This window comes from Sarcophilus harrisii, chromosome 1, assembly GCF_902635505.1.
Source record: "Sarcophilus harrisii chromosome 1, mSarHar1.11, whole genome shotgun sequence".
In the NCBI taxonomy this organism is placed as follows: Eukaryota; Metazoa; Chordata; class Mammalia; order Dasyuromorphia; family Dasyuridae; genus Sarcophilus; species Sarcophilus harrisii.
The window spans coordinates 196,324,704-196,468,882 of NC_045426.1; the positions used below are offsets into that span (position 1 = coordinate 196,324,704).

The 144,179-nt window shown below is 32.3% G+C and overlaps 1 non-coding gene across 1 annotated transcript; it reads right to left on the minus strand.

Annotated features, from left to right (window-relative positions):
* Positions 1 to 121,813: 121,813 nt before the first annotated feature.
* On the minus strand, positions 121,814 to 121,920 carry LOC116420925. The gene has a single exon (XR_004231353.1). It is a non-coding gene; the product is annotated as a U6 spliceosomal RNA (small nuclear RNA).
* Between the last annotated feature and the right edge of the window lie 22,259 nt (positions 121,921 to 144,179).

The window sequence follows — 144,179 nt, forward strand, 5'->3', positions numbered from 1 at the left end:
GTAGGAGAGTAGCTTATATCATCCTTTGAAGGTCCATCTGGAGAAGTTTTGTTTTTAGTGTCCTGAGGCTTTGAAGTCTGTTCTTTTTCTCCATAATAGCTATCTATGGTCAGAGCTCTTTTTACTTTTTTGCTCATTTTAAAAAGTTGAGGTCTGCTTTTAGAGCAAAAAGGAGGTGTGCCTGCCATAGGTCCCTGAAAATAGCCTATTCTGTACTGCCCTCTACCCCTATCCACTTGAGACAGACTTTTTCTGAGGTTCTTCCAAAATATCTTCTTCTGGAAATTTGTTACACTCCAAATACTTATGGTTCTGTCACTACAAAATCCATTCAGAGGTTTGATCTGGTGTTGATTCTGAGGAAAGCCAGGAAGAGCTCAGGCAAAGACCTCTTTTCTTTTGGGCATTTTGGCTCCAACCCCACTGTAGAGGTTTATGCAGTTGTTTTCAGATATCTTTGCAAGGATCTTTAAGTTTTCAGTTCTTCCAAGGTAAAATGATCTAAGGAGAGCTGTTTACTCCTTCCCTGTCCTGTTCTCTTGTTTAAGAGTGATCACAAAAATTCTTTTCTGCCTTGGAAATGGGAGGAGGCTCCTTGTTCCACAAACTCTGGTGTGCTACTGCTCCCCAGGACTTCACATCCAAATATGGGCAATACAACAAAGTCTTACCTCGCTCCTCCTAGAGAAACCTTCATATCTTTTTGACTCCTTTATAATTTGTCCTGTGAACTCTTGAAGGTGCAATGGCTGCTCTCTCCCAAGGTTTGGACCTGATGAGCTAGAACCCAATCTGTGTTGGAATGGCTCCTCTACTCTCACCCCTGTGCAACTTTTCTGTAGACTTTCCAGCAATCATGGATTGGAAAATTGTTTCACTTTGACTTTTTGTGGGTTCTATAGTGCTAGAATTTGTTTAGAAACATAATTTGATGGTATTTGGAGGGGCTGAAAGAGAGCTCAAGAAAGTCCTTGCCTTTATGCTGGCATTTTGGCTCTGCTTTTCTTACTTCCTTTTTTCTGTCTCATCTAACTTCTCCTCCACCCCCATCTCTATTATTATTTATCCATATTCAGGGAGGATCTAACTGCTACAATAGGATCTTGGATAAATCAATCTATTGACCAACAACCAATCACTTTCTTGATCCATATAGTGCCTTTAGCTTGTAGTTCTTCTAAACTAATTCCTTACCTTACAGGTTTGTGTATATAGATTTTGTTCAATATTGTGAAGTATACTTCACATATTTTTCACATGAAAGCACCCTATATTTGTGGAATGGGGCAAACTGTCATGTGATAAGGATACCTTAAGGAATTATAAAAGGCACACTGACACAAAGTTCCTATGAAGGAACCAGTTCACATGAATTGTGCAGAATGGAAAAAGAAAAGTGGTATTGGACTGGGGAGGAAAGGAGATAATTTGGAGCTTAAAATGTAGCAAAATCAATAAATTTTAAATTTTAAAAATGTGGTGGGAATGAAAGAGGGGAAAGTGTAGGGCAGAGTTGGAACCATAACAATATTCTTAGCCAAACATGGATTTAGCATTCAAGTATAATAACTTAAAGATCATCACATTAGAACTATCGGTGGCAGATGTTGAGTTACCAGGTAAGTGCTCCATCCAAGAGAAATATGAAAGAGCTGTAAATACACTGAAGCACATATCAAGACATAATTCCATTTTTATATGCATTTGTTCTAGCTGGAGGTTTCTCTGTCACTGTCACTTATGTTTCCAGGTACCCTTTAGTTACTGATGGATTTGGGAAATTGAACAGAGCTCATCATTATGAAACCCTGCATGTAGCAGAGGAAATTTATTTTTGTTTTTGAGTTTTCTTTTTTTTTTATTATAACTTTTTATTGACAGAACATATGCCTGGATAATTTTTTTTACATTATCCCTTGCACTCACTTCTGTTCCAACTTTTCCCTTCCCTCTTTCCACTCCCTCCCCTAAATGGCAAGCAGTCTTATACATGTTAAATATGTTACAGTATATTCTAGATACAATATATGTGTGCAGAACCGAACAGTTCTCTTATTGCACAGGCAGAAGTGGATTTAGAAGGTAAAAATAACCTGGGAAGAAAAACAAAAATGCAAACAGTTTACACTCATTTCCCAGTGTTCCTTCTCTGGGTGTAGCTGCTTCTGTCAATCCTTGATCAATTGGAACTGAGTTAGATTTTCTCTTTGTCCGAGATATCCACTTCCATCAGAATACATCCTCATACAGTATTGTTGCTGACATATATAATGATCTCCTGGTTCTGCTCATTTCACTTAGCATCAGTTCATGTAAGTCTCTCCAATCCTCTCTGAATTCATCCTGCTGGTCATTTCTTACAGAACAATAATATTTCATAACATTCATATACCACAATTTACCCAACCATTCTCCAATTGATGGGCATCCACTCAGTTTCCAGTTTCTGGCCACTACTGAAAGGGCTGCCACAAACTTTTTTGCACATACAGGTCCCTTTCCCTTCTTTAAAATCTTTTTGAATATAAGACCAGTAGAAACACTGCTAGATCAAAGGGTATACACAGTTTGATAACTTTTGGGGCAGAATTCTAGATTGCTCTCCAGAATGGTTGGATTCATTCACAACTCTACCAACAATGCATCAATGTTTTCCCACATCCCCTCCAACATTCATCATTATTTTTTTTCCTGTCATCTTAGCCAATCTGACAGGTAGTGGTATCTCAGAGTTGTCTTAATTTAGCAGAAGAATTTTTCCAAAGATAGAAATAGTAATAGACTAGGAATCCAGAAAAATACAATAGTGATTAAAGAACACAAACATATTAGAAATCACAGTAGACAGTGGATTAAAAATTAGAAATAATAAAAGAATCAAGCAAGATCCAAGTGAAGAAAACACTGTGAGGTAAACCTGAAATAAGAAAGAATTCATTCACAGTGGCTTCTGACATATTCCCTTTTTAGGCTTGAATTAATCTAAGATGCCTCTTTGGCTCTACCTTTAGGTGAGTGAGATTGATTATACTTATGTGAAAGAAAGAGTGAGATGAGAGTCTTTAACTCAGGGTATATAATGGCAGTATTTCTTCATTTCATCTTATGTTGCTGTTTTTTTTTTTTTTTTAACACATTTAGCAATTGACTTCATTGGGATGTCAGGATTTACCTTTAACTGGTTAGTCTGAATTATTAGAAAATAATAACAACAAGGATATTGATATTAAACTTGTTAAGTAGGCCACAGAAATTGGGGGGAAAAGGTTCTAGAGAGAGAGAGATGGTTGATGACTATGAAAGCCATGCTAAGTGAATTTACATTTTACTCAATGGCATAGTGAATTTATAAAAATGTCAGATAGATCAGCAAAGGTTCTGGTATCTTGTGTGAGGCAAAAAGAGTAATAGCATCTGAAAGGGCATTGGGCTATGGGAGGAGCTGTTATTTAAAGGAAGTAGATAAGAGCAATGATACTATGTCTGCTAATTGGCTGTGGGCAACTATCAACTCAAAATATGAAAAGGCTCTGAAGTAGCTAATAAAATCATTACAGAGAGTTCCAAGACCAGGACAAGACAAGGAATTTATGAAAAAGGATGGGCTTGTTAATGTGGTCATCGTGGTGAGTGGAGAGGTCTCTGAGTGTGACTGATCTCCCAGAGCTATTAAAAATCTTTTGCTACTAGAACCATCCCTGAAACACTCCTGACCTGCCCCTTGTAGAGATGAAGCACTAAATATAGGGAAGAGAGATGCGGATGATAAGGATATAGAAAGAAGGGGAGAAAGACCATCTCTTTTTTCTTTTGTTTCTATTCTAACCTGGCCATCTTACCTCCTTTTGACAGTTTCTATATACTTTTCAATATTCTTCACAAGACCTTCCTTCCCTTGAGATTTTATGCTTTGGTAAAATATAAATAAAAATGAAAGCTCCGAGGGGGATAAAAAAGAAATTGAAGAGGATATCAAATCTACATAATGGGTAGGTCCAGATTAGCTGAAAAAATAGAAGCAATCTCAATAATTCTGAGGAATTATTATAATATAGACCAAATAAATATAGATCTCTGGAATTAAAGATTTGGTGTAGTAATTTTTAATACAAATCTCTGCAGCTCAAAAGAAAAGATCCAGAAACACAGTATGAAATAAAAACATCATGAAAAAGTATCAGAGAACTTAAAATATATTCATTTACTATTCATCATCCATGGCCACTCCATATCCTCAGCCCTTGTAGTTCAAACAACCTCAAAGGACTGTATTTCTAAGTCTGGCTATGGGAGACTTCTCCCTAGATCTTCCAGAGCAGTGACTAAGTTTGATGTTCCCTCAACCCTTCAAAGGTGGCAAAAGGTTGTAGATGCTATCTCAAGGAACAAACTTAATGAGAATGTACATACAATGTGCCTTTCATCCTTCAGGTGAACTACATGAACTCTGATTCCTAAGCAGATGTTAGACTCTTGGTATCTGTGATGAGAGAAGGAGGTCTGAGTCATGAGCTATTCATGTTAAAATGTTTGTACCAACAATACCACTCCTAAGTCTATTTGTGAAAATCATTAGGGAAAAAGGAAAAGAGCTCATATGTTCTAAAATATTTATAAAGGTTCTTTTTGTAATGACAAAGAACTAGAAATCGCAAGGATATCCATCAACTGGGAAATGGTTGAACAAGTTATGATGAATGATTGTGATAGAATACTATGCTATAAGATATGACAAGCAGAAAAATGAGCAGAACTAGGAGAATTGTATGTACAGTAATAATGATAGCATAGTTTTAAGAACTGAGTGAATAAATGATTTTGATTATCATAAATATCCCAATTAGCTACAAAGGACATCTGAAGATGTTATTTGACTAAATAGAAGTATGTATAAATGATAACTTTATTATATATTTTAAAGTATTAGCTAATTGTACATAATAAACTTGCAATTTCATGCACCATCATCCCCTTCCCTCACTTATCTCACTGTTATGGAAATTATTTTTTTTTTAAATTTCAGAATAATACAAAATAAAAAGTGACTCATGGCTTAGTTTAAAAGGAAGAGTTAACTACTCAGTTGATTTAAAACAGCATAAGGTTGTTTCCTTTTTTTTCTTTAGATTTTGTGTCATTTAGAATTTCCTGACAGGACCAAAAATGAATTACTCTCCTCACCCAATAGGAGCTATGATACTTGCAAAGAACAAGACTGTATATTTCCCTCCCTGAGAATAAGACAAGACTTCCAATTTTGATTATCTCTTGTTCTTTGTGTTGTTTTTTCTTTGTTAACTGAATGACCAAACACTGATCCTGAAAAGATGGTCATTTCCAGATCTGGCTGCTGCTGTCAGAGTTCAAGAAGTCAAAAGTTCTTGGATAATGACTGATAGCAACAGTGTTGTTTTTGTTTTTTGTTTTTTTGTTTTGTTTTGTTTTGTTTTTTTGGTCCTATAACAGCATTAATTCTTTTTTTTTTTTTTACAGCATTAATTCTAAATGAAAGGGAAGACTATTTTTTTTTGAAACTCCAATGACCTGACTTGCCAGAAGATGTAGATTTTGAGTTACTTATATTCACTTAACAAAGATATTTTAATTATTAACACAAGTCTGACTGGAGTCTTTCCTATATTTCAAAAGAACAAAATATTAGTGATGGCTTATGGCTTCATATTTTAAGTATTTTTATGTATATCATATAATACATATATATATATATATAATATAAGCATGTTAAGTATATGCTTATGAATCACTTGTGTTTTCTACATTCCTTTACCATGAAGGAAAATATAACTGCCCCATTTCTGATATCTACTATTTTATACATATGTGTGTGTGTGTGTGTGTGTGAGTAAAACTATTCTATCATATTTCTATTTATCAATTCTTTCTTTGGATATAGATAGTGTCTTTCTTCAAATGTATTTTATAGCTTATTTGGATATTTGCAATAGACATAATAACATTTCTTCAAAGTGATTCTTCAAAAATATTGTTATTACTGTATACAACGTCCTATTGATTCTGCTTATTTTACTCTCCATTATTTGATGCAAATCTTGTCAGGTTTTTCTAAAATCACTGAATTCTATTTCTTATAGCATAATAGTATTAAACTACAATCATGTACCACAACTCATTCATACACTACTCAATTCATGGGGATCCCAGAAATTTCCGTTTCTTTGTCACTACAAAAAAAGCTGATATAAATATTTTAAAACATACAGATTTTTCCCCATTTTCCTTAATCATTTTTGGAAATTGATCAAGGAGTGATATTGCTAGGTCAAAGGGTATAGATAGTTTAGTAACACTTTGGGCATAATTCTAAATTGCTCTACAGAATGATTGGATCATTTTACAATTCCATAAACAATGAATCAGTGTCCCAATTTTTCTACATCCTCTCCAGCATTTATCACTATCCTTTTCTATAATTTTAGACAATGTGGTAATTGGAAAATGATATCTCAATGTTCTTTTAATCTGCATTTCTCTAATCAATAAGGATTTAGAACATTTTTATATGAATATAATTGTTTTGATTTTTTCATTAAAACACTGCATATCTTTTAGTCATTTATCAAATGGGAATACTTCATATTCTTATAGATTAAGCAAAGTTCTTTGTATATTTTGGATATGAGACTTTTATCTGATAACTATCAAATGTTTCCCTTGAATTTCTGATTTTTTTAAAATCTTGGTTATATTCATTTTATATATACAAAAATGTTTAACCATCTTTTGATATTTATCTTTTTTATCTGATTTCGAAGAATGGAAATCTTATATGAAGAATCCAGAAACATAAGCAAAGTCTTAACTTGTCATAGAAATGCAGTTTCTGAACTTATATTCCAAAGTACCTAGACTCTATCTCTTCCCCACCGTCAACATTTATTTATTTAATTCTTTATTACACACTTTATCCAGAGAATTATTGGGGTAGAATAACATCATACAGATATACTTTGCCTGTACGATGAAGACTTTTTTCATTTTTCTTTAAATATGCACTGAAGCCAATCATATTCCATTATAACTCTTTCTGAGCAAAAGAAAAATAATAATTTTAAGCTGATTTGAGGGGGAATCTAAAATCAAAGCATTTAGAGATGAAAGGAAGTTTAGATGTCATCTATTTAAACATCGTAATTTTATACAAGAAAAAATAACAAAGCTTGGTTCAAGGTGATATAGGTAGTAACAAAATTGGCATAAAACTATAGTATATTAGCTTTGTTAACTTTTTTTTTTCTATAGAACTAATGTGGGCTGATAGATATAGTATCTATTTGAATGTGAATGTTTCAAAGGATATCATTCGGCTTTAAACTCCAATTTGGGAAAAATTTAAGGAAATACAAGATTTTTGGACTTAAAGACCATTATCAGGACCTATTTCATCTTTACCTACAACTTCAAGTATCTGTGATGTCATCATTGTAGGAACTTTTAATCCTTATTTTAGAGAATTGTTTAGATCTTTGAGAGGTCAGTTGATTTGCCCATGGGTTTGGTCAGCAAGAGGCAGATCAGATTTATACCAGGTTTTTCTAATCCCCAAATTAGCATTATTTTTTTCTTTTGTATCACAGTTCAGGTTAGACGAATCAGAATGCTAAGTCAGATTTTGATGGCTAAAATCATAAACTATTTCTCTTTTCAGACTCAGAGAGAAGAAAACAAAAGGAGAAGGAAAGGAGAAAAAGAATATGGAAAGTAATATCATATAAAAATGATGATTTAAGAAAGATCATATAAAGAAAAAAGCATGTGATAGTAAAAGATCTTCTTAAATTGGGAAATATTTACAGAGAAAATAGCTCAATTAAATTGAAAGAAATATTGGGAGCAACCACTAAAATCATACGGGGAAGTTATGAAATGTTCTTTCTGCTAAAAATAATCAAAGAGAGATTTAATAATAAATAATAAAAATGGGAGAATATATTTTTTCATTGACATAAGATAATGCGCTTGAATAGAATAATGTTATGATACAGAAGTACAGAAATAGGCAAATGATTCATGGAAAATGTCAGGCACTTAACATACTTTAATATTTCCAAATTTTGCCTCTATCAGAATATGGATGTCATTTTCTAGCCACAGTTATAGATGGAGTGGCTGTGTCCTGTACAATAATATATGAATTCAAAACTGAAAAACAATATCAGTTATAGTCCCAAGAGATTTTGTCTCAAATAGCAAATCTCACAAATTACAGCTTAGACCTAGATAAAATTATTTTTACTCTCATAAAGTTGCAATGTACAATAAAAAGTTTATCAGGACTCACACACGTAAGAGATTTAGCCTAAAATCTTTCATGTGTTTTTTTTTTCTTCTCAAATTTAAACCCTTCCTTCTATGAAGTTCAATCTTTTCTATATAATAAATAAACTTGTAGTTATTCTTCAAACTTTTTAAATAAGGGGCCAGTTCACTGTCCCTCAGACTGTTGGAGGGCTGGACTATAGTAAAAACAAAAACTTTGTTTTGTGGGCCTTTAAATAAAGAAACTTCATAGCATTGGATGAGGGGGATAATCGTTCTCAGCTGCCTCATCTGGCCCATGGGCCGTAGTTTGAGAACCCCTGTTAGAATATCAGTAAACCCAATCCTCCTTCAGAAATTACAGACCTTGGATTGGAGAGGGTTGAACAAAATAGACTCATGGGGCCACTAAATGATGAGGTTCTTGCTTGATATTGCCAGGAATCCTAAAAGAATTTATTAGTTCAGAACAACTTCAAATAAAGGGGACAAACTTTATTATAATGCTATAAAGTGGGCTTAGGCTCCTTAAGGGAATTAGCAACTCAGCAGGAAGGAAAAGAGACTTTTAGAGGGAAAAACATGTGCATGGCAGGGGGATAGTTCTAGAGGGTCTTTTGCAGAATGCACTATCAGAGATCCAAGTTCCAGTCACTCCATTTGATACTCTACCTATCTTAGTGTGTTTGTTCTGTTTATCATTCACCAGCATTGTGTTCGTGTAGTGTTCTGGACATGCTAGCCTTACAAGTTAGCTGGTCATCTTGGTCTTTATAAAATAGCCTGGGACATCAGTTCCTGGATCTGCTTATACACCCTGTCAAACACTGGAAAGTTTTTCTATTCCTGGTTCCATCTTCTGAGTCAGTCACTGCTGGAGAATCTCTATTGGGAAATACTCCAATGGCCTAGGCTCTAATGTGGGGGTTACTCTAGCTTCAGACCTAATTCTGACTTTATTCAAGCCTTGTCTCCCAGTGCAGTTCCCAACTGCATGGCTTCAGGCCTTATCTACTAGTCTAGATCCCCAGCTGGATCACTCTGGTTTGGGGCTTATTTCATTATGTAGTACCCTAATCAGAAAGTCTAGTGATTTTGAACCTTACCTTTTGGGGAAGTCCTTGTTGAGATGGAGGAACTCATTGATGTTCTCTGAATTCAATGATTTGGTGCCTTTTTTCTCCTATTGTTACTTTTCCCTTGTCCTTCCAAATAATTTTAAATGGTTTTTGGTGCCAAATTTCATTAAATATGTATTATATGATACTGAATGTGAGCTAGCTACTATAGATAAAAATAAAAATAAAATAAAATAATATCAGTCCTTCTTATCAAGTTATTTTCTCTCTTTTCATTTTTTTTTTGTTTTGTATTTTGCACATGCTAGGTAAGAGGACCTTCAGTTAAGCAAGTCTATCCCCTTTGAAAGAATATGTATGTGTCTTTATATTCAGCCTTGCTGGGAAAAAATTGTTTCCTCACTTTATAGAAACCATTTTTGATAATGTTTTCATATTTGTATTGTGCCAAGAATTTGACTAAAGGGTTAGATATCGTATAATACTGTGACTCATTAGATAACCATCACTATTGAGCAAATGTGTATAACGTGTTTTATTGAGACTGTAGTCTATTGGTCAAGTGAAAAAGCTCTTGCATTCATGAAAATTAGAATTAATGAAACAAGCCATTTTCCCTTCATGTTCCCCTTCCATTCCTACTATTTACAGCTATTCTATGTTTCCATCCCTTATATAGGCTAGCACTGTTTGTGAATATGACCTGAATTTTTAGTATTTGAAACTTCTTACACCATGCTTTAAGCAATAAACAATAAGAACCAAAAACCACTTCAGCCATCAATTTTAAAAGAAATCTTTTTCTCTGGGGCTCACTTTCATTGCATAACTAGATTTTAAAGTAAACAGCTTCTTAACTTCATTGGTCACTTTGTGTGGTTATATTGCTACTCTTCACAGCATCCTTAATTGTTGTCTTGATATTTTCTTTAGCTAGGAAAACAGTAATTAAAAGAATCACAGCATACTTATTCAGCTTGTAAGATTATATACATATATATATATATATATATATATATATATATATACACACACACATATATATATATATGTATAGATAGATAGATAGATATATGCCTCAAATTGTACTAAAAAGGAGAGTACTGATATCACATGGAATCTCCAGTGATATATCCTCCAGAATTTTGTTTTGTGACATTCTTAGACTCTCAGACATCAAAATCATTAGGTGATATAGTGAACTTAGTCCAAATATCCCATTAGGATAGAGGATTAATTTATTTTAATTTTGGACATCAAAAAGGAAAATGGTTATTGAGGATTAAGCATGGGTATTTGCTGAGAAAATGAAATTAGGACAGGAAAATGTTGACATATAACAATCACAAGAAATCTCATTGATGGTATTAATATGATGGCTCATATTCAAAATAATGCATTTAAGTTTATGAAATGCTTTCTGCAAACTATTATGAAAGAATAAAAAACCAGTGATAACATGCTGATTTTACAGATTAGTAAACTGAGGCTTGAAAAGACTAAATGACTTGTCCATGAAAATGGCATTCTGACATTCACTTATTATAGTAATTTCCACCTTTTCCCCCAACTTATGTCTTCCAGATCCATATAGTTTTTGAAAGCGTTCCCTCTTCCAGCTCAGTATGTTTTATGTGTCTTGTCAGGAGCTTGATACTTTCTGATTCTATATCAGGCTTATTCAAATTGATTCTTGAATTTTACAGTAACTGTCTTTTAAGACCCATACAGGGGTATGGTGAATTTTTGTGCTTAGCCAATGATCTAGCAAATACAAAACAACCCTATTTTTTATTACAGCTTTTTATTTACAAAACATATGCATAAGTAATTTTTCAACACTGACCCTTGCAAACTTTCCGTTCTAAATTTTCCCCTCCTTCTGCCAACTCCTCCCCTAGATGGCAGGTAGTCCAATACATGCTAAATATGTTAAAAATATATGTTAAATCCAATATATGTATACATAATTATACAGTTATCTTGCTGCACAAGAAAAATTGTATCAAGAAGAAAAAAAAGACTGAGAAAGAAAACAAAATGCAAACAAACAGCAACAGAAAGAGTGAATGCTATGCTCTGGTCCAGACTCACTTCCCACAGTCCTCTCTCTGGGTGTAGATGGCTTTCTTCATCACTAAACAATTGGAATTGGTTTGAATCATCTCATTGTTGAAGAGAGCCACATCCATCAGAAGTGATTGTTGCATAATCTTCTTGTTGCCTTGTACAATGATCTCCTGGTTTTGTTCATTTCACTTACCATCAATTCATGTAAATCTCTCCAGGCCTTTCTGAAATGTTGGAAGAATCATAGAAAATAGCCATGATAATATAATGATGGGAGATCTGTGAAACTTTGCAAACATTTGGGAAAGCAGTTTAGAAATATGCATATAAATTTATTAACATACCCTTACCTTTTGACTCAGAAATTTTACTACTAGATTTACCAAAGAGATCAACAATAAAAAGAAAATTTTTTATGCACCAAACTTCTCATAGCAAAACTTAGTAACAAAGATCTGGAAACAAAGTGGAAATCCATCAATTGGGAAATGGGTAAATATATTGTGGTTCATTATTATTTTGACATAAGAAAAAAATTACCATTACAGATATGGAAAAGGAGGAAAATATCTACATAAACTTCTTTAGAAATAAATAAGCAGTACTAGAAAGAAACTGTACAGAAGGAGAAACCAAGGTGGAGAAAAAAGCAGGGACTCGAATTGAGTTCTCTAAATTACCATCCAATAATTTAAAATAGCATATCAAATGTAACTATAGGGTGGCAAAACCCACAAAAGGGACTGGGAAAAACAATTTCCAAACCCAAGACAACTGAGAAGATCAGGGGGGAAAGGAAAAAAGAAAGAAAAATGTTTATTGAAAAGGAGTAAAATCAGTGCAGTTTAAATCTTGTATCAGAGCAAGCTATTAGCAGGCCATGGGACATACTAAATCAGAATTGGCAATGGCTGCTTTTGAAGTCCTTAGCCCACAGATGGTAAGGAGATTTTACAACTGGTCTGGATATTATAAGGGTCCCTTTACTGGAACTGGTGACAGGATTCTGTTGAACTCAGTTCTGTATTGTAATCCCAAGGTAAAGAGCAAATAAAAGCATAAACCAGCAGAGTACTAAATACCCCTCTCTTTAGATCATACATGTTGGAGAAACTGAAAGCTCATAGATTCCCAGAACTAGCTCTAAATAAAGTAGCAATCTAGTATTTGACATAATAATCAGTTTTTCTCATCTGTAAAGAGAGTGCTTTGATTTCATAGTTGCTTGCAGTTCTAATTAAATGATTCTATAAGATTGGAGTTAAATGAAATGAGATTTGAACCCAGATCTACTTGCTCCAATCCAGTGTCCTATTTACCACACCATGGGGCTCTTCAAAACCGTTTGTACCATCTTCCCTTTTTTCCACTAATTTTTCACCAACAATGAAGTAGAAATCATTTAATTTTATGTCTCCTTTCATTACTCAAATTATTTTATTTTAAATACATTGATCTATTTATAAATATTTTTATACTGATCTTCATACAAAGATGGAAATTAATCAGGCAGAACATCAGCATAAAAATTCAAAATATTATTTAAGTATTGTATTTCTAAAACATCTCCCCCTTCCCCCCCCCCCCATAGTAAGGTAGATAAAACTTTAATTAGAATTCTATAAAGTGGGAATGTATACATATAGAGCAGGATGTATGACACTCTAAGGTGAAATTTAATAGTTTAAAAAAAGAATAGGAGAGTCAATTGTTAAGGACTGACATTTGTCAAAGAATGATCTTAAATTCATTAGAATCTGTAGATTATTCTCATAAGAAACTGGACTGAATGCCAAATATGAAGGAAGTGAAGTTTAACCAACCATTCAGTCAGTCAAATAGAAGTGAAATATCTGCTATGGGCAGTGTACTAGGTGCTACTAATGTAATCTTTCTTTATTCTTTACTCTCTCCCTTCCTTCCTTCCTTCCTTCCTTCCTTCCTTCCTTCCTTCCTTCCTTCCTTCCTTCCTTCCTTCCTTCCTTCCTTCTTTCCTTCCTTCCTTGTTTCTATTCTCCCTGATTTAGGTATTAATGCAGTAATTGTGTGATAGAAGGAATTTAGTTCTTTCAAAGGAATTTAGTTGGATTTCTTTGCCTATTTGTTTCATACAGTTTACATAATATTGCAATTCTTCCTTCCTTCCTTCCTTCCTTCCTTCCTTCCTTCCTTCCTTCCTTCCTTCCTTCCTTCCTTCCTCTCCTTTCTTTCTTTTCCCCCACTATAAATAGAACAGCCATAAATATATTTGTTTATATTAATTCTTTTCCATTTCATTGATATCTTTGTGGTATAGACCAAATAGTGGCATTGCTGAGTCAAAGGGTTTTATACCCCCTTTGGACAACTTCTGACAAAGTTTAAAATTGCTCTCAAGAATGACTGAACTAGTTCACAATTCCAACCACAATGAATATTTATTTGCATTCTCTCTCCTAATTGTTGGCATTTTCATTTTTGCTGTTTTACTAATCTTATGGGTATAAAAGAGGTTTTGATTTGCATTTCTCTATTACTTATGAAGATAATTTTTCTATGACTATTGATTACATACAAGAGATTGACTAATCTCTTCTTATGAAAACTGTCATCTTTTGACCATTTATCCATTGGAGAATCCATTGGAAAATACAAATATAAATTTGACTCAGTTCCCTATGATAAGGGATCATGGCAGGAATATGGGTTGGTCTCCTAGTTCTCCAGAACATCAAGTTAGGCCAGTTCGCAGCAAGAAAAGCTACACAAAAGGCTGTGATAAGAAAAGGCACTTTATTAAAGAGAGAGACACCAAGATGTTCACTTGGTGGGCAATGTCAAAGAATTGTGAAGAGACATTTTCTCGGGGCTTACTTTTATACAGAAACAAAACAATTTAGGTTTTGCCTCTGAAAGGAACATACTTGAGATAAGGTGTGGGAAGAGAGTCTTTCCCAGGGAATGTAGATGCTCTTCTGGGTGAGGCTGTATTGTCCTCATCACCTACATTTTTGAAAAATGAAGCCTTTATCAAAGAAAATTACTATACATTATTTTCACGGGTTCCCATTTCCTTAATAATTACTAATTTTTGGAAGGGAAAAAACTTTTTAAATTTAATTTAATCGATATTAACCATTTCACCTCTAAGAATTTCTTATTTGTTCATGATCTCTTGCTTTATCCTTAGATCTAACATATTTTTCCATGGTTCTCTAAGTTGTTAATAATATCAAACTTTTTATCAAATCAGGTACCTGCTTATCTTGATATATGGTGTGAAAAGTTGTCTGTTGCTATTTTCTACCCATTTATTCTCCAGTTTTCACAGTAGTTTTTGTCAAATAATTAGTTCTTTCTCAATAGCTGAGATATTTTGATTTACCAGACACCATGTTAATATGCTCAATTGCTTTATCCAATCTATTCTATTGATGAAACACTCTATTTATTGTCTGGCAGTTTTCTTGCATGATTACAATTTTGGAGTATACTTTGAAAAGTGATATATCAAGTATGCTTTCATTTTCCTTCCTTTTCATTGAGTTTTTTCATATTCTTGACTTTTTGTTCTTCCAAATGAATTTTTTAAAAGTTATTTTTTCTAATTCTATGAAATATTTGTGGTAATTCTCTTGGTATGACACTGCATACATCAAAATTAATTTAGGTAATATTATGATTTTTATTATGTTGACGCAACCTACTCATAAACAATATTTCTCCAAATGTTTAGATTGGTATTTATTTGTGTGATGAGTTTTCTTATTGTTTTCATATGTCTTGGCAGATAGACTGGCACTTTATTTTATAAAGTTGTTTTAAATATAATGATTAGTGTAAGTTTATTTTATATCCTGCAACTTTGTTACAGAGGTTAATTGTATTGATTAAATTTCAGTTGATGTCTAGGATTTCTAAGTATGCCATCATGTTGTGTAAAAAGTTTTGTTTGCTTATTAAGTAAGTTTATTCCTTCAACTAGTTTTTCTTTTCTCATTGCTATAGTTCGTATCAGTAGTACAAAATTAAATAATAATGGTAATGTCATCCTTGCTTCACCTGAGTGTCTTGGGAAAGCTTTGAGATTATACTTATTACAAATGTTGCTTGCTTCTTAAATTAGATAGATACTATTTATCATATTAAAGGAAAGTTCTTCTTAATCTTATGTTTTCAACTATTTCTCGATAAAAACATGTATTGTATTTTGTCAGCAGCTTTTTCTGAATTTATTGATCTCATCATTATTTTTGTTAGAATTTTTTTACTGATATGACCAATTATGCTTATGATTTTCTTAATGCTACATCAGCCCCATATTTCTTGTATATGTCCCATTTGGTCATAGAGCATAATCTTTATACTATATTGTTATGTAGGTTTTGAAAGTATTTATTTAATTTTTGTATCAATCTTTCTTAGGGGAGTTGATCCCTAGTTTTTCTTCTCTATATTCTCCTTTATTTATGTATCAATGCTTGTATGAAAGAAGGAATTTAATTCTTTCAAAGGAATTTAGTTGAATTTCTTTGCCCTATTTGTTTCATACTCTTTATATAGTATTGGAATTAATTGGTTTTTAAATGCTTGGTAAAACTCTCATAAATCTATGTGCTCCTTTTTTTTTCTTCCTTTGAGAGCTCATTTATGGCTTATTCAAATTATTTTTCTAGCATAGGATTATTTATTTCATCTCTTTTTATGTTAATATGTGCAAATCTTGCTTTTGTAAATATTTATTTACTTCATTAGATTTTTAGTTTTACTCACTTACATGCAAAATAGCTCTAATAATTACTTTAATTTCATTTTCATTGGTGATTTAGTCACTCTTTTCATTTTTATATTGGTAATTTGATTTTCTTCTTCAGTTTTTCTTTTAAGACAAAGTAAACAATGATTGATCTATTTCATTAGTTTCTTTCCTTAGTGGCTTTTCATTTTATTTATTAGTTCAATTTTTAACTTTCAATTTTATTAATATGTTCTTTAGCTTTTAGAATTTATATTTTGGTATTTCATTACTAGTTTAAAATTTTTCAACTTTTTAAGTTAAATGCCCAATTTTTGAACTTCTCTTTTTAAATGTTTATTAAATTAAGGATTCAGATGCAAAAATTTTTCTCTAAGTACTGCTTTGTTTGAATTCCACAAATATAGATCTGTTGTCTTACTTTTGTCATTCTTTTTAATGAAATTAGTAATCATTTCTGTGATTTATTCTTTAATTCACTTATTTTTTAAGATTAGATTAGTTTCCAATTTATTTTTAATATATGCCTTTAAGGCTTTTTTATTGAATGTAATTTTTATTGTATTTTATTCCTTCAAAAGTTCACTTATTATTTCAACTTTGGGGCATTTGTTGATGTGTTGTGTTGTTTTTATCAACTCCAATATATGGTCAAAAGTATTTTTTTAAATTTTAATAGCCTTTCATTTACAGGTTATATGTATGGGTAACTTTACAGCATTGACAATTGCCAAACCTCTTGTTCCAATTTTTCCCCTCCTTCCCCCCACTTCCTCCCCCAGATGGCAGGATGACCAGTAGATGTTAAATATGTTAAAATATAAATTACACAATAATTATACATGACCAAACCGTTATTTTGCTGTACAAAAAGAATCAGACTCTGAAATAGTGTACAATTAGCTTGTGAAGGAAATCCAAAATGCAGGTGGGCAAAAATATAGGGATTGGGAATTCAATGTAATGGTTCTTAGTCATCTCCCAGAGTTCTTTCCCTGGGTGTAGCAGGTTCAGTTCATTACTGCTCCATTGGAACTGATTTGGTTCATCTCATTGCTGAAAATGGCCAAGTCCATCAGAATTGGTCATCATATAGTATTGTTGTTGAAGTATATAATGATCTCTTGGCCCTGCTTGTTTCACTCAGCATCAGTTCATGTAAGTCTCTCCCGGCCTTTCTGAAATCATCCTGTTGGTCATTTCTTACAGAACAATAATATTCCATAATATTCATATACCACAATTTATTCAGCCATTCTCCAATTGATGGGCATCCATTCAGTTTCTAGTTTCTGGCTACTACAAAGAGGGCTGCCACAAACATTCTTGCACATACAGGTCTCTTTCCCTTCTTTATGATCTCTTTGGGATATAAGTCCAGTAGTAACACTCTGGATCAAAGGGTATGCACAGTTTGATAATTTTTTGAGCATAGTTCCAAATTGCTCTCCAGAATGGCTTGATATATTCACAATTCCACCAACAATGTATTAGTGTTCCTGTTTTCCCACATCGCCTCCAACATTCTGTGTTATCTTTCCCTGTCATTCTAGCCAGTCTGACAGGTGTGTAATAGAATCTCAGAGTTGTCTTAATTTGCATTTCTCTGATTAATAATGACTTGGAGCATCTTTTCATATGGCTAGAAATAGTTTCAATTTCTTCATCTGAGAATTGTCTGTTCATGTCCTTTGGTCAAAAGTATTTCAAAGGTGCTGTGCAAAACAAACAAAAAATATATTTCTTTCTATTTAAAATCAATATGTTCCAGATATTTATTATCTAATTTTTCTAAAATTCTATTCATCTTATTAATTTCTTTCTTGTTTATTTTATGTTTGGACTTATAAAGACTCCAGAGAGGTTGACTTCTTATAGGTTTAGTATTTCTTCCTCATTTAACTTTTCCTTTTTTTTTTCTTATTTATTATATTATGTTATGGAAATGCTTGTTTTGTTCCATGAATTGAAAAAAAAAGACTGCATTACATAATAAAAAGTTCTACAGAAAGTAAACTCAATATCTAACTGAGGCTTACTCCTTAAAAAACAAAACAAAACAAACATTTTTCTAAATGATAACTTTTTGACAAAACTCTTTGATTATTTATTTCTCTATCATGGTCAATTAAAAAAAACATTAGTTAGGAAAAAACAGACTTTTAAAGCTTGGCCATTTTGTACATAAATCATCAGAATCAATATTAATTTATTATGTACTGTGGGGATTTTTTTGGGGGGAGGGCAAGATGTAGTTTCCCTGGAAGACTTTTAATTATGTCCATTTTTTTTGTTTGTTTTGAGATCATGATTGTTACTTCTGCCTTTTTAATTTTAGCTGAAGCATAATAGATTGTGCTTCTGCTTCATGTTTTAATTCTGCATGTTTTTCTTTTTCAATTATGTTTTTGTTATATTCCAGATTGTTGGATTCTGATTTTTAATGTATTCTGCTATTCTCTTCTGTTTTGTGGATGAATTCATCCCATTCCCATTCACTGTTATGATGATTACTATGTATTTTCCTCCATCCCATTTTCTTCTATTAATTTTTTTCTTTTACCTTGCCTCATCTTTAAAGGATTGTTTTGCTTCTGTCCACTGTCTTTTTTAAAGTAATCTCCATTTTAGATGTGATCTGTGCCTAAGGGTCTATAATTTCATGAATATCCTTTGACCTAACAATACCACTGCTAGGCATGAATACCAAAAAAAGATTAAAAAAAGAAAATCATTTATATGTACAAAAATATTCATAACAGCTCTCTTCTCAGGGCAAACAAAAAGGAAACCAAGGAGATGCCCATTGATTGGTGAATGCCTCAATGAACTATGATATGTGTTTATGATGAAATGTTATTGTTCTATGGGAAATAATAAGCAGGCTGTTCTCAGGAATAAAACAAACAAGTCAAGAAAGTTCTCTATGGACTTGAGCAAAGTGAACTGTACTGTAGACAAAAATTATTGCAATGTTCTGGAATGACCAGCTGTAGAGAACAACTACCATGACAGTCACTAGTATTTTTATGATGCCTTCTGCTTAAAAGACCCTTTCTTGTTATTTCCATTTGGCTGAAATAAACAAACAGCGTATTATATAAAAGGCATAAGATCTGTTAAATATATTTTTAAAATCTTCAAAAAATAACTCTGATTTTATAGTTTTGCATTTCCCTACTACTTATATAGGGTATAATAAATTTTTGTAACCAACCATTTGTATGTATATTAATCTTCCCTCCTGATCCAGTTTAGATGAGAGAGAAAGGTTAAAACATTGCTTGGTCACTCTTTCCCATTTCCCCCTTCATTATTAAAAATGCTTGAGTGCCTTTTTCCTCATTCTAAGTACTCTTCTCTGAGTGCATTTACATTTTTAATCCATCCATTCTGCTTTTTATATCATCCCTATGTCATAAACACATCCATGCCTTCTGTCTAAGTACACACCTTCTAAGTAACTACCTTTATGAAGATAATGTTCTTAGATACATGTTACCTTCCCACATGAGAATATTAAAAAATTAATTTTATTAAATCCCTTATGATTTCTTACTCATGTTTACCTTTATACATTTCTCTTGAGACTTGATTTTTAATTTCCCTTAAAATGGTGTTTGTTTTTTTTTTTTTAAAGAATGCTTCAAAGTTCATTTCATTTGGAAGATTATAAGTCTTTGGTAAATCTAATGTTATGTGATCAGTGCAGTGGGGTTAGTCACACTTCCCTCCTGGTTTGTGCTCTGATTCTTACACAAGGAAGGATATTCCTCCTTTATCACTGCAACCATTCTTCTAGATCTGCCACATGGAACTGGGTAATAAGTGACAGCACTCAGCTCTATGTCCCATGCAAGAGTCCCCTGGGATACCTGTACTCTTTTTCAACAACTTCCCTTACCATTCCTGGGTATTGTTGCTGTACCATGGTCAACTTCCTGTCCTTCTTTTGTTGCACTGCCCTTCTAATCAAGTCCCACTCCTGAGTCTGCAGACCTCTCTTTTTTCTTTCTAAGCTATTCTAGCATGGAAAATGACTCACTGTGACTTCTTGGTTTTCTCATTCAGAATTCTGTTACTTCCATGGTCATTTTATAGGACAGTTTCAGGGGAGGCTTGGCAATTGTGACCTTTCTCTTGGCAGTTTTTGCTTGACCTCACTGCTGATATAATTTCCAGTACATTTCCTGCTCTCAAGTATTTTATATTCTAATAGAGAAGATAAGTATATTTAAATCTTTATGTAGCTTAAATACAAAATATACAAAGAGGTATTCATTCAGTACAGCGACAGACAAGGCCATTTGGAAAGGAGAACACTTTGGAACTATGCTCAAAAAGTTATCAAACTGTGCATACCCTTTGATCCAGCAGTGTTACTACTGGGATTATATCCCAAAGAGATTATAAAGAAGGGAAAGGGACCTGTATGTGCAAAAATGTTTGTGGCAGCCCTTTGTGTGGCTAAAACTGGAAACTGAATGGATGTTCATCAGTTGAGAATGGCTAATAAATTGTGGTATATGAATTTTATGGAATATTACTTTTGTAAGAAATGACCAACAGGATGATTTCAGAAAGGCCTGGAATTACACGAACTGATTTGAGTGAAATGGGAAGGGGGAAATCATTTATACTTCAACAACAATACTATATGAACCCAGTTCTGATGGACTAGGCCACCCTCAGCAACGAGATCAACCAAATCATTCTAATGGGGAATGAATGCCAGCTATGCCCCAGAAAAAGAACCGGGGATGACTAAAACCATTACAGAATTCAATCCCTATTTTATGAACCTGCATTTTTATTTCCTTCAAAGCTAATTGTACAATATTTCAGAGTCTGATTCTTTTTGTACAGCAAAATAACGTTTTTATGTATACTTATTTGTATTAATTTATTTTTAATATATTTAACATCTATGGTCATCCTGCCATCTAGGGAGGGGGTGGGGGGGTAAGAGGTAAAAATGGAACAAGAGGTTTGGCAATTGTTAATGCTGTAAAGTCACCCATGCATATATCCTGTAAATAAAAGGCTATTAAATAAAAAAATAAAAATAAAAATAAAAAAAAAAAAAAAGGAAAGGAGAACACTTAATACCGGGAAAAGTCACAAAAGGCTTCATGTAAAGACTGTGTCAGAACAACATTTTAAAGTAAGAGAGGGAATCTATGATTGAAGAAAAGAGAGAATTCCAGGTACTAGGGTAGCCAGTTTTAATGCATAGAGACAAAAGATGGAATGTTTATATGAGGAACAGAGAAAAGGTCAGTTTAACTGCATCACAGAATGCAAAAATTTCAAATGAAACGAGATTTTCTGAGTTATGGTGACAAAATAATAGCCTGAAAGTGGAACAGAGGAGCAAAGAATATTGCATCCACTTCTACTCCTAATTCAGTGCTAGTAAGCAGAAGTAAAAAAAATAATAATAATAACTCAGGATATAGTGTTTTTTGGCAAGAGCGCTTTCCAATGAATCAAGAAGTTGTAAAGTAAGTTATTGTTGACATATTTTTAAAGACAATACCTCTAACTATACTTATTTAAGAGTTTTATCCCAAGATATCAGGTAATATTATATCTAGAGATTACTCTACGAACAGAATTCAGTTCCTGAATTTAGTCAAATGTTTCTCATAATGCATGAAATGTGCTGTTATTTTTAAAGTAAAATTGCTTAGTTTTCTTTTAGATCATGCTGTACTTAGAGCCTTAGAGACTGAGACCTTAGAAGTTCTAGAAACCCTTAGAATAAATGACCTGTTGTTAAGTTCACTTTTATTAAAGAATTTCATTATCATGTATTTGTAAGTAAATTTAAAAAGATAACAGCTTGTGAGAAGCATGATAGAATCATGGGAAGATTGACCTTCAAATCAGGACATAGGCCTCTGAAAAATTAGTTTTTTGTGCATAGATAAATTGTCTAAGCTTTTCATGCCATAGATAATGAAACCTGAAATTACAGATAGGCAGGGTTATGTGCATATCAGAGTTCAGTCAGACTTATTAAAAACCAACTAGATTTCATATTCTTGGAAAGATAAGTAAAACATAATAGTAAGCTGAGCAAAAAGGTAGAATTTGGCTATTGCAGTCAAAGCATATTAATATTGATTCTGCATTTTAGACCCTTAATTGGCTCTCAAACATTTGGATTTTATTTTAAGCTTGTTGAACTCTCTCAAACCCTTACTTCCATGAACTATATTTTGATTCTCCCAATTTATGAGAAATTTGGTGCATACATCCATTGTGAATGTGATCATGTTTCTGAGCTAGAATTTGATAATGACTCTCCCCCTCTCTCCCTTTTTTTAATCTTACTTGCAAAAGGTCTCATTTCACAAGTTGTGTCCTTTGTTTATACTTCTTTTCTCATTTGCTTATTACCTCCTGTAAATGGGATCTAGCAACCTGACTTTACAGTTACCTCTTTTTCCTGCTTCTTTGGGATTAAATTGGGTAGCAGCAACTATACTAAAAAGTCTAAGTTGTTATTGCAATTTGTGTAGAACTATGTTTTTGTGACAAATATAATAATCATATAGATTACTTGATATAGCATTTTATACATATTCTGTCACTTGAGTTGCAAACATACTTTATTAGAATCCCTATTGCCATTTTACAATTAAGTGAACTATGGGAATAAGTGAATTGTCCATAGTTACATATATAATGTGTCAAAGACAGGATTGGAACCCAGGTATCCTGGACTCCATGTCTAGACTTTATATTATGTTGCCCCTCGGTAGAACTGTTTTTATATCCCATTGGTTTTATTTTGTTTTTGTCATTTTTATTTACAAAAGATCGTGCTATTGGCATATTGTAACATTTTCAAATATGTAACAACTATATATACATATAATAAAGCATATACAATACATACTGTTTAATATGTTATATGTATATTATATGATAAATATGGTCTTTATGTTTTATCTTAAATGACTTGTATTGTTTAATAAATAAGTAATAATAAATTATATTATTTCAAGGTTTTTTCCCTGCCCCCTCAAAATTATTTTAATTTGCTTTTGAATCTGTTTTATTTACTTCTCTTCTTAAAAACAATATACCGTCAATGTCTTAGAGCAAGGATTTTACTTACTTTTTATTACATACCCTATTCAGAGAAGATGCATTTTTCTTCAAAGTTAGGTCAGGTTTTCATACCTGGGAAGGGCAAAATATTTTTGATGTAACTTCTTATTGCATATAAGCAATGTGATTCATAATTTGTTTAAAATTCTTTGTAAAAGATAAATAGCCTTGAGATAAAACAATCCAGACACACTATTGAGTCATGGATGTATTTTTAAAATTTGATATTAGGAATTTAGGTGACAAAATCTCCTTATCCTTGATATGTTAAAACTATGCTATGTTTGGCATACTACTAATGCTTCAGGATTTTAAAAAAAATGTTCTTTTCCCTGCAATATCCATATGGATTTATAATTTATTGACAAAGAAATATGTATTTTCTTTATTTTTTATTAATTAACTTAAAATGAATACAAAATAGAAAAAGAAAAATACTTGCTATTCATTGTTATGATGAGGTAGTGATGGAAGATTTCAATTATGAAGATATTCCCTAGAGCTCTCTCTCCCCAGAGATTAGCTAATAATTCCTCGACTTATTTTTATCATAATTTCATCTGTCAAAAGGTGAAAGATCCAAAAGGAGAAATTCTACAACTGAACTTCATGAAAGAGAAACTGTTGCTAACATTCATTTTTCTTCTCATAAAGGATGTAAAACTTTTGCTACCATCACTTGCACTTTGTAAAGGATGTTAGATTTTGATATGTTCATTATCATATGAAAAGGCGATGAAAGCACATGAGAAGCCTGCAGAGACAATGAGCTTCCTTCAAGGGCATTGATTGTATCAATCATTTTTTAAAAATTATATATATTTTTTTTATTTTCAAAATATATTAATGGATAATTTTGACATCCAGCACTACAAAACCCTGTGTTCTAATTTTTCCCTCCCTTCTCTCCACCATCTCCCCCAGTCAGCAAGTGATCCAATATATGTTGAACATGTGCGATTCCTCTATACTTATTTCCACAAATATGCTGTACAGGAAAAATTAGATCAAAAAGAGGAAAAATGAGGAAGAAAACAAAATGCAAGCAAACAACAACAAAAAGAATGAAAATACTATGTTGTGATTCACATTGAGTTCCCATTGTCCTCTCTCTTGGCTTTCTTCATCACAAGACCATTCAAATTGCCCTGAATCACCTCATTGTTGTTGAGAACCACGTCCATTAGAATTGATCAACGTATAATATTGCTGCTGCTGTATGCAATGATCTCCTGGTCCTGCTCATTTCACTAAGCAACAGTTCATGTAAGTCTCTCCAGGCCTCTGTGAAGTCATCCTGTTGGTCATTTCTTACACAACAATAATATTCCATAACATTCATATACTATAATCTATTCAGCCATTTTCCAACTGTTGGGCATCCACTTAATTTCTAGTTTCTTGCCACTACAAAAAGGGCTGCCACAAACATTTTTGCACATGTAGGTCCCTTTCCCTCTTTTAAGATCTCTTTGGGATAAAAGCCCACTGGTAGCACTGCTGGATCAAAGGGTGTGCACAGTTTCATAGCTCTTCGAGCATAGTTCCAGATTGCTCTCCAGAATTGGATTCATTCACAAATCCACTAACAATGTATCAGTGTCCCAGTTTTCCCACATCCCCTCCAACATTGATCATTATCTTTTTCCTGTCACTTCAGCCATTCTGAGAGGTGTGTATTGGTATCTCAGAGTTGTCTTAATTTGCATTTCTCTAATCAATAATGATTTATTGCACCTTTTCATATTATCAATCATTTTCTAAAACTCACTCTTTTGCATGTGTCAATAGCAGAGATTTATATGGGCACGCATACACAAATGGGAAGCCTCAAGGGAAGGGGAAAGGAATAAGTATTTTTTCTAATACCTAGAATGTGACAGGACTGGAATAAGGACTTTACACATTAATTCATTTCAAGATTTTGATATGTTCTAACATTATGCTATTCATTTAACTTGCACTCAGCCTTGATGTTTAATTCACAGGCAAACAAATTCTACTTTATCTTAATTTTTTTTCTTTTCTCACTCCTTCTACATTTTAGTAATCATTGAAATTTCTCTTCTCCTGATGACGGTCTACTAGTCTACCCTTTCCCATGCAGGCTGTATCTTCAATCATTATTTTCATTTCACTGGGGAATCTGGGGCGTTGGAGTACTTGTAGCTCCCCTTTGCCACTGTGAGATTCTCTCCCTACATTTATCACAAATCTCTTTTGAGATCATGCTATTCTTACCCACTATCTAATCAAAATCCTGGTGGCTGTTGTCTATTGAACTTGATGTCTCTCCCCTTCCTCTCCAACAAATTTAGTATAAGCGTACAATTGTTCTCTCACCCCCAATTCCTGTCCTCATACTAGGGAACTTCAACATAAACATTAACTCCTTCAAATATTCTAACCACTTAATTCCTTAATCTCCATGACCATTTCTGCATTGTACCTTACCTCCACACAAATATGGTTATACCTTTGATCTTGTTTTTACCCATAAATGCACTATCTTCAAGCATTCTAATCCTAACTTATGCAAGCATAGCCTATGAACTTCTCTCCTCTCTGTCTCTCTTCCTATACCAAACTATACTCTTTGTCTATGTGGTAACCTCCAGTCCCTTGATCCTTCATATCTCTCTAAAGCCATCTTCCCTTGAAGCAGCCATTCTCCCATTTTTTCCATCAAGATACCTTAGTGAAAATTCAATTCTACAGCTGTCTTATTTTGAATCCCAAGACATCTTATCATTTTACTGATTTCATTCTGTTAAGTATCAGACTTGAAAAAAGTTCAAATTTTGACAATTATCATAAATTTCCATATTTGCTTAAACTTTTTTTTTTTCTTTGTGGAGATAGATATATCCAAAACTGATTCTAATGTAGAAATAAAACATTTTTAGGAAAAAAATACCTTGGCATCTGTTCCCATACCCATGTTTTTAGTTCTCTTTTTTGTGTATTGCATTCTCTTATTAATGTATGAACTTCTTGAAGGCAGAAATTGTCTTTCATTTTGCCTGTAGTTGTATCCCCAGAACTAAACACAGTATCTGGTGCAATATTGAATAAATATTTATTGATTTAGCTATTGTAGCTGTCTTTTTTATATCTTTTCAATCATGTTATTTTGCCCCAGTAAAATACATGAAACTCACATAAAGAGTCACAATAGATTTTTGTTTAGAAGTAAAGAAATAGAATGTGTTGGTTATAAAGAAGTTTTTATACATGTATAGAACAATGGGAGGAATGGATTTTGCATGTTTTATATAAACACTAAATTAAACTGTAAAGGTATTGGGTGAATTTGACTCAAAATACCATTCAAAATATGCTTTCATTTTGTCATCAGAAATGTCATTTCTATCAATAGATTTTTGATTATGTGAATTCCCAGCACAAATGTTAATTGCCATTCTATGCTGTTATGTACATAAAGTACTTTCATTTCTTGAGTGAACAATTTGTTGCTCAAAGAACAAAGAATAATATTTGGATAAGTAAAAGAATAGAATCCATTTGAAAAGACACAAAGCCTTTCAAATAAAATGGTAAGGAGAGACCTTGGCTTTGAGAAAGACCAAGAAGAGAATTCAAATACATTTACTAACGGGACTTGTTTGAAGATGAAATGAGGGAAGTAATGATGACTATAGATCACTGTGGTGATGTCAGATTCTTTGCATATGACTATTTTTGGAGTTTTAAAAGTTTTAACTTACAAAAACTATAAACCCAATAATTATTTCTAGCATATGGGAAAACTATATGAAGATTATTGATTTTATAAGTTTCAGAAAAACAGATTTCTTGAGTTTTATGTCATAAGGTAGAAGCAAATTACTGTCTGTCAGGAGACTCTAATATGAGGCATTGGGACAGTAGAAAATAGAAGCTGAGTTTGATGAAATCAGCAGGAGAGGAAGGTTTCAGCTGTCACATAAAGAACTTACACATTAAAAAATACATTTTACTTTGCTAAATAGCTGGAGAAAAGCTGAAAGATCATTGAAAAAGAGTTATATTCTGTTATGTTGTTCTTAGTATTATTTGCAGCATGGAAAGAAGAAAAAAAACTTTCCAATGTGACAAGTTACTCTTCACTCTACACTCTGGCCAAGAGGGAAAACCAAAATGGAAAATATTTACTTTCCATCTGCTTTTCTTTGAAAAGAGCTGGCTTTTTAAAGGTTGATGGGTCAAAGTAGCATCCTGCTGAGTCAACCAATCAGTCAACAAGCATTTATTAAGCACTTACTATGGGTAGGAATCTATGGTAATTATGGAGGATACAAATAAATGCAAAAATAAAATTAAATCTTACCACCCAAAGTCTCTGTTTTCAAGGACTTGAGAGTGTAATTGAGTCAAGGACTGGATGAATTGGTCTGTTTCTATTATACAAGGCCAACCTGAGATATTTTGTTGTGAGCCCTGTTGAGCTATAAAAAGAGAACGGCATCTGATTGAATAAAGCAGAAATCTCAACTATTTTCAGATTAAAGGCCACTGACAGTCCCCTTGCTTAAAGAAATGGCTTTTGCCTTAAAGGTTGGCACATTTGTTCACACCCTGTTGAGTGTTCTTATGATGAAAAAGAGCTTAGTCCATCGATTCAAAGGCAGAAGAGCAAAAGTTTTGCCTGGTAAGACCAGAAATGAAGGTTCTAATAAAGAAATGGCTTCATGTGATATATTCTGTGCCTTAAATAAGTACAATTGTGAATTTCTTTGAGTTTTTAGTTTTCTCCACTTGTTAGAATTCTAGCATGTATCATCATCCCTCATGGACACTATATGCTTTATGAGAAATTATGTCCTAGGTTTATGAGTAAACTGATATTTTGATTATTTTTGCATCATTGGTCTTATATTGAGTAATGATGTCATTTTTGTTCTTTTTTTTAGATAAATGTTTAAGGTTTTATGTTGTGGTGATGACTAATTGTTTGTAAATGGACAACCTATTGGTTGAGCTTCTGCCCTCCACATACTTAAGATCCTTTGAAAGTTCAAACTTAGGCAGTATGATGGTGCAGTTCTTTAGGTACTCCAGACTTATAAGTGTAAAGGCATCTACTACATAGTAGTGCCTGTTAATGCTCTAAATGCCAGAAATACAAAGAGAGACAAAAGGGAGAGACCATGCCCTGTGTGAATACTAAACATAACTTTAAATAGAGATCCTTCATTTGTTATCATTTAGAAAGTAAAAGATTATTTCATAGTCATAGATAAATCTACCAATTTTTTTATTATTCTTGAAGACAGTGCATTTTTAGGGAAAAAATAAACTATGCACAAAAAGTGAAAAAATGTCTCATAAGCACTCAATTAATCAAACAATTCACATATACTAATTTGTTTAAATACCTCCAACTTATAAGTGGGCTGAGTCCTTCAAATCCCATTAACTATTTCCATGGAAACCAATAACTATACTATTAGAATTCATTTTCCCCTCTGCACAGTTAAGAGCAGCTCAACAATTGGATTTGAGTTTTATCTTCATTGCTTCCAAACTGGGAATTGTAGTGAAACTCTGTTCTTACAAAGAAGCTAATGGAGGAGATAGCTGAGGTGACTGGAAGATTTCTTGTAACCTATTATCTGGGTTCCAATAAATTTTCTCTTGGCAGCTTAGCATTAAATTTGGTTTGAGAAGTTTGGGAATTGCTCATGATATTCCATTCAAAATAGAAAAGAGTTGCCAAAATTTTGAAAGTTACAAATATTTTTATTTAATAGCTTTGATAATAAATTAACTTATTTCCCAAACCAAGCTTGTTATAAAATAAAAAGGTATCAAGTATAGCTGGATATTCTGGAGCCATAAATAAGTTTTTGTGATGCTTCCTTTTGCTTCCCCATCTATGGGGATATTGTTGATTTATGCTATAAATAGTTCTATAACTTTGTTATAAACAATCTGAGGAAGGTTGCACAATCGATCAGACATCTAAAATTTGTTTCTTCTTTGTGCTATAAAGAAATTTCAGTCTTTCTAGCTAATGTGATTCATATATATATATATATATATATGAAATAATTTTGCTTATTTATAATACAATAATAATATATTATTGATATGTCAAATATAAGGCCACCTAGCAGATCTACTGCAATAAAATATGTGAACATTATTAGAGAATAATCTTTGCCCTACTGTATTTTAAAATGAAAAATCTTGGAATATAAAGAAAATTTTTAGAGAATCAAAGGTCTGGTCTTCTGAAGCCTGGTCTTCAGGCTGACAAGGGGGTAGAACTGGTCCTGCCAAGTTGAGTTCAGACTGAGGAGGGAACACTTGAAGATCATTCATCAGACAAACTTGCTTCAAAATTATTTTCCCAATTATTATTGTTAACCATATTTGCCTGCTGTTTATTTTATTATCCCTTTCCTTTCACCGTGGTTCAAATTGAAAGCATTTTACTACTCACCACAGTATGTTCTCTTCTATCACCTTTTACCTCCTGCTTTCTTGCAGAATAAGATAGATTTCTATACCTATAATGTATTGTATGTGTATGTTATTTTCTCTTTGAGACAATTCTTTTTTTTAATGATTTTTTTTAATTATAACAACTTTTTATTGACAGGACCCATGCCAGTGTAATTTTTTTTTACAACTATCCCTTGCACTCACTTCTGTTCCGATTTTTCCCTCCCACCCTCCACCTCCTCCCCTAGATGGCAAGCAGTCCAATATATGTTGAATAGGTCGTAGTATATCCTAGATACAATATATGTGTGCAGAACCAGTTTTCTTGTTGCACAGGGAGAATTAGATTCAGAAGGTAAAAATAACCCAGGAACAAAAACAAAAATGCAAATAATTTACATTCATTTCCCAGTGGGTTTTTTTTTTTTTTCCCTTTGGGTGTAGCTGCTTCTGTCCATCATTGATCAATTGAGACAATTCTGATGAGAGTAAGATTCACTTATTCCCTATCTTCCCCTCCATTGTAAAAAAGTTTTTTCTTATCTCTTTCATGGCAGATATTTACACCATTCCACCTCTCCCTTTCTTGTTATTCCAGTACATTCTTCTCTCACCCATTCATTTTTTAGATATTATCCTTTTATATTCAATTCACAACTGTACCCTCTATCTTTATGTACTTCTTCCATCTGGTATAACAATGAGAAAGTTATAATGAGTTACAAATATCCAATCATGAAGGAATGTAAACAGATTAACCTTATTAAATCTTTTATGATATTTTTCTGATTACTTCTTCATGTTTATCCTAAGTATTTGAAAATCAATTTTTTTTAGCTGTGTTTTTTTTTTCATCATGGATGTTTAAAAGTCCTTTATTTCATTTAATATCCATCTTTTCTCCTGAAGAAATATGCTCAGTTCTGTTGTGTATGTGATTTTTAGCTATAAATTTAGCTCCAGGGTTTCCAGAAAAGCATATTCCAAGTCTTCCTCTATTCAAATCCTTTAACTTGGAAGCTACTAAATCTTTTATTATCTTAATTGTGGCTCCACTGTACTTGAATTGTTTCCTTCTGGTTTCTTGCGAAATTTTCTTATTAACCTTGGAATTGAAGAATTTGGCTATAATATTCCTGGGAATTTTCATTGTGGGATCCTTTCAGGAGGTTTTCAGTGGATTCCTTTAATTTCTATTTTGTTCTCTGGTTATAAAATATTATTAGAGTTTTCCTTGTTAATTTCTTGAAAGATAATGTTTAGGCTCTTTGTATCATGACTTTCAGATCAGTAATTTTTAAATTATCTCTCCTAGATCCATTTTCCAGGCCAGTTATTTTTCCAATAAGGTATTTCATATTGTTTTCTATTTTTTTTCATCTTTATATTTTGTTTTATTGTTTCTTGATTTTCATAAAGCCATTAGCTTCCATTTGCTCAAATCTAATTTTTAAGGAATTATTTTCCTCAGTTAGCTTTATACCTCCTTTTCAGTTTGACCACTGTTCCTTTTTAAGTCATTCTCCTGCATAAGGTTTTGTAATTCTTTTTGCCTCATCCTCATTTCTCTTCGTAATTTTTCCTCTATCTCACTTATTTGATTTTCAAAACCCTTTTTGAGCTTTTCCAAGGCCTGAGACCAATTTTTATTTTTCTTAGAGGCTTTGGATGACAGAGCTTTCATGTTGCTGTTTTCTTCTGAATGTGTGTTTTCATGTTCCTTGTCACCATAGTAACTCTCTGTGGTTAGAACCCATAGAACTTTTTCTATTGTCTGCTCATATTCCCAGTCTATTACTCTACTTTTAATTCTTTTAAAGTAGATCTCAGTTTCAGGGTGAAGGGTATACTGTCTCAAGTTAAAGAAGTTTTGTGAAGCTGTTTTTGGACATCCTTCTAAGGACCTGATCACAAATATTCTTTTCTACCCTGGAACTCTATTGTGACTGTAAGGTCCAGTGTGTTAAAGCAACAAACTTCTTCCTCAGTGCTAGTAAAGAAACTTTCTGTGAGCCTCTGGAAGCTGTTGCTGCCACTGCCACCCATGCCCACTAGTTTCCCAAGGGCATCTTACCCACTGACTGATTTTTCCAGCTGACCTTTAAAGGTGTCTTTGGGGTCTCTGAGCTGAGAGGTCTAGAAACTGCCAGTAATGCTGCTAATTCAGAGGTCTAAGCTGATTCTGGGGCTACAACCAGGACCAAGAGCACACGATATTGCCTGTCCTGGGATGACACACTGGACTCTCACCCTGTTGCCACACGTTTTCCTACTGACCTTCTAATTTGTCTCTGGCTGAAAAATGCTCCATTCCTTCTTTTTGTGTTTTCGATGCTCTAAAATTTGTTCAGAGTCATTATATAAATACATTTATAGTGGTTTGGAGGAGAGCTTGGTGAGTCCCTATCTTTGCTTTGCTATCTCAGTGCCCCCTCCTAATTTTATTTTTTTTAAAGAATCATCACATCATATTTAACTCACATCCATGCTCTATATCTATGTATACATTTTCTAACTGCTCCATCAATGAGATTTTTAGGAGTTATAAGTAGAATTTTCCATGGAAGAATGTAAACAATTTAACCTTATTGAATCCCTTATGATTTCTCTTTCCTATTTACCTTTTTATGCTTCTCTTTTGTTTTATATTTTAAGGTCATATTTTTCTTTTTAGCTTTGGTCTTTTCATTAGGACTGCTTGAAAACCCTCTATTTCATTGTTTCCAGGTTTAATCCTAAGTAATTACATTCATTTTTTGATTCTTGGTTGACATCCTAGCTCCTTTTCCTTCTGGAATATAATATTGCAAGGCTTTCAATCCTTTAGCATTTAAACTACTAAATTTTGTGCTAATTTGACTGTGTGTCCACGGTTTTCAAGTTGTTTCTTTTTGGATACTTACAATATTTTCTCCTTGACCTGAATACTCTAGAATTTGGCAAAAAATATTATTGGGAGTTTCCAATTTTTGGACTTCTTTTTAGAAGTGACTAATGGATTCTTTTTTTTTTTAATTATTAAAGCTTTTTTTTTTTTTAAATAGTGGACAATTCTTCAGCATTAATATGTGCAAAACCCTGTATTTCGATTTTCTCTTTCCTTCTCCCATACCCTCCTATAGATGGCAGGTTGTACAATATATGTTAAACATAGTAGAAATATATGTTAAATCCAATATATGTATACATATTTATACAATTATCATGCCACAAGAAAAAAAGAGAAGCAAAATAAAATGCAAGCAAACAAAAACTGAAAGAGTGAAAATGTTATGTTGTGAACCACTCTCAGTTCCCATGGACCTCTCTCTGAGTGTAGATGGCTCTCTTTATCATGGAACTATTGGAACTGGTTTGAATCATCTCATTGTTGAAGAGAGCCATGTCTATCAGACTTGATCATTGTATAATCTTATTGTTGCTTTAAATAATGATCTCCTGGTTCTGCTCATTTCACTTAGCAACAGTTCATATAAGTTTTTCTAGGCATCTCTGAAATCTTCCTATGGGTTGTTGCTAGCTTTGGCAATAAGAGAAGAAAAAGAAATTAAAGGAATAGGTAATACATTAATATTTAGTAGGGAAATTGTTCTATAAATTTTCTTTCTTTGTTTTCATTCTACCTGCTTTAAGTATCAGTACCATGCCTGTGTCATAAAAGGGATTTGATCAGAGTCCTTCACTCCATATTCTTTCAATAATTTACATAGTATTGGAGTTAATTATTCTTTAAATATTTGGTATAATTCACATGTCAATCCATCTGGGGAGATATTTTCTTAGGGAGTTGATTAATAAATAGATTGTATATTTGTTTTTCTAAAATAGGATTTTTAAGTAATTTATTTCTTATTCTGTTTATCTGGGCAATCTATATTTTTGTAGGTATGTCTCCATTTCACTTAGGTTATCAAATTTTTTGACATAAACTTGGGCAAAATAACACCTAAATAATATTGTAATTTCCTCTGTACTGGTGGAAAGTTCTCCCTTTTCATTTTTGAGACTAACAAATTGATTTCCCTCTATTCTTTTTAATCAAATTAACTAAAGGCTTATCTATTTTTAAAATTTTTTTCACAAAACCAACTCTTAGTTTTATTTAATAATCCAATAGTTTTCTTACTGTTGATTTTATTAATCTCTTTTTATTTTCAGAATTTGAAATTTGATATTTAAGTGAGGTTTTTAATTTGTTCTTTTTCTAGCTCTTTTAGTTGTAAGTGCAATTCATTGCTCTCTTTCTCTATTTTATGCAAGTAATCATCTAGAGATATAAAATTTCACCTAAATACTTCTTTGGCTGCATCCCACAAATTTTGCTATGTTGTTTCCTTGTAATTTTCTTGGAGGAAGTTATTGATTGTGTCTATGATTTGTTGTTTCATTCATTCGTTCTTTAGGTTTAGATTAATTCATTTCCAATTAATTTTTGATCTATTTTCTCCTTGACTTTTATTACATGTAATTTTTGTTGCATCACCATCTGAAAAATGCACTTACTATTTCTGCCTTTCTGCATTTGATTTTGAGGGTTTTATACCCTAATACATGGTCAATTTTTGTATAGGTTCCATAAAGCACAGAGAAAAAGGTTTACTTTTTTCTGTCTCCATTCAATTTTCTCCAAACTTCTATCATACCTAATTTTAAAATTCCATTTACTTACTTTACTTCTTATTTATTTATTTGTTTATTTTCTCGATGCAATTTGGTTCTAGTGACTTGCCCAGGGTCACATAGCTAGGAAGTGTTAAATGTTTGAGGCCAGATTTGAACTCAGGTCCTCCTGACTTCAGAGCTATTGCTCAATCCACTTGCAGCGCCCCCTCTCTTATTTATTTTGTGCTTCAATTTATCTAGTTCTGAGAGAATAAGTTTGAGATCCCCCACTAGTATGTTTTGCTGCCTATTTCTTCTTGCAGCTCACTTGATTTCTTCTCTAGGATTTGGATGCTATACCATTTGGCACATATATAGTTAGTATTGATATTGTTTTATTATCTATGGTGCCCTTTAGCAAGATATAGTTTCCTTTCTTATCTTTTTTAATTAGATATATTTTTGCTTTTGCTTGATCTGAGATCAGGATTGCTACTCTTACTTTTTTAAAAAAATAATTCACCTGATGCATAATAAATTCTGCTCCAGCCTTTTACCTTTACTCTGTATGTATCACTCTGTTTTAAATGTGTTTCTTGTAAACAATATATTTTAGGATTCTGCGTAAGTTTTGGATTCTTTCAAGGCAGTGTGGTCTAGGGAGCGCTGTATTTACTACTGTCCTGGCTTGCACTAAGTTCAGTGAATGATCACAAGCACTTTTTTCTTTTTTAGTGTTTTATTTTTCATAAAATCTTTTTTTAAATTTTCAAAACATATGTATGGATAATTTCTCAACATTGACATTCAACAATGTCTTCAAATGCCTTTTAATTCAGTCTACTATCTGCTTCCATTTTATGGGAGAGTGCATTCCATTCACACTCAAGGTTTAAAAACTAATTCTGTATTTCCTGCAATCTTATTTACACCATTTTATGCTTTTCTCTTTCTTTTCCCCTTTTCTCTCCTTCCCAATATTTTGCTTCTGTCCATCACCTCCTTCAAACAGCCCTCCCTCTTTACAGCCTCTCCTCCTTTCTTATACCTTTCCCCTACTAATTCTGTTTTCCTTTCTATTAGCCTCTCCTTTTTCTTCCTCCTATTCCTTTTCACTTCCCTATAAGATGAGAGGTGTTTCTCTGTGAAATTAAATATGTCTGATATTCTTTCTTTGAGTAAAATCTTATTCAAGTAAGATCCACGCAATGTTCTTCCCTCTTGTTTCTTTTCCTCAGTTGTAATAGGTCTTTTTTTCTTCTTCATGAGTTGTAATTTCCCTCATTTTACATCCATTCTCCTCTTTTTCCAGTACAATCCCTTTCCACTTCCAGTTCCTTTTTATATAATCACAGTAAAGTGAAATTATATCTGTACTTTCTATGAACTTGCACACAGAGACATAGTTCTCGAGAGTTCTTTCCTTTTTTTCCATTTTACATTTTTATGCTTCTCTTTGAGTTCTGTATTTGGAGATCATTTTTTTTTGTTCAGCTATTTGATTTTGATTTTGATTTTCATCAAAAATAAATAAAATCCACCTGTATGTCCATTTTCTTCCTTGAACAATAATGCTCAGTTTAGCTAGATCTTTGATTCTTGGTTGCAATCCAAGTTTCTTTGCCTTTCAGAACATCAGGTTCCAGGTCCTTGGATCCTTGAAGGTGAAAGCTGCTAGCTCCTGGGTAGTCCTGATAATGGCTCCTTGATATTTAAATTGTTTCTTTCTGGTTGCCTGATTTTTTTCCTTGATCTGATAATTCTGAAATTTAGCTATGATATTCCTTGGAGTTTTTATTTTGCGGTCTCTTTCAGGATATGATTAATGATTTTTTTTAATTGTTACTTTGCTTTCTGATTCTAAGACATCAGGGAAGTTTTCCTTGATAATTTCCTATACAGTGATGCCTAGATTTTTTTTTTCATCATAGTTTTCAGGAAGTCCAATAATTCTTAGATTGTCTTTCCTAGATCTATTTTTCAGATTAGTTATTTTTCCAGTGAGGTACTTCACATTTTCTTCTATTTTTTTCATTTTTTAAAAATTTTGTTTGACTAAATCTTGAAGTCTCATTGAGTCATTCACTTCTATTTGTTCAATTCCACTTGTTAGTGTATTATTTTCTTCAGTTAACTTTTTTTTAGCTCCTTTTGTATTTGGCCAAATGAGTTTTTTTTTGTTTTTGTTTTTTTTTTATACTGGGACCAATGGATCCATGGTTGGTCCCAGGGCTGGACGAGACTATCATCTCAAAGAGTCCAGCCAGCCAAATGAGTTTTTAAATAAGTTGTTTTGTTCATTGCATTTTTTCCATTTCACAAATTCTTTTTTTCAATGCACTGGTTTCTTTTTCATATCTGTTATAAGGAATAATATGCTTTTTCCATTTCATCAAATCTATTTTTCAGGGAATTATGTGCTTCTTTCCATTTCACTAAATCTATTTTGTAAAGTGTTTTCTTCAGATAATTTCTGTTTTTCCTTTTCCATACCCTCTTGCAAAGATTTCATTTCCTTGCCACATTTTTCTTCTAACTCTTTTAAGATCCTTTTTGAATTCTTCCAAGAGAGTCTCTTGGACCAGCTCATATCACTATTTGTGGCTTCATCAGTAGCTAATTTGACTATAGGACTTTAGGGTTTGAGCTTTGTTCTTCTCTCTCTCTCTCTCTCTCTCTCTCTCTCTCTCTCTTTCTCTCTCTCTCTTTCTCTCTCTCTCTTTCTCTCTCTCTCACCATAAAAGCTGTCTATGGTCAGTGTGTTTTTGCTTTTTTGTCTAATTTTTTTAAGGATTGAGGTCTGCTCTTAAGGCAAATGAATGACAGTTGCTTTAGTTTGCTTTGAGGCAGTTATGATGACTGATTTCTGGGGCTGGATAATCATGGCTAGTTCTTCTGGGGTTCAGTGGCTTACAATTTGCCTTTTGTATGGGATTTTGGGTATCTTGCAGCAAATCTGCTAAAGCACCTTCTGGGAACTAGGACAGAGTAACAATAAATTCCTCAGTGCCAATATATGTAAACTTATTTGTACAATTATCTTGTACAAGGAAGATAAGATGAACAAGGAAAGTGAATAAGAAAACAAAATGCAAATGAACAACAACAAAAAGAGTGAGAATGTTTTGTTATGATCCAAACTCAGTTCTCACAGTCCTCTCTCTGCATATAGATGGCTCTCTTCATCACGGAATAATTGAAACTGGCTTCAATTATCTCATTGTTGAAAAGAGCCATGTCCATCAGAATTGATCATCGTATAATCTTGTTGCCATGTACAATATTCTCCTGGTTCTACTCATTTCATTTAGTATGAGTTCATGTAAGTCTCTCCAGATCTTTCTAAAATCATCCTGTTGGTCATTTCTTACAGAAAAATAATATTCTATAACATTCATATACCACAATTTATTCAGCCATTCTCCAATTGATGGGCATCCACTCAGTTTCCAGTTTCTTGCCACTACAAAAAGGGCTGCCACAAACATTTTTGCACATACAGGTCTCTTTCCCTTCTTTAAGGTCTCTTTGGGATATAAGCCCAGTAGAAACACGGCTGGGTCAAAGGGTATGCACAGTTTTATAGCCCTCTGTGCATAGTTCCAAATTGCTCTACAGAGTGGTTGGATTCGTTCACAACTCCACCAACAATGAATCAATGTCCCAGTTTTCCCGCAAACAATCCAACATTCATCTTTATCTTTTCCTGTCATTTTAGCCAATCTGAGAAGTGTATAGTGGTATCTCAGAGTTGTCTTAATTTGCATTTCTCTGATCAATAGAGATTTAGAGAATCTTTTCATATGTTGGAAATGGTTTTTATTTCTTCATTTGCAAACTGTCTGTTCATATCCTTTGGTCATTTATCAATTGGAGAATGAACAAGCACTCTTTTTTATCCTGGAACTGAGATCAGTGTCAGAGGTCCCTTGTACCCACAAGCTATCATGAGGCTATTGCTTCCCCTTGCCTTATGGCTGAAACCCATGTTCAGGAACAGGCAATGCAACAGAGGCTTCCTGATTTCAGGGAATGGACCTTGTAATATCCTTTTGACCAGTGCCCTAGTTTCTTACTGTCTATGGGATGAGAGGTCTGGAAATTACCACTGCTGCTACTGATTCATTTGCCCCCAAAGTCTACTGCTTGTTTTCTTGCGTGTGGCCTGCATGGAATTAGGCTTCACTCTCATTCTAGTATAAAAAAATTTTTTTTTGTCCATTTTCTAATTTTCCTTGCCTGAGAATTATTTCACTACATCCTTTTGTGGTTTCCTCTACTCAAGAATCTGTTTTGAGGCATTACTTCAAAGTTTTTATAGGCATTCTGGGAATAACTCAGATGAGTCCCTTCCTTTTCTTTGCCTTCTTGGTTCCACTGACCCCCTCTACATTAATATATTTTGGCCAAGTTATTGGCCAAGTTATTTTATGTCCTTGAAATTTTGAGAGAAAATATTTTCAGGTTTGTTCTTGTAATATTTTTGAAATTCATATTCCTTCGTAAAAACCAACTAGTGTTAAGTGGAATTAGTACACAACAGGTCACTACAACAGGGAGAACAAAAACCAGTCAGTGATGGTACAAAGATAGAAATCTCCCAAACTTCAGAGTACCCTGCAACCCTGAAGAACAGACTTAGAAGCATGGTTCTGGGCTATGAACCAGAGTATACTTGCTACATAAGTAAATTTAATCTAGGTTCAGAATTTGCATTCAATAGGCATAAATTTAAAGAGGGTAAATGCAAATTTATTACTGTTAAGAATCTTGATTCAAATAAGATATAAGGGAAGAGAAAACTTACTTTTATGTTTAAAAGCAATACAAAATCAACAAACTCAGTGATCACTATACAATAAAGACAATATACGAAACAAATGACATGAAACACCATCACTCTGAGCAATCAATACCTGAGATTCTTGGCTGGGGAATTCCTAGCCATAGCAGTTCAGGGTTCTGGAGTGGGAAGGTCCCAGCAAGGTGTCCATTCCCTCCTGGGTGAGATTCCAAAATGTCCATTTCACAATGGAGTTTATATAAGCTGAGAATAAAGAAGGCACTTTGCCAAGTATTTTCTTTGGATAGAGCAGCCTTCCAGATGTGGGGTGCTTCCATTTCAAAGGTCCCACCAAGGAGAATAGTTTATTCCTCTAGACTGACTATTTTTATTCAGGGAACGACCAGATTTACAGAGCAAATGAGGTCAATGCACAGGGACAATGGTCTTCCCTTCCTGTGCTTCCTGATATTATATGATTGCAAGCACATACTTAAACTTTCAGCAAAGAGTTAAACAAAGGAAATGACCAAGACTCACTAGGATTCCTTACAACATATTATATGACAAAAAAAACCCAATATAATATACATTGGAAAAACATTAGAAGAATTTCTAAAAAAAAAAAAAAAAACAGGTACAAAATAAAGTTGTTCATTGCTTTCACTTTATTATTTAACATTGAAAATCCTAGCAATTATAATGACAGAAGTCTTACTAAAACATTAATACTGGAAGAATGGCTACTTGAATAGGTCAATATAATGATAAATATAAAAAGAAAATCTTGCCACCTTGACCAAATTAATGCAGTACTACTAGGTGAGTTCAGAAGAAGTTACATATGCAAGAAAGATTGCCAAGGATATAATCATAGAATAGGCAATAACATTTGTTACAATATAAAAAGGTAGAGAAATTCAGTAAAAAAGTTGCTTAGAGCTTTCAAGTTAAATCAATGTATATTTGATTCTTAGTGATTTCAATACAAAAATAGAAAATGATGAGAACAGCAAGTAATATTTTGGAATCCTTGAGTAAGGAAAAAGAAACATGAGGACAAGAAGCCTCGTATCTATATATCATGAATGTTCCCTTTACAAAAGTGATGAGGGGATTAGACCTATCAATCACAAAGTAACCACATCTAGAAATGTACTTATTGTATTTTAATCAGCAGGAATTGACTAATTATTTATGTGGGAGATATTTCTGAATCATTGATATTGTAAAGTCATTTCAATTGTGTACAACTTTATATGATTCCATTAGGAGTTTTCTTTGCAAAGACACTGGAGTGATTTAGCATTTGCTTCATCAGCTCTTTTACAAATGAGGAAACTGAATCAAACAGAAGTTAAGTGACTTGGCCAAAGTTGCCCTGGATCACACAGTAAGCAAGCATTCAAATTCAAATTTGAGCTCAAGTGTTCTTGACCCCAAGCCTAGTACTTTATATATTGTTCTATATAGCTGCTATTTTTTAAAAATATACCACATATGTTTGAGTACATTTGATTTCTTAATAGGTAGATGAGATGATGAATTTTTTCAGAGCTACTTGTTATTTTCACAGTATTTATCCAATTAAAATTTTTGATTGAGTTAATCAGCATTTAGTAAATGTCTATACTATTCCAGAGCTTTGTGCTACATTGGCTATTATAAAATTTTATTTTTGTTGTCACTCTTTTTTTCAGCTGTATGAGAACCTTTGTGATTTCTTTTGTAATTTTCTTGAGAAAAGATACCAGATTGATTTACTATTTCCTTTTCCAGCTCATTTTACAAATGTGCAAACTGAAGAAAATGTTAAGAGTTAAGTGACTTGCCCAGGATCACAGAGCAAATAATATCTGAAAGCAGATTTGAACTCGGGAAGATGAGTCTTTTTGATGCCAGAACTGGAATTCTATGCATTATGTCACTTGGCTATCCCCATTCCTATAATTTGTTCAAAATAAAGATCAAAATGAATATGACTATATGAAAAATAAAAACAAATAAAATAAATAGTATTTAATTAAAACAACTTAATTATTATATATTAAAAGAAATCAATGATGAAAACTGTGATCTAGGTAGAAAAAAGAAGTAAACTATACTTATTTCATTTTGAAGTTTAATGAATGTGAATGAATTATAAGAATGAGATTAATGTACCTTCAAAATATTAGCCAATATTAGATTTACTGGTCAAGAGGACAGGACAGTAGTCAAAGTCAACACTGATTCAAAATATAAACTCATTTTAAAAAATAACGTGTTCTGAGTAGTATCACTGTATGTAACAGATAGAAGCAGTGGAGGGTTGGTTAGATCACTTTAAATGAAACTTAAAAAGCCGAGTAAGCAATGCCATCCCAAGAGCATTTATGAACAGATGGAGAGATAGATAATTATAAACAAAGAATAAATAGACAGACATATAGATAGATAAGTGATTATAGACACATAGTGAATATCTTCAGTACTGGGGATACAAATTCAAACAAACAATACTTTTTCTACTCTGTAGGACTAGTTGTTTACATGATTATGGGAGAAAATAAATAAAGGGAAGCTGGAAGGTAATGGGAAGGGGAAGATATTCATGCAGTGACAAGACAGATAGTGAGGGAGAGAAGTCTGAAGAGTCAAGTTGAGTGAAGTAAAATAGTCTTTCTGAAATAATAGCACTATCATCTAGTTACCAATGAGGAGTGAGGTCTCAGGGTTGAGATTTTTCCAGGGTGGAAAGGCAGATATTAATAAGTTTGACTGGCAGTTCAAAGAATGGAGAGTAGGAAACATGAAACGGAAATAGGAAAACAAAAGAAAAATGGAAAAGCTTCAAAAATGTATATATATATTTTTACACTACCAAACACAACACATCAAGTATACTCACAAATTGTCATAATCTTAAGTATGCTAATGAAAGAATTAGAAAATATATCACAGGCAACATAGCTAGAAACCAGCTGGATTAGTAGCAGAATACATAAAACAAAAAGCAAGGTACATTAAAATATAATTGTGAAAGCCTTGAGGTATTAGTTCATGAGGAATGTGAATGAATAAACATTGTCAAAGGTTAAAAAAGTCACACCTTAATACTGCAAATAGTCAACTTAGAAAATACCAGCTATAGATTGATATGTTTTCTTTCTTCTGCATAATTTATTTTTTATGAGATGCATTTTTGGCTAGGATTTTAGAATTAATATTTAAGACAACTAAATTTTAAAGTATAATGTTAATGACCAAAAGTTGTAGAGAATACAAATCTAATTGTGCTTTTGGTTTATTGAATATTTTTAAAAAGCTTATTACGAAGAGAAAACTAATTGCCCCAAACTTACTTTCAACAGGATTCAAAATTATTCTAGACAAAATATAGCAAAGTTATCCTTGGAAAAATACAATAAAATGATAACTATATCCTACAGCTCTTTAATTATAAATCCCAAGTAAGGAATAAAATAGAAAAAATATATTGTCAAAGTTATTCATCAATGTCATGGGGAGTTGCCAATTCAGGCTCCAAATGAGGTGGGGGATTTACTGGGAATAATGACATCCCTCAGATGCTAAGTTTCACTGACATTGACTTTGTGCATCCATACCCAGAGAACTATAGAGCTTCTTAAAGGAGATTCATATCTACTCAAAAGAATTAAGGCAGTGGAACCAATGTGATGGAGAGCAGACAGGACATTGCCTGAGCTCTCCTCAGCTTTCCTCAGAATCAGTACTATTTAATGTTTCTGAATAGATTTTGGAATGACAGAACCCACAAATATTCAGAGCATGATACTTTTCCAGCTTTAGATATCTTAGGAGGACTTCAGAAAAGGTCTGTCTCAATTAGGCAAGTGGAAACACAGCTAAAAGATTATAAGTGTCAGGAAATTAGTTGAAGGATCTTAGTCAAAATGCACCAGTGTTAACTGTCCTGGTTCAGAAGACCAGTAGATTGGCAGATCAAATGTGGGACTCCCAATACAACTACAAAAAGCAAATTGTGAACCCTTGAACTTCAACATAACAGCTAGGACTTGGCCAGGCCACCTAGCACAATAGGGAACCCTGCAGCACCACCTACTTCTGCATAGTCAGGGAGAAGTCTCCGTAGATCTGCAGAGGAAGTTTGGGACAATCTTACCTGTGCCCTAGGAGTAGACTTCAACCTTTAAAAATAAAGAAAAGAAAAGAAAAATAGCTCTCACCATGGAGAGTTAATATACCAGAAGAGGACACACAGACAGGATATGGCTCAAAGAGGGAATATAAGTCATATTTATTTGATATAGAAATTGTCTCACTTTATAAGGGGGAAAGGAATAAAAAAGGGGCTGAAAAATGGAGAAAGGAAGTGGTAGTCAGAAGCAAAACACTGGTGAGGAAGAAAAGACTAAAAGAAGAGAACAAAGTATAACTTGGGAGAAATAGGATGACAGGAAATTCAGAGTTAGTAATTTTAACTGTGAATATGAATAAGATGAACTCTCCCATAAAACAGAAATGGATAGCAGAGTAAATTTAAAAGCCAAGATGCTACAATATATTGTTTACACGAAGCACTTTTGAAGCAGAGATGTACATATGATAAAAGGCTGGAGCATAATATACTATGTTTCAGCTGAATTTAAAAAATAAAGAAAGGGTAATGATCCTGATCTTAGAATCAAGCAACAGCAAAAAAAAAAAAAAAAAAAAAAAAAAAAAAAAATATGATCTAGCTAAAAGAAAGAATTAAAAGAAGGAAAAGAAGGATACCATAGATAAGGAAGTAATTTCAATACTAAACATATATAGATAAGAAGTTAAATGAATTGCAAAGGTAAATAACTATAAAATTATACTACTGGGTGATCTCAATATCCCTCTATCAGAACTAGATAAATCTAACCACAAAATAAACAAGAAAGCAATTAAGGAAGTGAAGATAATTAATTGAAGATAAAAAGGAATATACCTTTTTCTCAGTGCTAATGGCACCTACACAAAAAACTGATCATGTGTCAAAGCATAAAAACTCATGATGAAATGCAGGAAAGCAGAAAAAATACATGCATGCTTTTCAGGTCATTATACAATAAAAATTATGTAAAGGGCTCTGGAAATATAGACCCCCAAAATGGAAACTAAATAATCTAATCCTAAAGAATGAGTGGGTTATACAACAAATCATAGAAACAACTGATAATTTCATCCAAAGGATGACTTATCAGTAAAGTAATGCACTGTGACCCAATGAGATTTATATAAGAATTCAGGGTTACTTCAATATCAGGAAAAGTATCAGCATAATTGACCATATCAATAACCAAACTAACAGAAATCATATAATTATCTCAATAGATGCAGAAAAGACATTTAAGAAAATAAAACACCCATCCCTATTAAAAACATTAGAAAGCTGGGTCAGTGCTGATTCACTCCTGGTGCTGACTCTGTCACGTGGAGGAATCAGCAATACCCCAGAGCTCTGTGCTGCCCTCTGAGCGGTCTGTGCTGGTGTTTGTGGTTAGCCGCCCTGCTTAGATGTCTCTCTCCTGCTTCCATTTGAATCACACCTTCTCTAGTCTGCTTCCTCCTGCAAACTCTCTGCCCTGTGGAGGAGTGTGGAGGTCACACTGTCACACTGAGACTGTTCTGGCCTGGGGCTCTGCTCTGTCTGCACTGGCTTTTGTGGTCACCTGTTTGGTCTTCACTGCCTCCCTCCCATTTCTGATTGAAACAGATCTTTTTTGGTCTGTTTACTCTGGCAAATTCTCTGCCCCAGGACACTGAGCTATCTATGCTGGCATTTGTACTAGTTTCTCTGGCTGCCTCCCTCCTGTTTCCAATTGAAACAGACATTTTTTGGCAATCTTTGAAATTATCTTCTGCTGATAATTTGTTGCACTCCCAATATTTGTGGGTTCTTCCCATCCAGAGCTAATTCAAAGGCTGCATTTTGTAATTATTGTGAGGGCTGTAAAGAAGGTCAGAGAGAAATGTGTGTCATTTCCACCATCTTGGCTCTGTCCCTGGAAGTCCAGCAGCAAGATATAGAAAAGGAAATTTAAAATTTAACTTAACATTTAAAATAATTGTAGATAATATAAAATATTTGGGAGTCTATCTGTCAAGAGAAAACCAAAAATGATATGGACACAATTACAAAACACTTTTTACATGAGCAAAGTTATATCTAAACAATTTGAAAAATGTCAAGTGCTCATGGGTAGGCCAAACTAAGATAATAAAAATGACAATTTTACTTAAATTAATCTACTTGGTACCAATCAAACTACTAAGAAATTACTTAATAGAACTAGAAAAAATAATAACAAAATTCATCTGGAGAAATAAAAGGTCAAGAATTTCAAGAGAATTGATGAAAAAATACAAATCAAGGTAGTCTAGCTGTAGCAAATCTAAAACTATATTATAAAGCAGCAGTCATCAAAATCATTTGGCACTGGCTAAGAAATAGTGTAGTGGATCAGTGGAATGTTAGGTTCACAAAATACAATAGTCAATAATTACAGTAATTTAGTGTTTGATAAGTCTAAAAAACTCCACCTTCTGGAATAAGAACTCAGTCTTTGACAAAATTTTCTGGGAAAATTTGAAAATTATATGGCAGAAAATAGACATTGACTACCTTTATTTTGATGGGATCAAAATGGGTTCATTATGTAACTATAAATGGTAACACTATAAGCAAATTAGAAGAAGGGATAGCCTATCTCTCAGATATATGGAGATGGAAGAAATTTATGACCAAAAAAGAACTAGAGAATATTATGAAATGCACGATGTATACTTTTGATGATATTAAATTATAATTTTTTGCATGAAGAAAATTTACAGCCAGAGTTTCTGATGATGGATTAATTTCTAAAATACAGAGAAAATTACCTCAAATTTGTAAAAATATAAGTCATTCACTAATTGATAAAGAGTCAAAGGATATGAAAATTTTTCAGATGAATAAATTAAAGTCATTTCTAGTCATATGACAAATTTTTCTAAATCACTATTGATTAAAGAAATGCAAACTAAGACAACTCTGAGGTATCACTTCACATTTCTTGGAATGGCTAAGATGACAGGAAAAGGTAATAATAAAAGTTGGAAGGGATGTGGGAAAACTGGGAAACTAATGCATTGTTAATGGAATTGTGAACTGATCTAACCATTCTGGAGAACAATTTGGAGCTATCCCTGAAGGGCTATAAAACTTTGCATGTCCTTTAGTATAGCAGTATCTCCACTGGGGCTATATCACAAGAAGATTATAAAAGAGGGGAAAGGATCTATATGTGCAAAAGTGTTTGCAACACCCCTTTTGGTAGAAACTGGGAACTACCAATGCTTCTTAGTTGGGGAATAGATGAATAAGACATGGCATATAAATGTGATAGAATATTATTTTTCTAAAAGAAATGGTGAGCAGACTGATTTCAGAAAATCCCAGAAAGAATTACATGACCTGATGCTAAGTGAAGTGAGTAGAACCAAGAAAACATAGTAACAAGTTTATGTGATGATCAACTGAGTGGGACTTAGTTCTTTTCAACAATGAGGTGATTCAAAGCAGTTCCAATATACTTGTAAAGAAAGAGCCATCCATATTCAGGAAGAGAACATGAAGACAGAATGTGGATCAAAACAAATTATTTTCACCTTTTTGTTGTTGCTGTTTGTTTGCTTGTTTTTTTTTTTCATCTTTTTTTTTTTCTTTCTCTTCTAATCTGATTTTTTCTTAGTATGATGATTATGGAAAGTTTAAAAGAAATGCATGCATTTAGCCTGTATCATATTATTTACTGTCTTGAGGATTTGGGAGGGAGGAAGATTGGGAAAAAAATTTACAACACAAGGTTTCAATGTTGAATGCTGAAAACTATTTTGCACGTATTTAGAAAAATGACATACATTAAAACAAAACAAAAGAATTGGGCCAAAACATCCACACTATGTGGTGTGATTAGTTTTCCCTCATATAAGTCCTTATAACTTATGTTTGAACAAGTTGAGGTATTGATCTTCTCTATAACGTTTTAATTTCATAATTTGTACTCCTATTTTTGTTTACTTCATAGAAGTCTTTCCAGTTTCCTTTGAAGCTGTCTGTTTTATCTCTGTAACCCCCTATTTCATTATATTTATTTCCAATATTAAATTTCAAGTAAAACATTTTTAAAAGTAACAAGTCATTTACCAGACTTGTAAAAATAAAAATAAAATAAAATAAAATAAAATAAAACAAAACTGAAAAATAATTTCTTTCCAATGAAGAAATATTTTAACAGATCATCATCTTTCTCTCTTTATGCAGTGAGTTCAGTAATATTTAATCATTCTTCACTAGGAAATTAGTGAAATATTTTTTTTAACAAATTGAATTTGTAAAGATGAAATAACACATAAGGAAACTTTATTCTTCTGTAGCAAGATCCCACTTCCTCAATAGCTTCACTTTGAATCTGTTTTCTTACCCTCTGGGGAAAATTGTTAAAAAGAAAATCTACCAGTATTGCTTATTTTACAGCCTATAACAAGAGTGAATAACAGGAAACAACATCATATGATTAAAAATATAAAGATGTGTCTGATTAGGATAGAAATTATTTTCTTTGAGACTGAATGGTTGGGAAATCCCATTGCTAAAGCCAATGCCCAGGGATAACTCCTTATTTCTGAAAAGGAAAAATTAAGACAACATTCATCATTCTAAAAAGAAGTGGTTTTTAATTGTATTTAATAATCTAGTCAGACATGTCTAATATTTTTTCTATATTCTCAATGTTCTCAACATGTTTGGTAAAAATATGATTAATTTTAAATATTTTTTAAAAGATGTGGTAACACAAAGATATCGTAAAGATGAAGTAAAAGAAGATGAAAGAAAAATAGGAAAAACTGAGACTGCAGTTATTTGAGATCAGTTATAAAATGAATCTTGACTCAAAAAAAGAGAAATCAGCATATTAAAAAATATATAGAGTATCCTCAGAATTGAAGTGAATGGTGAATTTACCTCTTTCTATGAAAAGAAAGAAAGTTGCATTCATTGATGGATTGAAGGATACTCTTTTTGATTATGAGGATCATAAAACATCCATTTCACCTCCTGACTTCCACTAACCAATATTCCTCAGAGAGATCTTCCACTGTAGGACATAATTTCTCTTTGTCTTGTGGACATTTTGTGGCTACCAATTAACCACATAGGCAATATGTCAATATTGTCTTATCCTGGACATTTGATCAGTGTATATTTATTTTTTTCCAGACACATATTTTATATCACTTTTCTCTTCATTGTCAATTATTTTGTGTGATTTAAATATGTGCCATTATATTGTCCTGTGAGTGACTCCTAACTTCAATTCTTAAGAGATTGACTTTTAGGTCTTAGCAAGATAACTGGCCTATCAGAAGTACTTAATGATTTTTTTACTTATTTTTTGTAGCATCAAAATGTATTCTTGTAAAAATCACCTTTTGTTTCAAAGAGAAACCATGAAGCAATCAGGGCAAATCCTCCCCTGTTTTCTTCAATTGATGGAACACTTCTATGGTTTGCCTAATTCTATATTATATTCCAAGCAATATACACTCTTACTTACCCATTTAAAAATTATTAATAGTTCTCATTTAGAAGTAGGGATGTAATTAATGAAGTAAACATGCCAAAGAAACATCAGGAGACCTTATTTTTTAAGGAAAATCATTCTTCCATGTATATTTTGACTTCAATATATATAATCTATGTTTTGGTAGACCGTTTTTTTAAGCACACACATATGTTTTATATCTGTTGATATTCACAATCAGATGACCAAAATATTAATAACATATACTTGTATAGAGAGCTTTTAATTGCCTAAAATTTTGCATTTATAATTTCATTTAAGGCACACAAATATCTTAGGTTCAAGGAAAGCTCAGTAGATCTGAGTTCAAGTCCAACTTTTGACAAAACTTGGCTTATGTCATTCTGAAAAAATCCTACAACCTCAAAATTCTAGATAACTCTCAGAAATTACAAAATTGCAAAGAATGTGCTATCCTGCAGGAGAATTCCTTCATCTGGGAGCTCAGTTTACCAGTGAACTAATAGGTCAAGTCTTCTCCCTAGCAATTGGTTCCCCCAAAAATCTTATGAAGTCGACATATTTATTATTTTCTTTACTTTATAGATGACAAAACAAAACCTATGAAAAATTAAACTATTTGCCTATAGTCACAAAGTAATATATACTAAGAGACAGAATTTGAACACTACATTTAGAAATGGTATCACTGTCTACTTGCTTTGTTTCCTTTTGAACTTATTTAGACTTCATCATGTCCATATGCTGAGTACTTTTTTTTATCTTGCTTTTGTATATCTTTTCTTTATTATATTCTAAGCTCATTGAGGGCAGGCTCTATCTTTGCCTTTCTGGTGCCTAGTACATTCTAGGCACTATATATCTATATAGGTATATTTATCTATCTATATATATATATACATATGTATGTATATATGAAAAATGACTGAATCTAAGTCTTTCTAAATTCAAGATTATTATATTATTCTAAAATACCTCTCTCAATTATTTTTGTGATTACATATTTCAAGACATCATAATATTTTGTTACATTTATAGGATACGCTTTGTAGAAGAGCTTTAAGCAGAATATTGCTTTGCTCAATTATTTTGTAAATAAATGTACAAATAAATATTTGTAAATAATAAACAAAAACAAAGATTTTCAGAGTTTGTTTTACTGTACATTTCAATGGATATTGTATTTTACCGTATGTTACATTAATGTACTATATTTACAAATAAATGGTGAAAAAACTTTAATTCTTTATATTGTTCACTAATTTATGCATGACAATAGATTTGATCTTCTAAAAAATGTTTCCAAAAGTCTTTCCTTATTCAAACCTTCATTAGGGATGTCCTGAATATTTGTAAAATAGTCTCATAAAATTTTGAATAGAATTGATATATTGCTAATTTTAAAATTAAGTTGCCTCTGGTATGGTTTCCCAAGTATTTAACTTCAGTTCTTTTACCTTGTCCAGTAGAACCAAAAGGTTAGTTGTTTTGTTTTGTTTTGTTTTGGATGATTTAGTGAAACAGAGCAGAAATATAGTTCATTCAAATGAGGTTACTGGTATGTTATGGTGTGATGTTACCTACAAATATAGTCTCCAAGAAATAATTCAGTTTGAAACTCCATCTATTGAATCTAGTAATAACAAAAGAAAGAGTAGGTAGTAAGGAATGGTCCAAATCAAAGCAAGACAAAAGCATCACACTTACTTGGTATTTAGTGATCTTAGAAGGCTTAATAAGTTGCTGAATGGTGGTGATGAGGGAATGGTCTGAAAGTGGTCATGGAGAACAAGGGTTATGCCAAATTGTCCTCTTGTAGTTTGCAGTGGAATGACACAAGGAAAAACATGTTCTAGAAGGAGTGACCAAAGATACAATGTTTTCTAGGTGAAAAGAGGTTTCCATGAGTACAAAATGAATGAAAGGATGTGAAGGTAAGAGTTATTAAAGAAAACCAAAGTATTGTTAAAAAGCATTATGCCTATTCTATTGTACACTATATAATGGAAAGCTGCTCAATGGTACCTGACCATTTCTTGCCAGCAAAAAGTCAAATATTTTTTTTAGGTCCAAAAATTCACACTGGGTTGATATTATAGTTACTGAGATTGCTATGTAATATCTGGCATCTGGAATAACATGATTCATTTTGAGGGTTAATATAATTTCCTCCAATGAACAGCATTTCATCTGAACTATCTCAATAATGTATTGCTTTGATATTTAAAACTCAGTTCTATATGTTTTATATAACACTACAGTGTATTTAAATCTTGTTTCACTGTTGTTTCATGTCCAAATATACATGATGAAAGGTTTTGATTTTCAGTTGTTATAAGCATCTAGAATTTGACATTTAAAATATTCAAACAGCTACATGACAATATATTATGTAAAAATAAAAGCATATTAATACATCAGAAAAGCAGGATGTGAGCCAATTTGTAGCCTGGAAGACATCATTTTACTGAAAACAAATAATGTGTTAAGTTCAGATGCCACCAAACTGACAATATGAAAAATTAAAAGACAGAATTATTGCTAACAATTTCCATTTTTCTGATAATAATTGGATGAAAATGTCATAACACCAGAGATTTTATTTGAATACATTTCTTCAAAGAGAAATGTACATTCATTTTCTTCATTACATTTAAAAAAATATGTTAACAATAAATAATAAAGACATTAAGTCCTCCTCTTACCCGTTCCTTTTTTTTTCATGGAATCATGTGAGCCTGTTCTGTAATCAGAAAGGTTATAAGCCCAACGTGCTTTAGTAGCTCTAATAATCCTAGATTTGTAGATATAAGGGATTGTGGAAGTCACTTAATCTAAGTCAATACTTTTATACGTGAGCAAATTGAGGTCAAAGATGAAGATGACAGCCATAAAAACAATAAACCGCAATTGAGAACTCTTTCCCACTCTAGCCCAACACCAACAACGCTGCAAACATTCCCATAGTTGCTCAGCATCTTTCTGGCCAACTTTCTGGCAGTGAAGATTTCTCGAATTAACTTTGTTGATTCACTACTAGAAAATCAGTGTTTAAAAAAAGAGATAGAAGAGTCCTTAATGATCATCTAGGTTATCTCTTTGACTTTACTTAATTAATATTTATATATTATAATTGATAAGCAAAAAGGTGAAGTAATTTGCTAATGGTAACATATCTAATTAGGTTAAGCTTCTGAAAATTTGAATTGTATTTGTGAATCCAAAAGTGACTACATCTATAATAATACAAAATGATTCTCCATCTTCTTTGTCTCTGATTCTGTATCAGAAGACTGACAAAGCAATAAAAATGTCCTGAAATGTCTTTCAAAAGAGCAAATTCAACTCTAGCCTTATCTAAAAGATGAAAAAAATTATTAATGAAGATCTAAATTATAAGTTAAAGAAACACATGGTGATTCTGAAAATAAAAAAAAACACCTTGTATATACTCAAAGATATCAATTTTTATAACAAAGAAAAATGGAAAGAACATTTTGAAGATCTATTCTCATTTACTACTGGTGCCTAAATGTAAGATAAAGATTTTGGCAATGAATATATGTGTGCATCACTAATAGAGAGTAGCAAGGTTTTATTTTATTTTATTTTTATATAGCTTCAAAATGAACACTATCATCAACTATTTTAGAGTCAAAAATGAATTCCAATCTCTCAATCTTTTTTATATTTTCCTGTCTCATGGTAAGGACCATTTATCATTGCTAAATGGATACAAATAGCCTTCTGAAATGGATGGTGCTTTCCTCACAATAGCTGGTTATAAAAATACCTTAACTTCGCTTATCTTTGGTCAGGTATAAATATTCAACTGCCTTAAACTGCTCTCCATAACATCTCAACTAAACTTCTAACCATCTTTCTCTAAATACATTGCTTTTCTTCCTTCTTTGCTAACAATATTGAGTCACTCCTATCATTAGCTCTCTCATTCCCTTCTCCACATCTATTCTGTATGTTTACTCATCTTATTTTTACTTCCTTTAGTTTCAGATAATAAGGTGACCATCATTTCTCTTTTTCTCTTTCTCTCTCAATTTCTGTGTGTGTCTTCTATTTCTCTATTCCCTGCTTCTTTTTTGGTTCGATTATTGTCCCTATTATTTCTTTATGTTTCTGTGTGTCTGTTGGTCCATCTCTCAGGCACACACACCATTTAAATTTTCATTTTGCTAGCATATAATTCATTGCCTGTAACAGAGTTTGATATTTTTTTTTACTTTATGTTCTCTGTTGTGATTTACCTTGTCTTTTTTGTGGTGGTTTTAAATTAGATTTCTTTTCATTTTTCTTTTTGAAGATGTGACCTAAAGTGTTTTTTTAAGTTTGTTAGTCTTTAAAAATTTTATATTTTATTAGTTTTATAGTTTACTCCTATTTTGTCTATTTCTCTTCTAGTTTTTAAATTTTTGCTTTCTATACTTATTTTTGTTTTGACAATTTGCTTGGCTTTTTAAATTTACAAAGTCAGTTCAGTTCTTTTATCTAGCTCATTAAATTTGCTTTCTTAGAATAATTTTTCATCTGAAGATTGTTTTATATGCATCCCAGAAATCTGGTATATTACCATATCATTATTATTGTATTTCAAGTAGTTATTAGCATTTCAGTTGCTTGACAATTGGTAATTAACCAATTCAATTCTTTTATTGAATTCAATTCTTACATCTCTATTCTTTGACTCCTCACTCCTGGAACACATATCTAAATACTTAGATACCAATTTTATAGCTTTTATCTCCGCCACATCCCTTGTAGATACTTATATTCATATAAAAATTGCCCTATTTTATGACTTTATCAGTTCTTGTCTGGATTATTGCAGCAGTTTCCTAATTGAACTCTCTGGTGGAAATATCTTTTGAATCCAATTTATCTTTCATATAACTTTCAATTCAATTCTTCATTCATTTATTCAATTCAATTCAATTCTTTATTCAATTACTCAATTATTACATCTCTATTTTGTTATGTATGTAAACTTAAATTAAAAACACAAGTCTTTCAGATTTAAATTCACCAAGAGTTTTGTTCAATTCTATATTTTCCCTTTTTCTTTATTTTTATGTTACATTTATATAGTTTTGAGAAGAACTAGACAAAATAGAAGCATTAGAATTTCTTACAAGTAATGTTATTTTCTAGTTTTCTTTTTCAATTCAGTTAATTTGTGTAGTAACTTGAGAAACATTAGCACAAACTTCCTTTTTCACAACACTCCATGTTCTCTTAAAAATATAGTAACATTATTTATAATGTCAGTGGAGAGTTAAGTAGTAAAGTATCTGTTAAATACACATAAATATGTATAAAATATATTGAAATTAAATATAATATAACCTTAGAAGATTATAGGTCTACCATTCAGGGAGGGGAAAGGAGGAAAGGGCTCATGAAGAAAGTTATACTTAACCTATCTTGAAGGAAACCAAGGATTCCAAGAGGTAGAGATGAAGTGAAAGTAGGTGCTTTGAAAAGGCTTGGATGTGGAAGATGAAATATCATGTGTGATGCTAGACTATACAGTGTGTGAAAGAAGACTAAAAAGATAGGAAAGGACCAGGCTAAAAAGAGTTTTGAATACTAAGCAGAAGAAATTATGTTGAATTGTTATGGGCCAGTACTCTGAACTTGAAACAAAGGATTCTTACAAGGTACTAAGTCAGTGGAATTGATAGAGACAATAGTTATCTAATTTAGCATGGTTCAGTATGATTGATTTAATCCTACAAGGAGATATTATGGGCCAGAACTTGAAACAAGGTATTAAGTGGAATTGAGGAAACAATGGTTAAATCTAGTTTAGCATTGATTTAATCCTACAACAAATAATGGTTTCCTAGTGATATAATGATTGATGTATATATTCAGTGTGAGGCATATAAACAAGAAGCTCTCAGGGCCAGGAAGGACAGGCACACTAGAAGCTCTAGGAGGCTGAGACAGATTCATTCCATCATGTATATTTATTGTGGCTAGAGGCTGAAGCACAAACCTCTGGATTTGGGGAGAACAAGGGAAGACCAGAGAAGTGGTGGCAGGCTGTCCTCCTTTGCTTCTCTTGAAACCAAGATCTGGAAGGCCTCCCCTAGCCGAGCCCCAGGTGAAGGAGACAAGACTTTGAAGGAGACAATAAAAGATTTGGACTTTAATCTCTGGCTACATTTGGGGGGATTACTGAACAGAAACTAAGGCTGCCTCCAGAGACCCCAAGGAAACCTCAACAGAGAATATTATATCTTAGAGAAGAATATATTACATTGAATACTAGAGGTAACAGGAAGCCACACTATTGAATATGGGATGGCATAAACTTAACCATTAGGAAAACCACTTTGGTAGTTATATGAAAGATAAATTGGATTCAAAAGATATTTCCACCAGAGAGTTCAATTAGGAAACTGCTTCAATAATCCAGACAAGAACTGATAAAGTCATAAAATAGGGCAATTTTTATATGAATATAAGTATCTACAAGGGATGTGGCGGAGATAAAAGCTATAAAATTGCTATCTAAGTATTTAGATATGTGTTCCAGGAGTGAGGAGTCAAAGATAATAATGAGGTTTTGATCATGGGTAATTGAAATGATACCACTAAGGGAGAAGCCATTAATGATTATAAAGAAGTTGAGCAGAGAGAAGAGTTTTAGGGGGAAAAATGATAATTTTGTTGTTTTGTCCATATTGAGTTTGAGACACATGTAGGGACCAATTTGAAATGCCCAATAGGTCATTTCTGATCATTCAATCCACAAATAGTTATTATGTCTTGACAATTTGTTCAAGAAATAGAGTTCCATTTTTTAGTCACTGCCAACTCTTTGTGAACCTGTTTGTGTTTCCTTGGCAAAGATCCTAGAGTAATTCATTATTTCCTTCTCTAGCTCATTTTATAGATGAGGAAACTGAGACAAAAAAGGTTAAGTGACATCATCAGGGTAATGCTATAAGTAAATGTCTGATGCTTGATTTGAACTCGGGCCTTTCTGACTGCAGACATGACTGTGTAGCAATTGTACCACCTAGCACCTCTGGTGTGAGGATTTGATGACCCTTTTCCAGAACTGCTTATTCTTCTTTTGGGTCCAATCTTCACTCACTGCACAGATGTGACACCAAGGAACTATAGCATGCATAGTGGCCATACTACACTAAACAATCTCTAGATATGAGCTAAACCAGATTAAGAGTAATTGAAAGACTTCAAACTTGTCAGTCAGTTTAGGGTGCTGAATACCCAAAGCATGTGAAGACTTTTCCTCATAGAATGAGTAATGATAATTTTTTTTTCTTGGGAGGGCATTTAATCAATCAATCAATTAATTTTACATCTTTAAAAATTGTAAAAGCTTTTTATTTTCAAAATATATACATTGAAAATTTTTCAATATTGACCCTTGTATAGCCTTGTGTTTCAGATTTTCCTCTTCTTCTTCCACTCTCTCCCCTAGATGGCAAGTAATCCAATATATGCTATACATGTTAAGATATATGTTAAATCTGATATATGCATACACATTTAAACAATTATTTTGCTGCACAAGAAAAATCCAATCAAAAAAGAAAACACGAGAAAGAAAACAAAATGCAAGCTAACAATATCAAATAGAGTGAGAATGTTGTGCATAACTATTTCTTCCAACAGCCTTGAAGACAGTGGAAGGAGACACTATGGAATGCTTAAAAGCTGGTCAGGCTTCAAAAATGCCAAAATCATCCACCATATTCCAGGCCATTGCCAGTTATCTTGATTTTTATCATGTCACTGTAATTCCATTTGTGGATTTCTGTAATTTTGCCTCACTTAAATTGAATTCACAAGCAAGTCAAGACACTATCTTATGATGTCATTGCTTATTTTTTGAAATGAAAGATAAACAGTAAGTTATTATGTTGCCTATTATGTACTACAAATTATGTTGCGTACTGGAGATAGAAAGATAGGGAATATAACACATATTCCAAACACATCATGATATTAGGGTGAGTGTAGAAATGAAACTTGCTTTCATATTTGTGAGGACCTCTTAAAATCTGAATGTAGGTCTTCAGTCATTTACTAAGAGTTGGTAACTACTGATGCAAGTTGACATCAAATTAGCCCATAAGCAACAGGTCCTCCATAACCCAAATTACCTCCCTAGGTACTCTAAAGATAATCTATCAAGGAATTTCTTTCCTTTGTATACAGGAATATATGTATCAGAAAATTGAAAATTTTGAGGTTCCCCAATTGAAAGCCCTGACCCGGGTATCTAGAAAATCAAAATGCTTGAATATTGTGTTTTTCACTATGAAACAGGGAAGCATTCTTCAAGCTGTCATTTAAATCTCCACTGTATTTTCTAGCCATACCACAAAATTCTACAATTCCTTTGGAAATGTTGTGATATAGATTCAGTGCATGTCCATATTTCCCCTATATTTCCTGATCAAGTGATCTTCCTTAAAGTTTCTTGAAGTTCCTGATGACTGAGCCGCTTAGAAAGATGACACATAGATTACACACATGAATACACACCATGACTTCTATCATATTCATCATTGAAAGACAAATAGTAAAATGTAAAGTTTTTTCAAATATATATATATATATATTTTTGGTTCCTAAGACCAATGGATGACTATTATCCTTTAAAAGTGAGAAAGCCATGGGGTTTAATCATGGGATCAAGAATTAGCAGTTCTTGTAACTTTCTTGGGCATACAAGGAGATTTAAACTCCTAATTTTAGATTCACAATCTAATGTTTTTGTTAAACCATATTTGCAGTATGTAATGCCAAGAATTAATTTGGGCCAAATGGAAATAATAAGTAGGGGAAGGAGGTGTAGAGCTATTAACATATGTTCTCGGGTGAAAGTTGGTTTGATAGGGTGTATGTGGCTCTCATTATCACAAGACCATAGCAACTGGCATGAAACATCTCATTGTTAAAAAGAGTTATATACATCATAATTGATCATTGTATAATATTGTTATTGCCATGTACAATGATACCCTGGTTCTGCTCATTTCACTTAGTTAGCATCAGTTCATGTAAGTCTTTGCAGGCCTCTCTGAAATCATCTTCTGATATAGAACAATAATATTCCACAACATTCACATACTATAACTTGTTCATTCTCCAACTAATGGGTAGCAATTCAGTTTTCAGTTTCCTGCCAATATAAAAAGGGCTGACATAAATATTTTTGAACATGTGGATCCTCCTTCCTTTAAGAGATCTTTGGGATATAAGCCCGGTAAAAATACTCCTGGATCAAAGGATATGCACAAAAAATTAATTATTTACTTTTTAAATCTTGTCTTTGTAAATTTTGAATTTTAAATTCCCTCATTGTCTCATCCCCACTCTCTACCTATTGAGAAGGCAAGCAAAATGGTAGCAACTATACATTTGATATTATGCAACACATGTTTCCATGTTAACAATATCTCAAAAAGAAAAAAATAACAAAGAAATCAAAAAATTATATTTTGATTTGCACTTTGAGTTCACTAGTTCTCTTTAGATTACATTAAAATGTTAATATAACTTTCATTTCTTTTGCTGAAAACTGCCTGTTCATCTCTTTGACCATTTATCAATTGGAGAATGGATCTGATTTTGTTTTAAATAAAATTGTCTCTATTTCTCTTATATTTGAAAAATGAGGCCTGTATAATTTCTAAAATATATAGAGAACTGAGCCAATTTATAAGAATACAAGTCACTCCCCAATTGATAAATGGTTAACAGATATGAAGTTTTCAGATGAAGAAATTATAATTTCTAGTCATATAAAAAATGTTCTACATCACTATTGATTAGATAAATTAAAACTACACCAACTCTGAAGTACCAACTCACACCTAGCAGATTGACTATGATGACAAGGAAAGATTATAATGAATATTGCAGGGAATATGGGAAAACTGAGACACTAATGCATTGTTGGCAGAGTTTTGAACTGATCCAGCCTTCTGGAGGGCAATTTGGAACTAGGTTCAAAACTTCTTCAAATTGTGCATATTCTTTGATTCAGCAGTGAAAATATTGGGTCTGTATCCCAAAGGGATCAAAAAAGAGGGAAAAAGACTTACATCTGCAAAAATGTTTTCAGCTGCTCTTTTTGACGTGGCAAAGAATTCAAAAGTTAGTGAATGTCCATCACTTGGGGAATGGCTAAAACATTATAGTAGATGTAGTTATGAAATATTTTTGTTCTAGAAGGAATGATAAGCAAGCTGATTTTAGAAAAGTCTAGAAAGACCTACATGATGTGATGCTGAGTAAATTTAAGAGAACCAGGAGAATACTGTACACCATAACAGCAATATTATGTGATGATAAACTATGATAGTTTGGGCTCTTCTCAGTAATACATTGATCCAAGACAATTGCAATAGGCTCGGGATGAAAATGCTATCCATATCCGGAGGAAGATCTGTCGATACTGAATAGTTTTCTATTTTTTTTTTTTTGTTTTTTTTTTGTTTGTTTGTTTGTTTTTTTTTTGTGGAGGCAATTGGGGTTAAGTGACTTGCCCAGGGTCACACAGCTAGGAACTGTTAAGTATCTGGATTTGAACTCAGGTCCCCCTGACTTCAGGACTGGTGCTCTATCCACTACACCAACTAGCTGTCCCCATATATATATCAAAGTATACTCTTTACACCATTTTTTATTTGATTTTTTTAAATTTTTTATTTTAATAGCCTTTTATTTACAGGTTATATGTATGGGTAACTTTACAGCATTGACAATTGCCCAACCTCTTGTTCCGATTTTTCCCCTTCTTCCCCCCACCCCCTCCCCTAGATGGCAGGATGACCAGTAAATGTTAAATATGTAAAAATATAAATTAGATACACAATAAGTATACATGACCAAACCGTTATTTTGCTGTACAAAAAAGAACCAGACTCTGAAATATTGTACAATTAGCCTGTGAAGGAAATAAAAAATGTGGGTGGGCAAAAATAGAGGGATTGGGAATTCAATGTAATGGTTTTTAGTCATCTCCCAGAGTTTTTTTGCTGCGCGTAGCTGGTTCAGTTCATTACTGCTCCATTGGAACTGATTTGGTTCATCTCATTGCTCAGGATGGCCAGGTCCATCAGAATTGGTCATCATATAGTATTGTTGTTGAAGTATATAATGATCTCCTGACCCTGCTCATTTCACTCAGCATCAGTTCTTGTAAGTCTCTCCAGGCCTTTCTGAAATCATCTTGTTGGTTATTTCTTACCAAACAATAATATTCCATAATATTCATATACCACAATTTATTCAGCCATTCTCCAATTGATGGGCATCCACTTGGTTTCCAGTTTCTGGCCACTACAAACAGGGCTGCCACAAACATTCATGCACATACAGGTCTCTTTCCCTTCTTTATGATCTCTTTGGGATATAAGCCCAGTAGTAACACTGCTAGATCAAAGGGTATGCACAGTTTGATAACTTTTTGCGCATAGTTCCAAATTGCTCTCCAGAATGGTTGGATATATTCACAATTCCACCAACAATGTATTAGTGTCCCTGTTTTCCCACATCCCCTCCAACATTCTGCATTATCTTTCCCTGTCATTCTATCCAGTCTGACATGTGTGTAGTGGTATCTCAGAGTTGTCTTAATTTGCATTTCTCTGATTAATAATGACTTGGAACATCTTTTCATATGGCTAGAAATAGTTTCAGTTTCTTCATCTGAGAATTGTCTGTTCATATCCTTTGATCATTTATCAATTGGAGAATGGCTTGATTTCTTATAAATTAGAGTCAATTCTCTATATATTTTGGAAATGAGGCCTTTATCAGAACCTTTGACTGTAAAAATCTTTTCCCAGTTTATTGCTTCCCTTCTAATCTTGTTTTGTTTGTACAAAAACTTTTCAGTTTGGTATAACCAAAATTTTCTATTTTGTGATCAGTAATGATCTCTAGTTCTTTTTTGGTCATAAATTCCTTTCTCTTCCACAGGTCTGAGAGGTAAACTATCCTGTGTTCCTCTAATTTAGTTATAATCTCATTCTTTATGCCTAGATCATGAACCCATTTTGACCTTATCTTGGCGTACGGTGTTAAGTGTGGATCAATGCCTAGTTTTTGCCATATTAGTTTCCCATTTTCCCAGCAATTTTTGTCAAACAGTTAGTTCTTATCCCAAAAGCTGGGGTTTTTGGGTTTGTCAAACACTAGATTGCTATAATTGTTGACTGTTTTGTCCTTTGAATCTAACCTATTCCACTGATCAACTAATCTAGTCCTTAGCCAATACCAAATAGTTTTGGTAACTGCTGCTCTATAATATAATTTTAGATCTGGTACAGCTAAGCCACCTTCATTTGATTTTTTTTTCATTAATTCCCTTGAAATTCTTGATCTTTTGTTTTCCCATATGAATTTTGTTGTTATTTTTTATAGGTCATTAAAATAGTTTTTTGGGAGTCTGATTGGTATAGCACTAAACAAATAGATTAGTTTAGGTAGTATTGTCATTTTTATTATATTTGTTCGCCCTACCCAAGAGCATTTAATATTTTTCCAATTTGTTAGGTCAGACTTAATTTTTGTGAAAAGTGTTTTGTAGTTTTGCTCATAAAGTTTTTGATTTTTCCTTGGCAGTTAGATTCCTAAGTATTTTATACTATCAGTAGTTACTTTAAATGGAATTTCTCTTTGTAACTCTGACTGTTGGATTTTGTTAGTGATATATAAGAATGCTGATGACTTGTGTGGGGTTATTTTGTATCCTGCAACTTTGCTAAAGTTTTGGATTATTTCTAATAATTTTTTAGTAGAATCTCTGGGGTTCTCTAAGTATACCATCATATCATCAGCAAAGAGGGATAATTTGGTTTCCTCATTGCCTATTCTAATTCCTTTAATCTCTTTCTCAACTCTTATTGCCAAAGCTAGCATTTCTAATACAATATCGAATAGTAACAGTGATAGTGGGCAGCCTTGTTTTACTCCTGATCTTATTGGGAATGGTTGCAGTTTTTCCCCATGACATATGATGTTTACTGATGGTTTTAAATAGATGTTGCTGATTATTTTCAGGAAAAGTCCATTTATTCCCATACTTTCAATGTTTTTAATAGGAATGGATGTTGGATTTTATCGAATGCTTATTCTGCGTCTATTGAGATGATCATATGGTTTTTGTTATGGACACATGTTTTAAAATGATTATACATATATAACCTGTCTCAGAGTATTTCCTCTCTAGGAGAGGAGGGAAGATAGGGAAGGAAGGAGAAAAAAAATTAGAATTCAAAATCTTACAAATCTTAATATTAAAAATTACAGATATCAAAAATTAAAAATACTCCTTAAGGAGAATGTGTATAATCTTCTCATATACAAATGTAATCAGTTTAACATTATTTAATCCCTTGTGATTTCTTTTACGTTCACCTTTTTTATACTTGAGCCTTATTTTGAATATCATTTTTAAGATTTCAGAATTGCAGAGAAAGAAAATTATAGACCAATCTCCCTAATGAATAGTGATGCAAAGTTTTAAACACAATATTAGCAAAGATATTACAGCAATTTATCTATAGTATAATACACTATGATTAAGTGGCATTTATATAAGGAAAACAAGGCTACTTCATTTCAGAGGTAAACTATTACCATAAATCTACCACATCAATAACAAAGCCAACAGAAATCATATGATAATCTCAAAAGATGCAGAAAAAGCTTTTGACAAAATACAGCACCCATTCCTAGTAAAAATACTAGTATTTGATAAACACCAAATTCCAGTTTCTGCAATAACAACTCACTATTTGATAAAAGTTGCTTGGGAATATTGGAAAACAATATGTCAGAAATTTGGCCACACACCTACATCTCACACCCCATACTAAAATAAGATAAAAATGGATACATGATTTGGGTATAAAGGAGAATACCATAAACAAATTAGGAGAGCAAGGCATAATTTACCTATCAGGCCTTTGGAGAAGGAAGGAATTTATGACCAATAACTAGAGAACATTTCAAAATGGGCAACTTTGATTACTTTAAATTAAAAAGGGTTTGCACAAATAAAACCAACAGAAACAAGATTAAAAGGGAAGTAGTAAGTTGGGAAAAATCTTTACAGGCAGTATTTATGAGAAAAATCTAATTTTAAGATATATAAAGAACTGTATCAAATTTATAAGAATACAAGTCATTCTCCAATTGATAAATGATCAAAGAATATGAAGAGACAATTATCAGATAATGAAATTAAAGCAATCTATACTTATATGAAAAAATTCTCTAAATGCTGATTGATTAGAGAAATGCAAATTAAAACAACTCTGAGGTATCATCTCAGATTGGCTAAATGATAGGAAAACATAATGATAAATGTTGGGGAGGTTGTGGGAAAACTGGAACACTAATGAATTGTTGGTGGAGTTGTGAAATAATCCAACCATTCTGGAGAGCAATCTGGAATTAAGCTCATTGGATTATAAAATTGTTCATACCCTTTGACCCAGCAGTGTCATTACTGGGTCTGTTTTCCAAGAAAATAATAAAGCAAGGGAAAGGACCCACATGTGCAAAAATATTTGTAGCAGTTCTTTTTGTGGTAGCAAAGAATTGGAAATGGAATGATTTCTATCAATTGGGTAATAGCTGAACAAGTTTTGGTGTATGATGGTAATGACATATTATTATTCTATAGAAAATAGATGAACAAGATGATTTTAGAAAGGAATGGCAAGATATGCATGAATTGATGCTGAGCAAAACACGAGCAGAACCATGAATACATTGTACACAACAAAAGTAAGAATGTGTGATGATCAGCTATGAAAGATTTGATTTTTCTCAGTGGTTCAGTGAACCAAAGCACTCCCAATAGACTTTGGACAGAAAATGCCATCTGCATTCAGAAAAAAGAACTAAGGAGACTGAATGTAAATGAACACATGGTATGTTCACTTCCTTTTCGCATTTTTTTATCTCTCCCATGGTTTTTAGCTCTGGTTTTTTTTTCTCCTAATATGATTCATAAAACAATGTGCGTTGAAAACAAAATTTTAAAAGCTTTTTAGAAATCAGTTTTGTTCTTTTCATCAGTATTTCTTGAAAAAATCTCTATTTTATTAAACATCATTTTTACCCTGAAGAATTATTTTCAGTTTAGCTTTCACAAGGCTCTTTTGGAAGAATTCACAAAGGTTTTTAAAAGATATCCTTAGAAAAGGTAATGTAAAAATTATCTGAAAAAAAAAAAACTCCTTAAATAGATTTAGTGAAATGGAAAAACATATAACTCCTTACAAAATAGATTTGATGAAATTGAAAAAGAAACAAAAAATTCCTTGAAAAACATGATTTATGAAATAGAAAAGACAGCAAAACTGTACTAGTCGGTGATCTCAACCTTGCTTTCAGAACTAGATAAATCAAATATAAATAAATAAATAATATTTATTATTATAAATAAATAAGAAAGAAGCTAAGAAGGTGAATGGAATTTTAGAAAAGTTAGATATAATAGAACTTTGGAGAAAATTGTTTGGAGACATAAAGGAATATACTTTTCCTCAACAGTACATGGAATGTACAAAAAAATTGACCATACATTAGGGAATAAAAACCTCAATATCAATGCAGAAAGGCAGAAATAGTTAATGCATTTTTTTCAAATCACAATGAAATAAAAATTCCATGTAATAAAGGGCTAGGGAAAAAGAAAGCAAAAAATAATTGGAAAATAATCTAATTTAAAAGAATGAATTGGTGAAACAGCAAATCATGGACACAATTGATAATTTCACCCAAGAGAATGACAATAATGAGACAGCATACCAAATTTATAGGTTGCAGCCATAACAGTTCTTAGGAGAATATCTCTGGAGGATTACTTGCATAAAATAGAGAAAGAGATGAATTGGGCATGCAATTAAAAAAGCCAGAAAAAAATAAATTAGAACCCCCCAATCAAATACCAAATTTAAAATTCTGAAAATAAAAGGGAAGATTCATAAAATTAAAAGTAAGAAAAGTATTGAACTAATAAAACTAAGAGTTAGTTTTATGGGAAAAAAACAAAAAAAACTTTAGTTGATTTGAATAGAAAAAAGAAAGAAGAAAATCATATTGCTAGTATCAAAAATGAAATGTTTCCACCAATGAAGCAGAAGTAACAGCAATAATTAATAAACTAGAACCATTCCCAGTAAGATCACTGGTGAAATGAGATTGTCATCTGTTAGCATTACTATTCAATATTTTATTAGAAATGTTAGCTTTAGCAATAAGAGAAGGAAAAGATATTGAAGGAATTAAGAGTAGGTAATGAGGTAACCAAATACTCACTCTTTGCAGATGATGTAATGATATACTTAAAATATCCTATAGAATCAACTAAAAAACTACTAGAAGCAATTCATAACTTTAACAAAGTTGCAGGATACAAAATAAATCCAAATAAATAATTAGCAGCTGTATATGTTACCAAGAATGTCCCACAGCAAGAGGTATAAAGAGAAATTCCATTTAAAAGTAATGTAGATAATATAAACTATTTGCAAGTCTACTTGCTAAGAAAAAAAATCAAGAAATATATAAACATAATGACAAACATTTTCCACACAAATAAAGTTAGATATCATCAACTGGAAGAATGTCAAGTGCTTACAGGTAGGCAGAACTAATATAATAATAATGACATGACACTTCTATCTAAATTAATCTACTTATTTAGTACTATACCAATTAAACACCCAAGAAATTATTCTACAGAGCTGGAAAAATATTAACAAAGTTTATCTGAAAGAACAAAAGGTCAAGAATTTCAAGGGAATTAATGAAAACAACTAAAAATGAAGTTGGCCTAGTTACACTAGACCTAAAATTATATTATAAAGCTGTGGTCATCAAAACTATTTAGTACTGGCTAAGAAATAGAGTAGTTGATTAATGGAATAGGTTAAGTTCACAAATCAATGACTATAGTAATCTAATATTTGATAAACCCAAAGACTCCAACTTCTGGGATAAGAACTCACTATTTGATAAAATTGTTCGGAAAACTGAAAATTAATATGGCAGAAACTAGGAACTGACTTACACCTAACATGTTAAAATGGGTTTATGATTTAGATATAAAGAGTGATGTTATAAGGAAATAAAAAGAACAAAGGATAGTCTATCTCTCAGATCTGTCAAGAAGGAAGGAATTTGTGGCCAAATAAGAATTATAGTATATTATGGAATGCAAAATGATAATTTTGATTATATTAAGTTAAAATCTTTTGCATAAACAAAATAAATGTAGACAAGATTAGAAGGGAAGGAATAAACTAGGAAAAATATTTACATCCAAGAGTTCTGATAAAGGCCTCATTTCTAAAATACACAGAGGATTGATTCAATTTTATAAGAATACAAGTTATCACCAATTGATAAATGGAAGGGGATTAAGAAGAATTATAAAAACACTAGTTAGATTTTTGTTAAAACTTAAATATTGTTTCTTTTGGATTTTCCTCTTTTGTCCTCTAACTTACATGTTTGGTCTGACTTCCAGTGGCTCCAATAAAGCAAATAGAAAAGAACTCCCCAATTAGATCATCTTTTTTTTCTTTTTTCAAGGGACAATGATTTCATTATGCTGCTAAAAGGGGGCAAAATCTATAAGGGCTTTTAGCTAGCAAAAGGGTTTTAGCAATTAACAAGATAGCTAGTTCCCTAACAGAGATTAGAGGAAAGGTCTTAATAAGCATTAGCTATCTTAATGTTTAGCAAGCAGACTAACCCAAAAAATGTTTTTTGGGGGGAATCTATACTATGAATAGATATTTTAGAGGAGAAAAAAAAACCCTGAAGATTTGACTTCACAACTTGGCTTTCGGACTGGATACTGACTTACCAGAAACTACCACCTGGTTGGGGCTGTAATAAAATCTACTTAAACAAAAAGCCTAAACAAAATCAAATAATTTTTAATTAAGTTATAATGCTATTAATGTTCATCCTTGCTTGATTCAGGGTGTAACTAGGCTTCCAGATCATTCATATTAATTCAGGCTTTTTCTGCCAACACCTTTATAATTCACCCAAGATCTCAATTTCCACCCTCAAATAAATGACCCAAAATCTTTTGGAGTGAGGGATAAAGATCTTGTCTTCTGAAAGGAGATTGGGCATGTAATTATTGTTGTCATAGGGGTCTTATTCGCAGGAATGGTGAGCTCTAAGACTCAGAGGGTAGTCAATGTAATATTCAGTGGGTTTTTTATCTCAGGCCAGTGTTGACCATCAAATAAAGATCAATTGGAGCCTGGTGTAAACACATCTAAGGAAAAGTAGGAGTAGGCAATGGTAGTGTTAAGGGATCCCTGGTAGTCAAGTGGACCATCTTGTTGTTTGTCCTTGACATCATGCCTTTGTCCATCACCAGGTAGGTGATATCATGGCAAGCAAGTGAATTGACTTTAAGTGAGAAAGACCTTTTCAAAGTCATTAACCTCACTTTTTCCTCCATAGCTTTCTAGTTCTAGTAGGAAGATATAGATCAGGAAGACTGATGACTCTAGGTATAATAGGAGACTTGACCTTTTTAAGCTAAGGGATTGGAACATCTATTGACCTACATACAGAATTGGATGCTTTTTCTAAGGCTAGGGATTTAACACTGGCAAAATCTTTTCAATCAATTCATAGTTCTCTTTGCCTCTCAGCCTCAATTCCTTTCTGTAAACATATATGATACACAATAATATCAAAAGTATGTACCTGTATGAAGCGTGAGAAATGGCTATTATCTTACAGAAATAATTGGCTTCACTCCCACAGATCTATCAGTCATAGTCATGCCCAAATCAAAATCCATGTTAAGGAACTCTTTTTATTAGACAGATTAGAGGGTTGTGTTTGTTTATGCAAATATCTCAACTGGGTTGAGATGATTTAGGGGCTTGTGATGCAGTGTGTATCTGTGCCTATTCCAATATTTAAAATGCCCATTGAATCTTTGCTTTGAAAAATTTAGTTTTTCATGTTTGGTAAGTAACTTTTAAATGCAGATTTATATAGATGAAGTTGACTTTGTTGTGTTGAAAGAAGTGTAAAACAGAATCCTTGTCCACATAATTTACATCTGACCCTGGTATTTCTTTGTCCCCAATTGTAAATAGCAGTGAGATGCTCTGCTTCAATCATCAATTTTAAAAAATAGAACATGAGAGCTGACCCTAGGATCTGACTAGGCTGTGTTTCATTCAGATTTGTCAAGAACCTTGAAACATCTCATAGAACTATAAAATTTTTTTATTAAAGCTTTTATTTTTCAAAACATATGCATGGGCAATTCTTCAACATTAGCTCTTGCAAATGTGTTCCAATTTCCCCCCCTTTTTCCCATGTCCTTTCCTAGATGACAAGTAATCCAATGTATGTTAAATGTGGTAAAAATGCATGTTAAATCAAGAATATGCATACATACTTGTACAATTATCGCGCTGCACAAGAAAAAAAGAGAAGCAAAATAAAATGCAAGCAAACAACAAAAAGAGTGAAAATGCTATGTTGTGAACCACATTCAGTTCCCACAGTCCTCTCTCTGAGTGTAGATGGTTCTCTTTATCACTGGACAATTGGAACTGGTTTGAATCACCTTATTGTAGAAGAAAGCTATGTCCATCAGAATTCATCAGTCTTGTTATTGCTGTGTATAATGATCTCCTAGTTCTGCTCATTTCACTTTGTATCAGTTCATGTAAGTCTCTCCAAGACCCTCTGAAATCATACTATTGGTTGTTTCTTACAAAACAATAATATTCCATAACATTCCTATAACATAATTTATTCAGCCATTCTCCAACTGATGGGCATCCACTCAGTTGCCAGGGGAACTATACAATTGAAGACCTGTAGTTTTTAGAACCTAAAGGCTCATACTTTCTATTTGCAAAATATTCCAGAAAATAAATGATAAAACTGAGTTTTGGGCTACTGGTACATAAAAGGAAGTTGATATTATCAGGATTTTTTAGAAACCATTGCCACTTATGTAAATCTGGCATTGTTGTTGACTCCCAATTCCAGGCTTCAGGTACTGTTATCTTTGTTACAAAATAACAATTTACAAGAACTCTTAGTTTTTTTTTCTGCTTCCTTTTCCATTCCTCCCTCATTTCTACCTCTCATACTCTCTGCTCTGTTTGTGGAACACCAAAAGATAATCTAAGAAAGCTGTGAATTATTCAGTTAAAAACAAAATAGATGCTTTCAGATGATCTACTTTTAAGGGTAGGGAAGATTAAGAACAGCAACAAAAATTTCAACTTCTGGTTAATCCAGTTGCATTTTAAGTGCGAAAGTGCACTTCCAAACATTTAACCCATTTTGGTTCATGACATAAAGTACATTTTAATAGATATTGTATTTGGTGAATAATCTTTTAAGTAAAAGAAAATCTTAAATAATAAAAAATGAATTGGGATCTTAATCTAGATTTTCACATAGTAAATAAAAACTGACTTCATTGGTCAGCTTTATTTGAAGTCATAACTTTCATTCTTTCACAGGAAAAATTCATTTTATTTTCAGTCCCTAGAACAATATGATTTTAGTAAACGAGAAATCTCTTTATCATGTAAATTATAATCATTTCTTCTTGAGTTAAAATGTCCAGATTATCCAGAAATAATATTTTATATACTGATGCTAGCTGTGAAGTTTCAAAAATGTCATCATCCCCTGTGGATGGTGCAGTTTGGGAAAGATAGTGATGCTTGAAGTTCATTTTAATTGAACAAAAATTAATTAAACACATGTTTTCAGAGAAGTGAACCTGTTTATTGGGGCATGACTTGTGACTTCATTCATTCAAAGATTTCCCCAGGTATACAGTTATTCTTGCTATTCTCTATTTGAAAACTCTCCAGCATCCTTGGAAAAGCAAGCTTATATTTGAAGTCAGAATATTAACTTTGCTATTTACAATCTTTGTCACCTTGAAGCAGTTACTTCTCTATCAACCACAATTTTCCATTGTATAAAAATGAAAATTAGTCTACCATGTATGACCTCAAATTTCTTTTTCAGTTAGAGAGTCTATAAAAAGTATTGGAAAATCTGAAAAAACATCACTTGTATAAATATTTCTATCCTTGAATTGATCAAGGAGGGTACTTAGGAGTTGGACAAGAAGCTTCTGTTTTCTATTTATTAAGGGACAATGATATCCTTACTAGAGAAAAGTATTTCAAGCCTTATGTAAGTAATATCAAAGGACAAATTTACCAAATGTTTCTAAATACTTTCAGTAAATAAAGCAAATGTTGAATTTGGGAACACAATTTTTTCCTTATTAAAAAGAAAATCAGTGCTTTCAGCTACTTCACATTGATGCAGACTCTCTTTATACTGACGGTTTGGGTCAGAAAGCCCTTATTCTAAAGACTGATGGGATAACACTATATAAGACCAAAAAATCACCATATATTTCATAGTGATATTCTTCTAGTATTAATGCAAATGAAATACTCAAATGCCTTTCTTTTTTCTTCCTTCAGTGAATGAGAATGAAAAGAAAAGTCAAAGAAACATATATTGGGTATATTGTGCTTGTATTCTTATCTAAAATAATTTATAAATGTTGTTGATGTACATTTTCCATGCAATGAATAAAAAATGGTATCTCTTCTTACAAGGACAGAATGGAAAATTCAGAATTCAGAGAAATTGATCAAATATTCTACAGAGAAAATAGAAACCACTGAATTGTACAATTGTTTGATATTTTTCAAGGCAATCATAGCCTTGGGGTAACCTGTTTTAATTTATGAAATCTCTCTTTTGAGGTGAACACTAAACTAAATTGAATAATAAATAATTTTATATACATACAGGAATATATGTGTATGTATATATGTATGTGTTGCACATATCACATATCACAAACTAAGGTCTTGCCAAGGAATAAGCATTCAACTGTTTGGATTGTAAAAGCTGCACAAAAATATTTTTCCTAACATGCTGTTTTGTCAATTGATAGGTAAGAGGTATTGGAAGGAAACATGTGGGCCAAATAACAATCCATTTAAATATACTTATCTTCCATATACACATCTTTATCATACCCTGTCATTTCCTATAGGGACAAGAAACATGAGAATGCTGGAGTCCATTTGCTGTATGCCTCTGGGTATGGCAAAATCTCTGACAGCCTCATTTTATTTTATATTTTTTCATATGTAAAATATGAATAATAATATCCTCCACCTCAGTGGACTGCATTGAAGATTAAATTAAATCATAAAGTTTTTATAAAATATGAGGGAGCATACAAAAGTTATTTCTTTTATTCTATTTCCCAGATCAGCTCATTGGGGACTTCTTGTTTCAAATTCTGTATTTACAAAATGAAATACATTTTTCTGTAAAGTCCCCCTCCAAATTTCACCATGTCTTTTTTCACCACAGTCCACCAGGTATTTAAGTTTTTAATATTGAAGACATTCTCTACTTTTCTCTTTTCCCTCATGTTCAACATTCCAATCTTACCAGTTCTATCCCCATAACATATATACTTTTTTCTTTTCTTCATACACACAGTTTCTACCATGGTTCAGGACACTATACTTTGTTTGACTTTTGCATTGCCTCCTATTAGATCACACTAACCCCAGACTTTTCTCTACCTTTGCAACCTTTATACAACTGTAAAGATGCTATTCCTAAAACATAAGTCTGTCCATGTTACAGTCTACTTCTTTGCTCTTGAAATGCATGTTCATTGATTCCTTATTTCTTTCTGAATTAAATACATGATCATATCCTAATATCGATACCCATAATATAGCTTCTAATTTAAACCTTTTATTTCATATTATTTCTACTCACACTCTCTCCACTACAATAAAACAGTCCATCTAAAAATTCCCTGAACTTGATTTTTTCACCTCCCACATTTGTATTTTGTCCCTAATGCCTAGTCCTTTTCATCTCTGCCTCAATGACTCCTTAAATTCCTTAAAAGTGAAGTTCAGGAAGACCTCGCTATTTTTGTCATCCTGGTCTTTGTGTATGTGTGTGTGTGTATGTGTATGTGTAGTATTTACTTTATTTGCATCCTTGTTGTATCCTTCTAAAGAAAGATACTTTTTGCCTTTGTATCCCACAGTTACATAGTGCCTTGAATATAGTAGATCCTTAATAACCATTGAATGGAATGGAATGGAATATTATGCCATTCTACCTAGCACCAGTCAGCTAGTATGTTTTAAAATATGTGATAATTGATGTGATACAGACATTTCAGTAATGATGTGAATTCTAATCATTGCCAACCTATCACACACAAAGAGAGGCTATATTCCTGGGACTTTTTAAGCTGTCAGAATGACGAAAGCTTACTCAAATCACCAAATCAGTAGGCATCCTACAGAAAAGGGATCTTCCTTCCTCTGAGGAGATTGCCGAGGAGATATATATATAACCTTTGAGACCAAAGCACCCTCATTATCCTGTATTAGCACATCCCAGTTCCTGTGCTCCTATCATAGCATTGCTAAAGTATAAATGAAACAGGACATCTTCCACTAAGAAAAATAAATTAAATATAAAATAAATATTAGTAATGAATTGCTTAGAAAATGGGTGCCCTATCAGGCATAGTGGTTCACTTATGTAATCTTTGGTCAGAGAAACTGAGGTTGGTAGACCTTTTGAGAATGGGAATTATGAGCTGCAAGTGGGGTTAAGCTAATTGCACAGTCTGCATTGTTCAAAATTAATATGTCAAGACCTTAGGGAGGTGAGACTCCAGGCTGCCTAAGAAAGAGTGAGTTGATTCGGTAGGGAATAGGTTAAAGCTACTCACTGATCACATGGGGAAGTGAAGGAATGAGAAGTGTAGAGAAAAGAGAAGAAAATGAGTTCCCAAGCTGCTTAGTGACTGATGTTGACATTTGGTGAAATATAGTTGAATGTATCTTGACATAATAATGAACTTTCATATTTTGTTTTTCAGATCATAGAGTTATTTCCCCAATAAAAATCTCTAAGCCTATTGAATCCCTAAACCATTATATAATGATGCCTTTTAACCTTTTAAATAGCAAGATTTCAAGTGGAACTTCATTGTATCCAATTGATAATATTGAATGTAATTTTAAAGTATGAATCAAATAGAACTTATTTTTGCTAGTGCACAGAGAACTCAAACTTCCACTGTTGAAATTGAAAATATGCTAAAATATTAAAATATTCTATCTTCTATATATTTGTTATAATAGAGTTGTTGTTATATAATAGAGCTTAATTTCAGGGAGGGGATTTATATAATGGATTCCATTAAAATTCTTTACAAACTTCATGTTTAATTTTTTTGTTGAAGACATCTTTAAAATTTCTTTAAAATTAATTAATTTCCATTCTGTACAACAATTTGGAACTGTGGGCAAAAGGTAACCAAATTTGCATGCCACTTAATACAACAATACAACTAACAGGTTTGTATCTCAAAGAGATCATTAAAAAGTCAAAAAAAGCTTTCATGTAAAATATTTATAGGAGCTTTTTATGTGGTAGAGTTGAAAATTGAAGGGTTGCCCATCAACTGAAGAATAACATGTTATAAGAAATGAAGAGCAGGCAGATTTCACATGGACCTGGAAAGATTTACATGAACTAATGCAAAGTTAAATAGCAGAATCATAGGAATATGATGCACAGCTACAACAACTGTGAGATGATCAACTATTAATGACTTAGCTCTTCTTAGCAATACAATGATCCCAGACACTTCTCAAGAACTCAAGAAAGAAAATGATATTCACATCCAAAGAAAGAGCTAATAGAGTCTGAATGCAGATTGAAGCATACTATTTTCAATTTCCTTATTTTTTCATTGTTTTTCCTTTTTAAAAGTTATTTCTTTTTCAACATGACTAATATTAAATATGTTTTGTATGATTTTCATATATAATCTATTTAATATTATTATCATTTATATGATTTTGCATATATAATCTATTTAAATTATTATCCTTGCAGCTCAAAACTTTTAATGAATGTTAAAAATTCTTTAAATGTACTTTCAAAAATTAAAATACTATCAAAAAATCAGTTTATATTACAATATAACAAAGATAAGATGCAAAAGTTATAGGCAGTTGAGAAATCATATTTAGGATGATATTGTAGAAATACTGTAGGGACAGGGAGAGAATCTGTGATTCCACTGGAACAGGGAAACCTTACCTGAGGAAACCATCTCTACCAATGCAAGTCAACATTTTATTTCTCTGGAATTTTAGAAAGTCATCTAGAGCACAAAGTCACATGGCAAGTTTTTTCAGAGGAAGGAAGTCTTCCTGATTTTAAGACCTGCTCTCTCATGGATGATTATACAACAACAACAACAACAACAACAACAACAACAACAACAACAAAAAGCTGTCAACACTAAGATGAAGATTTTTATATTCCTGAATTTTCCCCAAACTTTTTATTTTTTTTCCCACAATGACAAACCATTTTTGAGTAAGTTTAAAAATAAATTTGGTTAGTTTCAGAATGTTTCCAGACATTTAAAAATATTATTTTAAAATATTGAGAATCATTGCATTGAAAATAATATTAATGATTATCTGTTTCAACTTTTCACACAAATTAAAAATCAATCAAGATACTGAATATCTTATCAAGTCCAACATATTATGTTGTTTTTTATTTCAGAATTTATTTTAAATTTAAATGCAAAATAAGAATAAAAAGCATCATCATATACACAGCAGAACATGAGAGAATTCTATATAAAACAATAAATATCCATTGCATGAAAACCCATAAATTAAATATTAATACATTGTTTTAAAAACTGTTCAGATTTTCTTTGCTCCTTTGTACGTTTTTTTTTGTTCTTTCACATGAAGCGTTTTGCTTTACTCCCCCCCAAAGATAGCTACTATTAAGCATGACTATATACACACACAACTATCTATGACCATAAGTGTATATATGTGTGTGTGTGTGTGTATGTGTGTGTGTGTGTGTGTATAAGACTCTACTAAACTGATTTCCACTTGTCATTTGTTTCTCTGAAGGTGGATAGCATCTTCCTTATAAATTCACATCTTTCTGTGTTTTTCTAAATCAATGAACTCATCATTTCTTATTCCATAGCAATATTTCAAACCAATCAATTCTATCTGAAAGATTGATTATGAAAGTTTTCCCCAACTTTTCTGCATTCATTCTATTGCTGGTTGCATATGTTTTATATACAAGAACATTTTCATTTTAATTTTAAGTAATCAAAATTATGCATTTTAAATTTCAATGCTCTTACCTTGTAACGTAGTTTAAGGTCAAATACTACTTCCTTTATATCTGCTTTCTTTATATATTTTTTACCTTGATTTCTTTGAAGTTCCTGATCTTTTCTTCCTTCAAATGAACTTGGTTATTATTTTTCTAACTCAGTAAGATGATTACATATATACCTTAGTTGGGTAAAAATTGTGATTTTTATCATATTATTTTTCTCCATCCATGAACAGTAAACATAATTTATACAAATAATATTAGTTCTAAATAGGGGAAGTAATATTTATTATAAATGGATAGGTAAAGCCAATATAATAAAAATGACAATTTAACCCTACTAATCTATTTATGTAAAGTCATTCTAATTAAATTACTAAAATGTTACTCTCTGAATTAAAAGTAGTTCCCATATTTATTTTGGCAGATATACACTCAGGCATTTTATGCTATCTAGTTATTTTAGATGATCTAAAATAATATTGAATTAATAAGACTGATATAGTGTAATTTTCCTCTTTTTCTTTTGATTAAGTCAATTTTAACTTTTACCTTTTTGAATACTAACCCTGCCTGCTTCTTTTATGTAATAAATTCTACTCCTGATTTTTATGTTTGTATTTCTCACTTTTATAGCATTTCTTGATAACCACATATTGTTGATTCAAATTTTTAATATGCTATTAGTTTCCACATTACATGCAATTTTATTTCATTCCCTTCACCTTCTAAGGTGATGTGCATTTTCTTCCTTTCTGTCTTCCCTCTATGTTGTCTTTTGAGGATTACAAAGAAGTATAACATATAGCCCCTGACTGGTTTTAAGGAACTTACACTTTAATTAGGTAGTCAAGAAACACAAAATGGAGCATCAGTAAAGAAAGTGACAAATATTTAGTCTTAAATTACAAAGAAGGAAATTCAAATAAGAATTCAAAAAAAGTAAGTAAATATTTAATAAAAAACATTCAGGTGAGCCTGTAGAGATACTAATGCATCAAAGGTAGGCAATCAAATCCTTCATGGATAAAGAAGCAAGAACAGAAAGTAATAAAGTATCTTCTATGGCAGTTTGGTTTTTCTTTCCAACTATTGAAAATTTGAAGTGTGTATGCACAACATGCATATTTGTTTTGTTTTGTTTTCGCTAAACTCACTTCAATGACAACATGAGAAGAGATCTAAAAGGAGGCCCCTAAGATACTGGACATGGAATAGATGGATGGCAACCTGCAGTTTTGGAAAAAGTACTTGCATCACTGAGAACATAGAATCATAAACATAATGAAGTAAACATATCTAAAATTTTAATTTAAATAGAAACAGAATGAATTGGGTCTAAGATTTCCTTTTCAATTTATCTGTGAGTTAGAGTTCTGTAATGATATAAAAAGAGAACCAAGGTGGCTTCTGGATAGAAATAAAACCTGGAGCTTGTAGTTTCAATTAATGTTCAGATGCATGCTGACTATATGACCCTAAACGAGTTCCTTAACCTTTGTGGATTCTAAATTATGCTCTAGGCCTATAAGTTGACCTGGTTATTCCAGGAAATTTCCTTGCCTAATCAAAGTACTTAGTTCCTAGCCCTACAAACAATAAATATAAATTGTATTAGATAAGAGGATTAAATAACAACTTCATAGAATAATTAATAAAGACCCTTTAAAATTGCTCACTTTTTTTTTTTTCTCTGACTCATATATAGTAATTATAGAGAGGAAGAGATAGATGGTGTTAAACTCACTGTGTTTGGGGGATATAAACAGTCAATTTTTGAATTATCTTTGGATATGTATGTATCAGTTATCTATCGTCCATTTATATATCCTCACTGATATATATCATCCATCTATCAATATCTACTTACTACAGGCATTAGAATTTTGGAGGGAAATACAGCATATAATTAAGTTTTTGATCATCTATATGAGTCATCTCATAAAGATATCAGTCAGTATTATGTTCTATGCATTTTTCATGCCTTTTACATTTCTCTTCATGCTTTGATTTAGAATTGTTGAATGTCTATTAGGATGAGACAGAAAATATCAGATAATATGTAATGTAGTCAACATCTACAGGAAGGTAGCATTTAGATATTGAGCTAGTACAGTACTTTCCTTGATTTACTAATGAAGTAGATTGAGTGGAAAAAATATATTGGATCTATTTCAGTCTCTTCTATTTTCTATAACATCACTTGCATCCGAAATGTATGACTAAGTGAAAATAACCTTTGGAGCCAGGTCAGCATTTCTCCAGCTATCCTCAATATTTGTTTTCTGGCTATGATTTTATTTTAGATAGTAACCTTGCTTAGATTCTATTGTATGGTGGAGGTCACCTAATGTTTAAATTTCTAAGAATGGCTGAATTTTAAAGTTTCATTTTCCCTGAAGCAATCAATGATTAGAATTCTAAATAGGAAAAGATAAAGGGACTTTGGACAGACATGTCATAGGCCAGACAATATAAAAGATGGCATGGAGTTTCTCAGTTAGAGTTAACCTAGACTCATAAATGTGGTTAAAATAGCCTTGGACCTGAAATTTTTTTTTTTAATTAAGGAGAATGGAGTGAGAAAAAAAGAAAAAAATTTTATTATACCAACAATTGTTTTTAAATCCCATTGCAAAACACAGGAATAAAACTATTCACTATCATAGAGATAAAAGCCCATTTAGAAACACCAGGTTTTGTCTCCATTTTCAAGTGTCATACTTTGGTTTCATTCCTTTGAAAATAAGTAGGACTCATTTTGATAGTGATTTCATGTGCCATTATAAAATACCACTTATTTTACCTGCTACTTTACAGCATTTAATCATAAATAGTCTGAAAGATGAGAAACAGGATCAAATGGTTTTGCTTTTGTCTTAATTCTTTTTCTTTATATTTAAAGTACAGGTACTTCAATACTTTGATAAATCTGGATTCTCATTAATGGGTGAAGTCCTTCTAATGGTGAAGAGAAAATCCATCCATATCTTCTTATCCTATGTAAATCTTATACATATCCTTCCACTAATCATCCACAAATATGCATCCATTGTTTTGAAGATATTCTTATAAACCTCATCACTTTGGGTGGATCTTATCAATCCTTTAATGCCCTTGCTATTGTAGAAGGCCAAGAGGTAAGAATCTATTCCAGGACTTGAATCTTACAGTAAGGTTGCTCTCACCAAAACTCCCTTTTCTTATTGAAATAGCAGAGACTGCTTATCAATATAATAAATTAATAATCTAGTTACTGAAGCAAAATACAAATACTACAAAGCAATCTTTTGAATTTAGGACAGGAAAAACATCCCATAATAAACACTAAAGGTATTTGGGAGAAAAATACTTGAGACAATGGTATTATAAACTTTACCTTAATGTGTATCTCAACTATTTGCATCTCTGTCTAAGTAACCCAGATCCTTGGGCTTAATCACTTATATCTCAGTAGATCTTGTTTGTTAGAGAAAGCTATTGGAACTTCAAAGAGTGTACTTTGTATCAAGTCTATGAGCAGTTGATATATATATTTTTGTCTCTCTGATCAATAAACTTTAAAGAATTCATAGTTGAGACTTTCTCCACATGGCCCTGGTAAATTCACCTCCTTAATTCACTACAGGAGCTGGACTCCAACAGCTATGAGTAGCCACTGTCTTTTTACAGACATCTATTTTTCTGATTTTTTTTATATCACTGCTGAGAAATTATAAATTGAATGTAAAACATGTACTCAATTTATCACATTGTACAATGTAACCTCACACCTACCATATGTAGTACAATGTAAAATGTAACCTCAGAACTACTTATGTATAGTATGATGTAACCTTATCACACCTACTTTGTGTGTCTTCATTTTCCTTTGATGACTCAAAATTTTCATGCTGAGAAATTGTGATATTACATTACTCAGCTATACAGCACAGCAGAATAAATATTAATATAAAAAGTTTGTTTTAGGGGAAAAAACATGGGTGGTTGAAATACTCTGCAATAAGGCACTATACTATACAGTTTTCCACAAACAAAACTTAATTCAACTGTCTTTCTTTTTCCTATTAAATTATATCTTATCCATTGTCCATTCAAAGGTTAACTTGGTAGATTTGCTGTCAATATTAAATAATTGAAGAAGGCTTAATTCTTTTGAGAAGTCACAGAATTCTAGTATAATGATGTAATGGATAGAAAAAAAAAGCCCTGCATGTCAGAAATACTTGGATTCAAATCCTACCTCTGATACATATTGACTTTCCTCAGGAAAGCCACTCAAACTTTCATTGTTCTAAAAAACAGATTATAAGTTCTAGAAAAGATTTTAACATCGATAGATGGATTTTTTTCATCTATACTGATGAAAGCACAAGTCCAGTTCTTATATTTATCCCTATAGAATTTGTTAAGAAAGATTTATGATTCTTGAATGTTTAACAAAATCATCATATTAATATTTGCAAATAGAAAAAAACATGACATCTTCAGTGAATTTCACTTCCTTTTAGACATTGTTATTCACTCTCCCTAAGATCAAAAAGCACTTCTGGGAAATAAATATTCCTATTTAAAATCTTGATTGATAAGAATAGGGAATTGTTAAAACAAATAATGCCTCATTACATCTTTAAAGGAATATTAACTGACATTTTTGAAAGAGAGTCATCAAGAAGAAATTTTGCTCTAACAAGATAAAAGACTTAAAAACAATAATTTTTTTCTCTGCAACATTTTTGTCATTTATGTGACTACAAAAATGAGATCAGTCATAGAATATTGTTTATGAACACCTGCCCATTTAATTCTCATGTCTTCAATTTGTGTAAGAATTAATCTCAAAATTGTTGTAGATATTAGATAGTAAGCACTCAGAGGCAGTATTTTTAGAATTTTCATGACCAATCTGTTAAGTAAAAATTACATCTTCAACTTCTTTTTCCCAAGTATTAAGAGACCATTCTTCTTTCAAAGATCTTGAAACCATATATCAAAACTCCTTCACAACTGTGAAGCATGAACTTCTTCTGTAGTTATTTGGCAGAGTGTAAAACTCTTCCTAACTTAGTTTTTATTTATTACCACTGCTCTTACTTTAGACAACATTTTGGGAATGGTTATGTAAAAGGCCCCAAAGTAATTGATTACACCTTCATTGTTGAAATTTTTTTTTTTTACTTGGAGTAATATTGACAGATGGTTTTCATTTTCATCTCTTAATTGTACTCCTTTGTTGTTTTTATTTTTTACCTCAGGTTTCTTGATTCTCTTATCTCATGTAGCATATGTAACCTGGGGCTCAGGCCACAGCATCTGCATAAGACTTTCTTTCTGGATGAATAGAATGATTTTACGTGAGAAATAGAGTTCAACAGAACTTGTGAGAGAATTTCATCTTCCACTTTTGAGAGAAAATTCATACTACTACACTTTCTCTTAGGGAGGACTTCAGAAAGTAGTATGTAAAGAGGGTAAATGAAGCATTCAGAAAAGTTAGCACCTCTGGTGTCGGGGTTTGCTAAGATCTTTTCAGAGCTGCCTATGTACCTTTCCTAGTCATTTAACACCCAAATTTCAACCTGTGGCACCAAGAAGCTATAATATAAGCAGCAATTACATCCAAGGAAAACTGTCTTGACAGATGTGCTAAATTGTTTTGAAGGTACCTGACAGGCTTCAAACCACTAATGAGTTAGGATGAAGTATACATTAAGCACATGAAAACTTCCCTTGGCAGAATAGATGGATAAAAACAATTTGTTCCAATGACTATGAAGAAAGCTGAAGGTATTGTGGAGTTCTTAGAACTTGGTCAATCATTGAAGACACCAAGTTTATCCACTGCATTCCAGCCCATCTGTGGTTATATTGACTTTTATTTTGCCATTAGATTTTGATGACTCTGAAAAAGAAAATGAGGCTGATCATTTTTGCAACTCTGCCTCACTTAAATCCAATTTGCATGGAAGTCAAGACATTAGCTGCATGTTATATGGTCTCTTTGGAACAAAGGGTAGTGGCAGTTATCTGGTGCAGTGGAAAGAGCACCAGGTTTAAAATCAGGAGGACCTGAAGTGGAATCTAGTTCATCACTTGTTGTGTGACCTTAGATAAGTCACTTAACTCATATTGCCGCCATCTCCCCCCCCCCAAAAAAAAAAAGAAAGAAAAAAGAAAAGAAAGGATAAATCATGTCAGCAACATATAGAAAAGTTAATGCCTTTGACCATATCCTCATCTACAGGTTACCAATCTGCACACTTTGGCCAAGCCTGAGTTCAGGTTGGACGCTTTTTCAATGTTGGACTGTTTCCGTCCCAGTGAGAGAATTCATTAACTTTGTATAGTTCATGATATATTCTATTCTCTATAACTTCTTTGATTCCGTTTTGGATATCTTTTTAGACAAATGTACTAGTATTTTTTTTTACATTGGTCTTTTTTGCAACTTGCTTCTCGTAGGAAAAAATGAGCTAAACTTTTTACAAAGACTTAACTCCCTTCCCAGAAGGGAATTCCAAGAGTCAGAAGAACAAGTTTCCTGTCAAAAGTCCCTGCCAGCTCTTTTTCTCATGCAAACAGAGAGAGTGAAATACCCATTACCTTCATTAGTGAAGGGTCTAATAAAAGCACTTGACTTAAGTCTTTGGTTATATATCTAAATTATTATTTTTGTTTTCAAAATGAAAATTTTAGAATTAGAAAGAGCTTAGTGAATATTGAGTCCAAGTTGACATTGATTAATGGAGAGTTTACATGATTTTCTCAAGGTCACAACCACTTAGTAGCAATATTGGATGTGGAACATAGGTCTCTGACTTCTATTTCAGTCATCATTTCAATATATTTAATTGTGATGTGTTCTAAACATGACTACCTACATGCAATAAAAGTCCAGTACAAGGTGTAAACAAACTCTAATATTATATAGCACTAGAAAGAAAGCAAATAATATGTTGTGTCAGAAATCAGAAGCACAGAGTAACTTTTGTGTGTAAAACATGGTATTTAATGTGAAATACAGTAATGGATTTATTCTTAGATAGACTCATGTTTGTTTGTTTGTTTTTCCCACTAAATGGATACTCACAAATCCCTGCATAAGTAAGGAGATAAAAAAGTTTTTCTCTGCCAAAATAGCACATCTAGGTCTACTAAAAGCAATAATGAGGACTAGAAGGGTTGAGAAAAATGATTTGGTCTCTTGTTATTTTTTTTTAATTTCAAATTCAATTGTATGTCAAACAAAAAGATTTTAGTAATCTTTCACTCTTAATTTAATAGTTGTCTGGGACACAGTGTTTTCTCAGCCAGAGAAAAGGGGTTAACTGAGAAGATTTAATCATCCAGGAGACATTCTGCCTGATTTCTTTGGCTGGATGTGATAGCATACAGCCTCAGACTAAAGGGATATTATACTAGCCAGATTCAAGAGAGGCTTTTTAGTCACTTTACACTATCATATAGAGCCAAAATAGTTAAAGAGATGATGCTCAGAAACTGATATTAGAGAACAATACCTACCAACTACCACAAAACTTCAGTGATATACTTGTTGACAAAAACCTGATATTCTCAGCAACCTAGAAAAGAGCACAGGATGTGTATGTGTGCGTGTGTGTGTGTATGTGTGTGTGTGTGTGTGTGTGTGTGTGTGTGTGTGTCAGAGAGAGACAGAGAGACAGAGAGAGGAGAGAGAGACAGAGACAGAAACAGAGAAAGACAGAGAGAGACAGAAAGAGAAACAGAGCTTGATAAACAAAAAGACAGAGATTGACAGTCAAATCATCACAGTCATAACATTTAGAATTAGAAGGGAGTAGCAGAGATTTGACATCTAGCAAGAAGCAAGAGGTATAATGTCACATTTAGGTGAAGGCTCAGCAGAGAGAAGCATACAACAGGGAGCATGTACAGACAGAGCAGGTAATAACATAATCAGAAGACAACATTGATGGTTCTACAGCAGTAGGACATGAATTCCCCTTCACTGTATGTCACATCTCTGTTGGATTTGTCTTTTCTTTGGTTATCTCATTGTCACTGCTAGACATTCTCCTTTATAATAGTGTTAGTATTTTATCTCATCAGATCTACCTAATGGCTGTCTAATCTCTAAACTGCTAAGACATAGTGATCTGAGAGAGTCTACCTAATGAGGCTGGGCTTATAATTTTTTTTTTTTTTTTTAATCACAGTTAGAGCCACAGTTAGAGCTAAAAAGGCCAGAGAATGTTTTTAAGTTCAACATCCTCATTATTTAGTGAATCATTATCTGTGACATGAACAGGTAATATAAAAGGTAAGTTAGAAAGACATGCTTCTGAAATGTGTAGTTCTAAGAAAATAATGATACAAAAAGTAAGAGCATTTCTCAAATTAAGCTCTATTCATTAAATGTTATATTTCTTGCGCTGAAGTTAAAGTTAATCACTCTAAGCTAGGCTAAGACCATAGGAACAAGTAATGTTTTCCAGTCCCTCTCATATATAATTTGCCTGATTTAATTACTCTATGGTTTCCAAGGGTAGTAATTCTCAGATTTTTGGAGAAGAATTCATTTTTGAGTTTTATACTAAGGGGTGATCCTTGGTTAGACTATTTGGAAGAAAGGATGATGCAAGAAAAAGGTGACCAGGGTATAAAATGAATCAATTATGGAATAATTTTATTGCTATACAAAGAAAAAAAGTACTAAGCAAGAAAGAATCATAGAGTGATGATAATTATTTGAGATTAATAGTCATACTTCATGGGACATTTGTAACAGAAGATCCTTAGTAGCCAATTTCCATTTTACTTACACTGAGTACAACATAATCAACATCAAGTGGGCTCATATGCGTGTGTGTGTTTGTGTGTGTGTGTGTGTGTGTGTGTGTGTGTATGTGTGTGTGTGTTTTACCTCTCTGTGGGACATTTTTTCCTTCTCAACTGATTTGTCATTGCAACTGTTGCCAATACAACTGTTCTGTTGGTAAATACTACACCATTGCTCAGTTGCCCAGGAAGGGAGGAAGACAGCAGTTGCCTTGATAGATTTCCCAAGGGTATGTATCAAAGGAAAGAAGATGCAAATAAATGTTGACTCCACCTCAGGTATAAGGTTGTTCATATATTATAGTCAGGTACAGGGCACAGCTTCTGCCAGTGATGTTCTAGGACTCCAAGAGTTATTCTTACACTTCAAAGTTAAATGGTAATAGAGACCTTAGGGCTAACAATTGCCCCGTTTATTGCTAGAATTTCAGCTCAAGAGTCAGTAGAAATAGGCTTTATTCCTGACAGGAAGCAGCCAAAGGAGATTTGCACTTTTTATGAAGTGGGGGGGGGGGGGGGGGAGGGAGAGGGAAGGAACAAGAGGGAATGTCCCTTTGTCATATGTCCTTCAAGAGGATACTGCATGGGTACTACATATTTATTAGAACAAAGGGGTAAGCATATATATATATATATATATATATATATATATATATATTAAAATGGGAAATCAAGCTAATTGGTAAAGATTATACATTGGGAAAACAGGAATCCAAAACGTCTTTCTGTTGATTTAAGTTTTCTGCAAGAAATAATTCCAGATTCAATACAGTAGTGATGAAGTTTAGGATAAAATTCTATTTGCTTTTTAAATTTTATGTTCTTTTAGTCAGTAAGACAGGATAAAACGCACTGACCTTAGAACTTCATGGTCATTCATGTCTCTGGAAGCATACAATAGTTTGGTTTCTTTCATTGGCTTTCTCCCATGTTCACCCAGCATCATCTTGCTGCTAGAATCTCCCATCTGCTCTGATTCACAGCTCTCATTCTGATCAGCTGTGCTTCTCTATGCTAATTACCACTATCTCTCCTTTCCAAGTTAGTGCTTTCCATCTTTTTCAACCAAAGCTGAGATTTCTGTCCCATGTGGTTCTTTTCCTTTTCCTAGTGATATAATGATTCTAGACTCAAGAAATAACACTTTTTAAACAAAATTTTGACTCCTTAAGCTGATTTCAATGAACATAAGTAACATCAGTATTAGAAGAGTAGGTAAACAGAAAATAAATTGCAAAGTATATATAAGTTTAATTCTTTAACTCAGTACCCATGACCTTATATTAAAATTGATCTTGAAGGCAAAATTGTCCAACACAAGGTGCGTTATGAAGTGTCCACATGTTGTTTTTAATTATACTTCATGAACTTTTATTTATATGTTTATTTCCTATTGAATGACAACACGCATTTTTTTAAGTTCATATTTTAATTTCCCCATTACAATGGGAAATGATTTTTACATTCTTTTTTCCTAAATGTTTAATTCCAATTTTTCTCTTTCCCAGACATCTCTCTATTGAGAAGACAAGAAATTTGACATAGGTTCTACATATGGAGTCATGAAAAATACATATCCATGATAAGCATAATGTGAAAGAAAACACAGACCAAAAAAAAACTAGGGAAAAAAAAGTAAAGAAAAAGTTTCTTTGATTTTCATCCAGGTGCCACCAGTCTTTCTTTTTACATGAACAGTAGCTTTCATAAGAAATCATACAGAATTGTCTTGGATCATTATATGCTGAGAAACGAAGTTATTCAGAGAAGATCATCATATAATATTAGTTAGTGTATAAGACTTTCCTGAGTCTGCTCATTTCACTTTGCATAAGTTCGTGTCAGTTTTTCTAGGTATTTCTGAGAACATCCTGTTTATTTTTTCTTAAAGCTCAATGGTATTCTCTCATAATCATATGCAACTTTTTTCAGCCATTCCCCAATTTATGAATATCCCTTCAGTTCCCAATTTTTTGCCACTATTTAAAGAGCTGCTATAGAGGTTTATGTATACATAGATTTTTTTACTTTAAAAATCTCTTTGACATTTAGACCTAGAAGTAGTGATATTGCTTGACAGGTTTTATAACAAAGGGGAAAGTTGCAAATTGTTCTCCAGAATGATGGAATCAGGATATAAGTTCACCAATAGAGCAGGAATGTTTTACTTTTCCCACATCTCTCCAATATTTGTCATTTTCCTTTTCTGTCATTTGAACCAATCTGATAGGTATATGGTGATACATCAGATTTGTTTTAATTTGTATTTCAATAATCAATAATTTAGAGCATTTTTTTCATGTGGCTATAGATAACTGGTTATTTTCTCTCAAAACTGTCTGTTCATATCCTTTAATCATTTGTCAATTGAAGAATGACACATTTCTGTAAACTTGAGCTAGTTTTCTATTTATTTGAGAAATGATGTCTTTTTCTGAGAAACTACAATTTTTTTCAAAGTAATTATTACAAAGTATGTATTTCTTTTGATTCTCTTTCACCATTTATCTGAATTTGTCTTTCTTTTCATGCTGTTCACTCTCAGCAGGTTTTGCTTTTGACTTTTGTTGATACCAATCTGCTCTCTTCTCTGTCAGCTGCCCAATATCTTATCCCCTTCCACTCTTACTGTCTTGTATAAGATACATTTCTATACACAACTGAGTATATTTGTTGTTCCCTCATTGAACCAATTCCAAATAGAGTAAAATTTACACTCTTCCCCACCCTTTCTTCCATCTTATCCTTTGCTCTATGTTAATTATGTAGAATGGGTGAATAAATGATGAATAAATTTTAGGGTAGGTACTCTACTATGGTTGTAAGTCTAATGTGCTAGGGCTCTTCCTCACCCTAAAACTGTGAGCCATGACTGTGCCCCAGATTTGAGTATGGGCAACACAACAGAGTCCTGACTCAATGATGGCAAAGGGACTCCTGTAAGCACCTTCTGACCATTTGTTCAATTCCCTTATCATCTGTGGGATGAGACCTGCAGAAGCCAACACTGCTACCACCACTCTTGCTGATTCAGTGACACTCAATGACACTCTTCCTGCTTTTCTGGGTCTGTAGTTGTGTTTTCCTCTCACCCCAATGTGACAAATACTTTTGCTGACCTGTTTGGAAAATGCCACTGCTGCCACTGATTCAGAGGCTCCCAAAGACTTTTTCTGGTTTGCTGGGACCAGAGCTCTGTTAAGTGTGGTTGGACTATGCTTCACTCTGACCCTTTTCCTGATGACTTTCTAAGTTGTTTCACTCCATCTTTTTGTGGGTTATGATGCTGTAGAATTTGTGTAGAGTAATTATTTAAAGGTATTTGGAGGAGTTTGGGAGAGAGTTCAAGGGAGTCTCATCTTTATTTTACCTCCTTGGTAAATTTTACCACTTTTTCTAGTCTGTTTTTTAAAGTTTTATTTTCTACAGTATTTTTGTGTCTCCTTTACCAAGTTTTTTTTATTTTTTTCATGGATTTCTTCCATCAGTGCCATTTATCTTTTCATTTTTCTCCTATCTTACTTAATTTTCAAAATCATTTTCAAGTTCTCCCAACTCATATTTTTCTTTGAGACTTTAGACAAAGGAATTTTGACTTTGTTGTCTTCTTCTGAGCATATGTTTTAATCTTCCTTGTCACTTAATAACTTTCTATGGTCAGAATTTTTTTTTCCTGTTTTTGCTCATTTTCCAGTCTATTGACATTTAACTCTAGGCTAAAGTGGGGTTCTGCTGCCCAAATAGAATGGAGCTGTTTCAAGCTTCATATCATTTTGTTTTGTTTTTGTTTTTGCAGCTGTTTTTAGAGGCAATTTTGTAGGTTTTTGGCTCTTTCAAGATATTATGATCTAGTAGGAGATGTGTTTCTTATTCTCCTTTACTTTGCACTGGTTTAGGAGAGACCACAAGCATTCTTTTCAACCCTGAATAAGTGAACAAGGTCCTGATCCCCTGTGGCTGCAAGTTTTGCTGCGCTCGTGATCCTTCTCATTCTGAGACTAAGACCCAGCACTAAAACCCCAAATTAGAAAACATATCTTACTATAGGCAATGAAAGACAGTCTTGCCTCTGGCACCAGCAAAAGTTACTTCTGTGGATTTCCTTCCTTTACATTGTCCAAACCACTTACTGTTTGTGGGCTGAGAGGTCTGGAAGTCACTATTGCTGTCACTGATTCATTCTCTCCAAGGGCTATAATTGATTTATTAGAACCCAGTGTAAGCTGGTATAGTCTGCATTGGACTACAACCATGTCCTGCCACTGGTGCCATCATAATGACCTCTTGTAATTCTTCTTCTGACCAGTTTTCTGACTCTTTTGCTTCCTGTGAAGTGGGAGGTCTAGAAACTGTTGCTAATTCAGTTACCCTCAAATACTGCTCATGATTTTTTTTGGACCTATTCTATGCTGCCACAGCCTGCACTTGTGTGTGATCCCCATTCACTTTGGTGCAACAGATCTTTCCTGCCAAACTTCTAAGTTCTCTTCAGCTGAAAAGTTGCTTCACCCCATTTTGGGGGATTCTATTGCTCTGTAATTTATTTTGAAGCATTATTTAGAAATGTTCAGAGTGGGGGAGAGGTCAGGAAAGTTTCTACATTTTCTCCACCTTTTTGATTCTACCTTGTCAGCAGGTATTTATTAAGCACTAAGTATGTGTCAGGAACTCTTTTCATTTCTAGGAATATAAATACAAAGTAAAAGATAGTCTGCCAAAATAAATCCACTCTTTACAAATTCTTGTCTAAAAAGATTTCATAGGACAAATCACAGGGCAATGCAAACCTAAGAACTTAGAGAGTAGAAATTATAACTGTTTTATAATCAGATCTACTAATTGAGCTCAAAACATTTTGTCAAGTATTAAATCTTTAATAGCAAAACAGATTACATCTATAGCTTATTTCATCTTTTTGATTACTTTGTCCCTTTTTCTGGATTTACACAATCATATTTGAAAGGCATCTACATAGTCATTAATTCAAACTATACCTAGTCAAGAATCTTTTTTTCTAGAATATTTGTTCCTTTGTTTTTATTTGATAATAGCTCAATCCATTTACATCACATTATTCCATTTAATTATATTTATTCTACTTAAATCACACACATATATAAATCACAAATATATGTATGTGTATGTGTATATATATATATATATATATATATATATATATATATATATAAAACTGGTTAGGTATATGAAGAACTAGCCAAATGCATAGAGGGAACCTTAATTGAATTAGCTATATTTAACCTTAGTATCTAAGTTTTCTAATATTCCCAATTTCCCATAGTCCTTTTAAGCAAGAACCATGGGTCTGTGAGAGCAGTATGAGGCATTACAGCATTATTCTAAGGTCATTCATATGTGTGACACTTTTACCATGGCATATTGGTTTAAGACATTGAAAACTAGACTCCAAAAGTCAAGAGACTGAAAATGTTATATTTGAAAAGCTCAGAAATGGAAATACTGAGAGTTTATGTGATTGAGCAGAGATAGGAACCACACTGATTATGAAAATAGTATGAATATATCTCTGAATTACCTGCTATTGACAATCTATTAGGAAAACACAGAAGTTTAAGTACTTATAAATATGGTCAAGCTTTTGATTTTAATTTTTAAAAGGCATTTCTTTTCTATGATGCTAAACCTATATTTCCTTGAGAACTGCTGATGGGATGAATTTATTTAAAGTATCACAGGTCTATAAATGAATAGTGTGTCTTAAATGCACAAGAGACATGATTAAATAAGATTGCATAAGTACAGAGAGGAAAAATCAACCCATGCTAGTGATGCATAAGGAAATTGACAAATTACTTAAAAATAGATTTTTTTATACCAGGAATTTGATTTCTTCCTATTGTATTAAGGCATCCTGCACTATTAGTTTATATCCATCATGTACCATTTTCCCAACATCATCTAGTCATTTAATGGTACAATATGGACAACCAATCTTGATTAAAATTATTTTTTATTTTGTTTTATTTTTTGCTGAGGTAATTGGGGTTGTGACTTGCCCAGGGTCACACAGGAAATATTAAGTGTTTGAGACCAGATATGAACTCAGGTCCTCCTGACTTCAGGACTGGTGCTCTATCCACTATACCACCTAGCTGTCTCCTTTATTTTATTTTGTTTTAATCTTGATTAAAATAAAACCCAACATATGCTTTGTAAGATGAACTGTGTAAGTCCTAGAATGATATAAACCATTAATCTATCTCTAATTCTGAACTTCTTCATTTTGTTCAGCAGGTGAATATTTTAATGTACCAGATACTTGTGTTGATAATGAAAATTTTGAAGGAGAGGCCAGAAGAGCCATGTTTCAATGTTTGATATGATGACAAGAATAATTTCTGGCTTTTTTTACTCTCTTTACAAAAGGTTTTGTTTTTGGAATATTTGAATATTCAGTGTTGAATATTGGGAAGAATTTAGAATGTCATCATAAGAGATCAATATTGAGGACAGCAAGATTTTTGTCATAGTCTGAAAAAGGGTTATTGTAATTTCAAAGCTTTTACTCATAGTATTTTCAAAGCTTTTACTCATAGTATTTTCCAACTCTTTTCTGATATAGAATGTATAGTCTAGATGTTGTATTCATTTTTTTTAATATAGGAAAGATTTATCTTACTTTTTCATTTATTTATTTATTTATTCTTAACACACATTGCTTGCTCTTTGAATCATGTTGGGAGAGAAAGATCAGAACAAAAAGGAAAAACCATGGTAAATGGGGTGGGGGGGGAAACAGTAAAAAATGAACGTATTATGTGTTGATGTACATTCAATCTCCATGACTGAATGTGGATGGTATCTTCTATCCAAAGTCTAGGGGGCAAAGCCAAGACGGCAGAAAGAGTACACAGGTCTTTATCAGAGATCCTCATCCCTCAGATGATACACGAGTCAGGGAATCTATTGGGAGGCTTGGGAGGCTCTTAGCCAAAATACATTAGCATTAGCTAGGCTGCCCTGGTTACAAGCCAGCAGATTAGCCATGAGACATCCAAATGTATATACAAAAGACAAATATTGAGCTTCTGAAGCCCAGAACAATGTGGAATCTGGCCACAGCACCACAAGTCAGGCAGCACTGGCCCAGGGCAGTCTAAAGCTGTTGTCCTGTTTAGAGGAAGTTTGGGACAATTTCCCTTTGCCCTAAAAGCAGACCTGAAACTTTAAAAATGAGCATAAAAGTAAAAAGAAGTCTGAACATAAATAGTTTTATTTATGGAGAAAAAGAAGAAAAGACAACAAACTCTGAGGATCCTAAAGGCAAACCATTTCCAGATGAAGCCCCAAAGGATGATGAGTTGTTCCCCTTCTAACAAAATTCTCTTTGAATAATTCAAAAAGTATCTTTAAAAAGAGTTAGAAATGAAATGAGAATTTGCAAGAGAGTTTGGAAAAGGAAAAACAGGGGAAACTAGATAGTGCAGTGGATAGAGCACTAGCCAGGAAGTCAGGAGGATCTGAGTTCTAATCTGGTATCAGACACTTAACACTTCCTAGCTGTGTGATCCTGGACAAATCACTTAATCCCAATTGCCTCAGGAAAAAAAAAAGGAAAAATTATTATTTTTATATGAAGAAATTATATGAAGAAAACTCTTTAAAAACAGATTTTGTGAAATGGAAAAAATCATATAAGTCCTTACAAAATACATTTGATGAAATGAAAAAAGAAAATAATACCTTCCAAAACAGATTTGATGAAATGGAAAAAGAAAAACTTCTTGAGAAAAAGAATTTGTGAAATAGAAAAAAAAAAATTCAATGAACAAAACATCTCATTTAAAAGTTCAGTTGGTCAAATGCAAAAGAAGATTAAAAAAGACTGAGCAAAGAGAATTCACTAAAATTAGAATTGAACAAATAGAAATGAATAACTCAATGTGACACCAAGAATCAGTCAAACAGAAACAAAAAAGTGAAAAAAAAAATAAAAGAAAATAGAAAATACCTCAATGGAAAAACAATTGATTTGGAAAATAGACTGAGGAGAGACAATCTAAGAATTATTGAACTTCCTGAAATCCATGATGGAAAAAAAAAGGATCCTTGACATCATCTTTCAGGAAATCATCAAGAAAAAATGCCCTGATATCCATAAAATAACCATTAAAATAATTCACCAATCACCTCCTGAAAGAAACCCTAAAATGAAAATTTCAAGGAACATCATAGCTAAATTTCAGAGTTATCAAATCAAGGAGAAAATATTTCAAGCAGCCAGAAAGAAGCAGATCAACTATCAAGAAGCCAACATCAGGATTGCCCTGCACCTAGCAGCTTCCACTTTCAATAATTGAATGGGTTGGAATCTGCTATTCTGAAAGGCAAAATAACTTGAATTGCAGGTGAAAATCAACTACCCAGCAAAATTAAGCATTATCTTTCATGGTGAAAAAATGAACATTCAATGAAACAAGTAAATTTCATTCATTTCTGATGAAAAGACCAGAGCAGAACAGAAAATTATATCTTCAAATACAGAACTCAAGAGAAGCATAAAAAGGTAAAAAGAAAAGAAAAAAAAAAAAAACACTTTCTTTTAAAAGTTAAAAAGTTTATTATATCCTTATATGGGAAGGTGACATATTTAATTCCTGAGATTTGTATCTCTGTTATGGCTATACTTAGAGAATGCAGATATTATTTAATTTTATTGTGATGACATAAAAAAGAAGTTATAGGAGGGATGAAGATTTTACTGGAAGAAGAGGGAAATAGAGTTAAAATGGAATAAATTATATCTCATGGAAAAGCAAAAAAATTTGAGGGAAAGAAGGGAAGGGAATGAACATTGTATGAATCTTACTCTCATCAGCTTTGGTTCAAAGAGAGAATATCAGACATATTTAGTTTCACAGGGTACTTTTCTTACCCTATAGGGAAGTAGGAGGGGAAAGGGAAAAAGGAAAAGGTAAAACTAATAGAAGGAACAACAAAAGTAGAAAAAGAAAGGTATAAGAAAGGGAAAAGGGCTATAAAAATGGAGGGCTATTTGAGGGAGGTAGTATTCAGAAGCAAAATACAGAGGAAGGAAAGGGGGAAATGAAAAAAAATATAAGTTGGGGAAAAGAAGCTGTTGGGAAATGCAAAGTTAGCAATTTTAACTGTGAATGTGAATTGGATGAGATTTTTCACAAAACAGAAGCAGATAGCAGACTGGATTAAAAGCCACAATCCTACAATATTTTGTTTACAAGAAACACATTTAGAATGATACATTCAGAGTGAGGGTAAAAGGCTGAACCAGAATCTATTATTTTTCAGCTTAAGTTAAAAAAAAAGCAGGGGTAGCAATTCTGATCTTAGATCAAGCAAAGGCAAAAACAGATCTCTTTAAAACAGATAAAGACAGAAACTACACTTTGCTAAAGGGTACCATTGATAAGGAAGTAATATCAACACTAAATATATTTGCACCAAATGGCATAGCATTAAAATTCCTATAGAAGAAGTTAAGAGAACTGCAAGAAGAATTACAAAGCAAGACAATATTGGTGGGTGAATGTCAACCTTGCTCACTCAGAACTAGATAAATTGCACCACAAAATAGATATAGTTATCAAAGAAATACTTCTCAAAATCTCTAAAGTAACATGCCTGGATATGGGGCATTATCAAGACTGAGCATTTCTCTCATGTCTTCCTGGAGTCTTTACTTTTAGAAATAACTTCAGAATTTAAGTTGACAATTTCTGAAATTAGAAGTGCCTAAAATTATTCGAAATTCAAAATTTCCTGTAGAAAATTTGAAGCCTCCAACAGGGAATAAAGAGTTACTTGCTAATTCCACTCCCTCTCTCTTTAAGGGAAGACATTCATGTCCATCTAGAAAGAGAGAGACTAAGACCAATAGGCTTTGTGATGGGGATTACATCAATAAAAAAAAATGAAAGCTTATAGGTTGGATGTAGCAGAAAGCTAAGTAGAAAATGTTACAGTAACAAAAGAATTGAAAAAAGAATTGAATATATTCATAGGCTTTAAGGATGCCTAGCTAAACTAAATGATAACAAACAATTGAATATCAACTCAAATATACAAATATATTTAATAACTATTTACATTAAAATTATTCCACTAAAACACAATTTACTACCATTTTCATCCCTAAATCAAAGTCCCCAGATAACTTAGTCCTCTAATAGTAATTTTCATTTATTTTTTCTTCAAAAATTTATAGTACACTGCATTTATTTTGGTTTGCACTTTGTTTTCCTTTACTGTATTTTATGTCTTTCCAAATTACTTTTAATCTCATACTCTACTGTTTTGTTATTTTAATTTACCCCTCTTTGTTTAGTTATGCTTCTCTTATTAGACATTTAAGTTTTTTTCCAAGTTTGTTTTAGTTTTTCAAGGTTAGAAACAGACATCTATTAAGTACTTACTATATGCTACCTCCTGTGCTAAGCATTTTGCAAATATTTTTTCATTAGATCTATAAAAACTACCCATAACAATTATATGAAAATCAGGGAATTAATAAGTTTTGGCTATTTGGATTTGTTTTCCAAAACACATTGGTGTGTAATACCAGGAATCATTATAGTACAATTATTTTTGTAACATTTGATATTTCCAAATTGCCCTTCAAGTAATCATATGCTTCTGTATCTTCAGTATCATAAAAATTATATCTGTCTCTCTACAACTCTACCTGCACTTATTTTCATTGTTCAGTTTATTTTTTTTTGTCAGTTTGATGATTCTCAAGCATTGTATCTATTGCATTTCTTTAATTTAAAACTCTTCAGTTGTTAGTGAGATAGATCATAGTTTTAGTAATTATTATCAATTATTCATATGAAGCTGAGATTATGTAATCAGCAGATTTGTCACTTTTTCCAAACCCTCTCAGCTCTCTTTCCCTCAAAAAATTGTATGCCATATGTAAAGAACTTACAGTTAATTTCATAGGACAAAAAAAAAAAGGAGAACACACACAGACACACACACATATTGAGGTAAAATTTCACAAATAACTGAAAATTCTTATATTAACAAAGAATCTATTTCCTACCAGCCACTTCTGTTGCATCAAGAACTCAATAAACTCACAAGTTTGTGTTCAGCATCCACACTAGGATTCTCTTCCACATAAGGAACTTGAAACCTCAGAGATCTGTTTTAAAAATCAATCTTCCCTCCACTCCACAAAAAGCAGCAAAAAATTATGAGAAAAAAAAGAGAAGAAAGAAGGAAAAATAAGAGTAGGGTGGTAAGACTGCATCAGAAAAGGGACAAAAATTGAGATGGAGAATCAGTTCTATCCCCATAAAGGGTATTCAAGGCAGGAACTCAGGCTGCCAAATGCTATATCTTCACAATGTAACTAAGTCCTGGGTTAGAGTGAAGAACATGAATAGCAATAAAGGTAGAAGAGACAGAGAGTGACAAAAGAAAAAAAAATGGACATTTTCTTTTTTAAAAAATATTTAATTTTCCCAAAGCTACCTGTAAAAACAATTCTAATATGCATTTTTTTAATTTTTATTTTTAAATTCTATACCTACTACTTCTTCCTTGTTTCTGACACTGTAAGCAACTGGATATAGATTATACATGTACAGTCATGTAAGATATATCTATATTAATTATTTTGTGGAAGGAAACTTAAACAGCAAAGAAAAAATAAAAACTAGTATTCTTCAGTCAATATTCAGATACATAGTTCTTTCTCTGGAGGCAGATGGGACTTTTCATTGTAAGTCCTTGGAATTGTCTTGGATCATTGTTTTGATGAGAATAGCTAAACCGTTCATAATTGTTCATTGTATAATATTGCTATTAATGTGTACAATGTTCTATTGGTTAAGCTTACTTAACCTTGTCATGTATGTCTGTAAGCCTTGTAATGTAAAGTCTTGTAAAGACATAAAAGACTTTCCAGGTTTTTCTGATATCATTCAGCTCTTCAACCATACTGTTCCATTATAATTATTTAGCACCACTTATTCAGTCACTCCTCAATTCATGGACATATACCTTAATGTCCAATTCTTAACCATTACAAAAAAGTTACTTCTATAAAAACAATTTTGGTAAAAATAAATAATCCCCCATCCCTTTTTTTCCCATCTTTTTGGCATTGGATTATGCTATTTATCCAAAAAGCAATCAGATGGGAGAAATGGATTACAATTGGGGACAATATAGGCTTTTTAACCCAACAGAGGGGCAGTGTCTAGTTCAAGCAGCTCCAATGTAAGTGATTTGTAAGTGATGTGGAGAGAAAGTGGTGAATAGAAGGGGCTAGATAGGCTAACTGCTTGGGAGAGAGGGTTTGCTTGTATCTTTACAGATGGGGAAGGAATCAGATGGATGCTGATGAGCTGTACTCTCCTTGTCCATCAGAGAGAAAGAAAAAGAAAAAAACCTTGAAACTAAGGAGAAGACCTAATAAATAGCTGACACTGAAAGAGCATGGCTGATAATGAGACTGTTACAGAATTTCAAAACCTGCAGGAATCATTGGATTCCCTGAGATGAAAAATTTCTGATAAGACTATTGTAGAACTTCAAAACTTGCAGGAATCATTCGGTACACACATGAAGTAATGATTGATTTTGGACTATTTCTAGGACTTATGGACATGTATAATTCCTTATATTCATTCATGTTATTTGTTACATCACTACTAGCCTGTGTTATATTACTATTTGCTTATGTAATTATGTTTAATATCTCCCTTGTTGATGGATTTATGTATACCTGTTTCAAGTGAGACCCTTCAGAAATCTGCTAATCTGGTTTGATTTCCCATTTTCTTTTGGTGTTTTCACCTCTCTTCCTGAGATGTCAGGGAGGGCATGATCATATCCTTTTTTGGTGTTTTTCACCCCTTTTTTGAGGAGTCAGGGAAGGTGTTATCACCGCCTTTTTGGGGTTCTCACCTCCTTGAGAAGTCAGGGAGAGTGTGATCACCCTATGTTCTAAAACAAAAGAAAGCGGGAGATGTTATGGGCCAGAATTCTGAAACAAGGATTCTTACAAGCTGTTAAGTCAGTGGAATTGATAAATACAATGGTTATCTAGTTTAGCATGGTGGTTAGTAGTTCTCTAGTTCAGTACATGTACTTATATTTAATATAGTTCTACAAGATTCACACCTATGATAAGAGAGCATGTAAGTTTGGACAAACTCAGCCAGATTCAGAGGCAGAGAAGACAAGAGAACTGGAGGCAAGAGCTTAAGTTGACTGGAGTCTGAAGCATAAGCCCTTGGACTTAGATTTATTCATCCCATCTCACTCCACCTTGGTGGCAGGCTTTCCTCCTTCATTTTCTCCACTGAAACCAAGACTCTGGAAGGCCTTCAAGAAAACTAGTTGATCCCCAAGTGAAGAAGATAGGACTTTGAAAGAAATAATAAAGGATTTGGACTGTAAAATCTGGCTGTTCTTGTGGTGATTACTGAACTGAAATGAAATCTGCTCCCAGAGACCCCAAGAAAACCGAAACCAGAGAACATTACACATTAGCTCTTGCAAAGCCTTGTGTTCCAGTCCCCACCCCTTTCTCTCAGCCCTTTCCCCTGGACGGCAAGTACTATAATATATGTTAAATACAGTAGAAATATATGTTAAATTGAATATATGAATATATATTTATACAATTATCTTTCTGTACAATAATAATGAAATCAAACCAGAAAAGAAAATGATGAAGAAAATAAAACACAAGCAAACAACAACAAAAAGAGTAAGTATGCTGTGTTGTGAACCACATTCATTTCCCACAGTCATCTCTCTGGGTGGAGATGGCTTTTTTGATCACAAGACTATTGGAACTGGTCTGAATTATTTCATTGTTGAAGAGAGTCACATACATCAGAATTGATCATCATATAATATTGTTGTTGCCATGTACAATCATCTCCTGGTTCTGCTCATTTCATTCAGCATCAATTCATGTAAGTCTCTCTAGGCCTCTCTGAAATCACCCTGCTAATTGTTTCTTATAAAAACAATTCCAGATTCCACAGAATTTATATACCATAACTTATTCAACCATTCTCCAACTGATGGGCATCCATTTGGTTTCCAGTTTCTTGTCATACAAAAAGAGCTGCCACAAACATTTTTGCACATGGGAGTCTCTTTCCCTCCTTTAAGATCTCTTTGGGATATAAGCCCAGTAGAAACACTGCTGGGTAAAAGGGTATGCCCAGTTTGATAACTCTTTGGGCATAGTTCTAAATTGCACTTCAGAATGGTTGGATCCATTCACAATTCCACCAACACTGTATTAGTGTCCCTATTTTTCCACATCTCCTTCAACATTCATCATTATCTTTTTCCTGTTATTTTAGCCAATCTGAGAGGTGTGTAGTGGTACCTCAGTGTAGTCTTAATTTTCATTTTTTTGATCAAGAGTGTTTTAGTACACCTTTTCATATGACTACAAATAGTTTCAATTTATTTATCTGAAGATTGTTTATATCCTTGGCAATTTATCAATTGGAAAATGGTTTGCATTTTTATACATTTGAGTAAATTTTCTATATATTTTAGAAATGAGGCTTTTATCAGAACCCTTGAATGTAAAATTTTTCCCACCATATTGCTTCTCTTCTAATCTAGTTTGCATTAGTTTTGTTTGTACAAAAACAACTTAATATAATCAAAATTATCTATTTTGTATACAATAATGAACTCCAGCTGTTCTTTGGGGACAGATTCCTTCCTTCTTCATAGATCTGAGAGGTAAAATTCCTTAGTTCTTCTAATTTGCTTATATTATCATTCTTTATATTTAAATCCTGAACCCATTTTGACCTTATCTTGGTATAGAGTGTTAGATGTGGATCAATGCCTAGTTTCTGCCATACTAATTTCCATTTTCCCCAGCAGTTTTTGTCAAATAGTGAGTTCTTATTAGAAAAGCTGAGGTGTTTGGGCTTGTCAAAAACTAGGTTATTATAGTCCTTGACTATTTTGTCCTATGAACTTAATTTCTTCCACTCATTGACTACTCTATCTCTTAGCCAGTAACAAATGGTTTTGATGACCACTGCTTTATAATATAGTTTTATACTGATACAGTAGGTACAGCTAGGTCTGGTCTGGAACATCTAAGCCACTTTCATTAGCATTTTTTTCATTAATTCTCTTGCAATTCTTGACCTTTTGTCTTAAAGGTGAATTTTGTTATTATTTTTTCTAGATCTGTGAGATAATTTCTGGGTTGATTGGTATGGCATTAAATAAGTAGATTAATTTAGGTATTATTGTCATTTTTATTATATTAGCTTGGCCTACCCATGAGTACTTGATATTTTTCCAATTGATTAGATCTGACTTATTTGCCATCTAAAGAAATTTATAACAATAAAAGTAACTCCAGAATGATTCAAAAGAAAAACATAATTTCATTTGAATCAAGAGTAAATTTGTTGATGAATGTTGGAGGGGATGTGGGAAAACTGGAACACTGATGCATTGTTGGTGGAGTTGTGAATGAATCCAACCATTCTGAAGAGCAATCTGGAATTATGCCCCCAAAATTATCAAACTGTGCATACCCTTTGATCCAGCAGTGCTACTACTGGGCTTATATGCCAAAGAAATACTAAAGAAGGGAAAGGGACCTGTACGTGCCAAAATGTTTGTGGCAGGTCTCTTTGTAGTGGCTAGAAACTAGAAAATGAATGGATGCCCATCAATTGGAGAATGGTTGGATAAATTGTGGTATGTGAATGTTATGGAATATTATTGTTCTGTAAGAAATGACTAACAGGATGAATACAGAGAGGCTTAGAGAGACATACATGAACTGATGCTGAGTGAAATGAGCAGAACCAGGAGATTATATACTTCAACAATGATACTGTATGAGTACATATTCTAATGGAAGTGGATTTCTTCGACAAAGAGAAGATCTAATTCAGTTCCAGTATATCAATTATGGACAAAAGCAGCTATACCCAAAGAAAGAATACTGGGAAATGAGTGTAAACTGTTTGCATTTTTGTTTTTCTTCCCAAGTTATTTTACCTTCAGAAGGTAAATCCAGTTCTCCCTGTGCAATAAGAGAACTGTTCAGTTCTTCACATACATATTGTATCTAGGATATACTATAACATTTAACATGTATAAGACTGCTTGCCATCTAGGGGAGGGGGTGGAGGGAGGGAAGGGAAAAGTTGGAACAGAAGTGAGTGCCAGGGATAATGTAAAAAAAAAAAATTACGCAGGCATATGTTCTGTCAATAAAAAGTTACAATTTAAAAAATAAAATAAAATAACTTTTTCTTTTTTAAAATAAATCTAAATAAAAACTGTCCTTGTTTAAAAAAAAAGAGTAAATTTATGACACAATTAGATAATATGTATAAATTTTCAGGATGCAATTAAAGTAATCCTACAAAAAACATATCTTCAAGAAGAAAGAACAGATGAATTAATTCTAAAAAAATTTAGAAATTTACAGAATTTCAAAAATTAAAATTAAGTAGCAAATTATGCATGCATATTGAAAATAAAGATGAAGATTGTAAAATTGGAAGAAAATAACTTTTAAAAATAAAATTAAGATGTGCTTTTAAATTAGCTAAACTTATTTAAAAGAGAGAAGAAATCCAAGTGGTTCATATAAAAAATGAAGAAAGGATAATTCAGGACTAATAAAGGTAAAATTATTAGATATTATTGTCCAACTGAAGACCAATTATTATCAAGTAGTTAAATCAAATGAATTTGTATGCATATGAGAAACAGACAGATAGAAACAGAAATCTGTTCACCCACACAGAGAGGGAGACAGAGAGAGAGAGAGAGAGACAGAGATCGAGAGACAGAAAGAAAGGGAGAAAGGGAGAGAGAAAGAGAACAAGGAGCGTATGGAATTCCTACTTGCTAAAGGAAGGAAATAGACCAAAAAAAGACTTATTTCCAAGTAAATCTTTTCAAACATTTAAAGTAATTATTAATTTTAATATCAAATGAGCTAATTTATAAAAATATGAAAAATACAACTCTGAAAATTTTATTTTTTATATAAATATGGTATAGATACTTAAACCATGGTAGATCAACCCAGATAAATAAAATTTCTCTTATTATTCTATAATTAGAACAATATCCTGTAATGTTCTGAATGGTTTTTCTGGAGGTCTTGGAGCAGCCTTCATTTCAGTAGAGTAATCATCAGGAGGATAGCCAGGTGTTAAAAATCAAATCCTTTATTATCTCCTTTACAATCTAATTTCCTTCCCTGGAGCCTGGGCAAGCTTTCTGGAGAACCTTTCAAACCAGCCTTGGTCTCAGTGGGGGAAGTGCAGGAGGCCTGCCACCAAGGTGGTGTGAGATGAAGTAAATGAATCTGGCTCTGACCCTGGCTGAGTTTGTCGCAGCTTTATATGCTCTATTTTGAGTATAAACCAATCATAGTACCACTAGGAAATCATTATTTGTTGTAAGATTAAATCTATCATACTGAACTAGAGAACTATTAATCACCATGCTAAACTAGATAATCATTGTCTCATCAATTTCACTGAATTAGCACCTTGTAATTATCCTTGTTTTAAGTACAGAGTTCTGGTCCATAACATTATTCCCTATGCATATTTACATTAGCACAGAGAATAAAGCTCTATGTCAAATAAACTATAAATTATTATCAAGTTTAATTTCTATCAAGAATGAATGGAATTTTACTAATATAAACATAATTGATCATATTAACCTCAAGAATAATAGAAATCATATTTTTAAATAGTCACAAGATGCAATAACATCTTCTGCCAACAAGGCTAGAAAATCTAGTATTACATAGATTTTTTTAATTAATATGTAAATAGGAACTACATAAAAACAAAATCTAGCAATATACATTATATGGATAAATGAGAAGTTTTTCCAATAAGATCAGTGCTAAAATAAGAAATTTAATCTCTTGATATAATGTTAGAAATACTATCTATTGTAAACAGACAAAAATAATTTGAGTAAGTAATATAGACAAAGAGGTGGGAAGATGAGGTGGGAAAAAATAAATCCTTACTTGAAAAAATAAATATTCATCAAAAATTTTATGTATAGTTCATAATTTCTTTAAAACTGAATCAAATTACACAGGAGAAAAATCTCATAGCAAATTTACCTTAAAAATGGGGGAGGGGGAGGGCATAGAGATTAACAGATTTGGAATACAAAATAGTGGTGGAAGAAACTATGGCAGAAGAAAGTAAAGGCAACAGTGTTAATCATGAATCCATAAAAAATTAATGAATTTCTTTTGAAAATAGGACAGAGACAATTTGAGGATTAGATAGATGCTATTCAGAACATTCAAATCTAAAATCCTTAATTTATTAGTAAAAGGGAAGAATACCAAAAAACTGCCAAGAATTTCTGAATATTAGCAACAAAGTTTCAGAATAAAAATTGTTTCCAAAACAAAAAGAAAAAGATCTTGAAAATCAAAAAGGGAAATAAGTTATCTTTAAGAAAAATAGGAAAATTAATTAATAACCTAAACAATTGAAATTTTAAATTACAATTTGAGAACAATATTATAAAGTTATGATTACAGAAGAGTATACCTTGTATAGATGAAATTACTGACCCTTTAACATATTCAAGTATGAATAAATGCATATATATATATATACCTATATACATATACATATATATGTATTACAAACATCATTCACAATAATTTAGAATGAGAGTTCTCTAAGAAATTCTGAGAAAGCAATGTGATCTTTGTAACCAAATCTGATAATTAATATTAGGGAGAATACATCAGAGTTATAGAAATATCTGATTAATCAATTGATGCAAACAATCATAAGATCTTATAACATAGTCAATAATTATTTGCAATGACTAATTCATTTTGCCAAATTATTGCAGGTCATTATTCTTTTCAATTTTTAACAATTTTGTATGCATTTTATTTTTCAAAAAAAAGGTCTTTTCCTTGCATTTTATGTTTACAAGACAGTATTTTCCTTTATAACTTTTGTTGTAATTTTTTTTGTAATAAAGGAAAATAAACCAAAACAAGCATCACAGTGAATACACTTGACAATGAATACAGCAGTAATCTATGTGTATGATTTCCACTTTTCTGTTGTAGGTCTATGTTCAGTTCTCAGTTCTCTGTGATAGAAATGTGACAATACAATTCACTTTATAATATATCATCTATATCATTGTAGTCATTGTATGTTGTTGTTATTTTGGTTTAAATGGTTTGTCTATTAATTAATAACTCATGAATTACTAATGGTAAATTGTTTTAAATGATCTTTACTGGGTTCTTGAAAAAGATTACATGTTCATTGGAATTCATGGCAATTTTATAGTAATTGCCAACTTAAGTTATTACTCTAAAACTAAATCCTTCCTAATTATTTCCTATGTTTCTTAGCATTCCCTATCAAATAAATAATTCTTCTGCAAGTACTTAGCATTTTAAGTTTATAAAATACTGCATTCAGTTGTTTCTGAGACATTTATGCTTGGTCTACTCTGTTAATCATTTATTTTTATTATTTGAGTAGCATTACATAATTTTAAGCATGGTTGGTTTTTAATCGATTTTAAGATCTGGTAATATCATATCTCCTTTATTCCTAGTTTTTTCCCAATTATTTTCCTGTAGACTCAGTACTTCCCTTAGTCCCCCCACTTAAAACTGTTGTTATTTTGTCTAGTTGCATAAATTAATTTCCTGGCAGTTTTATTAGAATGATACATTTAGAAATCAATTAATATAATAAAGTCATTTGAGTATGTGCTTTTAAATAATCTGTTTATGTACATATTTTTAAATGTTAAACAGTCTACTTAAAAACAGTGAATCTATATCTCCATTTATTTATCTTGTTTTATTTCTGTAGAGTTCTAAACATGGCTTGGTAGACTGATATTATCTTGAAATTTTGAAGGTTTATGGATTTATTTTGCATCTTACTATTTTATGTAAACTACTAAATGTTTCAATTAATTTCTTTGCTTCTAAGAAACCTTATCATCAACAAATAGGCACAACTGTGTTATTATTTTCCTAGTTTATTATACCTTTAATTAATTGCTCTTGGGTTTTATTGCTATATTTTTATATCTATGTCAGTATTGGGAAGAAATATCTTTACTGAATTCCAACATTTATAACAAAATCCCTCTTTTTTACCATTATAATAATATGAATTTTTATTTAAGATACATATATTTGATTGAAGATGAGTTCTTCCACTCTTATTCTGTTAGGGCTTTTTATAAAATATATCTTTGCATTTTATCTGTCAGGAAATTATGTAATGATATTTATAGTTTCTACTTTTTTTATTATTACTTTAAATCATTTCCTAAGTTTAAACTTTGCTTTCATTCTGGATAGAAATACAATTAGCCATTGTAAATTTTTTCTTATATTGCTGCAATCTGCTTGTAATATCTTATTTAATGTTTCCATTGATGTCTATTGGTGGGCATAATGTATATCTCTCTTTTTCTTCTTTATTTCCTTTCTCCCTTCAATTTGGGCACCAGGACCATATTTGCCTCACCAACTAAGATAAGCATGATAATTATTAGTATATTATCAAGGCATTTCAGGACAGATATTTATTCTCTTGTCTTTCAAGATCTACTCCACAAGTATTTATTAAGCATTTGTTGCACACCAGAAATTGTTCTAAATATTGGAAGCAAAAAGAAATATTTCATTCTAGAAGCTTACATTTGAATGAGAAGACAATGCATAAAAGGAAGTTAATATTGGGGGAAGAGAAGTACCTGTGCAAGACTATGATGATGAAAGTAGTATAAAAAATTAGGAGTGAATCTCATAATAGAAATAAGAGAATCTAGGTCCTGGTTTCCCAGTACCTCCCAAGACTGGTCTAGGTATATTCCTTTAAAATGGAGATTTGGGTAGGAATAGAATAATCAGAGGAAGTAATCACAAGGGCATAATGATTTTCTTCCAAGTTTGGAAGGCTGCAGAAAGGGAATGAATTTCCAGTTCTCAGAGCATGCTAACATGTTCTTGCTGTTGGAATAAACAGAGAATGCATCTAGTCTGGTTGCAATTCAACATATGTGAACGTCTGAAAAATCTGATTTCTGGCCATAAATAAGACAGGATTTTGTATTGTGTGAACAAAAATATTTTATAATTGGCTGATGAACTTGAAGATTTGATGACTTTAGACATGCAGAACTGGAAATGAATTCATACACAAAAGATGCTGCTACTTTTGAGTTTCTTATGTTTGATCTCTTCTCATTTTAGGCAGCTGATAGGATAGAACAAATTATAGCCCTTTGAACTTCAAAAGGTTAGAATAAACATCAGAGATCTCATGGACAATTAGTGGATAGCAGAATACCCTAGAAGAGAATACCCTGCAGCCTTCCAAACTTGGAAGAAAATCATTATGCCCTTGTGATTACTTCCTCTGATTATTCTATTCCTACCCAAATCTCCATTTTAAAGGAATATACCTAGACCAGTCTTGGGAGGTACTGGGAAACCAGGACCTAGATTCTCTTATTTCTATTATGAGATTCACTCCTAATTTTTTATACTACTTTCATCATCATAGTCTTGCACAGGTACTTCTCTTCCCCCCATATTAACTTCCTTTTATGCATTGTCTTCTCATTCTAGGGTAGAAGAAGAAATATATATATATATATATATATATATATATATATATATATTTGTTTTACTTTGATATATTCCTATCATGAATATTGATAAATAAAAGGTTATGAAACATATAATTTCTCTTCTATCAAAATTTCACATTCAAGAATAGTTGGAGCAATTCACAACATCATCAACAATACATTACAGTACCTATATTCTCAAAATCCCTCCAGCATTGGCTTTTTTCAACTTAAAAACAAACAAAAATGCCTCCCCTTTTTATATCCCTGGCTGCTTATTATAAAACACAATTATCTATTGCAGAGAAATAGATAGATAGAGCAAAAAAGAGACAGATGACAGACAGAAAAAATGTTCATCAGGAGATCTGAGTTCTCATTTCCTATTATCAGTACGTTGTTAAATAGTCCATGTCATCATGGCAGTTTATTCATATATAAATTGGTAGAAATAATTCTTGAAATCTACCTCATAGTATTTCTGTGTGATTTTTTAAGAAAATGGGTTTATAAACTTCAAAAAAAACATAAATATTAATATTTTGTTAATAACTACTCTGTAATATTAGCATTATGAAATAGATGATTTTGAAGGTTCTTTACGGTTTAGCTATATATTATTATTTGTTCATCAAAACATTTTTCAAGTGGTTATCATATGTATAGGTTAATAGCATATAATTGCAAATAATTCCCTGTCCATAGTAAATTAATTAAATAACCATATCAAATTTATTGAATGTTTATTGTTTTTACAGGAGCAATGAATATGAAAAGACAATATCTGGTTTAGTTTTATTGATTTTGGTTTTACATATTGGTATGTAGTAAAATAACTATAACCTTTTGTTATTTGAATTAAATTAGAAAGAAAAAGCAGTGCAATAAATGATAACATCCATTTTTAAAGAATTACGTGAATTCATTAACATTTTAAAATGGAAAATATGTACTTTTTTCAAAGCTAAAAATTATTCAAACATAAAAAGCCTTTGCAAAAATTATTTATCTTTAGGTTAACTTACCTGAAAGTGTAAGATATCCTATCCAGTCACTTCTATAATAACAATAATGATTATGAATGTTGAGATAAAAATAAAGCTTTTGATCTTGAAATCCTTTTTAAAATATCAAACTAATTTTTAAAAAACTTTTTGTAAATGAAGTAACTAAATGAATGTGAAGGAATTTCCCCCATTAAGAAGATGGCTTTTGTTTTCTACTGAAAAAGAATTCATTAAAATTCATGCAGTTTTATACTTGTTGGATAAAAGTCATCTGATCTATTTCAATGGTATAGAGATAAACAGGAATTCTCATAAACTATGCCCATAGAGTGGAAGGCCTGGTAGCTTCTAATATCTAGGAAAGGCTTCACTACAGGTGTGATAATATACTAAGCTTGCTTCTTGGCTATTTGTAAGTATGGAGAAGTTTGTCATTAGTAAGTGAACCTATTGATTTTTCCACACCCAACAATCTTTGAAATAATGAAAAAATATATAAAAATATGAAATGGTGATTACTACTGTTTTAGGACAATATAAGCTGATTTCCATAGTAAACAAACTAAGAGTAGTTGTTATTTGTGCCAGTGAACATTTGTGTCCAGGGCAATATTAGCTTACACTGATTTAAAAAATCTTACCTAGAGGGAGATCACATGATTAGCAGGAAAGCAGAGCAATTGTTTTTGATAATCCCCTCCTTCCCACACACAATAATGAAAATAATTATGCATCTTATCTGGAGTAATTAAAGTTGAATCCTCAAGATAAAAAGACAGAAATTCTATTTGACAGTGATTCTCAAACTTTTTGTCCTCAGGACCTTATATTAGAAATTAAAATGTCAGTGTTATTATGATAATAGTTATGATGTTTTGGATCCTCTAAAAAGGACTTTCCTGGATTAAACTTTGAGAACTACTGCCATAGAATATTTAAAAACAATTCATGACAAAATATAAGAAAAGGAGAGCAAGAAGGGAGTGGGTAAAAAGATTATTTGGGTAATCAGAAGTGAACATTTACAAATATAAAGGAAAGTCTAAAAGACCAAGAGGAAAAGAGAGATCATAAACCTAACTCATGAGCAGATAAACTAAGAGAAATATGCATAAAGGCAAAAATTGAATAGAACCACATTCACCATAATTTTAAGGGAAAATATAATAATATGAAGAATAATTAATGAAGATTTTCTCATAAATAAGAGAAATTTTCCATATTCCAGGTCATGGTGGAAGAAGAAACTGTACAGTAGTTCAAAAGATAAATAAATCTTTCAGAAAGAATATATTAGGAATGAAATTAAGTAAAAGAAATCTCAAAGCAATATTTATGAAACAAAAAAGACAAATGATACATAAGTACAGAACTTAAAAGACAAAATAAAGATTCTCCCCAAGGAAGTAAATTATTTAGAAGACAGAATGACAAGTTTGCTACACAAGAATATAAATATCGAAGAAAATTTGTCTGAAGGAAAATGCAAAGCAAAAAATTAGAAGATTATATGATTGTGATATAAACCAAAGCAAATGCCTTTGAAGACAAAATAACTTAATGATCATAAGTGTTCTACAAGAACACAACAATTAAAAAACACTTAAATATCATGTGTAAGTAATAATATATGAGTACTGCTCAGAACTTTTCAATACAGAACAATAAATCAATCCAATCTACACATCATTATCAGAGAAAACAAAAAAAAAAAAATGGAAATATTTCGAGGTATTATGGAAAAATAAATATTTACAATTATCCCCCATACACATACATAAATACTAATTAAATCAATTAGGATAGGGACTGGATGTAAAAGCTCCCTCTATCAATGCAGGTAACTACTTTCTTTGTATCTTATAATCAGTATTGGTGGGCTATATGGAATACTGAGAGTTTAAGCGACCATAGGCAATAAATTTCAGAAATAGAACTTGAACCCAAATCTTTCTAGATGTGAGACCAGCACTATATATACCACTCTATATGATAATTCCTTGAACAGTTGTCACATGTTTATAGGCTATTGTTTGTAAGACAAAAATGAGAAGAAAGAGGACGAATGAAGGATCACCAAGGAAATCAACTTAGATAAGAGCTACAAATTAGGCAAGCACTTAAAATTACTAGCAAGAAAGGAAAGATGAGTTTTTCTCTGTGAATTAAATTCTATAATATCCATTAAATCCCCTAATATTCAAATTTCCTGGAAAGAATAGCTTTTGTTAAGCTCTGTAATAGAAAAAAGGGAGGTAAGGGACAAAAGAAGCTAGAGATGCACAGTTACCAAAGTCATAAAAGAAAAGAGAAAAGAAAGTGATTTCTTTTAGTTCCTCCATACAAGAATTAGAGATGTAGAAGAATAAAATAAAAATATTGAGAGTGAGGTATTGTGTGAGGGGATTACTTGGGAAGATTTATTCCTGAATGAGTAAGGAAGACATATCACAAGGGAGCATTTTAGAAGACAGAAAAGCTATGTTTCTACTAAGAAATAGAGTCACTCTAATAAGAGTCATATAATGGGGATTTGCATATTTAGAAACTCTATTCTTCCAGAAAGATTATATCATTTAGAGTTGTGTCAAATCCTGAGAAAGAAAATTATTAGTCCCTATGTTCAACTAGACCCAAAAGAAATAGAAGTGATATAGAACACCAAATGGTGGATGATAATAGTAAGGGTAAGGCCTGAGACTAGACTTAACAAATCTAGACTTAAGTGATTTTCATCTCATGATGAAACTTTGATTTAACATTGCTTTTTTCATCAATTAATGTTTCTAAGAATTAAGCAGAATACAAAAAAGGAGGAGATAAGATTTTACAAATACAATTAGCAGAGAAATGGGATACACATTTCAAATTGACTACTTCAGAAGATCTATCTTAATAAAAGTAAGGAAATAAAAATAAATAAGGAAGGTTCTTATAAATTGGAAAGTACATAACTACAACATAATGGAATGTGAAGGAAATTAAAAAGAGACAAGCTTGAGATACAACAAGCATATATGAACATAGAAAACTTGTAGGAATATATTCATCAAAAGAGTTTGTGCAAAACTGTTTAAGAACTGAATATTATGTTTGTGGCAGCCTTTTTTGTGGTACTGGAAAATGAATGGATGTCCATTGATTGGAGAATGGTTGGGTAAATTGTGGTATATGAATGTTATGGAATATTATTGTTATGTAAAAAATGACCAGCAGGATGAATACAGTGAGGCTTGGAGAGACTTACATGGACTGATGCTGAGTGAAATGAGCACAACCAGGAGATCATTATACACTTCAACAACAATACTGTATGAGGATGTATTCTGATGGAAATGGATGTCTTCAACAAAGAAAAGATCTAATTCAGTTCCAATTGATCAATGATCGACAGAAGCAGCTACACCCAGAGAAGGAACACTGGGAAATGAGTGTAAACTGTTTGTATTTTTGTTTTTCTTCCCAGGTTATTTTTACTTTCTGAATCCAGTTCTTCCTGTGCAACAAGAGAAGTGTTCGTTTCTGCACACATATATTGTATCTAGAATATACTATAACATATTTAACATGTGTAAGACTGCTTGTCATCTAGGAGAGAGGGTGGAGGGAGGGAAGGGAAAAGTCAGAACAGAAATAAGTGCAAGGGATAATGTTGTAAAAAATTACTGATGCATATGTACTGTCAATAAAAAGTTATATTTATTAAAAAAAGAACTGAATTTAAAATGGAAAGCCATAATAATCAATACACAAAAATTAATGAGAGTAATATACAATCTCCAGCAATATTAAGAGAGATAAATAGTAAAACTATGTCATGAATAAACAAAGTATAGGCAAATATCCAATATGAATAAAAATATATGTAATAAATATCATAGTTTCTAATTATATATTATAATATGTATATGTATATAGAAAAAGGTCACTTAACTAAAAAGTTAGTTCTATCTAATCTATCTAAATATATCTAAAAATTATTAGAATTACCAATTTGCATTTCTACACAGGAGATTATTTTGCGCATTGACTAAATCATAGTCCCAGAACACTATATACCTTTTTTATATTTTTTATTTACAAAAATATGCATGGGTAATTTTCCAATATTTGTCCTTGCAAAACCTTTTGTTCCAAATTTTTCCCTCTTTCCTCCACCCCCTCCTTCAGAAGTCAGGTAGTCCAATACATGTTAAATATGTTAAAATATATGTTAAATTCAATATATGTACACAAATTTATACAGTCATCTTGCTGCACACACACAAAAAATCAGATCAAAAAGGAAAGCCCCGAGAAAACACAGAAGTGCAAGCAAACAACAACAGAGAGACTGAAAATGCTATGCTGTGATCTTCACACAGTTTCCACAGTCTTCTCTCTGAGTGTAGATGGCTCTCTTCTTCATTGAACAAGTGGAACTGGTTTGAATCATCTCATTATTGAAGACAGCCACATCCTCAAAATTAATCATTATATAGTTTTGTTTTTGCCATGTATAATGATCTCTTGGTTCTGCTCATTTCACTTAGCATCAGTTCATTTAAGTCTCTCCAGGCCTCTCTGAAATCATCCTGTTGGTCATTTTTTACAGAGCAGTACTATTCCATAGCATTCACATAGCATAATTTATTCTGCCATTCTTCAATTGATGGGCATCCATTCAGTTTCCAGTTTCTTGCCATACAATAGGGCTGCCACAAACACATTTTTGCACATGTGAGTCCCTTTCCCTCTTGGGATATAAGCCCAGGAGTAACACTGCTGGATCAAGGGATACACACAGTTAGATAATTTTTTCAAACTGCTCTCCAAAATAGTTGGATCTGTTCACAGTTCCATCAACAATGTATCAGTGTGCTAGTTTTCCTACATATCCTCCAACATTTGTCAATATATTTTCCTGTCATTTTAGCCAATCTGACAGGCGTGTAATGGTATCTCAGAGTTGTCTTAATTTGTATTTCCCTGATCAATAGCGATTTGGACCACCTTTTTATGTGACTACATATAGTTTCAATTTCTTCATCTGAAATTTGTCTGTTCATATCCTTTGACCATTTATCAATTAGAGAATGGCTTGAACTATTATATTTGAGTCAGTTCTCTATATATTTTAGAAATGAGGCCTTTATCAGATCCTTTGGATATAAAAATGCTTTCCCAATTTTCTGCTTCTCTTCTAATCTTGTATGCAATTGTTTGTACAAAAAAATGTAACTTAATATAATCAAAATCATCTGTTTTGTGATCAATAATGATTTCTAGTTCATCTTTGGTCACAAATTCCTTCCTCCACAATTCTGAGAGGTAATCTATCCTATGTTCTTCTAATTTATTTATATTATCATTCTTTATGTCTACAACATGAACCCATATCGACCTTGTCTTGGTATACAATGTTAGATATGTGTCTATGCTTACTCTCTGCCATACTAGTTTCTGATTTTCCCAACAGTCAAATAGTGAATTATCCCAAAAGGCAGGGCCTTTGGGTTTGTCAAATACTTAATTGTTATAGTCATTGTCTATTTTGTTCTGAGAACCTAACTTATTCCTCTGATCAACTTCTCTATTTCTTAGCCAGTACCAAGTGGTTTTGATGACTACTGCCTTATAATATAGTTTTAGATCTGGTATAGCTTGGCCACCTTCATTTGCTTTTCTCTTCATTGATTCCTTTGAAATTCTTGACCTTTTGTTCCTCCAAATGAATTTTGTTGTTATTTTTTCTAGGTCAGTAAAATAGTTTTTTGGGAGTTCGATTGGTATAGCACTAAATAAATAGATTAGTTTAGGGAGTATCATCATCTTTATTATATTTGCTCAACCTATCCATGAGCACTTGATATTTTTCCAATAACTTAGATCTGATTTTATTTGTGTAGAAAGTGTTTTGTAGTTCTTGCTTATATAGTTCCTGAGATATATATATATATATATATATATATAGAGAGAGAGAGAGAGAGAGAGAGAGAGAGAGAGAGAGATAGATAGATAGATATGCTGATGATTTATGTGGGTTTATTTTGTATTTTGCAACTTTGCAAAAATTGTGGATTATTTCTAATAGCTTTTTCTAATTGTTTAAATCTCTTTTTCTTCTCTTATTGACAAGGCTAGCATTTCTAATACAGTATTGAATAGCAATGGTGATAATGCAAAACCTTGTTTCAGCCCTGATCTTATTGGGAATGGTTCAAATTTATCCCCATTACATATAGTGCTTTCTGATGGTTTTAAATGGATACTACTGATTATTTTAAGGAAAAGGCCATTTATTCCTATATTTTCTGTTGTTTCTAATAGGAATGGATGTTGAATTTTATCAAATGCTTTTTCTGCATCTATTGAGGTAATCATGTTTTTTGTTAATTTGGTTATTGATATATTCATTTATGCTAATAGTTTTCCTAATATTGAACCAGCCCTGCATTCTTGGTATAAATCTAACTTGGTCATGTTGTATTATCCTGTAGATTATTATCTGTAATCTCTTAGCTAATATTTTATTTAAGATTATTGCATCAATATTCATTAGGGAGATTGGCCTATAATTTTCTTTCTCTGTTTTGTCCTACCTGGTTTAAGTATCAGTAACATATCTGTGTCATGGAAGGAATTTGGTAGGACTCCTTCAATTGCTATTTTTTCAAATAGTTTATATAGTATTGTAGCTAATTGTTCTTTAAATGTTTAGTAGAATTCACAAGTAAATACATCTAGTCTTGGGGATTTTTTTTTCTTAGAGAGCTGATTAATAGCTTTTTCTATTTCTTTTTCTAAAATAGAACTATTTAAGTAATTCATTTTCTCTTTTATTAATCCGGGAAATCTATGTTTTTGTAGATATTCCTCCATTTCACTTAGGTTGTCAAATTTCTTGGCATAAAGTTGGGCAAAGTAACTCCTGATAATTATTCTAGTTTCCCCTCCATTTGTGGATAGTTTTCCCTTTTCATTTTTGAGAGTAACAATTTGATTTTCCTTTTTTAATCAAATTAACTAAAACTTTATATATTTTGTTGGTTTTTTCATAAAACCAACTCTTAGTTTTATTTATTAATTCAATAGTTTATTTAGTTTCAATTTTATTGATCTCTCCTTTTATTTTTAGAATGTCAAGTTTGGTATTTAATTGGGGGGTTTAATTTGTTCTTTTGCTAGCTTTGTTAGTTTCAAGTCCAATTCATTGATTTTCTCTTTCTCTATTTTATGCAAGTAAGCCTCTAGAGATATAAAATTTTGTTAGAATTCTTACAAAGTGTTAAGTCATTAGAGTCAATAGAAACAATGTTTAAGTTTACACCTTTAAGAGTTTACACATTAGAGGTCACACATTAGAGCTCACATCTTTAAGAGAGTTTACACATTAGAGCTCGCACATTGAAGTTCACAAGTACAGGAGATCACAAAGTTAACTTTGTAACTTTGTGAATTCATACCTCTTGGAGGAGGAGTCAACCTTTGAGTTTACACCTCTGAAAAAGCATAAAAGTAGCTGAGTTAGTGAAGTGAGTTCTGTTTAGAAGATTGTCAGGAGTCAGAGTTGAGCTAGAGACAGGAGCTGGCAGAGGCAAAAGACTAGCAATGAGAGCTCTCAGAATCAAAGAAAGCTAACTGCCCTATTTTGGAAGAGACAATAAAAGACTGTTCTTTAATTCCTGACTGCATTTGAGGTGATTATTACTCTGAACTGAAACTAAGGCTGCCTCCAGAAAACCTCCCCAAGAAATCTGCTCCCAGAGAGAACGATCATATTTTAGAAAAGAAGAGAATACTACATCATTTTTAATCCAGTCTAATTATCTGCTTACATTTTATGGGAGAGTTCACCCCATTCATATTTACAGTTAAGCTACTAATACTATATTTCTTGCCATCTTATTAACCCCACATTATATTTTTCTCCTTCCTTTTCCCCTTTACCTCCACTTTAGTATTTTACTTATGAGCACTACTTGCCTCAATCAGTTTTTCCCCTTTAGAGACTCTCCCCCTTTCTTATACCTTTCCTCTGCTATTTTCCTTTTCCCTTCATTTAGTTTATCCTTTCCCTTTCCCCTTCCACTTTTATATAAGATGAGAGATGTTTAAAAAAAATCAAATATATCTAATATTCTTTATTTTGGTCAAATCTGATAAGAGTAAGATTCACACAATATTTGTCACCCTTCATTTTTTCCTCAATTATAATATGTTTTCTTTATCTTTTCCTGAAATGTAATTTCCCTCATTTTACCTCCATTTCCCCCTTTAGTTTTTGTTACAATCCCCTTATACATGAGAGTACATGTATAATCTTTTTTCACTGTTATAATATAAAAAATTATTTTTTTAATATTATGATCATTTTACCTACTGTTTCTATGATATCTGGGCAGTTCTCTTTAATGATTTCCTGAAAGATAGTGTCTATGCTTTTTTTTTTTTTTTCCATCAAGCATTTCAGGGAGTCCAATAATCCTTAAATTATCTCTCCTACATCTATTTTCCAGGTTGGTTGTTTTCCCAGTTAGGTATTTTCCATTTTTTCCTATTTTTCAGGTTTTGATTTTGATTGACTGATTCACATTGTCTCATTGAGTCATTTATTTCCATTTGGTCAATTCTGAATTTTAGTGAGTTATTTTCTTCATTTACTTCTTTTTGTATTTGTCCAATTGAATTTTTAAATATGTTGTTTTGTTCTATGGAATTTTTTTTTCCATTTCACAAATCTGTTTTTTTAAGGAGTTATTTTCTTTCTCTGTTTCACCAGTTCTGTTTTTCTGGGAGTTGCTTTCTTTTTCCATTTTATCAAATTTAACTTTTAATGAGTTATATGTTTTTTTTCTATTTTACTAAGTCTATTTTGCAGTAAATTTTGTTCAGATAGGTTCTGTGTTGCTTTTCCCAAACCCTCTTGCAAAATTTTTCATTTTTCCCCCTATTTTTCTTCTAGCTCTCTTTTAAGTTCCTTTTTTGTTTCTTCTGGGAGAGGCTTGTGTGATGGGGACCAGATTATCTTGCCTTTTGGTGCTTTATCTGAAGACAATGTGCCTTTAGTCTCCTCAGGGTTTGAAATCTGTTCTTCTCTTTCTCCATAAAAGCTGCCAAACATTACAATCCTCTTTATTTTTTTTTTTACTCATTTTTTTTAAAGTTAAGATCTGTCTTTAGGGCAGAGGAGATTTTCCAAACAACATCAGATGTGCTGGGTCAATGCTGATTCAGTTCCGGTGCTGGGTGGGCATGGACAGCTTCCATGAGACACTGGCATTTTGGGGTTCACTATTGATCTTTTGTGTTTGTGTTGGATGTTTTACAACTTTTTTGCTGATCTACTGGGTTGCAACCAGGGCAGAGTGATCAACACTGCAACATAGATTCCTCCCCATAGGTTCTTTGCCCTGTAGAGAAAGCAAAGCCAGTGGAGTCAACAATGCCCTGGGACTGTGTGCTATCTGCACGGGTGTTTGTGGTCAACTGTTTATGTAAGGCTGCCTCCCTCCCATTTCCAACAGAAGTTTTCTGGCAATCTTTGAAATTAACTTCTGCTGATAATTTGTTGCACTCCCAATATTTATGAATTCTGCCAGTCCAGAACTAGTTTAGAGGTTGGATTTCATAATTATTGTGAGGGTTGTAGAGAAGGTCAGAGAGAAATATATGTCATCCTCGACATCTTTGCTCCGCCCCTAGCTCTGTTTTTTTTTTTTTTTAATCAGAAATTAATGGAATTCACCTGTTTCATTTAATATCCATTTTCTTCCTTGGAAGAAAATCCTGAATTCAGCTAGGTAGTTTATTCTTGACTGCATCTTGGCTGGATTCATTTAATATCCATTTTCTTCCTTGGAAGAAAATCCTGAGTTTAGCTAGGTAGTTATTCTTGGCTGCATTCTTTTCCTTTCAGAATATCAGATTCGAGGTCCTTCAATCCTTTAAGGTAGAAGCTGCTAGGTCCTAGATAATCTTTATTGTGGCTCCTCAGTATTTGAATTGTTTTTTTTTTTTTTTTTTCTGGCTGATTGTTATACATTTTCTTTGGTCCAATAGTTTTGAAATTTAGCCATGATATTCCTTGGAGTTTTAATTTTAGGGTCTTTTTCATGACGTGTTTGGTGAATTCCTTCAATGGCTATTTTACCTTTTGATTCACAGCATTAGGGCAGTCTCTTGGATGATTTCCTGGAAAAGAGTGTCTACATTCTTTTCTTCATCATTGTTTTCAGAAAGTCCAATAATCCTTAGAATGTCTCTCCTGGATCTATTTTCCAGGTCAGTTGTTTTCCCAAATAGGTATTTTACATTTTTTTCTATTTTTAATTTTTTTTTTTTTAGTTTTGCTTGACTGATTTTTGATATCTTATTGAGTCATTCATTTCCATTTGTTCAGTGCTGAATTTTAGTGAATTGTTTTCGTCATTTACTTTTTTACTTCTTTGTGTATTTGTACAATTGAATTTTTAAATGAGTTGTTTTGTTTATGTAGTTTTTCCCCCCATTTTGCAAATTCTGTTTTTTAGGGAGTTATTTTCTTTTCCCATTTCACAAATTTTGTTTTTCAGGAAGTTGTTTTCTTTTTCCATTTAATCAAATCTATTTTTTTAAAGAGTTATATGCTTTTTCCCCCCATTTTGCTATTTTGTAGTGAATTTTCTTCAAATAATTTCTGTTGCTTTTTCCAAACACTCTTGTAAAGTTGTCATTTCCTTTTCCAATTTTTCTTCTAGCTCTCTTTTAAGATCTTTTACAGTTTCTGCTAAGAGAGCTTTGTATGATGGCAACCAATTTATATTCTTTTGGGCTTCCTCTGGAGATGATCTGCTTTTAGTTTTTTTCACCATAACCACTATCTATGGTCAAAGTTCTTTTTGCTTTTTTATTCATTTTTTTAAAAGTGGAGATCTGCTTTTAGGGCAAGGAAGGTTTTCCAAGCTTCCCCTATAAGCAACAAGGACTGTGCAAGGTCAGTATTTAATGACTTCCAGTGCTGGATGGGCATGGCCAGGTGCCGAGATTCTGGTATTTTGGGGTTCACTCTTTACCTTTTGTGTTTGTGGTGGATGTTTTCTAATTTCTCTGCTAATCTACTGGCTAGCACCCAGGGCAGAGTAGCCAACACTGCTATAGATTCCTCCGTGTAGATTCTTCACTGTGCACAGCTCCTACTTTCCTGGGTCTGCATAGCCTTCATTAGTGTCTGTGCTCAGCCTGCTAGCTCTTGTCCTGCCTCCCTTTGTGCATGATTGAAACAGATCTTTTTTTGGCAAACTTTGAAATTATCATCTGCTGTAATTTGTTGCTGTCCCAATATTCATGGATTACAGTCCAGATCTAATTCAGAGACTGGATTTGGTAATTAGTCTGATAATTAATTAAGTAATAAGTAATTAGTAATAATTAATAAGTAATTAGTTGTGGGACAATATCAGAAAGATATATGTGTCCTCTCCACCATCTTGGCTCTGCCCCCTGCTATAAAACATTTTTAAAAATACATCTTTTTATCACTTACTACTACTTTTCTGTATCGTCATGGATCATTTACAATTTATAGATATTTTACAACCATTTCCACTGTCATTCATTCAGAAAATTGAATAAAGTGATCTATAATTGTTAATTAGACTTGCTATGAAATTATAATTATTTTTGTGTGACAAAGGGCCCATCTGTATTGATGATTGATTATTCTAAGTATGAGACTGTAAAGAACTTGAAAAAAGAGAACACAGATCTTCTGACTTCCAGCAACAAGAGAAAACCTGTTTGATTTTAGATTGTTTTTGGAGACAAGTCCCTGAAAGCAGAGAAAGATTCTGGGAAGAAACTCAAAAGATAACAAGACTTTGATCATATATTGTCCTTATTTGATCACACTAAAGACTCAAAAATTTCTAGTAATATCTTGGAGAGTTATAGATAAAGTTGAAATATCTTGCTTCCAATAGGAGGGGTCAGCTTGTATAAATGTGTTTATTATTCTCTATGTGTGGTTTTTTGTTTTTGTTTTTTTGGTAACTGGAATTTGATAGAAGTAAGCATTTGTTAAGTATCTATTAAATGCAGCTGCCAATTTTTTATCTGAAAGTTATCTACCAAACCACAACTAACTGACTATCTGAGTCTAACACATAACAGTTAGTGATACATTCACATTTACTATGTCTAACATCTATAATGAGTGATACCTTTTCTTTTTTAAATGAAAAAAATTTGATTGAATCATGTCATCTCTTCTCAGATAATCTAAAGAGCAAAAATAATTCTATATTTGATGTGTAATAAAACAGTTTCTTATGAAGTTGTAGAATTGAAAAAGGAAAAGAAAATGGAAATTGATAATCTTTTTATTTTTTCATATATAGTCAATAAGAGTGATAGTGCAGATTGGTATCTGTTTTAAAGACAAAAAATTACAAAGACAGATTTGCTACATTTCTCTATGGGGACAACAAAATTCCAGAGAAAAACAATATTAAATAACACACAAAAGAATGATTACTGTTAGTATAATGTGTTAGGTATTTCTTCCAAGTAGAAAGAGACAAGTTAAAATTATATAGTAAAAATTTTGGATTATACCCATAGTATAGTTTATACCTGAGAGTTATAAATAATGACAGATGATAAGAGCATCTTTCTTCTATTACTGAATTCTAGAACAAATCAAGGACTGCCGAGAGGAATTCAATTAAACAAAAGCATTTTTAATAATGTGTTTCCAGAATTTATTATCCCAGTAAATTGTTAGAGATATCTGTTAAAAGTTTTTCATATTTATAAAATAAGAGATCATACAGACAATATTATCTCACTTGTTGAACAGTGAATAATTGAGATGCCATTTGGTGACTTGGGTGGTCAATAATGATGTTCAATTAAAATACCACAAAATCAACACGTTCATTCTGTTGGGAAATTGGAAGGCAACAAAACCATTTTTAAATATAAGCTAGAAATGTTCAGGGAACAAAAAAATCAAACCAGAACCAAGATGAGAGAATATAAAGGGCAAAGGTTAAGTACCTATAGGATAGCCGGAGATATAAACTTTCCTCTTACAAAAATGGATTGAAACTGTACTGGGTATATTGAAAGGGAAAATGTGTTAATTAGGTGGGGGATTGGGGAAACCTATGTTTTGGAGTTTATGTGACTTTATTCTTTTAAAGACGAATTTATAAATATGCAGAAGGATTCCATGTGATTCCTCATAATCCTTTCTGCAATATAAAAACTTGGGAATTAATCTAAATCAAATTCATATTATTAGAGGCTAACATTATTACATTTAAATTTGATTAGTTTTAATTGCTGATCTATATTGTACCAGTTTGTGAAAGAGATGAATTACATCGGTCTCAAATGTAGAGAACAGAAAATAACTCTCTTTTCCATTATATTCAAACAAAATACTATTAGATGTGTTTTTAGCAGTTGGAAAACAAAGCTCTGGACTCCATAACTCATACATAAAAATAATATGAGTATGTGGGTTTATACATCTAGCAAAAGATTTATTTATTAGATAGACATCACTGGTATATCATCACTTTGCATTCCCAATATTAATTCCCTTTATTCGACCTAATAACTAAGTCACTATGCTAGATATTAAACATATTTAAGAAATGACAGTTTGTACCTTCAATGAACTTAAGTCAACCAGTAAACATTTACTAAGTACTTACTATATGTCAGGCACCATGCTAAGTACTTTAGTTGCACTTTAATAATTTGAAATGTATACAAACAAATATAATATAAAGCAAAATATGACAACAAATGAAAAATTGAGGAAAATGCTTTAAGAATATATGACTTTCTTTTTTTTAATAGCCTTTAATTTACAGGATATATATACATGGGTAACTTTACAGCATTAACAATTGCCAAACCTCTTGTTCCAATTTTTCACCTCTTACCCCACCCCCACCTCTCCCTAAATGGCAGGATGACCAGTAGATGTTAAATATATTAAAATAAAACTTAGATACACAATAAGTATACATGACCACAACATTATTTTGCTGTACAAAAGAATCAGACTCTGAATTATTGTACAATTAGCTTGTGAAGGAAATCAAAGATGCAGGTGTGCATAAATATAGGGACTGGGAATTCAATCTAGTGGTTTTAGTCATCTCCCAGAGTTCTTTTTCTGGGTATAGCTAGTTCAGTTCATTACTGCTCCATTAGAAATGATTTGGTTGATCTCGTTGCTGAGGATGGCCTGATCCATCAGGACTGGTCATCATCTAGTATTGTTGTTGAAGTATATAATGATCTCCTGGTCCTGCTCATTTCACTTAGCATCAGTTCGTGTAAGTCTCCAGGCCTTTCTGAAATCATCCTGTTGGTCATTTCTTACAGAACAGTAATATTCCATAATTTTCATATACCACAATTTATTCAGCCATTCTCCAACTGATGGACATCCATTCAGTTTCCAGTTTCTAGCCACTACAAAAGGGCTGCACACAAACATTCGTGCACATACAGGTCCCTTTCCCTTCTTTATAATCTCTTTGGGATATAATCCAGTAGTAACACTGCTGGATCAAAGGGTATGCACAGTTTGATAACTTTTTGAGCATAGTTCCAAACTACTCTCCAAAATGGTTGGATTCGTTCACAACTCCACCAACAATGAATCAATGTCCCAGTTTTCCCACATCCCTCAACAATCATCATTATTTTTCCTGTCATCTTAGCCAATCTGACAGGTGTGTAGTGGTACCTTAGAGTTGTCTTAATTTGCATTTCTCTGATTAATAATGACTTGGAGCATCTTTTCATATGACTAGAAATAGTTTCAATTTCTTCATCTGAGAATTGTCTGTTCATATCCTTTGACCATTTTTCAATTGGAGAATGGCTTGATTTTTTATAAATTAGAGTTAATTCTCTATATATTTTGGAAATGAGGCCTTTATCAGAACCTTTGACTGTAAAATATTTTCCCAGTTTATTGCTTCCCTTCTAATCTTGTCTGCATTAGTTTTGTTTGTACAAAACTTTTCAGTTTGAGTATAATCGAAATTTTCTATTTTGTGATCAGTAATGATCTCTAGTTCTGCTTTGGTCATAAAAACCTTCCCCTTCCACAGGTCTGAGAGGTAAACTATCCTATGTTCCTCTAATTTATTAATAATTTCATTCTTTATGCCTAGGTCATGAACCCATTTTGACCTTATCTTGGTGTACGGCGTTAAGTATGGATCAATGCCTAGTTTCTGCCATATTAGTTTCCAATTTTCCCAGCAATTTTTATCAAAAAAAATATGGAACGCTTCACGAATTTGCGTGTCATCCTTGCGCAGGGGCCATGCTAATCTTCTCTGTATCGTTCCAATTTTAGTATATGTGCTGCCGAAGCAAGCACAAGAATATATGACTTTCAAATGTAAAGGGGATCAGAATCACAAAAGTTTTAAGAAAATTTGTTGATTATCTAATGCAAGAAATCAGAAAAAGATTTATTACAGTGCATGCAACAAATGGCTCCCCAGCTGCTATTTAAAATGTCCATTGAATAACTATTCTTCCAGGGGCAACTTTTTCTACATTGTAAAAGCTCTACTTTTAGGAAGTTTTGGTTTTATTTAAAATTTTTTTACATTAATCTAAATTTCTTTGTTAACAACATGCTTCATTGTTTTTGATTCTGCCTGTTGGGGCAAATTCAAATATAATTTCTTTTTTTATTTACATATTTTAGGATAGTTATATTCTCTAGAGTTTTCTCCTCTTCAGCTCAAATGCCCAATCATTCTGGTTGCCAACTTTAGCTTATCATTTTTACTTTTAAGCAGTCATGCTGAAAACAATACACTATTCCACATTTTATCTCACTGAGACAGAGGACAATGGGTTTAGTATTTTTATAATCCTGGAACCTTTGTCTTTTTTAGTGAAATATAACACTTAAGCATTTTTGTCTGCTATCTTACACTGCAGTAACAAATATGCTGAATTTATACTACACTAAAAGACATACTTTAAAAAAAAATCTTACAATAGGAAAGAACGAAAAGCAGAAGTAGTTAACCAAAATAGAATAAAACTTCCCTACAATCAAAATTGGTTATAAAATTACAAAAGACAAGCATATGGCCCAAAAGAGATATGGAAATAATCCTCTCCCCTTCTTCTTTATAAAGATAAGAAATTCACAGCCATGGAACATTGAAGATAGTTTAAGTTTTCTTTTCAATGTATTGATAATACATATGCGCAAAAATGTTTGTGGCAGCCCTTTTTTTGTGATTATAAAGTGAATATTGAATGGATGCCCATTAATTGGAGAATGGCTGAATAAACTGTGGTATTTAAATGCTACGGAATATTATTGTTCTGTAAGAAATGACCAGCAGGACTATTTCAGAGAGTCTTGGAGAGACTTATATGAATTGATGCTAAGTGAAATAAACAGAACCAGGAGATCATTATACATGGCAACAACAAGATTATATGATGACCAATGCTGATGGACATGGCTCTCTTCAACAATGAGATGATTCAAACCATTTCTAATTGTCCAGTAATGAAGGGAATCAGCTACTCCTGGAGAGAGAACTATGGGAAATGAGTGTGAATCACAACTTAGCATTTCCACTCTTTCTGTTATTGTTTACTTACATTTTTGTTTTCCTTCTCAGATTTTTTTTTCTTTCTTTCTAGATCCAATTTTTTTGTATAGCAAGATAACTTTATAAATATACATAAATATGCTGGATTTAACATAATATTTAACATGTATTGGGCTACCTGCCATCTAGGAGAGGGGTGGGGGAAGGAAGGGAAAAGTTGGAACAGAGATTTTGCAAGGGTCAATGTTGAAAAATTACCCATGCATGTTTTGTAAATAAAAAGCTATAATAATAATAAGAAAAAAGAAAGATAATACTTAGCATTGTTCAATAAATTATATTTTATTGCAATCCTAGATTTTTTGCCCTTCAGAATATCATATACCCAGTCCCTGACTCCTTTAACCCAAAAATTGTTATGTGTTTTATGATCCTTATGGTAATTCCATGGTATTTGTATAGTTTCTGACTGCTTGAATTATTTCTTCTTTCATTTGATAGCTTTAAAATTTGACTTTAGTATCCATGGGAGTCTTTATTTGAGAATATCTTTTAAAACATGATTGGTGGATTTATTCCATTTCTATTTTAAATTCTAAATCCAAGATAGTGGGACAGTTTTCTTTGTAAATTCTTGAACAGCTGAAGTCTAGGTTCTTTCTTTGATCATAACTTTCTGGCAATTCAAATAATTTTTCAATTATCTCTCCTCAATCTGTTTTCTAGGTTAGGTGCTTTTCCAATGAGCTATTACACATTTTCTTCCATTTTTTATATAATTTTTTTTCTTAATGTCTTATGGAGTCATTAGCTTCCACTTGCCCTGTTCTCATTTTTAAGAAATTATTTTGGTGGAGCTAAGATGTTGAAGAGTAGATATCCTGGCTTCCCTCAGAATCAACAAACACCTTTGAATGGGTTTTTGGAAAGACAAAACCCACACATATTTGGAATGTAACAAATTTCCAGCAGAAGAAATTTTGCAAGAACTTCAGGAAAGGTATGTCTCAATCAGGCAAGGAAAGAATTAAGCCAGCACAAAATCAGTGCAGGGAGAGACTTTGGCATGCAGAGGGAATCTAGTGGGAGGTTCTTAGTCAAAATACAGCAGTGTTAGATACTTTGCCAGGTCCAGAAGCAGGATTTGGCCACACCCATCAAAATGGAAGGAAATCAGCAGAATGGGCCTCAGGGCAATATGAAGGCACTGTTGTCTGGACAGGAAACTTAGGACCATCTCTCCTTTATCCTAAGAGCAAACCTAACAGGATCTGACTATATCCACCCAAAACTGGAAGTGAGTGAACCAGCACAGGCCATAACACAGCTGTGCAGCCACATTCTAAAGCACAGGGCTTTCTTGGGGCAGTCACAAATCTGCACAGTAGGGCGGCTCAGCCCAGAGTAGCCTCTAATCTGCACAGTGGGGGCTTTGGCCTGGGGCAATAGAACTTCTGCAGCACAACAGTGCTCCCCTTGGTCAAATGGAAAAAAAAAAATTCCATAGAGCAAAACAACTCATTTCAAAACTCAATTGGGCATATACAAAAAGAAGTAAAAAAAAAAACCTAATGAAGAAAATAACCTATTAAAAATCAGAACTGAACAAATAGAAATGAATAATTCATTGAGACATCAAGAATCAGTCAAGCAAAACCAAAAAAAAAAAAAAAAAAAAAGAATAACTAGGAAAAAAACTGCTAAATATCTATTTGGAAAAACAACAGACCTGGGAAATAAATATAGGAGAGATAATCTGAGAATTATTGGACTTCCCAAAATTATGATGAAAACAAGAGCCTAGATACTATTTTAAAGGAAATCATCAAAGAGAACTTCCCAGATGTAATAGAATCAGAAGGTAAAATAGGCATTGGAAGAATTTATCAAACATCTTCTGAAAAAGACCCTAAAATAAAAACTCCAAGGAATATTGTGGATAAATTTTAGAACTATCAGACTAAGGAAAAAATATTACAAGTAGCCAGAAAAAAAAACAATTCAAATACTGAGGTGCCACAATAAGGATCACTCAAGATCTAGCTTAAAAGATCAAAGGGCCTGGAATCTGATATTCCAAAAGGCAAAAGAACTTGGAATGCAGCCAAGAATAAACTACCCAGCTAAGCTGAGCATTTTTTTCCATGGAAGAAGATGGACATTTAATGAAACAGATGAATCCATTTGTTTCTAAGGAAAAATTTGATTTCCAACCATAGGATTCAAGAGAAGCAGAAAAAGGTAAAAAGAACTTTTGAAAACTGTATTTCTGTTGTACATATACATAAAGAGTAAATGTATAATTTGATTTTACTGATATAAACAAGTGAAGTAGAAATGGAAAGAAGGTAGGGTCAGCAAAAGGGAAAAGGGGAGATAAAAAGAGGGAAACTACATCCCACAAACAGGCAATGGAAACCTATCGTATCTGAGGGAATTTAGAGAGGGTGAAGAACATTGTGTGAATCTTACTCTCATCAGAGTTAGCTCAAAGAGAAAATAATTGACATATTTGGTTTACAGAGAAACTTCTCTCACCTCATTAAAAAGTGGGAGAGGAAAAGGGAAAAGGAAAAGAGTAATAAGGGAAGAGTCCAAGAAAGGGGAAAGGATTCAAAGGGGGTGGGAGGAATCCTAAAAAGGGAGAGCTGTGTGACTCAAGTGGTACCCGTAAGTTTAATACTGGGGAAGGGGGGGAGAGGAGGCAAGAAAAAGAAAAGCATAATCTGGGGATAATAAAATGGCAGGAAATACAGAATTGGTAATTTGAATTGTAAATGTGAATGGGATGAATTCTCCCATAAAGCAGAAGCAGATAGCAGACTGGATCAAAAGTCAGAACCCTACAATATGTTGTTTACAGGAAATACATTTAAAGTAGGGAGATACATATAGAGTAAAGATAAAAGACTGGAGCAGAATCTATTATGCTTCAAGTGAAGTCAAAAAAGCAGGGGTAGCCATCCTTATCTCAGATCAAGCAAAAGCAAAAATTGATCTAACTAAAAGAAATAAGGAAGAAAACTATCTTGCTAAAGGGTAGCAGAGACAATGAAGCAATATCAATACTAAACATATATGCACCAAGTGGTACAGCATCTGACTTCCTAAAGGAGAAGTTAAGAGGGTTGCAAGAAGAAATAGAGAGCAAAACTATAATAGTGGGAGATCTCAACCTTGCACTTTCAGAATTAGATAAATCAAACCACAACACAAATAAGAAAGAAATTAAAGAAGTAAATAGAATATTAGAAAAATTAGGTATGATAGATTTTTGGAGAAAACTGAATGGTGACAGCAAGGAGTATACTTTCTTCTCAGCAGTTCATGGAACTTATACAAAAATTGACCATATATTAGGACATAAAGACCTCAAAATTAAATGCAGGAAGGCAGAAATAGTAAATGCTTTTTTTTCAGAACACAATGCAAATAAAAACTACATTCAACAAAAAGTTAGGGGTAAATAGACCAAAAAGTAATTGAAAACTAAATTATCTCATCTTAAAGAATGATTGGGTGAAACAGCAAATTATAGACACAATTAATAATTTCACTCAAGATAATGACACTGATGAGACATCATACCAAAATGTGTGGGATGCAGCCAAAGCAGTAATAAGGGGCAATTTTATATCTTTAGAGGCTTACTTGAATAAAATAGGAAAGAGAAGATCAATGAATTGGGCTTGCAATTTAACAAGCTAAAAAGAGACCAAATTAACCCCCCCCCCCAATCAAATACTAAACTTGAAATTCTAAAATAAAAATGAAAATAAAAAAACACTATTGAATTAATAAATAAAACTGGGTTGGTTTTATAAAAAAAATAAAATAGATAAACTTTTAGTAAATCTGATTAGAAAAAAGAAAGAAGAAAATCAAATTGTAAGTCTTAAAAATGAAAAGGGAGATCTTTCCACCAATGAAGAGGAAATTAGAGCAATAATAAGGAGTTACTTTGCTCAACTTAATGCTAATAAATTTGATAACCTAAGTGAAATGGATGATTACCTCCACAAATATAGGCTTCCCAGATTAACAAAGGAGGAAGTAAATCACTTAAATAATCCCATTTCAGAAAAAGAAATAGAACAAGAACAAGAAATAGAACAACTCCCTAAGAAAAAATCCCCAGTCCCAGATGGATTTACATGTGAATTCTACCAAACGTTTAAAGAACAATTAGCCCCAATTCTATATAAACTATTTGAAAAAATGGGGAATGAAGGAGTCCTACCAAATTACTTTTATGACACAGACATAGTACTGATACCTAAACCAGGTAGATTGAAAACAGAGAAAGAAAATTATAGACCAATCTGCCTAATGAATATTGATACTAAAATCTTAAATAAGATATTAGCAAAAAGACAACAGATAATCATCCCAGGATAATTCACCATGATCAAGTAGGATTTATACCAGGAATGCAGGGCTGGTTCAATATTAGGAAAACTATTAATATAATTGATCATATTAATAACCAAATGAACAAAAACCATGTGACCATCTCAATAGATGCAGAAAAATCATTTGATAAAATCCCACATCCATCCAACATACTTCAGAGTATAGGAATAAATGGACTTTTCCTTAAAATAATCAGTAGCATCTATTTAAAACCATCATTAAGCATCATATGTAATGGGGATAAATTGGAACCATTCCCAGTAAGATCACTTAGATCAATAAGATTTCCTTTTCCTCCCCCTCTCTAAGTTCCCCAGTTCAGCTACATTTTACTTCAAGTTGATTCCTGTCTCTTCTGAAATTCAGTGCAAGCTTTCTCTGGGTTTCAACTGTTAAATTCTTCCAGGATCAACTCACACTGGAGATATATAAATATTTAGAGTACCTAAACTGGTGTGATCTAGAACATTATTATTATTCTCCAAGATTATTATTTTTTAATTTTGCAAGTTCCTGACACAGGTTGGATCTGGGTAATAAGGCTGTATTTTGGGGGGATAAGATTTCACCTTCTTGAAGACAATACATTGTTATTGGTTAGTTATCTGGAAGACTGTGTAGGTTTCACTATAGTTTGTGTTTGTTGTTCTTGTTACTTAGCTGCAAAGATTAAGGTACAGTTAATTTTCAAGGCCATAATGGTGCAGACTTCCTGGAAGATTTTATCCTAACTTTGACATCTATTTAATTTCTGGAATGCAATTTCTATAAGACACAACATTTCTAGAGGATAAAACTAAATGATAAAATCAAGTAATATTCTGAGGGGAAAAATGTTTTGGTAAAGTAATAACTAGTAATGACAGCTTTTCTATAGCTGTCTAAATTTTGTAAAGGGTTTTACAGAAATTAACACATTTGATCCTCAAACCAACCCTAGGAGGTAGGTATTATTATTGTTCTAATTTACAAATGAAGAAACTGTGGTACAGAACACTTACGTGACTTGCTCAGGGTCACATAGCTGGAAATGTATGAGGTATGGGAATGTATGAAATTTAGTCTTCATGATTCAAAATTCTGCATTCTGTACAAGCCACCTATCTATGCTGTGGTGAAAATTACTTTTGTTGTGCTAAAATCAAATTCTGGCAATGTCACATCAAAAGGATAACTTCTACTGAGATGTATATTTTCACAATTTTTCACCAAGGACAAAGGTGATATTCAGTGAGATATCAAATGGCATTGGTTATTGAACTTGAAACATGAAACACTAGAAAAATACAAAGAACAGAAATAAATCTTTAATAGGGAAGTCTAATGAGGAATGAACTCTTGATTTCAAACTAAAAATAATACATAAGTAGAGATAAATTGTGCCATTAAACTTATAAAAACTTAAAGATGTGAAAACTGTTTTTTTTCTTAAAGGGAAAGGTATTATACTTTGTGATTGTTTATATAATTTTGATAAAAATCAAATATTCAATCTGACTCCTTTCTGCTATTTCTATTTCTGATGGTTTTTAGCATTTTAGAGATAAGTTCTTAACAAATAATAATAATAATAAAACATGACTTCCAAAGACTCTAAGTCACAATAAAAATTTAAGCCTGTGTAATAAACTATATATGAAATGAAAAATCATGCCAACTTCTGTTAGAATACACAATAAAATTATATCTGCCAAAATGCTAGGAGTAATAGAATATCAATAATACTGGCACCAGCTATTGCTCCATCTTGAAAAAAGACTTCATTAAGCATCAGTTTTATATATATGCACATATATATATGTACATTATACAAAATAAATATGCATATATGTATATAATCAATATTAAAAGAAAATTGAAATTTAAAAATCACTAAATAGTGATTTAGAAATTAATAATTTCCAAGCATCTTATAGATATTGCTAAGAAAAACGAAGTCATAAAAGAACATTTTTAAAAACTGTTGTTAGTTTTAATTTAAATTATTTGTTAGAATTTTTGTATTTAAATTCAAGGTCAGAGGGACCTGTTTATTAGACAACAATAAATTTTGAGTCAAGATATTAGAATGGAGAGAGGAAAATCATAAGAAAGTCTTTTCCTGAAGCTAGTTACACTATTGTAAATTAGATCTTTCTCAAAAGCCCTTTATATGTAATCTTTTCAAGATTCCAAATTGATATTCACAAAAATTATTTCTGGTTAAGTTTGTTTTTTCCTTTTCAAAATGGACTCTGACCCCATTTTCATATTCTATTCTTATTAGCATAAAAGCAAATCATCATAAAGGAAAAAGAATTAATTAAGAGAGTGAAAATAGAATTATTGAAACTCTTTTCTCACCTATTATACATGCAAAATATTTTTAACTTTTTCTCACATTATCTCACATATAATAAAATTTATGTTTGCATTTGTTTAAATGTGAAGGCAACAAAGGATCATAAGGAGAATGAATTTTAGTCAGGAAGAACAAATACATCTAACCTTAACATGAGTGACTCCATTTTGAATTATGCATACTCCAAACAATTAAGCATTTAAATAACTTTTGAACAAGAAGAAAATTTCCAATGATATTTATTTTTAAAAAGCCCATATTTGCACCAGTCTTGATGTCTGAGTTCAAATCTGCCTCAGACACTCAATACTTCCTAGTTGTGTGATACTGTGCATGTCACTTGACCCCAATTGTCTCAACAACAAAAACCAAAACAAAACAAAACAAAAAACCCAACAACTCCTATGAAGAAGGCTTTTGTTCAAGGACTAATTTACAAAAAGAAAACTAGTTAGGGAGAAAGAGCTTTTTTTTCTTACCCCACTTCGTCCAACAACCTGCCTATGATTTATTATTGCCTAATACAAAATTTTCTAATGAAGTTGAATTTGAATATAGGAAACCTGATTCTTAGTAGCTTAACTAAATAAAGATCCCTTTTTAATAACCTTATATGACTTTATTACATATCTAAACACTTCCTATGATGCATTCAAAGTTATTCTTTCCTTCTAAGTAATTTTTAACATTTATTACTATGAAATCATTTTTCAAACTATGCTAGTAGCTGGCACTATTGATCTTTAATTGTCATTAGTATTTTGGCAAATTATATTCTGTGATGTATTCTGAAAAGAAAGTTCATTTTATCACAGTTCTTGAAGATCAATAACAATTAACCTATTACCTCATAAGATAGCCAAATAAGTTTTTTTTTTTTGAGCTATATACTAAGCATATGGTAGATACCTTGAAGTGGAGCATCTGTATATTGTCAAAAATTTGTTACTGATCACATTAGTTAAAAAGTTGATTGGTTGAGGACCTATAAAAGGCATTGCAAATGGAATCTAGGTCTTATGGCCTTGATTCATCTCTCTGTGCCATTTATCTGTAGGCCTTAGTTCTACCACAATTATTTCATCTGTTTTGTAGGTACCGAGATAATTTTGAGTAATTCAAATGAGATATTGGTCTGGATAATCACTCTTATACCTCTCAGAAAACACAGATAATTTATATCTGCATGGTATAGGAACCAGAGAAGGAGCTCTTTTCCCCCTCATTACAAAGTAAGTGAGTGTTTAAGGAAATTGACTGAGATTACTGAGTACATAAAGAGATTTTAATTTATAAAAGAAATTTGGTGAAATCAATGAATGTCTTGCTTTTCATTGGAGAACACATTATATATCTTGGCCCCTTTCTGTCACATAAAAGTTTGGAGATGTATGCTCAGTAAATCAACAAAAAACCATTAACTTATTTTAACTTTGATATGGAGGGACAGGAAGAAATGGGTTAAAGTATAGCTAATGAAAGGTTTTTCAAATCCTCTGGTGTTGGTCTACTAAGTGCTAATCTTGATTCTTTTGCTATGATTAGTAATTAATGAAATAGCTCTTTAATAATGGGAAACAAGCAAAATAATAAATGATAATGATACAAGATCTTAAGGGTTAGAGGATATTTTAGTATTTTTAAAAGAAGTATGAATTCTCAAAATAGTTGAACCTAGCATTTCTATTTTCTACTCCCCTCATTAATCTTGTAAAAAACTGGTTACAGATACAGTATTTTTATGTAATATCAAGATTCTAAATTCTTCCATTGTTTGACATTTATAATCTTTGCTTCAAAGGAGAAATTGGTCAGATACTTTCCACATTTATGGAGATTAATTGACTTAATATCCTGGTGTGAAGGGCTCGTGGAGTTTCTGTGAGAGGAAAAAAGAACTCTAGATTTTCCTTTATCCAATTTAAATAACGAAGATGTACAATATAACAGTAAAACAGGATAAATAAATCCAAATCATTAAAATAATATTAAAACTTTTTCATGTATCAACATTTAACAATGAAATATATATACTTCAGATTCATTTTTTTTTTGGAGAGCTCAAAATTTATTTATGAAATAGTAAATAGGCTATAAGCACACAAAACAAAATAGAAATATTGATATAATAATTTGGATACTTCAATAAATCAAATCATTGCTTTGCCTCTATGTTTAAAGAGGGTTTAGGTATATGATTTCAATGATATAGGAACTGCCTGTCCCAATACCATCACTCACTTTCTTTGTAACAAAATGTTTTTTCCCCTCCTTTTTTATCAAAGTTTTTTTTTTAATTTTCAAAACATGTGTATAGAAAAATTTCATCATATACCCTTGTAAAACCTTGCATTCAAATTTCCCCCTCCCTTTCCCACTCCTTCCCCTAGATGACAAATAATCCAATATAGGTTAAACATGTGCAATTCTTCTATACATTTTTCCTCAATTATCATGCTGCAAAAGAAAAATCAGATTAAAAAGGAAAAAAAATGAGAAAGAAAAGAAAAAGCAAGCAAACAACAACAAAAAGTGAAAATGCTATGTTGTGGTCCACACTCAGTCCCCACAGTCCTCTTTCTGGGTGGAGATAGTACTTTCCATTACTATACCATTGGAATTGGCCTGAATCTCCTTGCTGTTAAAAAAAAGCCACGTCCATCAGAATTTATCTTGGTATAATCTTGTTGCTGTGTACAATGATCTCCTGGTTCTGCTCATTTCACTTAGCATCAGTTCTTGTAAGTCTCCCCAAGTCTCTCAAAAATCATTCTACTGATCATTTTTATAGAAAAATAATATTCCATAACATTCACATATCATAACTTACTCAGTCATTCTCTAAATGATGGGCATCCAATCAGCCTCTAGCCCTTTGCCACAAAAAAAAAAAAAAAAAAAAAAAAAAAAGCTGCTACAAAATTTTTTTGCACATAGACGCTCTTTCCTTTTTTATGATCTCTTAAGAATATAGGCCCAATATAGATACTGTTGGATCAAAGGGTATACACAGTTTGATAGCCATTTATACATAATTCCAAATTGCTCTCTAGAATGGTTGGATCAATTCACAACTCCAACATATTAGTATCCCAGTTTTCTCACATTCCCTGCAACATTCATCATTATCTTTTCCTGTAATCTTAATCAATCTGAGAAGTGTGAAGTGGTACCTCAAAGTTATCTTAATTTGCATTTCTCTGAGCAATAATGATATAGAACATTTTTTTTTCATATAACTAGAAATGATTTTAATTTATTCATCTGAAAATTGTCTTCATATCCTTTTCTCATTTATCAATTGAAGAATGGCTTGGATTCTTATAAATCTGACTCCTTGGTTGTAATTTTTTTTTTTTACATTTTATTGCTTCCCTTCTAATCTTGTTTGCATTGGTTTTGTTTGCACAAAAACTTTTTAACTTAATATAATCAAAATTATCCGTTTTGTATTCCAGCTCTTTTTTGACCACAAATTCTTTCCTTCTCCAAAGATCTGAGAGGTAGATTATCCTTTGTTCTTCTAATTTCTTATATTATCACTTTTTATGACTAAACCATGAACCTATTTCAATCTTTTCTTTGTATAAGGTATTAGGTGTGGATTAATGCCTAGTTTCTGCTAAGCTAATTTTTAATTTTCCAGACAATTTTTGTCAAATATTGAGTGGTTTTCCCAGAAGCTGGGGTCTTTGGGTTTATCAAACACTAAATTATTATCATCATTGATTATTGTAGCTTGTGAACCTAACCTTATTACACTGACTGACTACTGTATTTCTTAGCCAGTACCACATGTTTTTGATGACCACTGCTTTATAATATAGTTTTAGGTCTGGTACACCTAGTCCACTTTCATTTGCATTTTTTTCATTAATTCCTTTGAAATTCTTGACCTTGTGTTCTTCCAGCTGAAATTTGTTATTGCTTTTTCTACTCTCTGTAAAATAATTTCTTGGGAGTTTGATTGGTATGGCACTGAATAAGTAGATTAATTTAGGTAGTATTGTCATTTTTATATTACCTTCAGGCTACCTAAGAGCATTTGATATTTTTCAACTGATTAGATCCGTGTGGACTTTATTTGTGTGAAAAATGATATTTCAGACTTATAAGAAATAAACTATGTCTATGCAGTCATCAGTTGTAATAATATTTTTTTTTGCTACCATCAGCTAAAGCTGAAATTGAGGCAGTTTGGATAAACTCGTTACACTCCCAGATAACCCAACAAAACAAAACAAAACAAAATTATTTAAAAACTGTGTCATAATACAACAAAGAAGAAACAAAATTATCTGTAACTCTAAAAAAAATGTTTCTGATTAAGAAAACTGAAAAGTAAAAACTCCAAACCAATGTGTTTTTCAGAATGGGCACATAAAATTACCTTCTAAAATAAAAATGATCACAACACAGTTTATCTAAAACTTTCTAAATCAAAGAAGTTTCCCAAACATTTACACTAATTTCCTGAGGCAATACCATCCAAATATAATCTTTTTTGGCAAAGAACAGAAATAACTTTTGGTTTATGATCACGATAAAATACTACTATGCTATAAGAAATTATGGACTTCTTGATTGTAGAAAAAGATGGATAGATTTACACAAAATAATGAATAACATAATGAGCAGAACCAAAAGAATTTTGTATACAGTAACAGCAATATTGTTTTAAAAACAACTTTGAGTCATTTTGACTATTTTAAATAATGAAATTAACTATAAAGAATCTATGAAGGATCATCATCTGCATCCAGAGAAACAACTGATAAATAGAAAGATACCTAGAATGGTTTTACACACACACACACACACACACGTACATATTTGTGTCAAATGATAGCCATTTCTAGCATGAGAAGAGGTGGAAGGAAAAAAAAAGAAAAAAATTACACAATAATTCATTATATATAAAAAGGAACAGTAATTTGTACATAATAGATTCTCAATTTCATATGCAATCATTTTTAAATTTATTGTTATTGAAAATGTTTGTATTATTGCTTAAATTAAAAATAAAAATTGCAAAGGAAATGCTCTTCATCTGCACACACACAGACACACACACACACACACACACACACATGTCGAAAAATAATCTATCCAAAGTGGCTCACAATATAAAATTACTATATACAAATATAAAGATCAAGCCACACTATTTGAAAAAGTTACATAAAGTCATTCTAGCACATAAAATTTATAGATAAAACTCAACTAATGACCCTTATAGCATTTAACACTAGAGTTTTTAGTGGTCATTCAATAAAAGGTAGAGGTAAGTTGGATAAAAAAAAAAAAAAAAAAAAAAAAAAAACTCTTCTCTAGTAACTCCTGAGAAAACAATAGGCTGCTCTTGGAGCTAAAGACTAAAGAATTTTAGCATTAAAAAATTCCCAAGGCTTTTGGGAAGTTCCCCTCCCCAATTTATTATAAAATAAGTGACTAGAATTTATAGCTGCATGTTTGCATATGAAACCCCAATATGTAAAAAACTAGATTTATATATATCTTTTTGTTGTTGTTGTTGTTGTTTGGAGGTTTTTTGGTCCATATAAGGTATATCATATAAATGGCTCTGTTTAGATGTGGCTTACAGATAGCAAAGAAGTGTTTCTAGTGTCTTCTCCTCTATCCATTCTCCAAGAAAGATTTTTGATTTATCCCAAGAGGAAATGCAGAACACTGGCACCAGACAATGATCATTCTTCTGTCTTCAGAAAGGACTACTGGGAAGACTATCTTTATCTGCTTAAGTACTGTTATTACAGGAATGTGGCACCTAGGTGGTGCAGGGAATAGAGTATGGAGTGGGGAATGAGGAAGACCAATTTTCCTGAGTTCAAATCCAGCCTCAGTTACATTTTTGTGTAGCCCTAAATAAGTCACACTGGACCTTCTTTGTTTAGATCACTTATTTGAAAAATAAGCTACAGAAGGAAATGGCAAATGACTGCTATATCTTTACCAAGAAAACTCCAAATGGGGTCATAGAGAGCCAGTCAAAACTGAAAGAGGAAGTACTTTTTAGGTCCAAGATATCTTCTTGAATTATCTCTTAACAGGAAAGAATGACTGTAATCTATATGTGTAAAATGCAACACATTTCAGGCAGAATCAAAATGGTGGAAAGGACACACGCTTCATTTTGTCCTCCCTTCTATGCTCACTACTGATTACCAAATTCAGCCTCTGAAATTGTGCTTGACTGGTAGAATTCATTAATATTGGGAGTATAGCTATTTACCAGCAGAAGATAATTTGGAAGATGGCCAGAAAAGGTCTGTCTTGATTGGGTAGGAGGAGGCCAGTGCAGGCAGGGAGGCAGAATGCAGAGTCTAACGCATGCTGAGGGGACCAGGGGCAGGGTGTGGTCTCTACAGGTGGAGAATTTACAGGGAGAACTCTACCACAGGTTGGAAGCTCTGCTTTGGTGGTAAAGCTTTAGATCAACAGAGAAGTTATACAAATGCCAAAGGTAGAGTGCCAGAACCCCAAATGCCAGAACTTAATAGGACCTAGTCACACCCACCCAGCACTGGGAGTGACTCAGCACAGCCATAGCATAGCTGCAATCCTCAGGTGGCTGCTCTGCCCAGGGCAGTAACACTTTCACAGCAGCATGGCTGCTCTTCACAGTCTGTTCGCAGGACAGCCACTATCTATCTGTCCCTTTTCTGTAGAGGAAGCTGGGAAGCTCCTTTCCCTAAAGTCAGACCCCAAGGGCTTTTTAAATAAATGAGTAAAAAAGCAAAGCAAGCTCTAACTATAAATAGCTTCTATACAGAAAGAGAACAGATTCCCAACCCTGAGGAGACTAATAGCAGATAGTCTCCAGACAAAACCCCAAAGGGGGAAATAACCTGGCCCCAGCCACACAAGGCTCTCCTAGAAGAAATTTAAAAAGATCTTAACAGAGAGTGAGAAGAAAAATGGGGAAAGGAAAGAGAAGCTCTGCAAGAAAGTATAGAAAAGGCGTATAATTCATTAAAAGAAAAATCTGATAAAGTGGGAAAAGAAAGCAACTTCCTGAAATATGAAATGGAAAAGGTAAAGAACTCCCAGGGAAACAGAATTTGTGAATTGGAAATAGAAAATAATTCATTATAAAAAATTGTTAAGTGGGAAAAAAAATTCCATAGAGCAAAAAACTAATTTAAAAACTCAATTGGACATATACAAAAAGAAGTAAAAAAAAAAAGAAGATAACTCATAAAAAATCACAACTAAACAAATAGAAATGAATGATTCATTGAAACATCAAGAATCAGTCAAAACCAAAAAAATGAAAAAAATTGAAAAATGTTAAATATCTATTTGGAAACAACAACAGACCTAGAAAATAGATTTAGGAGAGATAATCCAAGGATTATTGGGCTCCCTGAAAATCATGATGAAAAAAAGAGCCTAGACACTATTTTTCAGGAAATCATCAAAGAGAACTGCTCAGATGTAATAGAATCAGATGGTAAAATAGGCATTGAGAGAATTCACTGAACACCTCATGAAAGAGACCACAAAATAAAAACTCCAAGGAATATTGTGGCTAAATTTCAAAACTATCAGACTAAGGAAAAATATTACAAGCAGCCAGAAAAAAAAAAAAAAAAAGAAAAATTGAAATACTGAGGAACCACAATAAGGCTCACTCGGGATCTAGCAGCTTCCACATTAAAGGATCAAAGGGCCTGGAATCTGATATTTTGAAAGGCAAAATAACTTGGATTGCAGCCAAGAACCACTAAGCTGAGCATTTTCTTCCAGAGAAGAACATGGACATTGAATGAAACAGGTGAATTCCATTTATTTCTTTTTTTTTTCATTTCAGTTTTATTTTACTTTTTTTTTAACCTTTTTATTGACAGAACATATGCCTGGGTAAATTTTTACATTATCCCTTGCACTCACTTCTGTTCTGATTTTTCCCTTCCCTCCCTCCACCCACTCGCCTACATGGCAAGCAGTCTTATACATGTTAAATATGTTATAATACATCCTAGATGCAATATATATGTGCAGAACCAAACAGTTCTCCTGTTGTACAAAGAGAACTAAACAAAAAATTTGACCTCCAAATATATGACTCAAGAGAAGCATAAAAAGATAAAAAGAATTCTTGAGAACTGTATTTCTGTTACAGGAATACATAAAGAGTGCATATGTAAATTGATTTTATTGTTATAAAATATCAAAAAAAGAGAATTAGAAGTAGAAACTGGATTGTATCAGAAAAAGGGGAAAGTAGAGGTAAAATGAGGGAAATTACATCTCACGAAGAGGCAAAGGAAAGCTATCATATTTTATTCTCATCATATTTGGCTCAAAGAGAAAATATTAGACATATTTGGTTTACAGAGAAACTTCTCTCACCTCATTAAACATTGGGAGAGGAAAAGGGGAAAGGAAAAGAGTAGGCTAAATAGACGGGAATATAGAAATAATAAAGGAAAGGTAAGAAAGGCGGAAGGACTCAAAGGGGTAGGAGAAATTCTAAAGAGGGAGAGCTGCATGAGGCAAGTGGTGCCCATAAGTTTAATACTGGGGAGGGGGATAAAAGGGAAAAGAAAGAGAAAAATATAATCTGGGTATGATAAGATGGCAGGAAATACAGAATTAGTAATTTTAACCATAAATGTGAATGGGATGAGCTCTACTATAAAGCTGAGGAGAATAGCAGACTGGATGAAAACCCAGAATCCTACAATATGTTGTTTACAAGAAACAAATTTAAAGCAGGATGATACATACAGAGTGAAGGTAAAAGGCTGGAACAGAATCTATTATGCTTCAGGTAAAGTCAAAAAAGCAGGGGCATCCATCCTTATCTCAGATCAATCAAAAGCAAAATTGAGCTAATTAAAACAGATAGGGAAGGAAGATATATCTTGCTAAAGGGTAGCATAGATAATGAAGCAATATCAATACTAAACATATATGCACCAAGTGGTATAGCATCTAAATTCCTAAAGGAGAAGTTGAGAACTTCAAGAAGAAATAGATAGCAAAACTATAATAGTGGAAGAGCTCAACTTTGCACTCTCAGAATTAGAGAAATCAAACCACAAAACAAATAAGAAAGAAGGTAAAGAGGTAAATAGAATATTAGAAAAGTTAGGTATGAAAAATCTTTGGAGAAAACTGAATGGAGACAGAAAGAAGTACACTTTTTTCTCAGCAGTTCATAGAGCCTATACAAACATTGACCATATGTTAGTGTAGTGGTCTGGTTGGTTTTCTGGAGGTCTCTGGACAAGTTTTCCTTTCAGTAGAGTAATCACCACTAGAATAACCAGGTGTTAAAGTCCAAATCCTTAATTATCTCCTTCACAATCTAGTTTCCTTGCCTGAGACCTAGGCCAGCTTTCTGGAGAGCCTTTCAGACTAGCCTTGGTCTCAGTGGGGGAAGTGCAGGAGGCCAGCCACCAAGGTGGTGTGAGATGAATTGAATGAATCTGGCTCTTACTGTAGCTGAGGTTGTCCCAGCTTATATGCTCTACACCGAATATAAACCAATCATTGTATCACTAGGAAACATTATTTTTTTTAAGATTAAATCAATCATACTGAACTTAGAGAACATAAATCACCATGTTAAACTAGATAACTATTGTGTTATCAATTCCACTGACTTAATACCTTGTAAGAATCCCTGTTTCAAGTACAGAGTTCTGGACCATAACATATTAGGACATAAAAACCTCAAAATTAAATGCAAGAAGGCAGAAATAGTAAATACATTCTTTTCAGAACAATGCAATAAAAACTACATTCAACGAAAAGCTAGGGGAGAATAGACCAAAAAATAATTGGAAGCTAAATAATCTTATCCTAAAGAATGAAGGGGTGAAACAGGAAATCATAGACACAATTAATAATTTCACTCAAGAAAATGGCAACAATGAGACAACAAACCAAATTTTGTGGGATGCAGCCAAAGTATTAATAAGGGAAAATTTTATATCTCTAGAGGCTTACTTGAATAAAATAGAGAAAGAGAAGATCAATGAATTGGGCTTACAACTTAAAAAGCTAGAAAAAGAACAAATTTAAAAAAAACCAATCAAATACTAAATTTGAAATTCTAAAATTAGAAGTAGAAATTAATAAAATTGAAAGTAATAGAAACACTATTGAATTAATAAATAAAATTAAGAGTTGGTTTTATGAAAAAAAACAACAAAATAGATAAACTTTTGGTAAATTTGATTAGAAAAAGGAAAGAGGAAAATCAAATTGTTAGTCTTAAAAACTAAAAGGGAGAACTCTCCACTAATGAAGAGTAAATGAGACCAATAATTAGGAGTTACTTTGCCCAACTTTAGGCCAATAAATTTGATAACCTAGGTGAAATGGATGACTACCTTCAAAAACATAGGCAGCCCAGATTAACAGAGGAGGAAGTAAGTAGCTTAAATAGCCCCATTTTAGAAAAAAGAAATAGAACAAGCTATTAAATCAGCTCCCTAAGAAAAAATCCCCAGGACCAGATGGATTTACGTATGAATTCTACCAAACATTGAAAGAACAATTAACTCCAATATTATATAAACTATTTTTTATAGGACACTTAACAAATTCCTTTTATGACACAGACATGGTACATTGAGAACAGAGAAAGAAAATTAGAGACCAATCTCCCTAATGAATATTGATACAAAAAGCTTAAATAAAATATTAGCAAAAAGATTACAGAAAATCATCTCCAGGGTAATACACCATGACCAAGTAGGATTTATACCAGGAATGCAGGGCTGATTCAACATTAGAAAAACTATTAACATAATTGATTATATCAATAACCAAATTAACAAAAAATATATATAATCATCTCAATAGATGTAGAAAAAGCATTTGATAAAATCCAACATCCATTCCTATTAGAACACCAGAGAGTATAGGAATAAATAAAGATAGTAATAATAAATAGGGATTATAGGAATAAATGGACTTTTCCTTAAAATAGTCAGTAGCATCTATTTAAAACCATCAGTAATCATATGTAATGGGGATAAACTGGAACCATTTCCAATAAGATCAGGGGTGAAACAAGGTTGCCCACTATCACTATTCTTATTCAATATTGTATTAGAAATGGTAGCTTCAGCAATAAGGTTGAGAAAGAGATTAAAGGAATTAAAGTAGGTAATGAGGAAACCATCTTTGCAGATGATATGATGGTATAGTTAGAGAATACCAGAGATTCTACTAAAAAGCTATCAGAAATAAGCAAAAACTCTAGCAAAGTAGCAGGATACAAAATAAGTGCACATAAATCATCAGCATTCTTATATATCAACTAACAAAATCCAACAGCTAGAGAAACAAATAAAAATTCCATTTAAAATAATTGCTGATAGTATAAAATATTTGGGAATCTATCTGCCAAGGGAAAGTCAGGAACTATATGAGCACAACTACAAAACACTTTCCACACAAATAAAGGCAGATATAACCAATTGGAAAAAATATTAAATGCTCTTGGATAGGGCAAGAAAATATAATAAAGATGACAATACTACTTAAAGTAATCTATTTATTTGGCGGTATACCAATCAGACTCCCCAAAAAGTATTTTAATGACCTAGAAAAAATAACAATAAAATTCATCTGGAAGAACAAAAGATTAAGACTTTCAAGGGAACTAATGAAAAAAAAATCAAATGAAGGTGGCCAGATCTAAAACTATATTATAAAACAGTCTCACTAAAATTATTTGATATTTACTAAAAAATAGACTAGTTGATCACTGGAATAGTTTAGATTGACAGGAGAAAACACTCAATAACTATAATAATCTAGAGTTTGACAAACCCAAAGACCCAAGCTTTTGGGATAAGAATTCACTGTTTACAAAAACTCCTGAGAAAAATAGAAATTAGTATGGCAGAAACTAGGCATTGATCCATACTTAATAATAAGGTGAAAATGGGTTCATGACCTAGGCATAAAGAATGAGATTATAAATAAATTAGAAGAATGTAGCATAGTTTACTTCTCAGACCTATGGAGGAAGAAGGAATTTGTAACCAAAGAAGAGTAGAGATCATTATTGATCACAAAATAGAAAATTTTGATTATATCAACTTAAAAAGGTTTTGTACAAACAAAACTAATGCAGAGAAGATTAGAAGGGAAACAATAAACTGGGAAAACATTTTTATAGTTAAAGGCTCTGATAAAGGTCTCATTTCCAAAATATATAGAGAATTGATTCTAATATAAGAAATTAAGCCATTCCCCAATTGATAAATGGTCAAAGGATGTGAACAGACAATTTTTGGTGAAGAAATGGAAACTATTTCTAGTCTTATGAAAAGATATTCCAAATCATTATTGATCAAAGAAATGCAAATTAAGACAACTCTAAGATACCATAACACACCTCTCAGATTGGCTAGGATGACAGGAAAAGATAATGATGAATGTTGGAGGGGATGTGGGAAAACTGGGACACTGATACATTGTTGAGGTATCCAACAATTTGTGAATGCATCTAACCATTCTGGAAAGCAATTTGGAACTATGCTCAAAAAGTCATCAAACTGTGATCCAGCAGTGTTTCTACTGGGCTTATATCCCAAAGAGATCTTAAAGAAGGGAAAGGGAGGTCATATGAGGTCACAAGAAGGCACAAGCATGTGCAAAAATGTTTGTTGTCATCCTTTTTTGTAGTGGCTAGAAACTGGAAATTGAGTGGATGCTCATCAATTGGAGAATGGCTGAATAAGTTGTGGTATTATGAATGTTATGGAATATTATTATTCTGTAAGAAATGATGAGCAGGATGATTTCAGAAAGGCCTGGAGAGACTTACATGAACTGATGTTGAGTGAAATGAGCAGAACTGGAAGATCATTATACACTTCAACAACAATACTATATGATGATCAATTATGATGGATGTAAGCCATCTCTTCAACAAGGAGATGAACCAAATGAGTTCTAATTGTTCAGTAATGAAGACAACCAGCCACACTCAGGGAAAGAACTGTGGGAAATGAGTGTGGACCACAACATAGCATTTCCACCCCTTCTGTTTTTGTCTGCTTGCATTTTTGTTTTCCTTCTCAGGTTATTTTTACCTTATTTCTAAATCAGAATTTTCTTGTGCAGTAAGATAGCTGTATGAATATGTATACATATATTGTATTTAACATATACTTTAACATATTTATTATGTATTGGTCTACCTGCCATCTAGGGGAGGGGGTGTGAAGAAGGAGGAGAAAAGTTGGAAGAGAAGATTTTGGAAGGGTCAATGCTGAAAAATTACCCATCCATATGTCTTGTAAATGAAAAGCTATAATAATAAAAAAAGACACAACACATTTCTCAGCAAATACTAGTTTTACAACAAATACATATGGCAAATATCAAAAAATACATTTATCCAAACTGATAGCAAAACAAAATCAGAGAAAATATACATAAGGTTTTCGATAGGAGATGTCATACCCTTTTAGGATGAGTAATTGCTTAAAGAAGTAGAAATCCTTTTTAATCAAGGGAGGCATTTTCAGAGAAATATTGAAGATAACAATTGTTTTGAATTTTAACTCATCTAGGAATAATATTTAGGCCATGTCTTCTATTATACATGGATGCCATATGCCCCAAATGGGTATTTTAATAAAGCATTTTCCACAGGAGAAAAACCTGGAAGACATCACTTGGAAATAGATTTCCAGGTAATTATTAAATTTTAAGCATTTATAAAAATTAAAAAATAGTGAAAATCAAACTTTGATGGATTTTGTCTATTATCTATATTTGAGAAAGTTATAGAAAAATTATAATAAAGCAGAATAACTTTAAAAATGTGTCACACATGCTTGTTTTAGACTTGATTGTTAATCCTGTATTAACACTCTCCTAAAAATCTTTGGAAGAAAAAAATACAGAAAATAGAAAAAAAAAGCAAAAAACAACAAAACAAAAAAAAAAAAAAAAAACAAGGTAGTAAAGCAAAGCAAGAAAAAGTGACAGTGGAAAGCCTCACTTAAGAACTGAAAGCCTTGAAAATTAAAATGAACAGAGAGAAACCAGTGGCATATCACTTTAATAGATATATCTTTTAATACAATTGTGAATTCTCTATAATAAAATATATTCTGCACAAAGATGAATTTGCTAATTGTTCACACACACACACACACACACACACACACACAGAATTAGTTAACTTGGCAGAATGAAGGAGTTTAACTACTCCCAATAAATCATGTTAAATACAATAAAACAGTGATGGAGTGAAGGCACCTTTCCATGTCTGTCCCAGAGTTGACTCTAAGT